We start from the raw sequence: 124320 nt of genomic DNA, 5'->3' as shown, positions 1-124320 counted from the left end.
CACACGAGAAAATAGTGATGCTGACTGAGGAAGCTGAAAATGTTCTTAACACCAGCGTACTGAGAAACTACAGTAAATGCAGTGCAAAATGTCTATGGAAAGAATGATGAATTCAAAGATTTAGTTGGAAACATTTGGCCTTTGAATCTGAAATAAATTATTGAAGGGAAGATAGCCAGAGAAGCAGCAGCATCTGAGAATTGTCCTGAGACCCTCCCCTCAGTCCCTTTCACACCCATCCTATAGCCTGCTAGTACCCCCTTCCCACTCCCTCTAACAACTGCCCCTTAATATATACCATCTGGACACACACTGGAAATTGTGGTCATATAGATTTAGGGTTAGGGAGGCATTGAGACCAGATGTAGGTTCATACTAACAAAATTAAAAGCATTATAACCAATACCAGGTCAGATAAAAAATGATTTGAAAACCAGAAGAGAAAATGGAGTCAGAGAAAAAGCCTGAGCCTGGACTGAGGCCAACTCAATGATGGGGATTGGACTGCGGGGGGCGGGGGGGGGGGGGGCGGGGCAGGGAGGGAAGCAGAGAAGACTTTGCTTTGCTGCTGTCAGTTGGACATTCCATTCAACTGCCCCTGGCAGCGATTCCAGTCCACTGAGCATGCCCAGTTTGTGCGACTGACTTTCACCAAGTAGAACAATCAACAAGATCACCATAAAGGCTTTACCAACACCAGGCCAGTGAAGTGACCACTGAAAATCATTCCCAAATTTGTGATCAATGGACCCAAGTTTAGGGAAAGGAGCGCCTTTGGTCTACAAAAATGGTTTGAGTTCCAGTCTCTAATTTCTACCTTCTCAGACAGATACTCTGGTCTCCACCCAAGGAACAATATTCAGTGAGATGCAGCCATTTTGTTGGTCAGCAGGAACTCAGAAGCAAGAAAATGTCATAGTGGTAGAATACAGCATCATCCTCCTCAACAGCAGCCCATCACTGGAAGCTTCCAGATCATTGTGCCGATCAAGTGGAAGACGGACTTTCATTTAGAGAACCTTATGTGAACTTTATATGAGAAACCTGCCAACCTGCTTCTTCAATCTTTAGCCTTACTATTTCTGATACTTAGGTGCTATCTCTTAGAAAGCCTGAAATAGCCAAGATATGACTCAGGGCACGGAAGAATCTGTAGGTAAGCACCATGGTACCCTGAGGAGTTAGGTGTTTTGTGTGTGTGTGTCACTATATGCATATGTGGGGTGGGGGGTGGTGTGCGTCACTTGGGAGGTCTGTACACCTTAAAGGTTTTATGAAAAGCTGTGCTAAAGTAAGATTGTCTCTCTCCACTCCCCTTATTCCAAAATAATAAAATCACACTGATTATAAACAACCAATAATAGACTAGGAGCCTGAGAGATGATTGTGCCTTACCTTCTATCTGAGGAGAAGTAGCTGCAACACAAAAAAAGACAGCTTCTTGTTTAATCTTAAATACTGGAAGAAACCTTTGGAAATATTTTCTCCCAATTTTCAAGTATGGTTGCCTTTCTGCTTTGCCAAAACGACAGCGCTAAAGGACTACATTGTTTGATTTGGAGGCTTGTGGGAAATCACCACCTCCAAAAGTAGCTCTCCTACCAAGTTGCCAAACGGCCTAAAATTGCTCCATTTCTTGACTCACATATTTTTTTTTCACTTTTCCAGAATACTTTATTCAAATACAAATACTCCTTGAGAATGCTCCTGAAAATGACCTAAAAGTTAAAATCTTTTAGGTCATTATCAGAAAAGAGTAAGTTTCCATGGACTTGGAACTATAAGAGGGACCTGGCAGGGCCAGAAGGGAAAGCAGAGGGAGACAGGCTATGAAAAAAGAAGACGGAGGGTATATTGAGGGAAGAGCACAGTACCACACCATTACCTTGCCATGCTGAGGCCAGGTTTAAAGGATTCAGCACATGGAACCTGAGGGCTGACCCTTGCCAGAGGGGCTGTAAGGCGATGCTTACATAACTGGAGAGATAAATAGGAATCTAACATCTTTTATCTTCCCCTCCACATATAATTTAGGTTTTGAAAAAATACTAAGCATCAGCTATTTTCAAGTATGTCAAGTATGTGAAATATGAATAAGACATAGATCCTGACAAGAAAGAGCTGGCAGTTAAGAAGAAGAGGGGGAGAGCAAGACAGAGGGAGAGGGGATAAGGGAAGAGAAAGAAAAGGGGAGAGAAAGAGAAATCGAGAAAGAAAAATTTCCTGTGACTCTTGCATAGTAATGAACAGGAGAACATTTTGGCACATACTTAATTTTTTTTCTGTGCATTTTAGAGACTTTTGGAGATATTAACCTCACTCTCGGCATGCTGAACAAGGAAGATAATATTAGCAAGGTAAGGAAAATAGAGAAACATCTCAAAAGTCCCTAAAAATCTCCCTTACTCATCTGTAATGCTATTTCACAACTGGAGATTTTTTCCCTCTATTTGAAGGCTATTCCAGCTTCATTAACGTTTCATAAAATAACAATAGCTACGTTTCATTGAACACATCTACAAGGTAGAGAGCTAGATGCTTTCCAAACAATAGTGAATTGTATTATAGTCACTCCTCAAAACTTTATGAGGTAGGTATCAAGATTTCCACTTGACAACTAAGAAAAGTGAAGCATAGAGAAGCTACATGACTTGTCTAAGGATAGCAGGGCTCCATCCACGCACAAGTCTGTCTGACTCCAGAAGAATGCTCCTAATCATTATTTAATGTAGCTTCCCTGTGAAGGGCAGTGTCTACACATTTATCTCAATCCAGTTGACATACCTTACTACATATTAAAATCCTTTATGCAGAGGGAGTTATTCACATTTCAAACCTGGGTATAGTACCTCGAGGTGGCATGTTTGCAGTTGTTGGAGATTTCAGAACACCAGTTTTTCATCTTCCAAAGGCCACATCGCTACCTAAGCAATTTAGAAGAGCCCTCACACACAACATCCGGTCAAGCCGTACAATTCCCAGAGGCTGCAGCGCTATCAAAAAAGATCTCCCTTAGGAACAAGCTTCTTAGCTTAGCAGACCCGTTGGGAATCACACTGCATTCCTTAGCACCACAGTCACAACCTAAACAATTAGGTTGATGGACATTTCCATTCCCGAGTGCCCTACAACAGTGATTTTCAAGAGACTTTGATGAGTCAGGTAGCCTACCCCGGCAGTCAATTTGATTTTGGATAGAAATGTAGTCACGTTAAAGGTTTTAGAATGAACTTTGCTCAACATAAAAGCCTTTGTCTCCTAAAGAAGCATATTACACTCCGGAAGTCCCAATTAAGATACATTAAATCCATTGTGTAGTAGAAACACATTGTTTATTTTAATGGTGTTACTCATTGGACTTCATCTGATTCCTTTAGTTTTCAACTCAAATTTCTGTGCATCCTTTGTAACTTCACAGGAAGAGATTTATAGTCATCTCACTCCCATTATTCAGAATGCTGACATCTTGGATGACGCCATTGTCCACAGGTTGATTTACTATGCTTCTAAGGACATGAGAGATGACAATGTAAGTTTGATTGCTGATAATGAATCAGTGTCAGAACTAGCAACAAGTCTTTAAGTGGCCCAACTGCACCCATATAGACATATATTAGCTTTTTCTATATCACTGCAGAACCACAAATCACTTTCATTTGTTCTTCATGATAACTTGGATACAGTACCTATTATTTACCTTTTCACAGATGAGGAAACTGAGGCAAAGCTAAGATAGCCTTTAGAGATAATATTATCCAATCCACTTTTAGATGAGGAAATTGATGCTTAGAGAGATTTTTTTTTCAAAGTAACACAGTTATCTATTCACAGAAATAATAACTAGAAATTAGTTTTCATGTGCCTACTTATCTATGCACACCAGGCATTGAATCTGACAAATTAATTGTAGAAATAGTTTGAGCCCTAGGAAAATGGTATTTTCTTCCAGAAAGGATGTTTATTTGTTTATCTGCCAAGTGCAGTTACAAGCCACGATTAATTTCAGAGCTTGAGATTTTCTGGGCAAGTTCTGTGACTCAAAGTTGGACTACAGTCCTTGGAGGACCAATTTAACCTTTCTTCTGAATGCAGCCTGTGGGGTCTTATCCCAAAAGATGGGAGGTGGGATGACCAGGGTCTCACCATTGGTTAGTCCTGAATTCTGATTATTGTCCCAAAATGCTGCAATGCAGCCTTAAACAAAGGGCTTATCTCTCTGGATTCCCAATTTTTTCCAGATCTCAACTCAGTAACTTATTCCACACCAAAATGTGAGCTCTCTGACATTTTTCTGAGTATATGTTTTTAAATATCTTGTCCAGCTCTTTTTATTCTCCTCAGGAGTAGGGTTGATCAAATATACCTACTTCATTATTACCAAAAGCAGAAGTCCCTCCACTCATCTCCAATACCAGAAGTATTATTAGGTCAGGACAGTACTAAAACCCAACGCTCTAGACTCCTAGCCCCGCTTTTGTTGTAGTTGTTGTTTTCACCATAGCCTTAAGACTTTCAACCATAGTAATTCATGTCACTCAAAACATAAAACATAAATTCTATGTTCATGGTACCTGACCCTTTAGCAAGAAAACGTGTACTGACCCCAAGCTTATAAGAACCCTATTAAAATCTGGTTTTAAAGTGCATAAAAATTACCTCTGCTTTCCCAGCTACTGACATCTACCCTAGGTACTCTAGGTTTGTAAACAGCCCATTCTCCCTCTATTCCAAAATGAGGGGAACTTATAATATTAAGTATTCTACTTCCTGTCTGCAGACTCACTCTGCTCTTTCTCTAGTTGTTATTGTTATTTTTCTTTTCTTCCTCAGATCCTCAGGGAAATCAGAATGCTAGCTGGCGAGGTTTTGGTGTCTCTTGCTGCACATGATTTCAACTCTGTGATGTATGAAGTACAAAGTAACTTCAGGATCCTCGAGCTACCAAACGAATTTGTTGTGCTTGCCCTGGCCGAACTGGCAACCAGCTATGGTATGGAGGGAATACTCTCCACGTACTCCTGGGAAACAACTACCCCAACTAATTGTTGAAAACCCCAATGCAAGCAAATGGCAAAAGGGAGAGCATCTCTACCTTGTGCCAAACTATAGAATATATAGGTAAAGGGATTTGGGCAGTTGTTTATGAGCATAAACAACTCTGCAGACTGCCATTGGTTTATGCTGCTCGGAATTTGGCTGGACTCTCTCCCATCCTCACCTTCCCTTTCATCCCACTTTGTGTTTGTAGAAGCACATTTTCCACAAGGTATATTCTGCAAACCACTGAACACTTGCATGAAGTAAGGGTTCCTTATGATTTTTTTTTCTACACCACTTTATTTGACAGATATTCATTGAGCACCAATTGCCTTTGCTGGGCCCTAGGGATACAGGAAAGTTCTGGTGGGAGGGATGAACACTAATAACATAATTATCCAGGTAAAAAATTGCTACTGAACATAGGTAAAGGTACTTGTATATACCAAATGTACCTTGTTACACCAAATCATTCCTTGATTCCTTAACGATAGCCCGGAATTATGGCAGGGGAGGGACAGAGGAGAATGTGTTCCTACTGCACCTTACCTACCTCCCCCACACAGCTGTGCATTGCTTGTTGGTGACATGAGGAGCAGTCCCAGAATCTGCAGAGTGAGAAGATAATGCTTCTCTCCTCTCGTGCTCCTCACTGCAGTGTCCCAGAGTATTCCCTTCATGATGATGACCCTGCTTACCATGCAAACCATGCTCAGGCTGGCCGAGGAGGAAATGATGAAGGGAGCCTTCTGTATCGGTGGGTATCCCTGTTAGTTTCCTCTTGGTTAACACCAGACTATGATTTTTTCTTTTATCTTATTTTTCGTTTTACTCTAGTCTTGTCCTTTCTAATAATAATGGCTACCATTTATCGAGTGTTTACCCCACAGAAGATTCTCTGCTGGGAGTTATCTCTCTCAGTCCTCACAACTCTACAAAGCAAGTACTTATTAGACCATTTTACAGCCAAGAAACTGAGGGTCATGGAAATTAAGCAATTTTCCCAAGGTGTGACACAGTCAGCGAGATGTAGAGGTGGCATTCAAACCCAGGCCTATATAACCACCCAGTCTATATTCTTTCCACTGCCATATACGGGCTCCATTTCTATTAGCCTCCTTCTTTCATTGGATCACAGTTTCTCCACAATCATTATGAAAGCTTACCTGCTCTTACCAGTTGGGTAAAATTTAGCATCTCTTTATAATGTAACATTGTAATAATAAGTAAACAATCTAATCAAAATATAAGCAATCATAAAATCAAGAAAAATAGGTAAACAAATTATAGTCATAAATCCCCTCCACCCGAAACTGAAATGTATCTACAGTAATCAAGAGTCTACAGAGAACATTCCTAGGAAAATGTATTTATAGTACATGAGGGGCTTCCTGGATGAATCTGGAGACCTGGATTCTTGTCTCTGATCTGCCAGTGAGCCATCAGCTGCCTCTGCCCTCTCTCAATCTCAGTTTCTCCCCTACAAACATCAAATAAAGTGAGTTCTAAGATTCCTTCTACCCCTAACATGCCCAATACTACCATTTATATACTATTTAAAAGCCCATGCTGTCAGGAATGTCTTCTTTACCCATCAACCAAGTTCTTCCTGTTTTACTTTGTTCATTTCCTCTTGTTCTGTCCTCAATGAAGGTAATATTTGTATCTGACATATATTGAGAATTAATTATGTGCCTGGGCACTGCCTTGGGTATTTCATTTAATCGTCACAGCAACCTCATTAGGTAGATAACATTTTTCCTTCATTTTAAAGATGAGAATATTAAGTCTTAGAAAGGTTAAACAGCTTGCTTGAAGTTGCTCAGCTAGCATGTGGCAAAGCCAAGGATTGAACTACAATGGTCTGATTTGAACAACTAGACTAGATTAGCACACTTTTCAATACTTTTTACTATCCCTACTTTCAATCACAGCTAACATTGTGTTCTGCAGATAAACTTTGGCACTTCTAATAGCATTTTTACTGCAAAATTAACAACTGAAAAAGTAGAAGGAAATAAAATCAGAAATGATCATAGCAATGAATAAGGGAATTCTCTGTCTTTGTATTATAAAGTTATCTGGTGTCCTTGGGTCCTAAAGCAACTTTTGTCTTGCTTCCACTAAAGAAAAAGTAAAAAATTTAATAGCCATCATTCCACTCATCTATCTATTCATTCCATCAATCAGCAAATAAGCAGATATTGTACTCATTGCTTCGTATACCATCAATGGACAAGACATCATTCCTTCTCTCATGTTCCTTATAGGCCAGGGCAAGACATACACAAACACAAAACATGCACAAAAGATTATGTTTAAATGTAGCAGAAGATGATGAGAAAGAGTTTAGAGGGAATGTGAATGAACCAAAAAGTGGCCAGATTTAAAGGTAAGATACTTGACTTCTTTTCTAGAGTTTTCTTTGCATGTGAGATATCTTTGAGAGAGCAAACTATGAATTTTTTTATCATCAATAAAAACAGTAGAATGAGGGCTAAAGCAAAACATAGTATTATTTGATGCATTTGATACAAATATATAGGGGTTAGTGGCCCAATTTTTGTAGGCCCCAGCTCTTGTTAAATGTTATTGAAGGAAAACAGACTCATAGGAAGATATACAAATCAGAAGTATACAAGTTGATGAACTGTCACAAAGTAAGTTTATCCATTTGACCACCACTCAGGTCAAGAAGTGGGACCTTAATAAAACCCTAGAAGCCCCCCTCATCTTTTTCTTCTAATCATCACCTTCTCTATCCTCTCAATCTTGACTTCTAATACCACAGATTAGATTCAAGCATGTTGTTTTATGTAGCTGTAGTCTATTTTCATTTCTATATACTATTACATGTCTACACTATAATTTATTTTTCCATTCTGCCTATCAGCAGATATTTGGGCTGTTTTCTGTTTGAGGTTCTTATTTAAAAACAACAACGTAATATGGATATTCTTGAACAAGTATTTTAGTGCCTATATGTATGCATATCTAATGATGTAGGAGTGGAATTTCTGGGCCACCGAGAACACATACTCAACTTTGGTATATAATGTCAAACAGTTTTCCTAAGTGTTTGTATCTAGTCATACTCCCAAGAGCAGTACATAAAAATCCAACTATACCTTAATCCTGCCAACACTTGACATTGACTGTCTTAAATTTTAGCCATTCTGGATGGTATGTAGTAGTATCTCATTATGGTTTTATTTTACATTTCACTAATGTGGCTGCACACATTTTTTATGTTTATTTGGTATAGTCATAAGATTTTATAGAAACTATTACACTATATACTAATTATTAGTACTCTCATCTCAAATTATTTTATGGTCCTTCCCATCTTTATATTTTTCTCAGTCTATGGTTGTTTTTAAAATGCAGCCCTTGAGAAGTTCAGCAAGGCCATTTACAAGTATATCAACCACTGGAGAGATTTTCCCTATCCTAGATTGGATGCCAACCGACTATCTGACAAGATCTTCATGCTGTTCCGATATATAATGGACAAGTGGGCCCCCATGATCTCACCCACGCAAGTGAGTGGGGGCCTCAGCATGCCTCTAATGAGCTCTCCTTCCATGCTTGTTGAACTTCTTCTTTTCTTTTCACATGATTATTTATTTCAGTTCTTTTGGAAAGCTATGGGTTGTATTTCATCAAGTTTATCAACTCTTTGGTTTTTCCTATTTCAAAACACTATTGATTCTTTCAACTAATATTTATTGAGTCTCCATGACATGCCAGATGCTATTCCACATGTTGGTGGTGCAGCAGAGATTAAACAGACCAAAATTCCCACTCTTATGGAACTGGCATTCCAGTATGTGGAGAGCACAATAAACAAGATAAGATGAGTAAAATACATAGAGTGTTAGCTATTTCATGTCTTATACATAATAACCCACACTTGGGCTGAGTCCTGATTTGGAAAAACAGTATAACAATTAAATGAAATAACATCTAAAGAATATACTTGGCTGTTTGAAAATATTGTAATGCCTTACCGAGAATAGATCACAAAGTGCATATATACATATATCTATATATCTATATAGATAGATGATGGATGGATAGATAGATAGATAGATAGATAGATAGATAGATAGATAGATATAAGCCTATCCTTAACTTGCTTATTTGCTATAATTTTTTAAAGTAGGCTAAATTATATCCTATTAAGATCTCTTTATTGCTATGTTATAAAAGATTTAACACTTAGCTACCTTCTCTAGTTCAGTTTCTTTTCTATACTTTAAGCTATTAAAGCATTTATTTTTTAACATGCTTGGGTAGTTAAATCATTAGCAAACATGGAACTTTTAAAATATCCTGTAGAAGTCTTTTCTTCAAGACACTTGGAAAATAAAATTTAATACACATTTGATGACAACATTCCTAGGTTTTCACAAGAAGAGTTAGGCAAGTGACAAGAAGGTACACAAAGTGATAAGAGAGCACAGAGAGAAAAGCTCTTAACTCCCATGGTGAGCACTCTAAAGGCTATAACATTGGAAGTGAGCTTGCAGCCCATGAATTCATTTACTACAGGGAAGGTGCATTCCCTAAAGAGGGAATAAAAGCTACTGAAGTACAGGTAGGAGATGGGATTACATGCACACTTGAATGAGAAAGGGAAGGGGACACAGGATAGAGGATATAGAAGCAGAAAGAAATGAAACCAGAAAGGTCTTAGCCACGTAATGAAGAACCTTGGATGCTACTCAGGAACTTGAATTTCCTTTTTAAGAAATGAGACACCTTTAACAGATTTTAAACCAGGATTTGAGTGACAGAAAAAACATTGTTATATCAATGTTAAAGATGGATTGAGTATAGAGATGGAGTAAGACAATACTATTGGAAGGCTATAGAAATATTCCAGGTCATAAATGCTAAGGGGATCAATTAATGTAATATCAATAGTTCAGATCAAAGGAGTCAGATGCTGAAAAATAAAATCAACAGGACATGGCCATTAATTGGCTATGTATAATGAGGGAAATGGAGGCACCTATGATGATTTTTAGATTTCCAACTTGAGTGATTTCTGGAGCCATTAATCAAGATGAGAAAAATAGGAGAAATAACACATTTGGAGCAATAAAAACATGGGTTTAATTTTAGACATTTTGACTTGAACATCTATGGGACATCCAAGTGGAGATATTAGTACATTTGGAGACAGTCAGAATTGACATTAAAACGAAAAGCAAAAATTGGATATACAAATTTGTATGTCATCTTTATATAAATGACAACTGAATAAATGATTGTGGATAGAGTTATTCAAGAAGAGTAGATAGTGTGGAAAAGTGTCAAAAATAGAGTTCAAGGAATGGGCATCAATATTTAAGGGAAAGGCGAACAGAGAACTCTTGATAGAATTGAGAATGTGCTGGTAAAGGTGGAGGAAAACCAAGTAGAACAAGATCTTACTAACTTAGAGAAGAGGAATTTTTAAGAAGCAAAGAGAGATCTAGAATCCATTGACATAGTGCTCAAGCAAGAAAAATCTTGAGAAGTGTTAATTTCATGGAAATGTGCTAGAAGAACCATATAGCTGACACACAGTCTTGAGTGAAATAAATGGTTGTCATTATTAGCCACTCAGTTTTGAAGTGGTTTACTATACAGCAAAATTTAGCTGGTAGAAAACAATTCATCACATAATACAAGGTAGAAAAAGCAGAATACAGAACTATATATTAAAGAACTATGTCAATTTTTAAGAAATTAAAATGTATAGAAAAGAATAAGTCAAATAAAAAACATATTAAAAATAGACCAAGCAGTGGTTGTCTATGAGTACTGTGGGTACTACGTTTTTTTCTTCATCATTCATTATTACGTTTGTATTTTACGCTTCTTCATTTTTTTATGTCAATGCAAGCCAGATTATAGTGGATTGAGGGAAGTGGAAACAACAAATGTAAATCACTCCTTCAAAAAGCTTTGCTCTGAAAGAAAAGAGAAACAGCAGTGGGTGAGGATAATAGTGGGGTCAAAGTGATACGAAATCAAAGAATTTTTTTAATATAAAAGAAAATTTAAGTTTGCTAATATAATGAAAGAAAGTGACTATAAAGAAAGAAAAAAGGAGCAAATATTGAAATGAGTATTAACATAGATATAAATATAAATACAAATATAAATATCTCTGCCTTATGCAATGATCTTAACCTAAACATTTTTTAGTTTTTTAAAGAAATCTTTCTTAGTTGAAAGCAGTGAGGAAAGTTTTTCTTTTTTTTTCGGTGGTGGGGGGGGGGTCTAAAGCTCCTGGTACTCTAGGAAATGTACAAAAAGCATAATGAAGTACTAAAAACAGTATTTGTTTGCTGCCTTTACAGACTTTGTCCATCATTAAGGCCCATGGTCCCGCAGTGAGTCTGCTGCTCCATAGGGAAGACCTCTGTGAATACGCCCTGGGCCAGGTACCCTGGCTCCTGAACCAGTATAAAGGCAAAGAGATTGATTTCCATGTCACTCAGGTACGAGCCACACTCTAAAGGAGTGTCAACTGCCAACCATCCTAAGAATATTAAGTCCCAAGAAGGCTTAAAAACTTAAATACCTGTTTGGGCAGGTGAACTGTAGTAGCTCTTGGGGAATATGAGGTAGACAAGAGGGTGGCCTAGCTGGATGATAGAAATTCCAAAAAGAGATCATTTATTTTATTTTCAAGCTGCTGAGGCACTGAACAAGGTAGAGGGGCCAGAATCATTAAAGAAAACGTAACTGCAGGAAGGTGATCGGTTTGTTCTCACAAAATATAATCATTTGCCTTTCACATCCTGTGCTTGCCGCTTCACGGGCCGCCTCCAACTAACCTGTGAGAGCTTTCATTCTAGAGTCTAAAACAAATACTGACTGCAGCAGTCCTTTATGACATTGGCCTTCCAAAGGGCTTGAAAAGAGCCATCTTCATCAATTTACTCGACCAGGTGAGAAAGCTACACTGTCCAACCTGATTGTTTCTTTTTCACTGGTTTTCTGTTTTTAACAATCTACAACCTAGTTTTTCCTTCTCATTCAGGTGTGCAGAGTTCAAGAGCCTCCAGTCAAGGAAAATGAAATTGAAGCTTCAAGTTGTTTCCTCATTTTAGGTAGGAGCAAGCATCAGGAGGGCACTTAGGAAAAATTTCTTAAAGTGATGACGACGACAATGATGACGGGTTTGCAAACTCTCCCAGTAGGTGCTTTCACACATATGCACAGTATGTGTTTCAACGCATAGTATTCTGTGCCTGTCCCTTCCTACCTGTTCCCAAGAGGAGCACAATATATAAGGTGACCAATCATTTCAGGACTAAAGGACTTCCGAGCAGATAAAACTTTCATTTCTAAAACCAGGAAAGTCCCAAGTATATTTTGGATATTAACCCCTTATTGGATATATCATTAGCAGTTATTTTTTCCATTCCATATTTTACCTTTTCATTTTGTTGATGGTTTCCTTTGCTGAGCTGAAGCTTTTTAGTAGTCCCATTTGCTTATTTTTTGCTGCGGTTGCCTCTGCTTTGGGTGTCAAATCCAAAAAATAAAATAAAATAAAAAATAATTGCCAAGACCAACGTCAAGGAGCTTGCTCCCTATGTTTTCTTCTAGGAGTTTTATGGTTTCAGATCTTCTGTTCAAGTCTTTAATCCATTTTTATTTTACTTTTGTGTATGGCGTAAGGTAGGGATTCAGTTTTGTTTTTTTGCATGTAGCTATCCAGTTTTCCCAGGATGATTTACTAAAGAAACTATCCTTTCCCCATTGAATATTCTTTGCTCCTTTGTAAAAAATTAATTAAACATATGTGCATGGGTTTATTTCCAGGCAAACCAAGGGGAACTGGTAACCCTACGAATAGGCAATGTGTTTTTTCTTTGTATTTGAGATTATTTCAAAATGTGCAAAGCCCAAAATCACGCTTTTTTCTCCTGATCATCTCTTAGTATCTATTTCTTGTCTGTCTGTCTGTCTGTCTGTGTCTGTCTCTCTCTCTCTCTCTCTCTCTCTCCTTCACTCTTTCCCTTTTCCTCTTGCTCTCACATCACAATCTCATCCATTGCCTGGTTAGAATACTTGGCAGAGGTTGTAGAGAAGGCACTGAGGTCTCAGGGTCAGGATACAAAACTATGTTCCAACATAGTCCCTGAGGATGAAAGACAAGAGCAATCCTATACCTCCTCCCACACTGCCACGCTCCCCAAAATATGTCATTTCTACCACTTCATTGCAGAGTTTTCTCCTAAGTGACATCTCTTTTTCTATACTTTCCTCTGCTCTATGCCGCAGCCTAATGAACTGCTTCACTTTATCTCTGACAATTTCCAACCCAAACTGCTTTACTCTAGCCAGGCCTTTCCCACCCTTCTTTACTTCCTGCAGGGGACCCATGTTTCTTTTTATCTCCACAGCTGGTAAAGCATCACTCCAATCTCTGTCTCTGTGTTCACAAGGGGCTCTCCTTGTGTCTCTGTGTCTCCTCTCCTTTTCTTATAAAGATACCAGCCATATTGAATTAGGACCCACCCTAATGACTTCTGTCAATTAATCTTAATTTGATTGTATCTGCAAAGAACCTATTTTCTAAATAAAATCAAATTCACAGGTATGAACAGAGGTGGGCCTAAGTATAAAAAGCTCTCTTAGGTGACCAAACTGCTTAGTTTTGTGATACTAAAGAAGCAAGGATGTAGTAAAAACTATTACCAACCTAAAAGTGACTTTGAGAATCCTCATGAAATTCCCCTCTTCTCCACAAGTATTTTACTTAAAGTGAAAATGAGTTCTTATGACCTCTATATTTCTTAAACCTGCAGCTCATTCCAACCCTGCAGACCTGATGGAATTTTTTGATGAACAAATGAGAAGTAATAATGAAGTCATTCGAAGGGGAATCTTGATTTTGTTAAGATCAGCTATCAGTGCTGAAGGTAAGCAATAGGGATAAAGCCAGAGGGCTTGCTTTGTACCAAGGAGAAAACCAAAGCTTATGCATGTTCTAACCCTGTCCTATGTCTTTGGGATATTTACAGAACATACTCGAGTGAAGTTCTACCTTCTTGGTTGCCTACAGTCTATTTTTAAACAGGCATTTTCAGTTACTTCTCTTCTTTCATGACATTTATGGAGGCATTGAGTTGACAATGACAAGTAGAATATTTGAGAATTGAATTCAGAATTTAGAAGATCTAGTAAGCTGGATAAGTGGCCTAGTAAATAGGGGGTGGGTGAGAGGAATGCATACTATTCTAGAGATTGGTACATTTAGAAAAGAGCAGAATTTAATAAACTATGATACTTCATTAATTCCAAGAAGCACATATTTTCATGATAGTTAAATGAATCTTATAATTGATAGCATTTTTAATTATAATCAGCCACTATGGTTTTTCTTTTCTGATGCAATATGAAATAATAGTGCCTCATAAAATTGATGGTAGATTAATAAAATATGATAATTTCTTTTTGCATTGCATTATAATAACTTTTAAAATTCTGTTAGCACTGGGACTTACTGAAGAATCAAGTAAGAAATATTGAAGCAGAAATTTAAATCTGATGCATTGGGCATGACGTGTTGAATCCACTTTGGACCTTAACATTTTAAACAAGATGAAACCAATATAATAGGGAGCAAAAAAAGCAATCAACATCTTTAAAGAGTTGGAAAAGAAAAGGACAGGAGGGAATTGAACGACATAAAATGTTACAACTTTGCAGTTATGTATTTTAACTCTAATGGGTTTTCATCAGTACTAGAACATACTATACTCCTACAGAATCATGCCTCCCAATTCTTCTGTCTGTCTTTCAGAGCCCAATTTGAGGGATCACATCACTTCAATTGAAAGAATAGTCAAAGTCGTCATGGGTGACCTCAGTATAAAAGTAAGAGAATTAATGAGAACTTTTACTTGGTTGATGGTAGTTTTAGGAGTAAACAAAATAGTTTTGTCTGTTTAAGGATCTACTTCTCAAATTGCTTAATGACGAACTCGGTGAACAATTCTGTTTTTAAAAGAACTCCATCCTTCCCCAAAAGATAAACCAAATCAAGGTAAAGTTCTTAAAGTACATTCAGTTCAAGGGCTTCTCAGTAGAAAAAATATTTTTGCCCAGAGTATCACTATGCCATGCTCTTCAAATATAGGATTTAAAAATTAATTATTCATTATGAAGATAATATATCTTTCTCCAAAAAATAATAACCCCTGCATCTTGTTCTGAGCACAGACATCCAATTTTCCAACCCGGGAGCACCCAGAGCAAGTCTTGCCCATAATAGATATAGAACTGATGCAGGAACAAATTTTTTAAATTAGCAATGGTATTTTTTGTACAAAAGCCCTATTTTGTTTGGATCAAAGCCCTATACAGAAGCCAATGAAAACGAAATTCTTGTAAGAAGTTTTCATTGCCAGTGACTGTGTTAAAAAAACGAAAGCTATGCAATGAAAAACAACAAAGTGATTATACAGAAAAGTCTGATCCAGCAACTGGCCAAGCCAGGTGAAGAATTGCTAGAAGATTTTAGTGTAGAATAAAAGAACACAAAATCTCTAAGGAAGGCCAGATCCTCAGGCAAAAATAGAGAGATGTGTACCTCTTCTTCCTCACTCAGGGAAAGTACTGGGTGACCTTATGCTACTTGCCAATTGCCACCATGTAGCTCTGCCACCCTGTTCCAAGACATTCTGTTCTTCCTACCCTCCGTTAAAAGACCCATTCACTAAGGAATTGAATCTGAGCTTTCTATCTCCCAAGGAAGCAATCCAATAAACTAATTGAAGCCAAATTACTAAAAACTTGTAACACGGGTTCATAATCCTTGTTTCCAACCCCTAGGGCCAGATATATTTCAGAATTCACAATGTTTCAGATTTTAGAAAAACGTAACTGTGACAGTAGCCAACAATCAGATCCATTAATATACCTTCGAGAAAATGTATGGCTAGACTAAGTAAAGAATACAAATAGCTTTAAAACCGCTCAGTTTGGGTTTTGCCACCAATGAGCTGGCACCAAATTTAATAAACAAAATCCTAGTTTTCAGAGTTGTTTGGATTTTGAATTGGTAGGTAGGGATTGTGGAACTTTACCTCAGTGTGCTATCTTTTTTCATTGAAGATTTTAAAAGTGAAGCAGTGATTTAGCCCAAAGTTACCAATATTTCATAATATATAATTCTAGAGGATATATCCTGAGAGCTAGGGAGAAAGATTTTGGCCAAAGGTAGTTTTTCTAAGGACCTTTTAATCATAATCTATGGATTATTTCCTGTTCCATCTATTATAGTAACATCATTCAATATAAACTCTTTTTTTAAAAGATTCCCAATAATGATCTGTGATGGTTAAAAAAATAGGTGAAGCTAAATTTCCATTCTGCCCAACATAGTAAAATGTCGTAAATGCACTTTGCTTACTCTAGGTAAGGAATTCCACCCTCCTCCTCATCCAAACCATGTGTGAAAAATGCTACATTGAAGCCGGAGAAGGATGGCCACTGATTGATTATGTCTTCTCCCAGTTTGCAATGTCCAACAAGAACCTGGTATGAAGAGGGTGTGGTTTTGAGTGCTGAGTGGTAACAATGGCAGCTGACTCAACTGGGTTTTAAAAGAAATGGGTGGGGTTCGATTTAATAACGGATGTAAATGTTATATTTCAGTCTTACCACTTTTACTGATCAATTTTTGAACCTCTGGTGCCCTCAGTTCCTTTTCACTGATGTCACTTCTAACTTATAATACACACAATGTAGATTAAATCATAGTTTTCGCTAAGGAGGAGGAAACCTGGCCTCCCAGGCTTGGGGGTGATTTAGAGAGGGGAGGAGAAAGTAAATAGTTCAGAGAAAATAAGGGACACGAGGACCTGCAGCCCTAGAGTTGGCTCCCATTGGATGAATAGCCTGGAAAGCATCAGGGATCAAGTTTGTCACAACTGAAATCACAGTCCACTCCACTAGGAAGCAATGTCTTTGAAAATTTTTGCCCCAGAGAAAATGGCAAAGGCCTGAGGGAGAGAGAGAATATCTACAGTTCAAGGATCCTCAGAATTTTTGCTTTCCTGCTTCAGCCATCCCTCCAAGGAGCGTTTTAAAACAAGGATTAGACGTTGAAAACCAAGATTATTGGGTTCCACGAGCCCCTTAAATTGACTACATTCTTCACCCCAGGGTCTGAGGACACACCCAAGTACAGTCAGAGGGGACCAACAGGAGGGATTATTAACAGGGTACCTGTTTCATCTTTCTTAAAGGAGAAACCAGTGAAGCCTAACTCCCATGACTATGAAAATGGAGAAAAATCTGTCCGAGAAACAAGTCTTGAGGTCTTAAAAACTCTGGACCCGCTGGTCATTGGAATGCCTCAGGTAAGGGGTTTTTTGTCACCACTTACAGTTACTTTGATCGCCTTCCTGAAGCTCTGCTTGTTTAGGAGTAAAGACACGAGTTTGTACGTTATGTGCCATCGACTATTGATGATCTGACTAGAGGAAATTTATTGTGATGCGCCGTGCCCAGCATATAGTAGCTTCTCAAAAATAGGTGTGAATTAATTAAATAATCTCTTACATCTGGATAGCAAATCACAGTTCATAAAGACCTTAATATATTATTTCTCTTCTTCTCCTAACATACCTAGATATATTGTTAAGTGGTGAAAGGCGATTCTGCCACAGTGAGTGCTAAAATCTCCCCATTCATCTGGGAAGGTGTTAAAAATATAATCTGACCCTCAAAGGGAGGAGCCTTGGAATCTCTATTATCCTTAAGCAAAACAACCTGAGAAAGGATTTAGTGGCCAGAAATACAAAGCACAACCAGCAGACAATCAAAGACCAATTTAATTTAAAGAAAGCAATTTAAATGGATCAGAGGCTTTATCTAGATGGGGTCAATTACTAAGTGGAGCCCAGGGATGCCAAGACTTCTTGCAGTGCCTAGAACACTTCCTCAGGATGAAGAATTGTCCTGCCCCAAATCCCAGCAACAACCCCATGGAGAAACACCGACCAATACTCACTACAACAAGCACCTGAAAATAAATGTGCTGTGCAGAGGTTTTATTTGATGATTTCTTTTGGATTTGGCCAGCAGAGCATAATAACAAGTGAGAAAAAATGTTCTGCATCAGAGGTAAACACACAGTGAGGACCGAGGAGAAATAATGGAAAAGAATAAGCAATCCTTGCAGCTTGCCCTATGTTTTCCACAGGTGCTGTGGCCAAGAATTTTGACTTTCGTGCTACCTGCTGAATACACGGGAACGCTGGAATACCTGTTTAATATCATCAGAATCCTGATTATGGCAGAAGAGAGAAAGAAAAAGAATGCCACAGAGTCAACAGCACTTGTCATCTCTACAGGAGCTGGTTTGTACATTCAAAAACAAAGCAAAACATTTTTCTTATGAGAGACTCATTTCCAGAAAGGCTACAGTGTTCTGATCATATGCCCAACCCCAATCTGAATTTTGCTCGCCCCCTCAGCAATAATGAAAATTGCTTTTTCTTTCTAGTGAAACTTCCTTCACCACAACAGCTACTGGCCAGACTTCTGGTGAGTGAGTTGCAAAAAAAACGGTGTGGGATAAATTTAAGCTAATATAGCTCATTCAGTTCTAAATAAACCAAAAGAAACACTGAAGGAATAATAAAAGTTCTGCTGTACTAATGACACTCATGAAAATGTATAATTGGCAAGATTATTTTCTCACTCTAAAATGCATGTTAAGCTTCATGATTTTAAAATAAGCATGGACGGAATTTGATCCATAAATACCATTCAAACAACTTCCACATGTATGATTAGGTTTCCCTCTCTCCTCTTTGCTCCATATGTGTCATTTACTCAAGCATTATTTCCCAATGCCCTTATTTAATTAATACATATTTCTAAGTGTCGGTACCTTTATTTTTGCTCTAGAATAAGTAAGAATAGACTGTGATGATTTGTTAAAAGATTAGCTAATGTAGGAATCAATGGAATCCAGGACAATAGGGAAAAGGAACATGTATGTGGCCTTTTAAATACTCCTAATCATAGCAATTTCTCTTCTATTCTTCAGGTAATATCTACGCTTGCGAGTTCAGGGAAATTATGTGGGGCTGGTGCAATAGGGCTTTTGAAGATATTGCCTGAGATAATTCACCCCAAATTGATAAACCTATGGAAAGCCCGCTTACCTGAACTCCTGCAGCCACTAGAAGGTACAAGGTAGTAGGATCAGGTCTTTATCCAAGGAGTCAAGAACACAAAGAAATGAGGCACCATTTCTCTGTTTAAAGTCATTATTGTTTATTATAGGCAATAAAAACAATGAACTTGGTATGCAAGGAAGACAGCTATACTTTTTTTCTTGATTCCGTATGTTCTATTTCTCTACCAAATACTTGTACGACAAGAGGCCCTGGTGGGTAACATCCTTAGCAGGATGTTTTACTTTGTGGAAACATGTTTTGCCCTGGTCTTTTTCTTGTATTTAGAGGAACTCTCTTTCAGTATTGTCTTAAAAAGTTATACTTAGCCATGTAAGAGTATTGAAATGTGATCATTTCAGAAGTTATTGTTAAAATTAGCAAAAAGCTTAGATTTTATCATGGACTGAAGACCCTCTGTCCACCTGACCATCACTTTAAAGTTGGCAACATAATAAATTTCATCTGAAATAATCATCCTGTGTAAGGACAAAAGTTGAAATAGAACACCAGTATCCACTGGTGACCAGGCAAGGGAAAAACTGAGTCTTGATTTTTTGGGGGCAGTTATTGCATTAATTTCTTTTTCTAGGAAAGAACACTACTATCACGCTATGGGAAACCATGCTGCTTCAGGTAAGGATAGCTTCCAGGTTAATTGTTGATGATGGGGTGTTGAAATCAGCTAAAGTTACCCATCTTAACTGAAAAGAACTGGATTCCAAACAGCAGTAAAGCACATTTCCTTTTCTTAGGAAAACGACTAGAATGTTAGAAGTGATCACTTAAGAAGTATGCTCTTTATTTTTTAAAGATTTTTATTAAAATATAGCTAACATACAACATTATATTAGTTTCAGGGGTACACCACAGTTATTCAAGTGTACCCACCTGGCACTATGCAGAGTTATTACCATATTACTGATTATATTCCCTATGCTACAGAAGTAATCACCATGAAAAATTATGCTCTTTAAATTACGGTAATTTGAGCAACAATCTTTAGTCTCCAATTTAAGTTTAAGACAGTTTTGAAGATTTTGGTTACTAATACTTTTCTCTGTGTGTTTCTTAAATCTTCTTCAATTTTCAGAAGTCTTTTCTCTCTTCGCTGTTGCATTCGTTTACCATTCATATAAAGACACGCAGAGTTACATAATTTCCAATTCTATGGTCTTAAATACAACTCCATTTCCTCCTCTATCTGCTTTTCCCTGTCTTTTCCCTGATTCCTAAAAGCCAAAGGGCCACATTGTAGCCCTTCTCCAGAAAAGAATTTCCTTCTTTCATCCAAAACCTTTTTGGACTTTCACAACTAAACAGTGCCCCAGGCAATGCCAAATCCCCAAAACAGTAATTTGCAGACAAGAATTGGACATTGGCTTTCTAGGGGGGGGGGATTTTGATTTCAAGAGCCTACAGGTCAAGGAACCCATCAGGAGGGAGCTTTTAATCTAGCAGGGTTTCAGTTCATAAACCACCTACATAGGAATTCCCTATGACTTCTTTTAAAGTGTCATTTTTCAGTGACCTCTCCACAGCATCTCCACCTCCCATCATCACCCTTTCCCAAATCAGAATCTCTGGGAGTGGTGGAATGGTACCTGAGAACTGACATGTTTCAAAGACTCCCACGGGTTATCCCTGCTACCATTTTAAAATAACTGTTTTTCTTAGGAAGGAAGGTTCTTTCTCAGAAAGAAGCTTTGAGAACGGTTTCCCTCTTCCAATTTGAGTATGTTTCTAGCCTCCTTCTTCCAAAACCGTTCACATGTGCCCTCTTCCCTTAAATTTCCAAGGCTGTTTAATTTCTTCTCTTTAAAGGACCCACTCATTGAATGAGTTCTTAGTAAGAAAATGCATGCAAATATTTTCATTTGCTTTAATATTAAGTGTCCTTTTCTAAGCTTAAAATAGAGAAAATATAAGAGAAATAATAGATTTTAGAAATTGCAATAGAGTTTTGACCTCCAAAAAGATAAAAACACCTTTTTATGTATTGTTCAATGAAGAAGGACATGGGTCCAGATGATGGATTGTGGCTTTGGCTCAAAACAGTGGGTGAAACTAATAATATTTAGTTAGTAAAAAGTGTCTGTACATCTAATTGGTTCTTCAAGACATTTAATTCTTTATTCCAAAAATATCCCTTCTTTTAGTACATAATAAAACAAACATTGACAAATGGAGTTTTTCCCAATCTACTCACAACTTGAAAAACATTAACTTCAATTTGAGTCTCAGAATGGATTAGTTTCTATTTTAGGTCTTTAAGCAATTTTTATTTAAGAAGAAAAAGGAAGGCACTTGTATGGAGTTACTTCCACATTCTGTGTAACCTATTCTTAATGGAATTCAGAGCATAACAGAAGATGGCTTTTAAAGTAAATTAAAATGAAAAGTTCAAAAGTTTTTTAAATGGTAAAAGGAATAATCCCATTTAATACATATTTATACTTTTTGAAAAATATGTAACAAAAAAGTACCAAGAAAGCATATTAAGTAGTCACATTCATATTTAAATTCCACTTCCTACCACAGTTGCTCAAAGAAAGTTTATGGAAGATCAGTGATGTAGCCTGGACCATTCAACTGAGTCGGGATTTCAACCAGCAAATGGGCAGTTACAGCAACACCTCCATTGAGAAGGTTGGTTTTCAGCTAAGTGACCTTAGCGCTATCTCATGACCTAAAATGGCTGCTCAAATTCCAGCTTGTCTGCACTGCAATCAAAAGGAGGGAGGAATTGTTAGAAAGATGCTACCTTCTCTTCACCTCACATTTGACGAAAAGTTACTCACAGAGCCACAGCTGTCTGTGAGGAAAACTGAGAAGTATAGTGCCTTCAAGATAGATATATAACTGACTAAAATGTAGGGGTTCTGCTCTAGAAAAGGAAGAAAAATGAACATTGGAAGGCAAAAAACTAGCAGCCCCTGCCATAGCACTGGTTTAATGTCAGCTCATGTGTTGGTTTCCACACAGCCAGCTGTTCGAGGCAAACTACAAGAAAAAATATCTACTACAATTTAACAAAACACTTAGAGCTAAAAGAATGCTCAAAGGCCAGTTCTTTCATTGCTCTGTCTCCAACTGGCCTCTACCTAACATTGTAGCCATCCATTCCTAATGGGAATTGAATCCACTTTCTGCTACTTAGAACTTATGTAGCTTTAAGTAAATTACTTAATCTCTCTGGAGCCTCAGTATACTCACCAAGAAAATGGAAAAGTACCCACCTCTGAAGGTTGTAGTTTTGTGAGTGTTGAATGAGGTAAAGTATATAAAGCCCCCATATGAAGTGCCTGGCACAAGGCATAAACTCAATAAAAAGTAGATCAAGGTTGTCATTATGTCATTATGATTCCTAAATTTCTTTTCCTGGAAAAACATTTCCTAAGTCATCCATTCTAGTATTAAGTGTCTCTTCCCACAAATTATTTATTATTAACTTTCAATTCTCCTACGTAATATTCAAAATTTCCCTCACTGATTGACTTTCTAAGTTGGTACAGACTACTGATTCTCTAAATTGGTCTATCAAGCCTGCAGACGTACCCATCAGGAAGATTTGGTGAGCAATGCCTTATCTTCTTACACACAAACTAGCCTTGTGCATCTCATGTAATGCTATTCACCCAATAGCTTCCAGACTCACAAGATTAGTCCAGGATAATTGTCACATGGGTAGGCAGTGTAATTCAAGCAATGAGCTGCCTAGATGGCTCTCAACTGTTAAATTTAAGAAAGTAAGAGCAGATCAATTAGCTTTAGCTACATAACTACCTCTAGTGGATTAAAATAATCACCATCTATTTAGCTTACAACTTTGCAGGTTGTCAATTTGGGATGGGCTCAGCTAGGCAGTGGTCTGATCTCAACTAGTCTCACTGGCATATACTGGGGATTGGCCAGTCTGGGATGATCTTAACTAGGATGGCTAGTTTCTGTTCCTTGCGGTCTACAGTTCACCAGCAGGCTAGCCCAGGCTTGTTCTCATGGTTGTGGCAATGAAATATGCAAGGTCTCTTGAGGTCTAGGCTCAGAACAGGCACACTACTACTCTGCCACATTCTATTGGCCAAAGCAAGTCACATGACCAGTCCAGATTTGAAGAGTGTTGAAAGAGACTTTCTGATGGAAGTTCCTGAAAACTCCCATTGCAAAGAGGAATTGCGAAGAGGCATGGACAGAGGTGGAATGGAAAGGTTGTGGCTATTTTTGCAATCAACCATATTTTTTTTCCCCATTTCTGGGTTTCTGATTTCTGGTATTCCTTGCCAAGTCACAAAACAGGAAGGTACTACACACTGAATCTGACCAAATTTGGCAGAGAAGCACCAGGTCCTCAGTACTGGGAGGCACGGAGGCTAACTGCCTAACATACAAGTCATATTTTCCCCTTCATAACATCAATTTTTTCTGCAGCACAAGACTTCCAGATTCTTTCTTATCCTTCCTCCAAGGTAAAATTAAATAGACTCTAGCAGTTTGGACCCTAAGTAATATTTACTCCTGTGCTTTACACAGTATTTCTCATTATAATTCCATTATCATAGGGGCCTTTTGCCTAAGCAACCCGGAGTGCAGTGGGTGCTACCTCATCAGATTCTCACTATGACTGAGGCTACTCTCACTCTCGTAGCTGTTTCACCTGTTTTATCACTTTATGTCCCCCTCAGATCCCAAGTCAGACTGATCTGTACAATTTCTCCTGAATGTGCTAACTCCATGTATTACTATTAGTTTTTCCTTTTCTCCTGTGTTATAGATCTCTTCTAGTAATAAGCTGTAACTTAATAGCTATAATCCTTTGAGCCTACAGAGTCCTTGGGATGCAACTCCCACTGGCCAGTTTTCATTCTTATATGTGACAAGACGGACATTCTTAATAAGGAGATACCCATCTGACACTTTATAGCTGTAAATGATTCTAACCCTACAAAACAAATCAAGTCTTCATGACCTAATTTTTCTAGCCATATGAGTACCTCCTCTTGTGAATTTTTTCCTTGTATCTTAACTCCATGAGAATATAGATATGTCGATTTATATGTACCCACGTACACACACATACACACACACACACACACACACACACATACATATTTATATTCAGGCATGTGCTGTAATGTTCAAACAAGCCACTGCTGGGCTGCCCCACTCTCCCAGCCCTAGTTCTAATGTTTGTATGGCTTTAAAAAAACAAAGGAACAGGAAGCCATGTCTGTCCTTTTCTCCATCATGACACTGCAGAAGTATCGAGGATAGGACTAGCATAATGAAGCCAACATTCTCACCAACTGTAAAGGATATGGAAGCCACAGAATGATTCCCCCATGCTCCCTCACCAATGTTCCTCCATTTAAGAGCTTTCCTTTCCCAATTCACTAAGAGTTTCTTACAGCCACAATGTGGGTGGAAAACTTCCTACATGACTTTTCTCCTTCACCCTTGACACCATTCTGACAGCATTTCTGGACAACTCACCTTACTCCTGAGATAATAGCAGAGCTGACAAAATATTGCTTTCCAAACTATTATAGGTTAAATCTCCTAAACTATAAAGTAAGTTAATATACTTTGAAAATTGAGAATATCTGATGACACCATCTTCAAATAACCCTATTTTCATTGAACATGTTGTCATGCGGGAGACCCTGCTCATTGCGCCATTTGTCTTGCGGGAGACCCTGCTCGCTGCGCCATTTTTCAGGCGGGGCGGCCTGCGGGGTCTCTGCTCCCGCTCCCCACACAAGAACACAGGATATGGTGAGGCCAAAAAGGAACACCCACGGAGCCATAGGTAGGGGAGTCATACCACTATGGTCTCACTGGAGGCTGGGCCCACTGGACGCACGACCTGCTGTCCGCTCCTCCGCCAACCGACCGACGACTCTCCTCCGTAGCCGCAGCAGTTATACCAGCAGCCAATCGGCTAACCGGCCACAGCCGACGGCCAATCAGCCACAGCCGACGGCCATCCACCACCCGAGCCAGCACCTTTCCACGTGAGGCCGAGAGCCTGTAAACTACTTTCTGGGGCTCTGTCCCCACACATGCTTATTCAATAAGCATTTATTGAGCATTTATTAGCTGCCAGGGACTGTACACTGAAAGCAATCAATCGGTAAGACCATCTGTTACCAAGAACTAAAATTCTGAGCACAGAGACAAAGAAAAAAATTAAAGATTACCCTAGGGAGTGAAAGGTTGGAATGACAGTGCACAAGGCACAGAGGAGTGCAGAAAAAGAGCATAGGCAGAGGACAGCCTGGTGCGGGAGGAACACTCTCAAGCAGAGGTAACACTTGAAGTGCAAGGTTACTAAGCCATCATTTAGTCACACAAGTTTCTTTCCTTCGAAAACTGTTTTCACTCTGTCCACTTTTCATCAGTCCTGCTTTTCAACCTTTAACATTCTGTTGCTTGTCCTTTGTTTTCCAGAAATTCCTTTGGAAAGCATTGGGAACCACCTTAGCATGTTGCCAAGACACAAACTTTGTAAGCTCACAAATTAAGGAATTTCTGACGGCTCCCAGCCAACTGGGGGATCAACGACAGGTGGGACCCCTTTCTCTCAATTTCCTCTTAAGATGATGATAATTAATTCCATCTAGAGAACCTGTGGCAGACTGATGATAATGTCTTACTTATCCACAATTATCTGTGAACACATTCAGAATAGTCCAACAGAATTTTTCAGAAAAAATGAGGTTCCCCTGTTTAAATATCAATGCTTCTTTATTTAACCAGGTTTATGAAAATATTGAAAAATGAATTTTAATCATTCTTACTTAACAAGAGTATCTTTAATATATGTTGACATGGGCTTTATATTAATAACTTAAATATGATCGCAAACATCAAAATCATTGAGTTTACAAGCTGAAAGCAACTTTGTATACCATTGGTTTTCAACCTAGAGAGAATGTGAGTATAATCTGGAGAGCTTTTGCAAAGCACTTTTACCTGTTTCATACCCTAGCCTAGGCTGGAGCGCATATATGAATGTGGAGGAAGGAAAGGATATATACTGGAGAGAGAGAGAGAGAGAGAGGGAGAGAGGGAGAGAGAGAGAGAGGGAGAGAGGGGGAGAGAGAGAGAGAGAGAGAGAGAGAGAGAGAGAGAGAGAGAGAGAGAGAGAGAAAGAGAGAGAACTTCCCCACCTAGTACATCTAGTATAAAATAAATTATGGGGTTGTGTTATATACTCTCCTCAGAAATTCTGAGGTGTTTAGGGTGCTTTGTCCCATATTAAATGGCCAGATAACCATAAGACTTACTGAACTTTTAAAACTGCTTTTTTTTCCTTTTTGCTATTCTTTTATTCTTGTCATATATTCAGTTATCATATACTGCTCTTGGTATTATTTCTAACACCATTTTCCCTATCTTAGTTGTCCTTTTAGTTCTGCTTTGTCTAGAAAACAAAGTAAGTTTATTTTAGATATAAGCATACCATAAGGCTCTCATTCAAAGCCTGAGGATTTTGCAAACTGTAAAAGATAAATTTTGTGACATCTATTTGAACTTCTCAGATTCCTTTGTCTTACTTCAAGTTGTTGAGTGTGTTCCACACACTCGAGTCACTTAGTAACTGACCTCTGGGTACGTAAAGTATTGATACATAACTTTCTTAATCCTATGAGCCTGTTGACTTTCCATCTCCTAAGCATGACTCTTTCACCCACATAACACCAAAACTTGGATTCTGGTGTCAGATCAACTGGATTAAAATCTTGGCTCCATAGTATACTATCTATGAAATTCCTCAGTTTCTCCAAAGTAAAATACGGGAAAACAGAACTCTTCTCAAAGCTCCTGTTCATGGAGAGGGCTTGCTGAGCAGTTTCAGGACAGAGAAGATTTGAGACCATTGCTACTGTGAGAAACTGGAGAGAGAAGTTGGACTAAGGAAAGGTAGTAGAGCATTTGTGTAGACTTAAGGGTCCAAGTGAGGTTGCAATCATCTTCCACTGCCACCGATTGCCTCTGTGGTGTTACTTTTTTTCAGCAGCATCCAGCAGACTGGGTGTAGGTACAGATGGTAGGTAAGTTGGAGAGTCAGATTTACCCAGTGCTTGGGTTTTGCCAGACTTAAATGACAGAAGGACAATGGGACATAGGAAAGCTAGGGAAGGAGACAAGTTAGGAAGATGGGCTGGGAGCGGAGAAGAAACACAGAGAGCATTATGGTGTGAAAGCACAAAGAGGATAAAAGACACGGAGAAGTATACATTAGGCCATGACCAAGGAACACAACAATGTCAAGCTACAAGCCTTTGAGGGATTTTTCTTAGCATTTCTGGTGATAGAGGGTGTGGCCTGGTATCTGAGGACTAAGAACCGTGCTGATTGAGACCTTGGTGACAATGGCTAGTCCCTGGGTTCTCATGGTGGCTCTAGCAGGGTTATGCAACCAAACAAAATATAACAAGATTCGTGAGCAAATTACCATGAAGGGACTGCAGTGAAATCAGCCTGGGGCAAGAGACGTGGGGAGGGGAGAATGGGTAGCATAACCTTAGAGTGTGGAACACGAGCCACCAGCTTTCAAAAATTCAACCCCTTAAGATATAATAAAGTTTCAGGGTGCTCTTTTAAAAATGTCAGTCAACTCAAGCTCAACACACCCATCAATCTAAGATTAAAAATCCAAAATCTTGAGTATGAACTGAAAAGTTCTACTTGAACCAGCCTAGACCTCCCCTCTACCTCCTCTTGCATTGCTCTCCTCCTTCATCATTAACTCGGCCTTCCTCAGTGGACCACAAAGCCTTTGCACTTAACTTCTCTCTGTTTGGAACTCTCCTTCCCAGGTAGTCCAACAGCTCAGTCCCTCACTTATTTTAGGGGTCTGTTTGATGTCATCCTGTTAATGTGGCCTTCTCTGGCCATCCTATTTAAATTGCAAATTCCCCCCGCAATCTGGAGCAGTTATGCTCTCTTCTTGTTCTTCTTATCTCCATAACACTTATCACCATCAAAATATTAATATTTTTACTGAATTTATGTGTTTATTTAATGTCACTTCTCCTGGTTATATGCTCCACAGGGATGGGGAGTTTGGTGTGTTCTGTTTACTATTGTATCCCCAGCACTCAGAAGAGTGCCTGACACATAACAGGTGCTCAATAAATATTTGTTGAATAAGTGAATGATTAAACTCAAAATCTCATATCTTTTCTGATTTTAGGGAATAACATCTATTTTAGGATACTGTGCTGAGGACCACTTGAATATTGTTTTAAAAGTTCTTAAAACATTCCAAGATCGGGAAAAGTTTTTCATGAATCGCTGTAAGGTAAAAAAAAAAAAAGAAGAAGCACTTCACCTCCAAAGCCTTTGGTCATTGTAAGGGCAAATGACAATGATTCCTTCAATGAGTACCGTTTCTCTGTGCTATACTTAGTTCTGTCCCCAGGCCTTTCTTCCAAGTCAGAACTGTGTGAGCCCAGGCCCTGTAGAACGACCAGCTAGCTAACAAGGCTACTCCATCTTCTGTCACTAATGCTGATCTAAAGTGTTCCAAGAGCTCTTTGTGCGCCTGGGTTTGTCCCTCTGCCAGGTTTTCAGGCCTTGTATATAATTTTCGTTGTATACACTTCCCCTGAAGGAGAGGGATTTAGTTAGTAAGTAAAAATTAACACAAGTGTTCTCACAGGTACCTCTGTTAAGTCCTGATAGATCCACAACACAGTCCTGGGTGTTTAAATTTGGACAAACAACAGTACCAGTTATAGACTAATTTTAATCATCCCAGTCTCATTTCTTAACCCCTTCAGTCATATTTTTCATTGCCTTCAGGGTCTTTTTTCTGGGAAAAAGAGCCTGAGCAAGACTGACATCATCGTAATCTACGGAGCCGTGGCCCTCCATGCTCCTAAGGACCAACTCCTCGCCAGGCTTGATCAAGACATCGTATCCCAAGTCCTGTTTCTTTATGGCCAATGCTCTCAGGTAACGGCCACGACACAGCTGCCTCCATTTGCAGGCTAGGGTCCTCATACGTTGGAGGAGCTCAGTCCTTGGGAATCTTTATGTTCAAAGGACATGGGCCAAGGCAAGATAGGATCTCATATTTTTTAAAAATGAGAACATGTGGGAACAGAAAAATGTATTATGAATCAGGGTCAGGACACTTATTTCTTGCTGAAGGCCATGGGCAGTTCAGATCTTGCCACATCCATGATGTCTTCCCAGATCAATTGAACTCACAGTGGTCTCACCCTCATTTGAACTTCAAATAATTACTACCGTTCTACTTTAGGGTAGCTGGCTTATTAGTTCCTTACAATACTCTCTGAAGTGTTACTAATGATAGTTGCCTAATCTTCTGCAGGGTAACGTTGATAAACCATGTATAACAGTGCCTCACAAATAATAGGAGCCATATGTGTATTTTTTTCAAATGCAGTTGACATTCAATATTATATTAGTTTCAGGTGTACAGTACAGTTTTTAGACATTTATATAATTTATGAAGTGATCTCCCTGATAAGTGTAGTACCCACCTGGCACCACGCAGTTAGGTAAAGTACTTTAAAGTGAATAAAATACGTCATTCATCAATCTAATCAATCTACTTCATGTTGTACTATTTTCCCCCTCCACATTCACCCCAGCCACCCTGACTGACCATCCTCGACGCTCCTCAAACATGCCAAGAATGTTCCACCTCAGAGACACCAAACTGAGTTAGAATTCATCCGACCATTTCTAACCCCCATAGCCCTTTTTGTATCTTTAATAAAGTGCTTTATACATACTGTCAGTTCAGCCATCTTGCTGACGAGTACCAGGTTAGCCACCTAAGAATTACCTAGGGATCAAATTTAAAACATAGCTCCCCAGAGCCATTTTCCAGAGAGGTTGATTCTGTAGGTGTGGGTTGAAAAACACATCTGTATTTTTTTGAAGGTTTATGAATGATTGTCATCCACAGCTTTCATTGACTATGTGCACATCTTCTCCTAGTAGATTGTCGGCACCTTGATATTAGGGATTGTACTTTATGCTCCTTTATCTCCTCTTCCATACTCTTCTATAAACCAACTACCTGTTTGATAAACCTGTGCTCTTGACATTTATTCATATGTGTATGTGAGGAGAATGGAATCTCAGATTGCTCATGATAGCATAGAATCAAGTAGCATATGCTAGTGGAAGAATATAGGGCAGTGATCCTCACACCTCAGTTTCATGAGCATTACCTGGAAAGCCTGCTAAAAATAGAAATCCCTTAATGAATCATCAGTCTTCAGGGAGGGATCACTGAATCTGTATTTTTAAAATGCTCCTCAAAAGATGATTTTGACAGACCCAAAATTTGATATGCAATGACTAGAACAGAAAACATAGTCCATCCTTGAGGAAAATTATGATAAAAATAAAAAGAAAGGGAAATAAAGATGTTTTAGATAATGATGACGGTACACTTTCAAGGTACAACAATTCTGCTATAATGCAATACATGCGCAAAATTGTACAAGAAAAACCACAGGGATTATGGGAGAAATGGATTAAGGAGCACAACATTAAAAAACAAACAAACCATCAATGACACATTTTTAAAAATCAGGAATCTAATTTTTTTAAAAAGCAGCTAAGAAATATATAAATACTACAAAAAATTATGGCACTTTTCCTTGAAAAACACCCACCGTCAACTTTGAAAGTTTTGAAATATTATGAAATAGTGGCAAAGGAGGGGTATCTGAAATTTGAAGGACAGTTATGATGCCAGATTTGGATGGGGAGCAGCTCGTAACACAGCAAACTGAGGCAGCTAGCAGATGTTTGAGGTGTGTGTGTGTGCGCGTGCGTACGTGCGTGTATTTCTACGCAGCTCGGTTTAACTGGTGCACTCTTGTGCTCTCACGGATGAAACTGCGCATGAGCAAACACAAATCTCAGAATATGCTACAATTATTGCCTCATATATTGATTTCATTAGAAGAAATTTTCACTTTCAGCAAAAGCATTATAGCAGAACTGTATTTCAGTTCCAAAGTGAGCTGCTCTATTAACTTTCATTTTAGAACCCTTTACTGCTCGGGTAGAGCCTCTTTAAATTGATTGTGAAATCTGAAAACCCAAAAGCCTGATATCTTGATGCAGCCTTCTGTAGCTTAGTCATGACTCATTTGAAGGAAAGAATCTGCCAATGTCCATGGTCTCACTTTGAAAATAGGGAGGAAGAGATCAGCCCCCGCCCTTTGTCAAGACTAAACGTCCTGCTTCACTGTTGAACTTAAGCTTGATGGTGGGTTTTTTGTTGGGGTGAGGGAACTCTAACTGCTTCTCTAGTATCTGTTTTTGCCTTTAAATTTTCAGATTCTGGGCATGTCTGTGGTGAACAAGGTATGTGATACTTTTGAATACATATATTTGAACGTAAGTCATGCTCCTTTGAAGTGCAGTAAGCATAGGTATCCTCTTGATTTGATTCCAGAGGAAAGGATCGTAATGTAGAGGGTGCCAAAAAAAAAAAAAAAAAATGCATACACATTTTAAGAAAAGAAAACTGTACTAAAATTATAATACTCAAAATATACCAACAACAAAAGATGAACACAAGTCATGTTTGACTTCTGCAATTACAAGAGGTGCTCAAAGCGGTTGCCATCAGCATCCAGACACTTCTGATTATGGCAAACTACTGCTTGAGCAACGTTGATCAAACTGTCCACTTATACACACTTTTTGGCACCCCCAGTATAACTAATTAATCCAATTCTGAAGCCAGGATCCTGGAGCCTAATCTAGGACAGAACAAAGAGATGTATTTGGTTCCATGTGGCTTGGAAGTTAGGCTGTAAACGACAGCAGTGTTTTTAGAACTGTGGTTTGGAACCCACAAATAGACCATGAAATCAATTTAATAGATCAGCAAAATTTTTGTAATAAAATAAAAGAGTACATTGCATATAGCAATAAGTATCATAAAATTTTTATTTCAGTTATATATGTGTGTGTATATACACGTATATATATACATATATACGTGTATATATACATACATATATGTGTGTGTGTATACATACACCGGGGGGGGGGGGTCCAAAAAAAAAATATGACTTGTATTCATCTTTTGTCATCGGTATATATTGAGTATTACGATTTTAATACAGTTTTTTCCTTTCTTAAAATGTGTATACATTTTTTGGCACCCTCTGTATGTAGCATATAAATACTGAGTGGAATTGAAAACTTTTCTACTGTGGTTTATAGTCAAAATGTTTGAAAACCACTGCTCTAGAGAAACCTCAATCTATTAGGCGGGGTGGGGGTAGGAGGGGGGAGTGGAGATTGACCTTTGTTTTTCAACTTCCCTGAAACTTACATCCTAGACTGAGGTAGAGATGGCAAAAGGAGCAGAGATTCTCGCTCCTGTCTGGACACACATTTCAACTCTAGATCACATGTTTATAGAACCAGGAGCGCTGCCTAACACGCTGGCTTGTACTGTGAATTGCTCCGCTTTAGGACATGGATCTGCAAATGAGTTTCACAAGAAGTATCACTGAGATTGGCATTGCTGTCCAAGATGCTGAGCATGAGGGGTTCAAGTTTTCCTACAAGGAGGTGCTACTGGGTCACATGCTGGTGAGTGAGCAGAGAGGACTCAGGCAAGTCTGTTACCAAAGGTGCAGGGTAGTCTTTTTTTAAATGGGTAAAATTCACCAGTCCCAAGGAACAGATCTCTGTCATATTTGTATCTGAGGGCACCCAAGGGTCCATGTGGTTGTGTCTGCATCTGGAAAATCCCCAGATCCTTTCTGAAACGTTTCACCTCCTCATTTGTGTGGCAGGACTTCATCAGGGACGAGCCCCTGGATTCCTTAGCTAGCCCTGTTCGGTGGAAAGCCTTAATCGCCATCAGATACCTCAGGTAGAGAATTTTTTGTTATTCTCGTTGGAAAATTATTTCCTCCCCTATATCCTCCTTCTGTCAACTGATGTGTCAATCAGTGCACTCTCCCTAACATGAACACAGTTATTTCAAACAGGGGTTTCTTCTCTTTCCAGAGTTACAAAACTGAGAGATTGATCATTTGACGACTGACAGGAACTAAAGAGCTACTTAGAGTGAGATTTATTATGAGGAGTGAAATTTCTGTGCAAAAGGAAATTTCTCTTTTGAGATCTGGTCCTGTAGGCAAATTTTAATCTTCCTGTTAAAAATTTATTAAAGCTCTAATCACATTCCAGTTGGTTGTTAGCAGTATACCTGAAGAAGAAAATAATTTTAAGCAAATTTTTAAAATAATATTTCCCCCTGCAATAAAAGAAATAGATGTTCATTGTTAAAACTTGGAAACTATAGAAAGTTTTTAAAAACAGTGAAAATCACTCATTTCCCCCACCTATCCCGCCCCCCATTTTCAACTTTTTGTATTTTTCCTTCAAGTCTTTATATTTAGTGCTTCATTTTGGTTACAGAGTTGAGATCCTAACTTGCGTATGATTTTTTATCCTGCTTTTTGTCAATTCTCCTTATATATTCCCACATTATTACCAATTCTTTACAGACATCATTCTCTTTTCATTAAAAAAATTGTTTTAAATTTTTAACTGTGGTAAAATACATATAACATAATATTTATCATCTTAGCTATTTTTAAGTATGTGGTTCAGTATTGTTAAGTACAATCACGTTGTCGTGCAATCTATCTCCAGAACTCTTTTTATTTTGCAAAACTGAAACTCTCTCCATTCCCTCCTCCCACCAACCCTGGCAACCACCATTCTACTTTCTGTCTCTATGAATTTTGTACATTAGGTACCTCATATAAGTGGAATCATACAGTATTTATCTTTTGTACCTTGCTTATTTCACTTAGAATAATGTCCTCTAGGCCCATCCACATTAAAGCATGTAACAAAATTTCATTATTTTGTAAGGCTGAATAATATTTGATATTATATATACATCATATGTCTTTAATCCATCCATCCAATGGACACTTGGGTTGTTTTCATGGTTTGGTTATTGTGAATAATGCTGCTAGGAACATGGATGGGCAAACCTCTCTTCCAGACCCTGCTTTCAATTCTTTAGGTTATATACCCAAAACTAGGATTGCTGAGTCATATGGTAATCGTTTTTAATTTTTTGAGGAACCACCATACTGTTTTCTATAGCAGTGGCACCATTTTACGTTCCCACCAACATTGCACAAGTATTCTAATTTTTCCATATCCTTACTAATACTTGTTACATTTTTTAATTAGATAGTATCCATCCTAATGGGTATGAGGTGGTACCTCATAGTGGTTTTGAGTTGCATTTCCCTAATGATTAGCAACTTTGAGCATCTTTTAATATGCTCATTGCCTACTTATGTATCTTCTTTGGAGAAATGTCTATTCAACTCCTTTGCCCATTTTTTATTGGTTTTCATTGTTGAGTTGTAGGAGTTCTTTTTATATTCTGGTTATTAACCCTTTATCAGATACATGATTTGCAAATATTTTCTCCCATTCCACAAGTTGGTTTTTCACCCTATTAATTGTGTGCTTTGATGCCCAGAATTTCTTAATTTTGATGTAGAACCATTTCTCTATTTTTACTTTTATTAGCTCTGCTTTTAGTGTCATATCTTTAAAAATCATTGCCAAATCCAATATCATGAAGCTTCCCCCTGTGTTTTCTCTTAGAAATTTGATATTTTTAGCTCTTACATTTAGGTCTTTAATTCATTTTGAGCTGACTTTTGTATATGGTATAAGGTAAGACTCCAACTTCATTCTTTTGCATGTGGATATCCAGTTTTCCCAACACCATATGTTGGAAAAACTATACTTTCCCCCATTGAATGGTCTTGGAACCCTTGATGAAAATCGTTTGAACATAGGCTGGAATCTATTTCTGGCTCTCTATTCTATTCCATTGGCCTATACGTCTGTCTCTTTATGTCTATACTGCACGGGTTTGATTACTGTGGTTTAGTAATAAGTTTTGAAACGAGTAAGTGTGAGACCTCCAACTTAGTTCTTTTTAAAATTATTTTAGCTATTTGAGTTCACTTGAGACTCTATATGAATTTTAGGATGCATTTTTCTATTTCCACAAAAAGTGCCATTAGGATTTGATAGGAATTGCATTAAATCACTAGACTACTTTGGATAGTATGGACTCTTAACAATAGTAAACCTTCCAATCCATGAACATGAGATACCTTTCCATTTATTTGTGTCTTCTTTAATTTTCTTCAGCAACATTTTGTGGTTTTCACTGTACAAGTCTTTCACTTCCTTGGCTAATTTATTTCAAAGTATTTTATTTTTTTGATGCTATTGTAAATGTGATTGTTAATTTCCTTTTGGACGGTTCATTGTTGGTGCATAGAAACACAACTTATTGTTGTGTATTGATTTTGTATCTGCAACTTTGAAGAATATATTTATTAGTTCTAATAGTTATTTTGTAGAGTCTTTGAAGTTTCTATATATAATATCATGGCATCTGCAAAAAGGTAATTTTACTTCTTCCTTTCCAATCTGGATGGCTTTTATTTCTTTTTCTTGCTTAACTGCTCTGGCTAAGTCTTCTAGTACTATATTAAATAGAAGTGGCCAAAGCAGGCATCCTTGTTTTTTTCATTATCTTAGAGGGAATATTTTCAATCTTTCATTATTGAATATGATGTTAGCTGTAGGGTTTTTATATATGGTCTTTATTATGTTGAGGTAACAAATATCATTTTTAATGCCTTCCTAATAGCTTATTATATAGATATGCCCTATGTTACTTAACCACCCTCCTCTTGCTATATCTAATTGTTGCCTGTTTTTAAAAACTATAAATAATACTTTAGTGAACACCTTTATGCAAAAAGTGTTCTCTGAACCTCTAATTATAAAAGTTGACAATTTGGTTCAATAAATATTGTCATTTATGTATCAGGCATTCAAGTAGGTTCTAAAAGAATAATTATGAACAAAGTATGATTTTGCCCTGAAAGAATATAGTCTACTGAAGAATACAGATGCAAAACACACCCATATAAATTCTCTAGGGGCCGGCACGGTGGCTCAGGCGGTTGGAGCTCTGTGCTCCTAACTCCGAAGGCTGCCAGTTTGATTCCCATGTGGGTCAGTGGGCTCTCAACCGCAAGGTTGCTGGTTCAGCTCCTTGAGTCCCGCAATGGATGGTGGCCTCTGCACCCTGCAACTAAGATTGAACACAGCACCTTGAGCTGAGCTGCCACTGAGCTCCCAGATGGCTCAGTTGGTTGGAGGGCAGGCTCTCAACCACAAGGTTGCCAGTTCAATTCCTCGATTCCTGCAAGGGATGGTGGGCTGCACCCCCTGCAACTAGCAATGGCAACGGGACCTGGAGCTGAGCTGTGCCCTCCACAACTAAGACTGAAAGGACAACAACTTGACTTGGAAAAAAGTCCTGGAAGTACACACTCTTCCCCAATAAAGTCCTGTTCCCCTTCCCCAATAAAATAAAAATAAAAATAAATTATCTAAAATATGGTAAGAAGAAGACAAGGGAGGCATAGTTTGCCATGTTTACAAAGATGAGGAAAGTTTGAAGAAAGCTTGAATAAATAATTCTTGATCATGAAGTAAGAATTAACCAGGCTCTAGAACAGTGCTGTGAAGTAGAAATGTAATGCAAATCACATATGTCATTTAAAGTTTTCTAGTAGCCACTTTCAAAAGAGTAACAGGAAATAAGTTAATTTTAATAATTATTATTTAATAATTATTATTTAATTCAGTATATTCAATATATTATCATTTCAACATGTATTCAGTACAAACATATAGTAATTAGATAATCTACATAATTTTTAATACTAAAGATTCAAAATCCAGTGTGTCTTAGAATTGCATCATATCTTAATTCAGACTAAGCACAACTCAAGTGTTCAATAACCACATGTTGCTAGTAGCTGCCCTCATTTGGACTGGACACTTGCAAACTAATTTCAAATGACAGAAAGCAAATCAGTGTTTGCATGGGGCCAGGGTGGAGGAAGAGATGAAATGCAAAGGCGCATAAGGAAAAATTTGGGAGTGATAGGGAATGTTTCATATTGATTATAATGGTGGTTTCATGGGTATAAAACTCATTTAATTGCCCCCTTTGAATGGATGCAGCTTGTTGTGCATAAGTTGTACTTTAATAAGTTGATTTTTTTTTAAATCAGCAGGACAATAAAGATGAGAAGACTATTCAGCATATATCAATACATTTAGCCTTTCAATAGAGCTGTCCCAGCTGGTAATTTTACTTCCCTGTGAGAGAACAAATTTCACTCTGCCCTGAAAGTGTCATCATTTTTTTCTTTGCTCATTTGGTCACTGACAAACGGTATTATATTGTATTGTCTTAATTTACATTTATTTAATAACAAATGGGGTTTTTCATGTTTTATTGAACATTTGCATTTTCCCAAGATATGTCCAGGTTTGTTCATATCCTCATGATGTCTATAGTAAATGTAAGAGAGAGAGAAGAAGAAGAAGAAAAGAGAGAGGAAGGGATTGTTTTTTCACTTGTGCATTTATAAGAACCTATAGTATGTGTGACACTACATATAACATGAGAGGACAGATGAAACTGATAAAACTCACTGCTCCGAACTTAGAATCAATCTGTATGTGTGTGTGTCTCTTTCTCTCACATACACACACAAGCACTAACTAAAACATGTTATCACAGATGTTAATGTTATCACAGATCATATAATAAAGGGTTAAGTAACTCAAAGCAAATGATTTGTTTATCACTAATAAATTCGAATTGAGGCACGTTGACTACACTCACCGGGACAGTCTGATCTGTCCGTACTCCTGTTCCCGCTTCCTTCAACATCCCACCACATCAGAAAATATATCTGACCCCCTCAGGAGCAATTGTCAGTTCTTGGGAACTCTACTGGGTCATGTTTTGTTTGTCACCATAATATCCACTCCTCTATGTGGTTCTCGTTTCAGTAAACTGAAACCTCGGCTCTCACTCAATGACCATCTTAATATTCTTGAAGAGAATATTCAGAGGCTGCTGCCCCTTCCACCTCTGGAAAAACTCAGAAATGAAGGCGAGACGGACAAGGACCAGGAGCACATTACTGTACGTGGGGAGAGGCCTGAAGAGAATGAAGAACTCAGTGGGGCTTTCCTCTCTCACCTCAGCATTACACTCCCACTCACGTTTCATTTCAGTTTCTCTATGAACGATCCATGGATGCTCTAGGAAAGCTGCTGAAGACCATGATGTGGGATAATGTGACAGCAGAGGACTGTCAAGAAATGTTCAATGTGAGTAAGGCCTCCACTCAAGCTGATTCCCATATCCGCTAATCTGTGCTCCAATACACCACTCCAAACTCTTCCTCATCCTGTTCACACGGAGACGTCCAGCCTGATCCACTTACCCCACCACATAGGGCCAATTAATTTAAAAATTGTTTGTGGGGAGGTAAGCACCTGTTACATAAGAGGCAGAGAGAGAGAATGAGAGTGAAAGCAAGAGTGAGAGAATGCAAATGAGTGAATTATGAAGAATACTAAGGAAAGGACACTTACTGTTTGACCAACAGCTTCTCCGAATGTGGCTAGTTTCACAAAAAGAGTGGGAAAGAGAAAGAGCCTTCCAGATCACTGCAAAAGTGCTGACAAACGACATTGATGTAAGTAATCCCCTAGAATCAATAGGTTTCACTGCTTGCTAACAACCAGGATCTCTGGAGGCATACTCCTACATGATGGATCTCCAATCCCCTGATGGAGTGTTTTCCAGAGAGCCACCTGAGAGGTCTAACTCCAGAGTGTGGCAACTACACTAGGATTTAGCTCTTTGGTTCTCTTTATGTGATTGCTTATTTATTTTTCCACCGCCCTTAAAAGGAAAGTTCAAGATTCAATTTCATGAATATTAAATGTTGACTACAATTTAAATATATATATATATATATATATATACATATGTATGTATATATATGTGTGTGTGTGAGTATATGTATATACGTATATGTATACATATACGTATATATATATATATACGTATATATATATGTATGTATATATATACAGAGGTGCCAAAAAAAATGTTTACAAGTGGACACTTTGGTCAGTGTTACTCAAGCAGTAGTTCACCAGAATCAGAAGTGTCTGGATGCTGAATGTAACCACTTTGAGCACCTCTCGTAATTGCAGAAGTTAAACGTAACTTGTATTTATCTTTTGTTACCAGTATATATTGAGTATTAACAATTTTAATACAGTTTTCCTTTCTTAAAAATTTTTTTGGCACCCTCTTATATATCGTCACGGGACATAAAGTAGAGCATAGGGAAGATAGTGGTATTGTAACAGCTATATACGATGTCAGAGGAGTAGTAGATAGGGGTGTGTAAATGTCTATTATGTTGCTTTGCATACATGAAACTAACACAAAAAGATTCAATTTTGTTCTAAAGATTTGCAGGGAGAAAACAGGGACTTAATATCCAGTGTTGGGAATATTCTGGTATATCATTAAGCCACTCCATCACCTTGGGGGTCTCCTTTATCTTGCAGGCACCAGTGAACTTTAAAATTGGCTCACTCCTAGGCCTCCTGGCTCCTCACTCCTGTGACACCCTGCCCACCATCCGTCAGGCCGCCGCTAGCTCGGCCATTGGTCTGTTTTGTATAAAAGGTGAGTAAAAGATGAGAAACCCACAAATGAAGAGAAAATATCTATTTTCTTTTGTTTTTAGTTTTTCTCCTTGTACGTCTATGTCTCCGTCTCCTTTCTTCCTTCCTCTCTCCCTCCCTTCCCATGCCCCTCCCTTTCTGCCTCCCTCCTTCCCCAATTCAGCCATTTCTGAGTTCTAATATCTTCATTATGTCACAGAATTTGTCTCTTGGATCTTTTTTCCTCAGTGGCTCTGTTTTTCTGTTTTTTTAAAAAAAATAAAGATAATAACACCAAAACATCTTAAAGAGCCATTAAAGTGGATAAAATAAACATTTTGAGAGTGTCTGATTTAAATCACTGAGCAATTGGGCATATTAGCAATGCTTCCTCTATTACATGGTTTTCTTCAGGAGGAAATTGCACTGTTATTATGGTGCTAAGTGACTTTCAAAGTTCTCTAAGAGAGATAACTTTGTGGAGGTTTTCCTAGCTTGCATAACAAGAACTCTCTCTGCTCACGTGAATGACTGTCAATATCTGTAAATGTAAAGAATTTTAAAACCGGCCGACCAGATGGCTCAGTTAGTTAGAGAGGGAGCTCTGAACAGCTGGGTTGCCGGTTCAATTCCCACATGGGCCAGTGAGCTGCACCGTCCACAGCTAGATTGAAGATAGCGAGCTGCAGCTGAGCTCCCAGAGGGGCAGCCGGATGGCTCTGTTGATTGGAGCATGAGCTCTCAACAACAAGGTTGCTGGTTCAATTCCCACATGGGATGGTGGGCTGTGGTCCCTGCAACTAAAGATTGAAAAACAGCCACTGGACTTGGAGCTGGGCTGTGCCTTCCACAGCTAGATTGAGGGACAGTGACTTGGAACTGATGGGCCCTGGAGAAACACACTGTTCCTCAATATTCCCCCAATAAAAAAATTAAAAAAAAAAAAGAATTTTAAAACCTCAGTCTTGAGCTGAAACCGACAAACAGGGCCTTCTGCCCAGGTTAAATCAGGTTAAATCAACAAGTGTTTCATGGAGCCCTGCAGTATGTGTGTGCAGTTCTATGTAGACCAGGGATAGCCAGAAACACTTGGTGTTGGTTGAGTGCCTGCTCATGCCTGCGTTCCACTCTTCACTCTGTTAGGTGCTCAGAAAATATTTACTGAGTGCCTTCCCACATGTCAAGCACTGTTCTGATGCTGGAGACACAGAGACATTACAAGATTCACATAAGAAAAGTGTGTTAAATCCAAAAGGCAAGATTTGGATTTGGGGTGGGGGAGTAGTCAGTCAAAAAGAAAAATAAAATATTCAGCAGAGCCAGAATAGGTATGAAAGTCCCTTGGGATATGGAGAGATTGTTCATTAAGGATATACTCATATGCTTTTACTGAACCAGGAGGAAAAAAAAGTGAATTAGGGAAATAAAAACTAAGGGACCATTTCAGTAAGAGAAGTAATGTGCCAGAACGGGACCTCATAGGAAGAAAGGAATTTGAATTCTATTATTGTTGTACCTATTCTTCCTTTAGCCAACTTTATTTCCCTGAAATGAGCAAACTTCAGGTCCTTAAATACTCCTTGTTAACAAGAAATTCCATACTTCATTAATCACTTTAACTCCTTTTCTTGATTGATCAAATAAGCATGGTAAAGAGAGAAAGAACATGATTGTTAAACACCCACTACATACAAGTCACTAATGTGATATTAAATTAAATACCCATTTAATATTCATGCATGTTGCTCAGTCAGTTTTGAGATGAGGGATCAGAGGTTAAGAAATGTACCAGTTGCTTGGATCGCTGAAAATTGTGCAGCTGGGCTTTGAGCTCAGGTCTGTGTGACTCCAGAGTCCATGTGTTTTGTTGGGCGAGGCTGCCTTCCACCAAATGGCTCCGGTGGGAGTTTCCACAGTTACTATACATACCCACAGCAAACAGAAAATCATTACTATTTAGGTCTACGTTTATAAATTGTTATCAATAATCACGCATGTGATGTTCCTATTGTAATAGTTACCTTTCCATTTCCCCAAAAGTGGCTCACCGCAGAGTGGAATTCCAACAGAGACAGCAGGGTAACAAAGTAGTGAGAGCCTGGGCATTGGTCTCAGACAGACCAGAGTTCAAGTTCTGACTTTCCTATTTTTACTCACAGTCATGTGGCCAAATGGTTTCACATGTCGGCCTCAGCGCTCTCATCAGCAAGATAGGGGCAGTGACGGAGAGTCTACCTCAGATGATCTTTCTCAGTAGTAAATGAGCTCATTATATGCAGAGGATTTAACGTGGTGCCCGGCAGGTATAAATTACTCAATATATGTTTGCTCTTATGCTCACCATCTCATCAGACAGTCTTTAGTGCGTTTGTTAAAGGCATCCAGCAGCTGAATTAGTGTCTTATTAAAATATAGCCAGCGGGATGTTAAGAGCCTTGGGATGGCTCTTAACAACAAGGTTGCCAGTTCAATTCCCACATGGGATAGTGGGTTGCGTCCCCTGCAATTAAGATTGAAAACGGCGACTGGTGAACACACAATATGAGATATAGATAATGTATTACAGAATTGTACACCTGAAATCTATATAACTTTACTAACAATTGTCACCCCAATAAACTTTAAGTTAAAAAAAAGAAAAAAGAAAATGGTGACTGGACTTAGAGCTGAGCTGCACCCTCCACAACTAGATAGAAAGCAATGACTTGACTTAGAGCTGATGGGCCCTGGAGAAACACGTTGTTCCCCAATATTCCCCAATTTAAAAAAAATGTAATATATATATAGCCAGCCTCTTCAACTCCAATCATGTCTTTGAACTCTTACCTATGTCTCCCTTTGTTGATTTTAGGTATTCACCTGGAAATGGAAAGACTGCAGGGTTTGCAGGAAGGACTTCAATGTGATGATGTACAGGTCCAGATCAAGATTTCTTCTAAAATAGCAAAGGTAATAGACGTGGAAGACTGGCCAAGGGAAATAAATATGATTTTGGATTGGTTTCCAAATGAGTAAGCTGTGTACACCCCACTACCAAGGAGGAGAATAATCTAGCCAGCCATTCAAGCTGAATGAAGACCTTTGTCCTATCATTTATGAACTCTGGGTGCAGGTGCCCAGTCAATGCCTGCTGCTGATCATTTCATACTGTGAGAAATCTTGTGAATCAAGCAGCCCTCTCCAGGTTGAGGGAGGCAGTCAGGTGAAGTAGAAGGACAGGCTTTGGAGCCAATCAGACAGACTCTGTGGGCACTACTTGAAGCTCAGAATCCTCATCTTCAAAAAAAAAAAGGTACCTAACCTATCTCTCAGAGTTGTTATGAGGATTGGTCAATCAATTCACTCATTTATTCAATCATTCATTTACTCATTTAATATGCCCTGTGCACCTACCATATGCCAGACTTTATTCTAAGCTCTAAGAATAGAAAAAGACAAAATGCCTGCTCTCGTTGAGCTTCCATTCTAGTGGACAGAATCAGTCAAAAAAATATCAAAGCCCCTGAGGTGGACAAAGAACTGGGTAATGAGATCCAAGAGGTAGCCTGGGGCTGATCAGGTACCCTCCAGACCTTGTGAAGGACCTTGGTTTTTACTCCAAATGAAATCCAAAGCCAGCAGAGGGTTTTGAGCAGAAGAGTCGGGGCCACTACATACAACTGTGCTGGTTTTGAAATGCATAAGTGGCATCTTTCCTAAAGTAGACGTTGTAGATTTATGTGTACAAGTATTATGGTAACTATCCACAGATGACAGTAAAAGGTCCAACAAAATCCGTCATTATGACAATATACTTACAGAAAGAAATGAACTATCTTAACAGAACGCCTTTCCCTAACTTGCAAAACCCCCCTATGGGGTGTTGATGGTTCTGCAAGGAGAACCATGATTAGACTTATATTTCTAAAGGGTCATCTGGAAACTGTTTTTAAACTAGAATATAAACTGGCAAGAGGGAAATTAGTGAGGCCACTTTGGAGAAAACTACAAGAATCCAGCTGTGAGATTACGTGACGTAGACTAAGGTGGCAGCAGCGGTGATGAGAAACTGATCAGAATATGGGAGAGAAGCAAGTTGGAAAACTGGGGAGAACATATGTCAAATGCCTAAGAAAGTGTCAGACACATCATAGATGCTTCCTTCCTTCCTTTATCCCTAAACCAACATCTATCCCAGTGTGATTAAGGAGAAAAAAAAAAAAAAACAGGTTACCATTCCATTGAACTTGAACTCCAGGCAGGCAGTTGGTGTCACACAGAAGAGACAGGCTAGTCTAGTCCTTTGATCTTGGAAACGTGATAAATTACAAACTGGCTGGGACATGCAACTGCTCATGAAAAGAAACTCAGAACTCTACCAAACATCATCAGGCCATTTAATACAGGGAGAAGTCGGTTGTGAATAGGAATGTCTTCATACCTACAAACTCTTGGTTAAAACCCATGATCACCTTGCTTAGTTAAAGCTCCAGGTAATACTCCTGGAATTCATTCAAACTGCTAACTTTTCACCTTCCTGCCTGCCTTTTCATTAGCACATACACACACACACACACACACACACACACACACACACACACACACACTGCTATCAACCAAACAATCTGTATAGTTCTTGTATGTACAGACCAAAATTGCAAAGTTTTTATTTTTCTCAACTTCTTATTGACTGCTTTCAATACTGAAACATGGAAGAGCAAAAGACAGAGCTAAATAATTTATATGTACCAAGACACCAGTATTTACCATAGCACTTAGTACAGGGTGATAGATTTTCCTGGATTCTTAAGCCTTAGCTATGCTTTGGCAAACACAAGACATTTCAATGTTACATGAAATGTGTGTGAAGTACTTTGCAATAAATTACTATATAAGCATTATGCATCATTTTTTCCTTATGGAGTATACTATAACTTTAGTTTGGAGAGGAAAATTCCTCAGCAAGCCTGGGGTTTGATAAATATGAAATGATAAAAAGGCTATCCCAGGGAAAGTTTGCCTAGAGTTAAAAGGTCATGTCTATGTCTTATTTCAGCATTTCCTCTAGTTTCTATGGCTCCAGTCATATAGTCACTCTTTGGCACTCTTTGGTCTCTAATATCCTAAAACAAATAGTCACAGCATGTTGTAGGTGTCCAGATATGAAGGGAGGTGGTTGATAACATGCATTTTTCTGGTATGTTCTCAGATTGTCTGCAAACTCATCCCAAGTGAAGAAATTCTCACATTCCTGGAGGAAACCCTGGATGGTCTGGAGACCCTCAACTCCACATGTATAACAGCCTGTGGCACATGGATGATTGCCGCCCTGAAGGAACAGGGAGCTGCTCTAGAAGAGCAGGTGAACTGACAGCCAGTTTGACACCTGAGCAGAATTCTAACACTTCTGAAACACCAAGTCAGTCGCCCTTTCTCCCTTCATCCTCTGATGGGCAATAGGCAGGAGAATGCACAACCCCAAGAGACCTCAGCAGAGACCCAAGTTGTGTATTAACAGCCAGGCTCATGTTGAGTGTCTGTCTCAAGCAATCTCAGTGTGACTCTCTAGTCTGTGATCATAAAAAATTTCCAAACTATCTATCACTCACTGGCCAGAGGAAGCAGCTCTGAACCAAGGACATTTGGATTATGGAAAACTGGGTTGTTAGATCTGCGAGGATGAGAGTGACTGTGGGAACGCCTCTGAGATGGCCATCTATGGCCAATAGAGTCTCTAATCCACTGACACTCTTCACTGCTCTTCCACACATCTTAGAATTCTGGTAAGGAAGGCTGTCATTGGGAAACTGATTGCAGGGAAAGTCCTCAATCCTTCTCCCAACCGGAAAGGGAAGCAGAATGAACAGGATTTAAATTAAGGAAGCTTGGTTAAGCACTCCAAATGGAGATGCTCTATCTATCCTCTCTCTTGAATCAGAAACAGAATACAAACAAGTCAAAGATTAATAAAGAGGAAAAGAATCTTTAACTCAATGAAGGTATCTCAAGGAGAAAGAAGTTTTTGTCCCCACTGCCCAGAGTCAACCACCCTAAATTAAAGAATTCTCCAAAGCATGACTTTTAGAAATGACCTCTGTGCTAATTACTTTCCAATCAGTTTTTTTAAAAGACATGTATTTAGTACATACAATTGGCAGGCACTGGGTTAGGCATGGGACAGTGAAGGGTAATAAATTTAGAATGTTCATTTATTTGTGTGTGTAGCATAAAAGGGAGTTACTCACACAATAGATAAAGGCTTACAAAATGGACTTAAATCCTCTCCAAGAATCACTGAAATGAGGCTCTATAGTAATCATGTTATGCTTACCCTAAAAATGTCTATCCAGAGAAAGCAAGAGAAACATCTACAAGAAGGAAAGTTACTGTAGCATAGAGACACGCTCTTCTCCATGCAAATATTCTAATATATAATATCCTTCTATGCTAGCCACAGATTTAACATCCAAATACCGTGTTTCCCCAAAAATAAGACCTACCCGGACCATCAGCTCTAATGCGTCTTTTGGAGCTAAAATTAATATAAGACCGGGTATTATATTATATAAAACCTAGTATTATATTATACGTATTAGAGCTGATGGCCCGGCTAGGTCTTATTTTCGGGGAAACACGGTATATTGTGATGGAAAGAGAACTGATTCTGGGTGGTGAACACAAAATGCAATATATAAATGATGTATTATAGAATTATACACTTGAAACCTATATAATTTACTAATCAAATTTAATAGAAATTTTAAAAATATCCAAATCCAGAAAAATGGCCTTCAGTGCCCTCTAGGATCTGGCTTCATCTTTTCTATCAAACTATCTTCCCTTTTTCACCCACATTCTCTCTGTGCTCCAAACTGGACTATGCTCTGATTCCAGAAATCTTTTATGCATTTGCTTGTGATCATGCTTTCATACTATTTTTTTTATATAGGATTTTAATTCTTAGAGCCATTTTAGGCTCATAGCAAAATTAAGCAGAAGGTACAGAGTTCCCATATACCTCCTCTCCCCCCCAACACACACACCCTCTTCCACTATCAACACCCCCGCCACAGTGGTATATTTATTACAATCGATGACCCTACACTAACACACGGTATAATGGCCCCAAGTCCATAGTTTACATTAGGGTTCACTCTTGATGCTGACAAATGTATAATGACATGGGCCCACCGTTGTTGTATCATACAAAATAGTTTCACTGCCTTAAAAATGCTATGCTCCACCTGGTCTCTTTGCATCTGTACCTGTGTTCTTTCTGATGAGGATGCGTTTTCCCACCATCTCCAACTTGTCTTTTGAAGTTGCTATATATCCTTCCAGACCCAGGCCAGATGTCCCTCCAAGTGACCTCAGTTACTTCTGGATTCCCCTGTCAGTTCTGCATACCACTTGTATACCATACACAGTCATGTGCACAGGCCTTTGAGTATATGCCTAATATCCTTTATTAGTCTACCCATTTCTTTTGAGAAAGGGCTTATTCATCTTATTCATCTCACGTAAATTCCCCCACAGTACCTCGCACAATACCTGGCATAATGCAACCTTTCACTACATACTCACTAAATTGATTTAAGAATAAATACCCAACTAGACAATAATTCTCTTGAATAAGAGATAGGCCATACATGCCCGAAGGCTTTCATGTAGAGGGAAAATGACAACTTAATGCTTGATTTGGCTTTTTTTGTTTTTGTTTTTTTTTAGTTGTTGGAGATCTTGGGCATGATTTACTATCACATGCCAGTCCTCAGACAAAAGGAGGAAAGTTTTCAGTTTATGCTGGAAGCCGTTTCCCAGATAGCCAGCTTTCACATGAATGCAGTTGTCACCAATCTTCTACAGAAGACTCTGCCCCTTGACAGGTAGATTCTAACTGAACTGGTTCCTTCCTTCCCCTAGGAAAGACCACTCTGCAAGGCATCGGGGAAGGATTACTGTTTGAAAAAACAGCAAATAAAGGTTGAAAACAAGCCACCTCAATAATAACTTAAAAATTGGTATTGAATCATACGTACTGTCTTTCCAAGTGGTTTTCATGTGTGTATGTATGTGTGCGCTCATTGAATGGTAATAAGATTTTTTTATTTAAAAAATACACTATAGGAATAATTCTCTTTCTGGTTGCCTAAAATACACCTATTTGAGAGATTTCTACCTTGATGGACATAAACAAACCTCAGTAACCCAAGGCCAGAATTCTGGATTGTTAAATAAAATAAAAACATCCCATGTTAGTATGTCCATCTGTCCTTGAAATTTTATTTCGTCATAATGTGGCTTGAAAGTGAATCAGATGGAAAAGCTCATATTCCAAGGAGCTGTGCCTCACCCGTTTCCTGCCTTGCCACCCTAGGGACTCAAAGACACTGTGGAAGGCTTTGGCTGAGAACCCGGCCTCCAGTGGAAAACTCTTGCGAGCCTTAATAGACAAACTGGAGAACAGTTTAGAAGATGACCTAGCCAGCCTGGATGCGATTTCAGTGAGTTGGACAACCCATCAGATGCCTGAAATTGGGCCCCATTCCATGATTGTTCCCACCGGGAACTTGGTGATGTGGCATTAATCACATTTCTTCTCCCCTCATGCCCTGATTTTAGATCAACTCCAGTTTATAGAGAAAGATGGCAGTAATTTTGTCTGTGGCTGATGATTTTTAGAAGCAAATTTCTCATCAGCTCAAAGAAAATCTGTGTGTCTGTATTTCCAAATTAGTCTTCAAGATACCCAAGTAGCCTTTCTTGTTGAAAGACCCCAGTGTTGGAAAAGATTTCACTTTACCTGACTGGTGCCCCCTGGAGTTTGGAGTCACTTAACATGGCAGGCCTGAGACTCCCAGTCTGAATTGAGAAGTTTCCAGACAAACCCTCCCTTTTCTATGTGTTTTTACCATGTGTGGTCAACTTGGAAAGGAATCATATGGGGAGAAAACAAACTTGAAGATCAGCCCAGTGCGACAATGTCCTTGGAGGAAAGGAGCCTGCCTGACCACAAGGTCCTCTCTCCCCTCAGGTGGCCTGTGCTATCCATGAAGTGGTATCAACAGGGATCCCTGTCACAGGCTTGTACCCGGAGCTGTTCACCCTTCTCCTGAAGCTGGTCAGCTGCACACTAGGCCAGAAGATGCCAACTTCTAGCTTGAGCCACAGGCGGCGGGTGATGCAGCAGGGAGAACGGCAGCAAATCGCAGACCCCTGCAGGTGAATGGCCAGGCAGGGGGGGGCTTCCAGAGCTAGCCTGATCCCAGACTTTAGACGAGGGTCTGCGGAACTCAAGGCCTACACCTTCTAGCATGGCCTCGACTAGGAAGAAATCAGGCTCCACCGTCCTTAATTCTTGGAGCAATTCTTCCCTGAACCAATACCCAGAATGGTCACATAACAAATAAGTCTTCTTCCCTTGAGGGCCCATTCTATTTCCCCTTTTTTCTTTCCATGAGACCTTTCAAGGAAAGCTGGAATTTTGTGATAGTCAAGGCCACCAGGGAAAGAAGAGAAATAAAAATATCACATTTCATCAAATCTAAGGCCAATTCAAGGAAGCAACCTTATTTTGTGTGCCACTGAGAAAGAAAAAAAGACTCCCAACTAAGCCATGAATCAACGCTTCTAAATTTTTATTGTATATTTACCCAAAGAGTTGTTTTAGGGTTATTAGGTATACATTTTTATCCAATATCACATTGCTCTGTTTCCCTGCCCTTTTGCATAACTTTTCAATCCAATGTCAAATCAACCTTTTAAAATAGATGATGTAATACAGAATTGTACACCTGAAATCTATGTAAATTTTACTAACAATTGTCACCCCAATAAATTAAAAAAATAAATTAAAAAAAAAAAGACAGTTTAAATAACAGTTGGTGCAACACATGTCGTTTCCATAATACGTGTAACTTTACTAAAATGACAACAGTATAAAGAAGTCATACTGATGTCCATGCATGGACATTCACAGGGCCACAGTGACTATGTCACCACTACTGTCTGGTCAACAACTGTAACACACTACCCATTGCAAGATGCACCCTGATTTCCAAGGTGCTGTTTCAGAATCAGTGAGACACGATATTTTGCCCTTTCCATCCTTAGGGCTTTATTTTCTCATGAGAGGTTGACAAGATTCTGAGGCATTATTCACCAGCTCAAATCATCTCAATGCCTCCTTTGGCCTCAAAACTAAAGTGTTAGGTCAGGCTGCCTGTTTTTTCCTTGCACAACATCCATTAATCCAGGAGTGAGGGAGCATTGTGGGGAACAGAAAGCGTGAACTTGGGAATTCACAATTCCCTGTATGGGGTTGACTTACTTTTGTGATGGTGACTGTCTCCTTCAGGCTCTCAACTACAACTCTGAAGTGTGTGCAAGCCCAAGCCATGAAAGAAGGCCTTGCCAAAGAATCTGACGAGGGGGACAACTTATGGACGCTACTCAACAATACCAGTACCCACCACACAGGAGTATGCGCACTGGCCAGGTAATGTGCAGAAATTCTAGAACTGGATACAAAGGAGAAAACTAGAAACAGTGAAAATGCAATACAGGCAACCTCACTGAGAGCAACTGACCCACCAAAGACTGACAGTCAAGGAGAAGAAACAAGGAACAAAGAGCAAATGAGGTTGAGAAGAGGTGGTAGGATCAGCCCCAAATTCACCACCCCCTCAAAAAAATAGTGATACAATGAACAGTTTTAGGTAAACTGCACTTAAATTGGGCAGTTTGTTGCCAATTTTAAAGTTTAAGCCGTGTTGCTCTTTTCTTGAACATTCCTTTTTTAGAGAAGTGATTTTCCTGATAGAGAAATAGACTAAAATTTGCTCCATTGTTTAGAAAGAAAAGAGTCTCTGCTACAATCTGGAGCCTTGCATTTTCTAGGAGCATGGCAGTGTGGCAACATGGCGTCATACTGGACATCATGGAGCACCTATTCTCATCTCTCACCTCCTCATCAGAGAACTACCGGATAACTGGCACAGCTTTCTTCTCTGAGGCAAGGGAGAGCAGCCACCACAGCAGGCTTGCTGGGTCCCCTGGGGGTGTTTCTCTCAGGGTCAAGAGTTTAGTGGGAGCCAGAACCACAAAAGAGGTGGGACCTCCAAAGGGAGCTTTGGTAGTGGAAAGATGCTGGTACTGCCGGAAACATGGTACGTGAGCAAAGAGTGAGAAAGGAGAAAGAACCCACTCTCAACCTCCTCCTTCCCTCTGGTCTGCAAAAGTCAACCTCCCAGGACAGAGAAGGTGGAGAATAAACATGAGAGGGAGAAAACAAAAAGTAACTAACAAATATATCACTGCCTCTTCACTCTTGGACAAAGGCAGTCCCAGCTGATCCAGAGAAGGAACACTGTCAGTCATTCCCTGTTTTCCCTGCCCATTTTTTTCCCATTTAGATTAGAAGCATCTTCTTAGGTAGGTAGTTTGTTCTCATCACCCCGTAACCTTGATCTGTGAGCTGCTTACACCTAGCGCTTAGTTTCTGCAAGACTTGCTCATTCACCAGCAGGCTTCTTGCTCCTCCACTCCAAAAGCAGCTGGGCCCTACTCTTTAAGTGTAGTTCTGGTGCCCTTGGCACTCTCCCGAAGGGAGGCTACTCCTTGACTAAAGGAGAGGAGTGTCTTGATTTCAGCTTATGAAGGAGCCAATCCTCTGGAAGCATGGGAATCTGCGCGAAGTGCTCATCTTGATGGATCAGAGCGCCTGGGACCCCAACGCCACTTTGAGACAAATGGCCATCCGAGGCCTCGGGAATGCAGCTTCTGGGGCCCCTCACAAGGTAAAAGGAGTTTTAAGTGGAGTTTGAAATCCTTCTTTACCAACCCATACTTCATAATTGCATAGAAATTAAGTAGAAATCCAAATAAATTGCTGTAGTGATGGCGCTTGAGTTAAAGTACATGTGACCCTAACAGAATCTCAGGACCCTTGTCTGGGGTCTCTTTACCCTATTCCAGATACACATACAACAACTTTTGAGATTAAGAGACCTTATCTTCAAAATAGGTGAAGAAGCATAAGCAGATAATACTAGAATCTACCATCAGAGGTCTGTATCACCTGGCCCGCACTGAAGTCGTCTGTGAAAGCCTGAAAGCTCTAAAAAAGATCCTGGAGCTGCTCACAGACCGAGATGTGAGCTTCTACTTCAAAGAAATAGTGCTGCAAACAAGAACCTTCTTTGAAGACGTAAGTGAGCCTGTTCAGGAATCTTCCCTCCCCAGAAAAAGTGAGCAAACAGGAAGAGGTGCAGGTAGATGATATCGGTGTCCCATCCATATTCTCTGGCCTACCCCAGAGGTCACCTGCATAGAGGTCACTTGAGTAATTCCTGTGCAGGCTATTGGCTTCCTGTGTGTCTCTGTGGGTACTCTCTGGCCCTGGAGTCATCTTTGGTCTGAGTAGAGTGAGCCAGACTTACTGGGGCAGGACCTTCAAATGATAAGAAACAAGAGTTTATAGATAAACTCCCCAGCTTCCTCATCCCTCATAGGAGTGAGCTCCACTTCCCTACAGGGTAACATACTCATTAATATTCTCTTTTGTAACTTTTTTCTCTTTCCTATCTCATTCCCACTCCCAAAATGCTTCCTGGGCTCACCTCCCAAATAAATTATGTATGCCTAAATCCTCATCTCAAAGTTTGCTTTGGGAGGAACACAAATTATGACAGTAAAGACATTGCCGCTTCTAACACTATCATTTTCATATCCAAGATTCAAAGACTCAAAGCGTTTGTGTGGGTCATTTCATCCAGAAGTCAGTATAAACTACAGCTCACGGGCCAAATCCAGCCCAGAACATCATTTTGTAAATTAAGTTTCATTGGAACATAGCCATGCCCATTGGTTGTGTATTGTTTATGGCTGCTTTCACACTTCATCTGCAGAGTTGATTAGTTGTTAGAGAAACTAGATGGCCCACAAAGTCTAAATAATTTACTGTGTCAACTGGCAAAAAATAACTCTCCAGAAAATCCACCAAAACTGCAATTTATTCAGGAAAAGAAAAAGAAAAGAGGTCACCCCAGGAGTGTGCGAATGCACACACACACCCCTCCCGCATTCTAAGCGGCTGCCCACGTGAAGGAGAAAAAAAAAAACCAACCCCAAAATGGCTATTCTATTTATTAGCATCCCTCCCCCAGAAGTTACCACAAAGTTTTCACAGGAAGTCAGAACTAGAGAGTTAACAAGGGGGCCCAGCTCCACCCATAGTCCTCCCAGCTCTATGGTTAAGCATCTTAAGATGCCAGTTCACTTTTATCAACTGTCTGGCCTTTTAAGGGAAAAGGTTGTTAACCCTCTGATCCAGTTGGTAGCCCTAATCTCAGAAAATATCCGTCAGCAGTCCTGGGCAAGGGAAGGTCATTTTCCTTTATAATTTCTGGGAAACTAGATTTTATTATTTTCGGTTTATTCACTGTCTGTGTAAAAGTCTATTTCATGTCTAACTTGAATCTTTTTTTTTTTTTTAATCTAAAACTGTTTTGTCATGTTGTGTTGTCAGAGGGGATAGGAAACTGCTACTTGCTTCCTCTAGGGCAGGGGTGTCCAAACTTTTTTCAACGTTTTTTACCAAGGGCCATATGCGGTAAAATACACAAACAGCCGGGCTACTCACTCGAGGTGAAGTACGTATTGCCTCACCTGGTTTATTTAAGTAAATTAAACATATTTTTGGAATTTGCTGTGGGCCAATTAAAAATGGATTGCGGGCTGCAGTTGGCCCACGGGCCGCAGTTTGGACACCCCTGCTCTAGGGTATCCTTCTAGAAAATTAAAGCTTTATTAAATTACCTATTTACTCCCATCTCCAGACTAGAAAGTCTTCATTTCCTTCATTATTCATCATAAACCTAATTTTTCAGCTCTTTAAGTATTTAGCAAGCCAGTGACTGTGTTATATCTCTAAATGAGGCCTAAGAGTATTGAATAGATCTAAAGAACCATTACCTTTCAGATCCACTCTTTTCCTGTTCATTCACTCCAATTTAGTTTAATCTGGCTCTTTCTTCATGACTCTGCAGCAATTTATTACCCATACAGACCTCTAGATTTTAGCCTATAATATATGCCCACAGTCAATAATTCTCCAGTTTTGTAGTTTTCAGTTGCCCTTGTTCACGTGCTAACCTAAACCTGACCTTTGACAGCAGCTTTCTGCTTGTTTCCAACTACTTTCTCCAATATATCAATATTACTTTTTCTTCTCATTTTATCCTCAAAAGTGCTTACTTGGCTCCCATTCAATTTAGTATCTTCTATAAAATAACAAATATGTTTTTTTTTTTTCACCACACAGATAAGTTGATGACAATCTTTAACAACGGGCTGAAGTTACCATGACAGAGCCCCGTCTGTTTGTTAGGTTTTCCTGGGTTGTTGTTGATATAGTAATAATAACTCTTTTGGATCGGCGCCTTCAATAATCACAAGTTCACCTACTTGTGGTCAAGATAATGCTTCTCAGTCTATTGAAGAAGAAAACAATCCAATGTCTTGCTGGTTGTTAGGGTAGACCTTTCTCCTTCCTAATAGGTGTCAATTCTATCACATTTTCGTAAAAGTAGAGTTTGATAAACTTGGGTCTTAGCAATGATATGCTACTTATTCTCCAGTAATGCTTTGTTTCTGTAAATATATTTAACTGTACTTTATGATACTTTGCCCCTATAGCTTTTTATAGATTAAGCGTACAATTCTGTAATCTCTAAATTCTCCCACCTATTTTTTCAATGTTTAAGTACTTTCTTGGAATTCTCAAATATACGGCAATACTTTGATGAAATGGTAAAACAGAAAATATGGCTGCCGTCCCTTGCTCCAGGCCCCATTCACCACTATTTCCCATGCTGTCATGCGGAGCAATCACTTTACTCCCTGTGACTCCATTTTCTCAACTCAAAACAAGGACATGAAACTCTAATGTCTCTCCCAGTACCTAAAACATTTTTGTCACTTCTGTTTTCTGCTTTTTCTTTTTCATCATCCCAATTGCTTGATTCTTCTTTAACCTATTGTTAGGTCATTAATTTTGGAAATTCAAAAGACTTTTTTTCTAACTACATATGTCTCTACTTTGTGGGTACTTTATTATTGCTTTCTTTTTCTTAAAAAAAAATCACCTTTTAAAATATATGTCCTGACCTCATTCCTAATATATTTAAAGAATGTTTGTACTTCCATTTCTACTATATGAGGTCACATTTCATTTAACTTTTCTGGGCTTTTCCCAAAAAGCATTCTTTATTTTTTCTAGATCTTTATTAACTTCTTTATGGCATTTTTGTTTATATGCCCACTTCTTATACATTTAACTTGCCATGAAAATTAACTGCTCTATCTTCTCCATTGTTGGCCCTTGTTTATTGCTAATCTAAATAATATTCTGCTACTCAGGATGAATTTCCCCTTCATCCTTGTGCCTTCATATGAGTATTTTAAACTAGTATTTTAAATTAGACCTGTAAAAAACAAAAAACCTCCAGAAAATTCATCAGAGTTTGTTAGAACTCTGAACCATATCAGCAAAGTATCTGAGATAATAGAAGGCCATCTTTCTCCGCAACATACCCTTTGGTTTTTTAAATCATTGCCTATCATCCAGGACAAAAAAGGAAGTTCCAGAATTTCACATAGCCAAGAATAGGGATAAGTATTTGTGTGCTTATTCTTTCCCTCTGAGACCCAAAGCCCACATTTCTGAGCTGCCAGTCATCCCTTTAGAAAGTGTTTAGGATCTTTGACAAGAGTCCGAGGCCTTGGGCGATTTAGATTAGAGACCGCATAACTCTAAGCTAATGATACAATCAGGCTAGTTTGAGTAAAACAAGTAGGAACCCTCCCTGGCCTTCTGCTGCCAGCACTCCCTGTTTATCACTCCTGTGGTCAGGTTTCCCCATTAGCTACTCAAAGACAGAAACCAGTCTCCAGTTCTTTGGTATCACTTAAACCCTAGACCCATAGTCATTTAAACATGTATAGAGTGTGTTAGAGAGCTGCTCGGAAAGGAAAAGCCTGCTTGGATCACATAGGGGCTGTAACCAAAGCGCACCTGCTCCTGGGTTCCAACCTTCCTTTGCTGAAGTGGGGCGAACATGGTGGGGGGGTGGGGAGGTGCTGCAGAATGACCTGAAAGGAGACTCAACCAAGACATGCATCTGTTACCACAGGAGCAGGATGATGTGAGACTGACTGCCATCTTCTTATTTAAGAATCTGGCATCCCTAACAGGAAGAAGGTGGAAGATTTTTTTTGCTGAAGAAATTAAAAAGAGCATGATTTCATTCCTTCTCCACCTCTGGGATCCCAATCCCAAAATTGGAACTGTGAGTGGTCCTTGCGCAGACACCGGCCCCGCCTCCTCTCCCCGTGGCTGAGAAGTGCCAGGACACCTGGTCTGGCTGGACTAGAAGCCAGAACTGAAGTCGCCACACTCAGTTGAACCTGAAAATCACTTCTCCAATCCTGGGTTCTTTCTTGCCATCTCTTCCCGAGTTTGCTCTTCAGCCCTTGAAACTGGGAAGATGTCATCCCTGACTATAAAACCCTTTAAATCACTGGCTTTCCCTGCGCCTTTCCCAACACTAGTCAGCATTTCTTCCCTTTTGGAAGGGAATCCAGCACTACACACTATGACACAGAAATCTCTGCTTTTTAGGCTTGCCGTGATGTCCTGACCATCTCCATTCCTTTTCTGGGCCTCCAGGAACTCTATGGGGTGTTAGACCATCTCCTTGATGCTCAGGACCTGCCAAGGGCCAGGGATTTCTATAGGCAATTCTGTGTGAAACTGGTGAGTGTGCAGTAAATGCTGCCTGAAAAAAAATGCAGGCAAGAGTCCTGGCAAATCCCAGAAAAGCAGGCAGCATGACAGGGGATCTCTGGCTACATGCAGAGCTGTCTTGGAAGGAAAGCAGTGATTCTTGGTGATTCTGTCACATAACCCTCTGCTCTTTTCCCAAATCCTGACTAGAATCTGTTCTCCTAGATTCCTGAAATACATCTGTTGATTAGTCCTGTAAGCCTAGTACCTTTCTGATTAAATTTAGGTTAGAATAGCTATAAGACATACTCCAACAGAATAATTAATGACTGTGTGAGTGTTCACTGGCCTTTAGACTTCCCTCTTAGGACCTATAGGATGCTGAATTTCATAAAAGGTCATTTTCCAGGTGCCCTCTTTGTAACACATATGTCTTCTAGGCCAAGAAAAACCAGGAAATCCTGTGGATCCTTCACACACACTCATTCACCTTCTTCAGCAGCAACTGGGAGGTGATCAGGAGTGCAGCTGTCAAACTCACAGGTGAGGGCACATGCACATTCCCTGCTCAGGTATGTCCCCTCTTTGCCACCTATTTCTGCTCTGACTGGAAGCTATTCCAGTGTGAACACTGGAATGACTGGTATGACCAAAAACAAAAAAGAAAGAAAATGTTATGGCTTGCAACCTCTTCCCTCAAAGGAACATGTTCTCTTTTGCAAATGAAAACTTACATCTTACTTTCCAACACTCACTCTCTTGCCATCAGACCATTCTCCATACTGGGCCCTCTGTGCTTCTTCTGGTTCCAAGTTCCGGATCCTTCTTTTCCCCAAGTCTTTGCTCCAAGCCTGCTGCCCCTGCCTAAATGTTTTCCTTTGCATCATCCCTTAATATAAACTATAGTAAACCTTCTAAGCTCAGGTCAAACAGACAGCTTTCGCAGCAGCATGACTAAGTGGAAAGTGTGTGGGTCTGGGGGCCAGCAGACCTTGTCTTTGCTATGTGATTCTGGACAATTAATTCACTTAACTTCTCTGTGTTGCTCCTTCATCTGAGACATAAAATAAAAGAGGAGAGTAAGTGAATCTCTGAGGATCCTTCCATTATGATATTCTAAGTCTCATCATGATGCCCGTGCCAACTGAGCAAGCCCACAGTGAACAGGCCCACTAGCTTGGCCACTTTTTAGACTGAAGATTGCTTGTTGGATCATGTGTGTGATCCCTCAACTACGCTGTAAACTTTTTGAAGGCAGGGACCATATTTTACACACTTTTGAAACCCTGACAGCCACTGGCAGTACATTTTCAAGTACTCATCGGGTGAGCAACCGCTACCAGACATGGCACTCAAGACGCAAAAGACAAGATCCTCACATCACCCTGGGGGTGCAAGGGGAGTCATGTAGTTTGCTCATTCACTAGCTAGACCATTTAACCTCTGACCAGGTACAGAGTCTGACCTGAATCGTTTTCCACAGCCTCTTCCTCTATAATGAAATCAGTACCTTTTTCTCCTGTTGATTTTAGAGGCCATTGTTCTCAATTTGACTAACCAATATGTGGAGCTATTAGACAGAGAACAACTGACTACACGTAAGTACCAAGCCTAGTGTTTGCCCAGTCTATTGTGATAGTCGTAGAGAAAGAGCAACTAATGCTGCTCCTAGTTCCATGTTAGTCCAGCGATTGAAAATTGTAGAGCCCTGTTGTCGTCTCTGGTGTTCCCTAGACACTGGAATTTTTCCGTAGAATAAAGTGAGCCCCAGCTCCTCCTCTTTGTGGGTATCATGCCTCAGAGACTACAGTTTTCCAATTGTTTATTGATCACGAGGTCAGAATTTTCTCTTCCCTTATGTCAGCGTTAAAGTCAATTCTCTGTGTGCAGCTCCCAATCCTACCCATCAGGGTAAGATGTGAGCGTGGGGGCCTACCCCACCTAGGGCTCACCCTCCATGTGGCGCCTCACAATGCTGCACAGCCTGGGCCTGGGCTTTCCTCACTTACTGGCTTTGCTGTTCTTTCCCTTTCAGGGCTCCAAGCACTTCTGAAAGACCCCTGTATGAGTGTCCAGAGGGCAGCCGGAGCTGCTTTGCAAACCCTCCTGAGAAGATGTAAAGAGATAAGCATCCCTCTGTAAACCATCAGGAAATAAACTGCTAGGCTTTTTCTATAACTGACTCCTGTTTTCATTCTCATAACTCACAAACTTGCAGGATACTAAGGAAAGAGATGGTGCCTGGGATGGGGACCTTGAAGTGGTGGTATATTTCTTACCAGGGTCTCCCTGGTGGTTTCCACCAGTAAAAAGTAAATCCCACAAATTCACTTGAGGGATAACCTGTGATTTGAGTGGTGACGGCCACGTGGCTTTGCACAGGTTAGCCCTCTATCTTGGGAAACTCATATCCCAACAGATACCAACAAATGACAGAACTTGAAACAATTCTGCTGCCATTAAGAAGAGAGCCACTGCTTTCTTTCCACTCACAGCCCTTTCCTCACATATTTTTGCCAACTTTGAATGACTACCCACACTCTTTCTAACAAGCAATCTTATGATAAATTTTAACCTGTCTATTCTTTCTCAGGTTGTAATTTACATGTCAAGACTATGCCAGCTACTTTTCTATATAAGACCCTTTCTAACATTCTATTAAATCTCATGGTTTCCTCTCCATTTTTATCCCAGGGCATTCCTCCCTTGGAATTGTATGTGTGCATACGCATGTATGTGTGCGTATATGCGTTTACCTTCTTCATAGCATCATAGAATAACTCCTTACTCTTGTCCAAAATGCATACCTGAAAATTTACATACATGAAATTATATGCAAAGAAATTTCTAACGTAGAACCTGGCACTCATTTAACAGCACCACCATCACTGCTATTCATTAGCAACATTATTAAGTTGATGTATCCCTTTACAAATTTCTATTCCCTATATCCTAATCTCTTAATCCTCAGACTCTTTGGGGAAGCATCTTTTGTTCCTATAAAATCTTCTAAGGACCAAAGGAATATTTTAGGTTAAAGATTTTTTAGGCCGGAGTCCATTTATTTATTCATGACACTGTTATAACCACTTGGGCTACAATTATCAGGGAAAAAAATTTATTCTACCCTCTTTGAGTTTATATTCTATGAAATTTGTGTATAAATTCCAGAGGATGGAACCAACCTCCAGGATGGTCCTCAGTGATTTTTGGCTCCTGGGATTCATTTAATCCCCTCTTACAGTGAATAGAAAAACAAAAATCACCAGCACAATCAATACAATATTTCAGAAATGACAAAATGTAACTTCCAAGGCAAGGTCATAAATGATATTGCACTCTCTTGAATCACTCACACTGGGGGAAGTCAGCTGCCATGTCATAAGGCTGCTTAAGCAGCCCAAAAAGAGTTACAGGACAAAGAACTAATGTCTCCTGCAAACAACCAGAGCTAACTTTCTAGGCATGTTAATGTGTTATCTTGGAAATGGATCCATGGGCACCAGTTAAACTATTCAGATGATTGACACTTCAGCTGACACATTGACTGGATTATAAAATAAAATACAGAATGCCAATTAAATGTGAAATCCAGATAAATAATGTTTTTTCAGTAAAAGTATGTCCTGATTATTGCATGGAACACACATATACTAAAGAATTATTTATTCTTTATCTAAAATTCAAATTAAACTGAGAGTTTTATAGTTTTACTTGCTAAATCTGACAACCCTACTGCAACCTAATCCTGAGAGTCCTGAGCCAGAATCACTAAGCTAAGCTACTCCTGAATTCCAGGAGATCCAAGATGGCAGAGAAGCTAAACACTGTGCCTGCTTCCTTCCATGAACACATCAAAATTACAACTAAATTATAGAACAATCAACCTGAAGAACCATCTGAAGTCTAGCTGAACAGAGGTTTTATAACTAAAGATATAAAGAAGAAGCCACATGGAGACTGGCAGGAGGAACAGAGACATGAAAAAGGCTGCCCCAAACCTCTGTGTGGTGGTTGAAAATCAGGAAAAATATCTTGGTGACAGAGGTTCCCTACAAAGAAGCAAGGGACCCCAGCCCCTCATACTAGGTTTCCCAGCCTGGAGTACTGCTGCAGGGAAGAAGAGCCCCCACAACATCTGGCTATGAGAAACAGTGGGGATTCCAACCATCCAACTGGGATGGAAAGTGATGGGAAACCCAAATATCCTTTTAAAAGACCTGTGCAGGCACTCACCCTGAGCTCTTATGGAAGGACAGAGACATTGGGACATCAGAGATACATGGGAAGAGACTGCGCTGTGTAACTTTGGGTCGAGTACTAGAAAGACATTCCCCATTTTCCCTGTGTGAGGACCCTTTACCCATGCAGCCCACAGGCAAGCACCAACTTTCCTGTGTTGAGCCCACCCCAACAGGCCAAATCTGAATCTGACTGGTCTCGTGAACTCTGTTGCTCCAACCCGCTGATTCACTGAGACCCTGCATATTGCAGGCTTTATCAGCAGCTGAAACTTATAGGAGCCAGCAGGTGGCAGCAAGTCTCAGACTGTCCTGGCTTTTTGCAGAGTTAACCCACACCTGGTACTGGTAGCAGCCACCCTCCGTTCACAGCGTGTCCTTTCCCACACACCTCCAGGTACAGTACAGGCAGCAACCATTCTATAGCTCCTACCAGGTAGTCCCCAGCTGATCACAGGTAGTAGCTGACCGAGGCCTGCACCAGAGCTCCTCCTAAGAGACCCCAGAACCAACATACTTGGAGGTTGGCTTCAAACCACAGCAGAGCACCACCCAATTAGCCCCATAAGTGGCACACACAATGGGTGGTCTTAACAAGCACTAGAGCTCATCGGGATGAATCTTTCTCCATGGGGTAAACTCACCAGACAACAGTCGGTAAGTTGTGGATGTGACCCACAGCCAGTCAGCCTGAGGGTCAATCCTATCTGCTGACATGCCAACAGCAATCAAGGCTCAACTATAACAGGGGGGCACACACAACCCACACAAAGAACACTCTAGAGCACCCGACTCAGGTGCCACTGGGCCCCACAGGTCACCGAATACATAAGGCCACCCGACAAGACTGGGAGACATAGCAGCCCTACCTAATACATAGAAATAAACACAGAGAGGCAGCCCAAATGAGGAAACAAAGAAATACATCCCAAATGAAAGAACAGTAGAAAACTCCAGAAAAAGAACTAAACAAAATGGAGGCAAGCAACATACCAGATACAGTTAAAAACAATGGTTATAAGGATGCTCAAGGAACTTAGTGAGAACTTCAACAATAAGATAGCAAGAATAAAAAAGGACAAAGAAACCATAAAAAAATAACTAGTCAGAAGTGAAGAATACAATAACTGAAATGAAGAATGCACTAGGAGGAATCACCAGCAGACTAGATGAAGCAGAGGATTGAATCAATGATTTAGAGGACAAGGTAGCAGAAAACACCCAATCAGAACAGCAAAAAGAAAAAAGAATCCAAAAAATGAGACTAGTTTAAGAGACCCCTGGGACCGCATCAAGCATAATAACATTCACATCATAGGGGAACCAGAAGGAGAAAAGAGAAAGCAAGGGATTGAGAATCTATTTCAAGAAATAATGACTGAAAACTTTCCTAACCTGGTGAAGGAAATAGACATGCAAGCTCAGGAAGCACAGAGTCCCAAAAAAGATGAACCCATACAGGCCCACACAAAGACACATCATAAATAAAAATGCCAAAGGTTAAAGACAATGAGGGAATCCTAAAAGCAGCAAGAAAAAGCAGTTGGTTAACTACAAGAGAGCTCTGAAGACTGCCGGCTGATTTCCCAACAAAAAACTGCAGGCCAGAGGGATTGGCACAAAATATTCAAAGTGATGGAAAGCAAGGATCTATACCAAGGGTACTCTACTCAGCAAGGCTATCATTTAAAATCAAAGGACAGATAAAGAGCTTCCCAGACAAGAAAAAGCTAAAGGAGTTCATCACCACCAAATGAGTATTACAAGGAATGTTAGAGGGACTTCTTTAAGATGGAAAAAAACAACAACAACAAGACTACAAATAATAAAATGGCGATAACTATGTATCTATCAACAATTTCTTTCAATGTAAGTGAATTAAACGCTCCGATCAAAAACAGGGTGGCTGAATGAATAAGAAAATAAAACCCTTACATATGCTCCCTACAAAAGAATGAAAAAACACACACAGACTGAAAGTAAAGGGATGGAAAAATTATTTCACAAAAATGGAAACAAAAACAAAAAAATGGGGTAGCAATACTTATACCAATTAAAATGGACTTTAAAACAAAGGCTATAACAAGAGACAAAGAAGACCCAGTAATCCCATTTCCTGCTATTTATCTGAAGAAACCCAAAACAGTACTTTGGGGTGACATTCACATCCATCTGTTCATTGCAGCATTGTTTACAATGGCCAAGATGTGGAAGCAGCCTGGGTGTCTGTCCATGAATGGATAGAGAGTAGGAGGTACATTATAAACAATGAAATATTGGTCAGCCATGAAAGGAAATGTGTGCTTGCCATCTGTGGTGGCATGGATGGAGCTGGAGGGTACTGTGCTGAGTGGAGAAAGACACACGCAATGTGATTTCACTTACATGTGGAATCTAAAGAAATAAACAAACAAACAAAACAGAAACAAACTCATACAACATTTTGATGGTTGTCAGATGAGAAGGGGGTTGGGGGAGCTGGGTGAAAAAGGGGAAGGGATTAAGAAGTACAAATCAAATCGGTAGTTATAAAATAATCATGGGGCTGTAAAGCATAGGGAATATAGTCAATGATTTGGTAACAACTATGTATAGTGCCAGGTGGATACTAGACTAGTCAGACATATCACTTCTTAAATTACATAAATGTCTAACCACTATGCTGTACACCTGAAATTAATGTAAAACAATACTGAATGTCAACTGTAATTGAAAATTTTTAAAAGGTGGGGAAAGTAAAGGGGAATAAGAGGTTCAAATTTCCAGGTATAAAACAAATAAGTCATGGGGACATAATGTACAGCATGGGGAATACAGTCGATAATATTGTGATATCATGGTACAGTGTCAGATGGTTGCTAGACTTACCATGGTGAGCAGTTCTTTAGGTATATAAATGTTGAATAACTATGGTGTACCCCTGAAACTAATATAATATTGTATGTTAGCTGTATTTCAATAAAAGTTTCTTAAAAATTAAAAAATAAACTACTTCTGAATTCCTGAACCACAAAAGTGTATGAGATAATAAATCTTTGTTGTTTTAAGCCACTAAGTTTTGAGGTAATTTATATGCACCAGTGGGTAACTATTACACAGAAGGTTCGTGATCCTACCAAAGTTGTATGCAAATTTATGTGTATAATTGCACAGGTGCATTTTCTGGGTAATGGCTTTCATTAAATTCTTAATGGAGTCAGAAGTTATTCCCAAGCCTAACATATGAAGTAGAGCAAGAAAACAAGGCAAGAAATATGGGTTTAGTTGGCTTCTTTTTGCAGGTTAAGTGAAATGACTTTTCAAAATAGCTCTGTCCAAAAGAACTTTCTGCAATGATGGAAATAGTCTATATCTGCACTGGCAAATATGGTAGCTATCAGCCACACGTGGCAACTGAGCACTTGAAATGTGGCTAATCTAATTGAGGAATCAAATTTTTAGTTTTAAGTTTAATCCAATTTGTAGCTAGCAACTACAATATTTCACAAGACATTTTCAGAGCATGGAGCAAAGCATCGTAATAGAATTTGGGGGGAAAAAAGAAAAGAATTTAGGCTGAGCCACTCAAGCACTATAGGACATTGTGAACAGGAGTACAAATTCACTGACACAGGACTTTGTCTGATACCTCTTTATAAGTCCCTAATATTACTCTCTACCCCTCTGAGCATTCAAAGATTCTTCCTCGTCATTAATTGATGGAAATTAGGTAGAATAGCCACGTGAAACACACATTGTCCCTGAAGTTTTATCTGCCTAAACCCTAATCTTAAAAGGATTCAGCCTGACAAGTATTTCCGAGACTTTTTTTTAGTCACGTTGCAGTTCCACCCCCTATAGCCATGTTACTTGGGAAAATCATTTGACCTCTCTGTGCTTCGATTTCCACATCTGTAAAATTAGGTTAATAATTATCTCCCTCAAGGTTCCATCGTGATGATTAAATGTATTAATGGACACATAAAGTATTTACAAACCTGGCACAGAATCAAGGTTAAGTAAATGTTAACTATACAACATAAATATAATACTGTTAACTAATGTATCATGAGAATCACATATAACAACACAAACGCAGTGATTGGTATAAAACGCCAGCTGACCATCCGATCCCCATGTGGCCATGTCCGTGGCCCTGTAATGTTGCTGCCCTTGTTGGGAGGCTGAAGATGAGGCAAACCCTCTAATCAGAAAACCCCAGCTCAGCAACTCGGACTCCTGCTCTGGCTGCCTCTTGGTCGCTGCAAAACCCACCAGAACCTTCTTAGTTGCTCTCATATCATACAGAATAAACCACAGTCAGGCTGTGTGACAGGAGAAATTTAGATCTATCTGCTCTCCCAAACAATTATTTCTATGAATCCCAACAACTATTATTCACTCTCAGAGTGTTACCACCAGCCCTCTTAGATGCCTGTCTTCCGCGGCCCTCTGTGGTTCATCAAATTAACCAAGTGAGAAAGACTTCTTGAGGGTCTCAGGGAAATAGAGTTACTGAGGAAAAGCACATCCAAGTACTATTGAAGAAATTACAGATTCCATTTAGTCTCACGCCTGTTGCTTGCCTCACTATTGTTAGCACATGTAACCATTTTTCAACTCGTGTTTACTTTAGATTAGAGATTCTGTGATGTTCACAGACTGCTTAATGGGCTAGCACTGTTTTTCAGGGCTTTGCATCATGTTATTTTGCAATTCAGTACTCTACCCTTTAACCCAACAATGAGAGCCAGTGTTCTTCTGGTAAATCAGGGACATTTAGCTTGGCTGACCCTGCTAAGAATGCAGTTTCTTCAGAAAAGAGGAGAGCAAAGATCACAGATGGGGAGAAAGAAATAGGCTTCCAGAGAAAAAAAGCCAGGGAATTGCTTAATTGGAACTTTCCCTGCAAGACCATAGTTTTAAAGGATAAAATGCACAACCAGCACTTGCTCTGAAGCCCTCAAGATACCCCCAAGATTATAGCAAATATTTTCTAATAGTGTCTTATTATTACTTAATTTAGGCCCAACCCCATCATTATCCTTCGTATTACCTGAGTATAGGAGCAGACTGAGAGTACATGGTCAGACATGGTAGTAACCTGTGAGTTAATCAGGAGATCTAATCTAGGCCCCTGACAGAGAGCAACTTTCTTTTCTGTTTTCTTTTTCTTTTTTTTTTTAAGGAGGGCACCACTCACAGTGGCGCCCATGTGGGGATCAAACCAACAACCTTGTTCCTACCAGCACCATGCCCTAACCAACTGAGCTAACTGACCACCCAGAGAGCAACTTTCTGACAACCAATTTTCTATCACTGTAGTCTGGGCATTATTGTTTCTTGCAATTTCTCTTTTTTACTCATTTATTGCAGGTATCCTTAAACTGGGACAGTACAAAACATGGATCCAAGAGCAACATGACGGAAGGACCAGTAGGCTTCATTACAAAAAGTGTGTGTGTGTGTGTGTGTGTGTGTGTGTAAAATCACCAAGTCGTGGCCTGAGAAATGGAATTTGCTTCTTTCCTCTACTTTGTCAAACTTTATTTATCCAACAAAGCATCCTTACTTATTTGTATTCCTTTCGGACAAACTGTCCTGGATTTTATTTATTGAATTATGTGGTTATCCTGAAAGCAAGATAAATTTGAAGAACACAATTTTATAAATACTCATGACTCATAGCTTCCTTTTCAATTTGAACGCCACGAAAAACCATATGATTTCACTGATATGTGGTATATAAACCAAAAACAACAAAAGAACAAGACAAACAAATGAGAAACAGAAACTCATAGACACAGACAATAGTTTGTTTAGTGGTTACCAGAGGGTAAGGAGGGTGGGGGCTGGGAGATGAGGGTAAGGGGGATCAAATATATGGTGATGGAAGGAGAACTGACTCTGGGTGGTGAACACACAATGGGATTTATAGATGATGTAATAATACAGAATTGTACACCTGAAATCTATGTAATTTCACTAACAATTGTCAGCCCAATAAATTTAAAAAAAGAAAAAGAAAGAAATCTGACTAAATTCAGGGGCCTCTTCCTCACTGAAATTTCTAGGGGTCCAATGGTGTGGGGGCATGTTGAGATATCCCATTTAAGGTGAAGATTAAGTTGTTGCATCTGTCTCCCCGCCCCGAATCAAGAAAGGGACAATGTCTAATTGGCCTTTTTGGATTTTAGAGGCAACATGTTTCTCAATTGGGTATACTATTCCAGCCCATTTACTGACCCGAAAGCTGCTAGTTTTGAGCAGGGCCCAGAATAAGAAAAAGTTCTGCAAAAGATCAGGGCTGCTATACAAGCCACTGTGCCACCTGGGCCATATGATCTAGCAGACCCAATGGTGCCTGAAGTGCTGGTGACAGATAGGAATGCTCTTGGCAGGTCCCTGTAGAAGTCTATACCCTCAAGATCAAACCTGAGTAGTCCCATTTTCAGGTGGGGTACACCTAGACCCGTTTAAATACACACACACACACACACACACACACACACACACACACACACAAAACGCATGCACGCACACACACACTATAGGTTCATGGAACACTAGAGCACCAAAAATTTATTTCAATCCATTTTATAAGATCAGTTTGAGAAATTCATCAATGTTATATAGCTGAATCTTTTTTAAAAGAGTTACAGAGATTAACTACGGTGTTTTTATTTCAGTAACCAAATCTTATCCTGAATGTTGTCTTATTTTGAACAGGACCAAGCATAGCAAAAGATTTAGACCCTGTTAAGGTCTTATGTGAATAAGAAGTGTTATTACCAGCTGCAACATATCAGAATAGGGGTTAAGAGTATTTACTGAACTAAAGGGGGTGGATTTGAATCCTGATTTTTGCGTTTGCTATCTGCATGAAGTTGGGTAAACTTCTTAGCTTCTCTAGGCCTCCCTTTCCTCATTAGTAAAAAGAGATAAATTATAGTACTTACTCATAGTGTTTCTGAGCTGATTAAATTAGTTAACATAATCCCCAATGTGATGGTATTTGGAGATGGAACCTTTCTTTGGGAGGTAATTAGGTTTAGGTGAGGTCAAAGGTCACAAGGGAAGAACCACCATGATGGGATTAGTGCCCTCATAAGAAGAGGAAGAGGCCAGAGCACCCGCTCTTTCCACCATCTAAGGACACAGAAAAAAGGCAGCCATCTGCAAACAAGGAAGAGGGACCACACCAGACAACCAATCTGCCAGGATCTTGACCTTAAACTTCCTAGGCTTCAGAACTGTGAAAAATAAATGTTTTTCTGTTTGTTTTCTAGAGATTATTACCTATTTCAGAATCATCTTTTTAGTTTCTGCCCCCCTCCCCAAAAAAATGCCTAAGCAAACAAAAACAAACAAAATTTAAAAAGCAAATTCCAATTCTGTTGATATTTGCAGGGCGAGGTTACATTGAATCTATACATTAACATAAGTGGAGTGTTCATATTTTTGACGTTAAAACTTCGTATTAAAGACTTCTATTGGTTCCTCACAGTGTTTTCATGTATTTTTCTCCTAGATCTTCAATGTTTCTTGGTCTAATTCTATGTATCTGCTCTTCTGTTGCTATTATAAAATGGAGTTTTCCCATTATATCTTCTAACTGGTTATTATATATATATATTATAACCAGTTATAAAAATAGCTAATTTTATAACCAGCCAGCTCTATCTTATTGTTTGTAACATTTTTCAGTCGATTGAGTTTTTCAAGTAAACAATCACATCATACAGGCAGGACTATGATGGCGGATTAGGTAAACTCTATGCCTGCTGCCTGCCAGGATCATATCAAAATTACAACTAAATAATAGAACAATCAACCTCAAGAATCATTTGAAGATTAGCTGAACAGAACCCCTGTAACTAAGGCTAGAAAGAAGAAGCCACACTGAGACCGGTAGGAGGGGCAGAGATGCAAAACGGGCTGATCCCAAACCCACAGATAGTGGTTGAACATTGGGAGGAACATCTTGGTGGCTGAGGTTCCCCCTAAAGAAAGAGGGGTCCCAGTCTGACTCTAAGCTGCCCAGCCCAGGGGTCCTGTGCCAGGAAGAGGAGTCCCCACAACATCTGGCAGTGAAAAGTAGCAAGGACTCTGTCTGTCCAGCCTGGTGAGGTGGAAGGTGGCTGGAAACCCAGATGTCCTCTTAAAGGGCCTGCACATAGTCTCACTTGGAAACACCTACTTGGGCTCCAGTGGAGGGGCAGCAACTTGAGAGGTACTAGAAACATGGGGAAAGACTGAGTTGTGCGTGTGGCTTTGGAGGGAGAGCTAAATGGACAGCCACCATTGTCCCTGAGTATACCCTGCCTGACATGTAGCCTACAGGAGAGCACCATCTTTTCTATGTTGAACCCTCCCCCAAAGGGCCAAATCTGAAATTGCTTTGGTCTGGTAAAATACGCACATAGGCACCACCTTGGTGACGCCCTGGGTCTCCACCCCACCCAGCTAATGCTGCATCACCTGGGACACTCTCGGCTACTGGGCAGCTGGCCCTGCCCACAAGCTGTGCAAGCCTTGTGCAGCAGTTGGATGGCCCGTGGCAGCCTACAGAAATTTCAGTGGTTGGCAGTCAACCACAACTCGAACTGCAACCTCTCTTGGGTGCCTCTCAAGTGTCTGTAGGCCCAAGGTGAGCAGTGGCTGGCTACGGTGTTCTCAGGGCATTTTATGAAGTTTGTCACAGGCCTGGCACTGGAGCAAGAACTGAATCTGTATTAGTGTTGTAAAAACCACCAACTACGCCTCGTGACTCCCTGGGACCCTGCCCAGCTAGTTGCTGCATCACCAGGGACACCGTCAATACCAGGTAAACCAACCCGCACATGCACCTAAGAAGGCCCTTTCAATGGCTGAGACTTTACGGGCAGCCAGCAAGTGGCAGCTGGGCCTTTTGCTAAGATGCCCTAAGCCCAATAGCAATGGCAACTGGCCTCAGTTAACAGTGAGGCCACCCACACACACTGCCAGTCCAGCATAAGCAGCAACCAGCCACAAATAGTTTGGTGTCTCCTACCAGGTAGCCCTGGCCCAGTCACAGGCAAGGCTGAAATTGGCCCACATGGGAGCCCCTCCCAAGAGACACCAGAAAAAACATATCCAGAGGCCAGCTTTGGACAACACCAGAGCCCTATCTGGTTAGACCCACAAGTAGCAAACCCAAAGGGTGGTCTCAACAGGCCTAAGAGCCAGAATGAGGAAATAAAGAAACATGACCCAAATAAAAGAACAGGAGAAACCTCTAGAAATAGAACAAAATGAAATGGTGCTCACTTCAGCAGCACTTCTACTAAAATTGGAATGATACAGAGAAGATTAGCATGGCCCCTGTGAAAGGATGACACACAAATTCATAAGTAGTCCATATTTTTAGAACAATCAACTTGGAGAACCGTCTAAAATCTAGCCAAACAGAAGTCCTACAATTAAAAATATAAAGAAGCCACATTGAGACCGGTAGGATGGCCGGAGAAGCAGAACAGGCTCCACACCTGCATATGGTTGAGAATCAGGAGGGATGTCTCAGCTGCTTTAGTTCCGCCGAGAGGAACTAATCCCAGCCCCCACCACCAGACCCCCCAAACACAAGTACCGGTGCCAAGAAGAGAAGCCCCCACAACATCTGGCTGAGAAAAACAGTGGGTATTCTGACTGTTAAGGTGGGCCAGAAAGCTGTGGGAAACCCAGATGTTCTTTTAAACAGCCCACGCATGGACTCCCTCGTTCGCAGGCACTCACCTTGGGCTCCAGCGGACGGATGGTGATTCGGGGTCCTCGGAGACATGGGGGGAGCAGGGGGGGCTGACTGAGGTATGTGAGTGACTGAGGGAAGGGCTGGAGGATAGTTGAAATTTGCAGCCGGCAGACAGGCGCCATCTTCCCTGTGTTGAGCCTGCCCTTCTGAACAAATCTGAACTGTTTGACTTAATGAGCTCTGCTGCTCTTCGCTGCTGATTCACTGAGAACCCATCCCACCCAACTCGCACACCGCCAGAGGCCTTTCTCCCTCAGCAGCCTGCCCCACCCGCACTGCACTCTTTCTTGGAAAACTACTGGAGTCTGGCAGGCCCCAGGCAGGTGTCAACTGGACTCAATGTTCTCTGAGACTTTTGCTGAGTTGCTCCAGGTTCAGCACTGGCACCAAACCAGAATTTACATTAACCTGGTGGCCACAGTTCTTCCCACTCTAGTAACTCCCTGAGACCCTGTGTCACCCAAATCATGTACCACACAAGGCATTATCAGTGGCTGAAACTTAAGGGAGCTGGCAAGTGGCAGCAGGCCTCAGGGCGTCCTGGCTTTTTGCTACCTCAGACCCAGCACTGGTGGCAGCCATCCTCAGTTCACAGCATCACATCTCCTATGCACCTCCAGGTCTAGCACAGGCAGCAAATAACTTTGGATCGTATTGTAGCTCCTACCAGGTAGCACTGGGCCTGCACGAGAGCCCCTCCCAAGAGGTCCCAGAACCAACATACTTGGAGGTTGGCTTTAGACACAGCAGAGCATGGCTCAATTAGCTCCATAAGCGGCACACACAAAGAGCAGTCTCAACAGGCACCAGAGCCCACTGGGGCGAATCCCACTCAGTGGGGTAAGCCTCCCACAGAGTAGCCCATAATCTGTGGATGTGACCAAACCCCACAGCCATCAGAAGCAGTATGGATGGACCTGGAAGGTGCTGAGTGGAGTATATCAGACAGAGAAATACAGGTGCAATGTGATTTCACTTATATGTGGAATATAAGAACAAAATTAACAAAACAGAAACAAACTTAGAGATATAGAAAACGTTTTGATGTGATCAGATGGGAAGGGGATTGGGGGTGTGGGTGAAAAAAGGAGAAAGAATTAAGAAGTACAAAGTAGTTATGGAGATGTGGGGTATAGCATAAGGAATATAGTCAATAATATTGTAATAACTATGTATCAGATGTACAGATTTGTTGGGGTGATAGATGAGAGGGTGTTGGGGGTCAGGGTGAAAAAGGTGAAGGGATTGAAAAAGTACAAATTCGTAGTTACCAAATAGTCATGGGGATATAAAGTAGAGCACAGGGAATATAGTCAATGATATGATAGTAACTATGAATAGTGCCAGGTGGGTACTAGACTAGTGAGGGGAATCAGTTCTTAAATTATATAAATGTCTAACCACTATGCTGTATACCTGAAATTAATATAAATAATACTAAACGTTAACTGTAATTAATAAATTTTAAAAGGGGGGGGAGGTAAAGGGGAGTAAGAGATCCAAATTTCCAGGTATAAAACAAACAAGTCATGGGAATGTAACATACAATATGGAAAATATTGTCAATAATATTGTGATAGGATAGTATAATGTCAGAGGGTTGCTGGGTTTATCACAGAGATCACTTCTTTAGGTATATAAATGTTGAATAATTATGGTGTACCCCTGAAACTAATATAATATTGTATGTTAGCTATATTTTTAATAAAAATCTTAAATTAAAAAAATGAAATGGAGGCAACCAACCTACTAGCGACAGAGTTTAAAACACTTGATATAAGAATGCTTAAGGAACTTAGTGAGAACTTCAGCAAAGATATAGTAAGTATAAAGAAGGACATAAAAACCATTAAAAAGAACCAGTCAGAAATAAAGAATACAGTAACTGAAATGAAGAATCCACTAGGAGGAATCAACAGCAGATTAGATGACGAAGAGGATCAAATCAGCAATTTACAAGACAATGTAGCAGAAAACACCCAATCAGAACAACACCAAAAAAAAAAAGGATAAAGAAAAATGAAGATAGTTTAAGGGACCTGTGGACAACATCAAGCATAACAACAGTCACATCATAGGAGTACCAGAAGGAGAAGAGAGGGAGCGAGGGATCAAGAACCTATTTGAAACACAAACACGTGGAGGCTAAATAACATGCTACTATATAATGAATGGGTCAACAATGAGACCAAGGAAGAAATCAAAAACACCTTGAGACAAAAGAAAGTGAGAGCACAATGACCCAAAATCTATGGGACACAGCAATAGCAGTCCTAAGAGTGAAATTCATAGCAATGCACGCCGACATCAGGAAACAAGAAAAATCTCAAAAAACAGTCTACCTTTACACCTAAGGGAACTGGAAAAAGAACAGCAAACAAAGCCCAAAGTGAATACAAGGAAGGAAATAATAGAGATCAGATGAGAAATAAATGAAATAGAAGCTTAAAAAAAAAAAAAAAAATCAATGAAACCAAGAGTTGGTTTTTTTGAAAAGATAAACAAAATTGACAAACGTTTAACCAGACTCATCAAAAAAAAAAAAAAAAAAAAAAAAGAGAGAGAGAGAGAGAGAGAGAAGGGACCCAAATAAATAAAATCAGAAATGAAAGGGGAGAAGTGACAACCAACACCAGAGAAATAAAAACATTTTAAGAAAATACTACAAGAAATTATATGCCAACAAATTGGACAGCCTGGAAGAAATGGATAAATTCATAGAAGCATACAATCTTCCAGGGCTGAATCAAGAAGAAACAGAAAATCTGAACTAACTGATTACTGCTAACAAAATCAAATCACTAATCAACAAGATCCCAACAAGCAAAAGTCCTGGACCAGATGGCTTCACAGGTGAATTTTACCAAACATTCAAAAAAGAATTAACACCCATCCTTCTCAAACTATTCCAAAAAATTCAAGAGGAGGGGAGGCTCCCAGGTTAATTTTATCAGACCACAATTACCCTGATTCCAAACCAGACCCTGCCCATCAATAGACGACTGAATAAAGAAATAGTGGTACATATATACGATGGAATATTACTCTACCATAAAAAAAAAAAGAATGAAATCTTACCATTTGGAACAACATGGATGGACCTATAGGATATTAGGCTAAATTAAACAAGTCAGACTGAGAAAGACAAATACCATACGATTTCACTTATATATGAAATCTAAAGAACAGAATAGACAAACAAAACAGAAATAGACTCATAGATACAGAGAACAAACTAATGGTTGCTAGAAGGGAAAGGGGTTGAGGGGATGGGTGAGAAAGGTGAAGGGATTAGGAAGTACAAATTGGTAGTTATAAAATAGTCACAGGGATGTGAAAACAGTATGGAGAATATAGTCAATAATGTAAAAACTATGTATGGTGTCAGATGGGTACTAGACTTAGTAGGGGGATCACTTCATAAATTATATAAATGCCTAACCACTGTGCTGCACACATGAAACTGATATTAAATAATATTGAACGTCAATTATAATTTTAAAAACTATAGTCATAGAATGTAAAGTACAGCATAGGGAATATAGTCAATGGTATAGTAACAGCCATGTACGATGTCAGAGGGGTAGTAGACATGTTGGGGTTATCACTTTGTGAGGGGTGTAAATGTCTAATCATTATGTTGTTTTGTACACCTGAAACTAATGACTTTTTAAAAATTACATCAATTGAAAATGATAATTTTACCTTCTCCTTTCTAATCCTCACAAAATGAATGTTTGCTGTTCAAACTACCCAGTGTATAGTATTTTGTTATAGCAGCCAGAACTGACTAAGACAGTCTTGTTCTTTCTCCCACTAAAATGGGAAAGAATGTTCATCACAGGATCATAATTCCCTGTCTGCATCCAAAGGAATTGTCAGCTGCAGCCACCTCTACTGTTAGAAATAGGAGCAGCAGTGTTTTAGGGGCAACTCTCCCAGAACTTCAGCTTGTTTGTCCATATTGTTTAGATCTCAGGAATTGCTAAGTTTCCTCTAAGTCCTCTGTCCATTCTCTATCCTGGTTCTCAACAACCAACTTCCTCACCTCAATCAATCCTCCACAGGAAATGTGAGAGGACATCCCCTAACTATATTCAAAAGAAAAACAGCAGAAAATTAGGAGGGACATACTTCCATGGCACAAAAGACAAAGCATACCTATTTAAGTCCAAGTTAGTATTTTGGAATACCAGCCCTGTAAATGTAGCGAGAGACCCCACCCCCAACCCCCACCACACACACACACACACACACACACACACACACACACACACCTCATTAACTCTGCCCCTGTCTGGCAAGACAGCTCAAACATGACATCCACAGGTCCACAGGACAGGAAAGGGGACAGTGCTATAGTGAAACAGGTTAAGCACTTCCCTGGGAGATACAAGAGCCATTTTCAGATTAGGTCTTCTGCTAACTAGCTAGGTGACTATGGAAAACAGACATTCTGTTGATTATATACAAGCAGTGTGCTGAGCAACAGGGGGCACAGAACTACATGAGAGAAGTCATGACCCTCACTAGTCTAGAGAAGGTTTGGGGGCCATATCATCTAAACAGTGCCTTTCTCTCACATTTAGTGAATCTGTACCCCGTGTCCATGGTAAACAGTCAATCATGGCATTTTTCAGAGACTCAGGGTGCTTTGGAAGGCTCCCTATCATCATACCAAAGTACTTAATCCTATAGGACCACAGTCATCCAATTAGTGAGCTTGTCCACAGTTTTCTATCATGCCTGACATGATGAGTTCCTCTTGATGCTCAATATCTATGCAGAGAGAAATTTCTGAACTTAGAGTGTAGTTGAGGCCTTTTATTAAATACTGTCATAATGCACTCTTGGGTTGCAGGTGGTCTAACATTACACCAATCTGGAGCCTTTTGTGTTAATCACTTTCTCTTGAGGATGTCAGGTAAATTTTTCCTTTGCTGAAAAACTTTCCTTTCACTATTACAACAAATTCCTTTGACCTCTCTGTGTTCCCAGCTGATCTGGCTAGGTGGTGACAACATAATAGACCCTCATTCGGTATCACATATGCTTTACTCTTCCAGCCAAAGCTTCTCTGCCTTGAACCTCATTGATCTGTTATGTACCTAATGCACCTCCCCTGGAATTGAGTACAAATCTCCTCTCCTCGGGAATGCATAGAAATAAATCATAGCAAAGCAGTTCTTTATGTTTGTCCTTTCACAGGAAATTGACCTCAGCCTGTGAATCAAAAAGAACATTTGATTGTTTTTCTTCTTCTGCCCACCTTATTGTCACCGTCAGCCCATTTTTTGTGAAACAACGACAATCTTTCCATCTGGTCTTGTTAACCCTTGGCTGCAAAAGCAAATTTTTTCTATGTGATTGATGCTTTGGGTGTAAATCTGGAGTTTTGCCTAACAGGAATAAATAAAAAGACAAAAGTAGGCGCTTTGGTTGTCACAGCAGGGACTCCTATCATGCCATCAGCTTTCTTGTGTCGCCGGTGTGAACTGACTCAAAGGCCATGATAATCGAAAGGCATACATACACCTCTGGTTTCTCAGGTATTAACGGAAATTGCCTCCTGCTGTGGTTGCTTTCAGGCTCAGTGTTCTGAAAGAGAAGCAGGTCATTCTGTTTCTGGAATAAGTATTGAATACACTTTAACCAGTTCATTGAGGAAGAAAATACTTGGGCCAGTCAGCAGTAGGACTGGGGCTGCTCAAGTTTGCTAATCCAACACTAAGAATGGTTCTCTTTCACTCTCTTTCTCTCTCCCTCCCTCCCTCCTCCTTCTCCCCCCCTCTTCTTTTCATTTTTATTCTTTTCTCTTGCCTCTCCCCCTCCTCTCTCTCTCCTACTGCAGAGAAAGAGTCGTAGATACACTTGAACACACAGTTCATCTTGTACCCAAAGTATGTAGCATCTTAGTTTATTTTCAAGTTTATGACGATCACCTCCAAGAACTATTATGTTTGTCTTACAAGGAATTCTAATGCTATGGTGGATTAGGGTGTTTGTGAGTTTGTAAATGTAAGAAACTCTGGTAGTTAAAAAAATACATATATAAAACAAATGATAAACCGTAGGGTTCAAAAATTTTGATTAATACACATACTTATCTTAACCAAAAAGAAAAGTGATTAATGATTGATGTTCAGGAATATAATAAGCTGTTTCAGGGAATGCTGGTTAGACCAGCTGCCCAGCACCTGCAGCTCTGAGTGGTTGCCTTACAATACGACAGGTTCACAATTCCCATACGAAGCTGAGATTAGTCATGACCTGATCAGCAGAGAGGGGAGCCCTCAATCAAACTAGTTGCTTGGTAACTCAGAGTTCCAGGGGCCATTTGTCAGATACTACCGCTTGCCCTCCTCAACCCCACTGTACCCCACATGAAAACAAAGAACCTTCCATTGTTTCAAGGGGATTACAAGTGCCCTGGACTAGTGGGGGGGGGGGGGTGGAGCTTACATGCAGAGCCATTGGATGGGGCTCACTAAATCTCAGGGTATTGATAAGCAGCACTTCCGTTGGTCAATTATTAGGAAGTGTGTGGAGCATCACAAGAAAGCACTCTCCAATGCAATTAGGGTATCTTCCAAAGCAGCTTTTCAGCCCAGGTGACTTGCAGTGTCCAGCAAAATTGTGAGTGATGGTCTGTAGGATGTGGCTTGGCTCCCATGTCGCTCTCTGAAGCTAATGATGGTTAATGAAGCAGCCAACCCCTCCTCTCCTTCTGTGCCCCTGTAGGTCCAGATGGCTTTGATCTCAGTATTTTCTGCCTTCTCCTCCAAGGTTCCTTCCATCCTTGCTCAAGTGACCCTCACTTAGTTTGAGGCAGAGGAAAGGGCAAGCTAGGAAATTCTCACTCCCTCTATTTTCTTTGCAATCAATTTTCATGGTATAAACAGTCCTTCTAACTTTCTTCAAGGCCCTCTCTTTCGCTATTCAAGAACTTATTTAATAAATTTCAAACCTTTTTGAAGATTTTGTGTTAAAAGTTACTTTCTCCTGCTGCAACAATCCTAAGTCTCTTATAGACAATTGTGAATGTCTCTGTCAAACTAGAAGAAAGGTCAAATATAACAATGATCAGAAAAGGAAACAAGGCACAAAATTTAGTATTTCAAGACAGCGCCTCTCTACAACCTCATTCACGGCTCCTCTCCTTCTCCACCAACTAGTCACCAGTCTCTTACTTATTCTTCACTGTGCGAAACTTCTTTCTCAACCCTCAGTTGTCAAATCTGCTGGTTGATCTTCTCCAGACCTTTTTCTCCTATAGCATTTGATAATGCTGACGGTATCCTCTGCATTCGTTAGGAAAGGGGGGCGGTGGTACATCAGGAATAGGCATCTAACTCCATAATAGCTTAAGACAAAGGGAGAAACTTTTGGAAGGATACTGATTTATCTCCTCCCAAATAAATTACCTGTTCAACTATTTGTTTGGGAATCTGTATCTGGGCCTGGCATTTTCAAATTTATCCCCCTACCCAGGATAGAAATTAACTCCATGATAACCTCTAACAAATGCAATTGGCCTCAATTAAACCTTTCTGAATATTATTGTTTTCAATTAACTTAAACCTACCTCCTTGTAACTTCCACAAATTATATCTGAATCTTCACTCAAGGGACGATTTTGTATGTAAAGCTGGACATGGATCAGACCTAGATTTCAGATAAGAACACATTGGTACAGCCATTGTGGAAAACAGTATGGAAGTTCCTCAAAAAAATATAAACAAAACCACTATATGAAACAGCAATTCCACTTCTGGGTATTTAGGATCTTGAAGAGATATCTGCATGGTCACTGCAGCATTATTCACAATAGCCAAGATAAGGAAACAACCTAAGTGTCCACAGATAAATGGATAAAGAAAATGTGGTACAGACATACAATGGCATGCTATGCGTCTTTAAAGAAAGGAGGAAATCCTGCCATTTGTGACAGTGTGGATGGACTTGGAAGACATTATGCTAAGTAAACTAAAGAAACATTGCATGATCTTGCTTATAGGTGGAATTTGAAATAGTCAAATTCATAGAAGCAGAGATTAGAAGGGTGGTTGCCAGGGCCTCAGGAGAGGGTTAACTGGGGAGATGATGGTCAAAGTATGTCAAGTTTCAGTTATATAAAATGAATAAGTTCCAGAGATCCACTATGCAGCATAGCTATAGCTATGTGCTAGCTGTAGTACCTATAGCTAACAATACTGTAATGCATACTCAAAAATTTTCAAGAAGAAAGATCTTTCTTTTTAGGGAGTAGGAGGAAACTTTGGGAAGTGATGGATATGTTTATGGCCTGGAGGGGAATGTACTTATCCCCAAACTCATCAAGTTGTATTATACATTACATATATACAGCTTCTTATATGTCAATCATACCTCAATAAAGTAGTTTAAAAAATAAAAATATATTTAAAAAGAACACATTAGCCAGTCTTTAAAATTAAACATAATACAGATCAAAAAATTCCAAAGGATAGTATCTTTAATGAGTATTTTAATCATTGTCATTTTAAGTTTTGTTAAAATGTATTTATAGTATCACAAAAATACAGAGATATTATTTGTATATAAAAGCATATTTTAAATTCCATTAAGCCCACTCATTTCATCTCCCACAGCTATTTTGTGGTATGGTTTGTTTGTTGTTGTTTTTTCATTTTGATGAGGAATGAATAAGGAATACATAGAACACCAATGCTTCAATTCAATCTACTTTCACAGCCCTCTGAAAAATATAGGCATGTATCCACAGTAAGAGAAAACTGTTCTGGCAGATACGAATCACTCAATAGCTTAGGCATGAACTGATGATTCCTACAAAAGGAAAGGGGGTAGGGGGCAAAGTGCAGGTCTTGTGTTGGACAGGTACTAAAAGAAGACCCATAGAGAAGACTACACTGTATTCATTCTCAGACAAGAAGGCAGACAGTACCCATGACTAAAGCATGATGAATTCAACTCTAACAATTCGGTGGTTCAATCTCCCGACAAGATTAGGGATCCTGACATGAAGTATTTGAGTCAATGGGCTGAAGTGTGAGATTATTATTTGGGATAGAATAATGGTACCTGTCTTTATCCATTCAAGGCCCCTTTGTATTCAGTGTCACTAAGGGAAGCCAGCCTCTCTAATCTGTTTGCCTAATCAACTTGGAGAGTATATTCTTGCCCATGGGCAGAGTCCATCATACTTCAAAGAATCATAAGGTTGAATGGAGTATTCGAGTTTCTCTAGTCTAGTCCTCTAATTTTCCGATTAAAAAGTTAAGGTCTAGAGAAGTTACTAATTCTTCCAAGAACATACAGTTAGCTCACACAGAGGTTCATGAATATTCTTCATCCTGACTGACATTTTAAGAAAAGAAAAAGAAAAAGAGTATCTGGATTCAGGTTAGGGGGAACAAAGGGCCATGTATATGAAGGTGGCTGGGAGTTGAGGGGAGAAGTGGGCACCAGAGGGGAAGGAGAGGAATGTGCCTCCATGCTGGAGATGTGGTCTAAAGCATGTTAGGCGAGTGTTTTCACTCAGACACAGCGGGCTGCTGGATTCTGTGCAAACCGATGGGCACCCAGGATCCTACTGGGTTCCCTCCTCACAGGGCCTCAAGCTGGTGATGGAGACGCTCTGCCCTCGGCAGCTCAGGGTGCCAGCCTCACACTCCGTCATCGTCCACACCTCACCATTCACTTCCACACAGATGCTAATCCCTTCTTCCTCGCACTCTGTTGCTTCTCTGCAGACACATTTGCTGCCCTGGGCTGGAAAAATAAGCAAGAGAGGCTTAATGGCGCATCATGGAGATGGGAACGTCAAAGCACATTACCTCCAAAGTCACGATGTGGTGATTGGATTGCTGTCGAAGCTCCTGCCTTCAGTGATGGAATCAACTACCCCCGGGGAAAGCCTATAGGACCAGGAAAGTGAGGTATTTTGCTCCACTCAAAATAAGCGGATTTCCAGGCTGGTGCCAAGCCTCCTGTTGGTTGGACCACGTGAGGCTGGCGGTTCTCCCAAGTCCAGCTCTCTCCTGCTCCGGGCTGCTGTCCATGTGAGTCAGAATCTGAGTGTGACCTTTCAACGCCCAGACCAAATGACAAGATCTCAGTAAAGAGCCGAAGGGTCAAAAGAGTAAGGGTCAGAGACAAAGAACCAAAGAATTCAATGTTCTTTGAGAGAGAGAGCATGAAGCACAAAAGGCCTCATATCCCACAAAAACAAACCAGAAACAAGTTCGGGAGGATAGCACTGTGTGCTCTAAAGTTTCAAGGCTTGAATACATCAGCCAGGTATCTCCAGAAGGAAAGTAACAAGGTCAGCCAGCCGACTGTGGTGACTGCCAAACCCAACATGATCCAGAAATAGCTAGAATCACGAATGTCATTGTCTGTGTTGCAAACCACGATGGGAGTGCGGGGAAAGGTGCCCAGTGGGTACAGGACAAGATGGGGAGGGCCTGAAGAGCTGGCAGTCACCTTACAGATCACACAGTCCAACACCCAAATTGACAGATGGGGAAACTGAGGGCAGTGATGTGAGTCTGGTGACTCAGAACTTCCCCCTCGGTGATATACCTGAACCCATGGGAGGTGGGTCATGCTGGTGGCAGTCAAGATATAGCACTAGCAAATATTGAATCACAACTCAAGAAAGTAACTCTTTCTGTTCTCTTCAAATCCTCTGATTCCCTCTAGGAGAAAGTATCAGCCTGGCACTTGTATGCTTTTAACACCTTCCTAACGCTTGCTCAACTCCCTTTATCCCAACGAAACTATCCCTCAAGCTCTCAGCAGCATCTAGCTGGGATCTACAACCTTATTTTGTTTCATTCTATGTATTTTGATAGTTACCTGATATTTATGGCAAGTGAGACTTCCTTTTAAGAAAGTGATATAAAGTTTCTTTTCAAAAACAGTTATTTTTGTATGAGTCTATTTTTGAAAATGAGAACATAATATGGATAATACAAGGACAGAGCCAAAATCATGAACTTGATTGGGCATCACGGCTTTGAGACATGCAGACCGTCAGACTGCGTGTGGCGACCAGAAACTTGACCTGACCTGCTCCCCAGGAAGGCAGGGAGTGGGGACAGCAGTTCATGTCACACCAGTTTGAGTCTTGCACGTTTTCAGGGATCTGCTTTGATCTGCTGCTAAACTAGAAAACTGCATTTTTTGTTGTTGTTGTTTAAACCTCAGCACTATTACTTTAACATTTGTATAGTTACAAGTATGAAATGCCTCTTACCATCACATTTTCCCCACAGTGGACACAGGCCGCAAGCTTTCTCAGCTGAGGCAGGCAGAGCACAGCTCTCCCTACCCATAAGAGTGTAATTTTTACCCTGACAGTGGAGAACATGCATCTTGCAAACTGTCAGACGCAGTATCCTTTTGCTTCTCTCATCCCGAGCACATACATCCAAGGAGGAGCTGAAACAGATGTTTTAAATTACATTATTTACAAGATTTTATTCTTAATAGCTGAGGATGAGAAGTGAAAGGTCAGGCTCCGAGCTCAGTGCCTCAAATGTTATCACCCAAAGCAAAAAGATGGAACAGAAACTCAAATCCCCTTCATTACTAAGCACCCCCCAGCCAGATCTTCAAAATTAACACATTTTGCTCTTTATTTGCTCACAATTTTTACAAGCTTGGATATCTAGTTTCATCTAGAATAGATCAGACATAGCAAATTGAAGGAGAAGACAATGTCTGCTAGGGACAGCTGGTGGGTTGATGACTAGGAAGGAGACAGAAAATGTGCAAAGATAAAAACTCAGAGGTATATAAAACTGAAAACAACAAAAGAATAGGACAAACAAATGAAGAAACAAAAACTCATAGAATAGACAATATTTTCGGGGTTACCAGAGGGTAAGGGGGGGGGAGGCTCTGGAAAAGGATAAACAGGGTCTAATATATGGTGATGGAAGGAGAACTGACTCTGGGTGGTGAACACACAATGTGATATATAGATCATGTATTACAGAATTGTACACCTGAAATCTATGTAACTTTACTAACAATTGTCACCCCAATAAACTTTAATTTTAAAAAAATCACTGTGATGATAATAAACTTGAGGTGAACTGAAATAATTAAATAAATAAATAAATAAAATAATCAAATAAATAAATAAAACGCAGAGACTGTAGTCAAATGCGACCATCGACTGCAGGAGAAATTAGCTCTCCCAGCCCAGCAGCCCCGAGAGTTCAATTCCATAGGATAGCACCGTCCAACAGATGATGACTGAATCCTCAAGAGAAGATGAAAGTATTTTTCCATACTATTTGTTAGTGTCTATGTTTACAGAGTAGTTTAGAAATATTTCCATAAAAATTACTTTTTTCTTAAGATTGCTGCTAAAATGGTAAGATCCTTCTTTTTAGAAATGTTGCTAATAAAAACAACCACATTTCTGAATGCTGATGAATAAGGAAGGCATTACTGTAGTGAAACCTTAGACAAAATATTTTTATACAGTAGATGGAGTCTAATTAAGTATATGTGTATATATGTGTGTGTACATATATGTGTGTGTGTGTGTATATATATACATATATATGTATTTAGCTCTAACATTTTTTTCTCTGACGGAGAGCTAAATTTAAATGTAGTAATTTACATAATGTAAACAAATCCTTATATCTCTTTTTTATCTGCTTACTTGAACCTTAAACAGGACTACTCAGAACAGCTGAAAAGGCAGAGATTTTACAAGGCCACCTTGTCATTAGTAACTGATTTGAAAACATACCAGGCCTATAAACAGCAGGCAGCAGACCAACTAAAAGAATCAGGGAAGGTGGAAAGAGGATGAAGGTGAATCAATGTAAACAAAGGTTAATAGGAAATAACAGCACATTCAGAATATTCTGGGCCGACCACCACTGCCATTTACACTGTTTAGTTGTCCTCGTCACACAAGAAGTTACTTCCTATAAAATGCCACCACAATCACCATTACCCACTGCAGGTGTTCATGGAGTGGGATGTGTGCTTGGATGACAATAATAATTGAAAGCAAAGTAATTGGCCAGTAAATTTGTCTTTTGATTTTTATCGTTAGAGATAACCAATAACTCCGGGCCCTGGATTTCTCCCATTTGCCTCTCCAGAGTCAGTCTCCACTCTCCTCCGCCCTGCCTGGAAGGCCGACATGTATGGACCACGTCAACAGATTTCCTTGTCTCTAGCTTTGGGTGCATTTGATCAATGGGGAGCACGGATAGGAGACTGGAAAGAGGGAAGAGAGTGCAGTTGGGGCGTTTATTCCCTTGGCTCACTCTGGGGGGACCTTTGAGGTCCCTAAAATGAGGGACTCAACTCCTCCTCAGCTGCCCTCTTCACGTCTCCCTCTCTGTCTTCAGGTTTTCATCAGTGCTCCTCCCCTCGCTCCTTTGGGCCTGGGCATGAATATATGTACCTAGCTGTGACCCACCCAGGACACCGCCATGTGGCTGGCAGTGCCCTTTACTCTCCCACACTTCAGTCAATAGTCCCACTTGTAAACCTCCTCTGTTTGAGCTTAATCATGCCATCGGTATCCGACCAGGACCCTGACACAGACATCCAGTAACGACCTCAGATATCCTCCTACAATGGAGTGATGTCAAGTTGGGTCGCAGTCTTACAACGCAATCCAGAAACAGATATTTCAAGAATCAGAAAAGCAGCTGTTTTTTTTTTTTTTTTTTTCCCACTATCGGTATTGCTTTAAGAGTTTATCGCTCAAGGGAATGTCAGTCTTAATCCTCTCAAGCTCTAAACCCACAGATGACAGTTTTGTCATTTTGCACCATCTTATATAGAGAACAAGCAGTGCTGGAGTAGTCCTTCAGCCTTTCTCCAGCCAGATTAGAGCACTGCCTAATGCCACAAGTTGTCAGCCCTGGTGACCCAGGCAAATATAGGCAGCAGATGGAACAGATTAAAATGCAAAGGTCCTTAACCCTTGGTAAGTGACACCTTCAATCTAACAGAAACTAGCATCTAAGAAATCATTTTTTATTTATCTTGAAGAAAATAAAACAAAGAGAAATGAGCAAAGTCAGAGCTTACCCACATTCATAGGGTAATTTACAAACACATCTTGAGTTCTGCAGTTTCTCCCAGTGCTGACATTTAGGCACTGCCTGTGTTAAAGGGGCTTCTAAAAGAAAAGGATAAGGGAGATGCAATCATTAGAAGAGTTTCTTAGTGATAAACAACGTATTATTTTAATTGTCGAACTGGGCTCTGTAATATGCTCAAATACCACAAGTTTGTACAGTAAATGTTAAAGCTGGAAAGCATTTCATAAGAAACAAAGTAAAAAAAAGAAATACAGTGTTCCTAGGAGCACCCAATAATTTCATTGGTCATAGTAGCTACCATTTCTTGAGCATTTACTATTGGCTGTGCATTTTTTATGCATTGTGATATTTAATCCTCCTTAACAGATGCCCACTTAAGAGATGAGGAAAGTAAGAGTCAGAGAAGTTAGGAAATTGGTGCTAGTTCACAATTAATAAACTGGTCAAGCCAGGGGTTAAGCCCACGTTTGTCTGAATCAAGGCCAGTAGAGCAGGCTCCCTTTCGTCAAGAAATTGGTGTTTATGAACTGTCGTGTGAACTGCATTTTGCCCACTGTGCCTACAGAAAACAGTCATATAACTAGACCTCTACATGGAAACTCTCTGGTATCCCCAGGAGATTTATAATTACCTCTTACATGTAACGTCCAAGTGGCCTTCTCTCAACAGTTAGTAAATGTCTGGAGGTACTTATGCTAATAAAAACCCTCTCCATTGTTTTGTGTTTTCTACAAACTGATCAAACATCAACCTTCATTCCAATTTTGGCAGGAAAACATCTTGGTCCAATTTACAAGAGCATAATTTGACTGTCATTGCTTTGGCTGTATACCCGACTACAATGAGAATAATCTACAACACCCTCCTAGTTTCACCTCCTGCCAGTTTCTTTACCGTGGGGTTCAGTAGCATATGCTTTTTAATCATAATACTAGTTACCTGTTGGCTAGATCTACAAAGCAGTAAAGAAGAGCTGAAGAGCACATTTTAATACGCTCTGTGGAATACTTTCTTACTTTGGAAAACTTAAGAGCTTTAGGCATGACAGGAAAATCTCGTGAACAAGTCATAAACTTGTAAAAATAGTGGTAATGTGAGGTACTCCTGCCATGTCCAGCAACATCTGTAACAAGTATCATTCTTTAAGCACTACTTTTTAAAATCGTATTACCCTAAATGCAACGTAGTATCTTGAATTGTATCCTAGACCTCAAAAAGGACATTAGTGGGAAAACTGGTGAAATATGAGGGGCCGGCCCAGTGGCTCAGGCGGTTAGAGCTCCGTGCTCCTAACTCCGAAGGCTGCTGGTTCGATTCCCACATGGGCCAGTGGGCTCTCAACCACAAGGTTGCCAGTTCAATTCCTCGACTCCCACAAGGGATAGTGGGCTGCGCTCCCTGCAATTAACAATGGCAACTGGACCTGGAGCTGAGCTGCACCCTCCACAGCTAAGATTTAAAAAGGACAACTTGATGGGGAAAAAGGCCTGGAAGTACACACTGTTCCCCAATAAAGTCCTGTTCCCCTTCTCAAATAAAATAAAAAAAGAAAAAAAAAAAGAAATATGAACAAAATCTGTAGTTTAGTCAATAGCATTATAATAATATTAATGTCTTAGTTTTGACCAACTACATTATGGCAAATTATGTGAGCTATTAATATTGTGAAAAGGGGAATAAAGGGTATATGGAAACTATCTTTGTAACTTTTCTGAAACCTAAAAGTATTCCAAAATAAATATGTTTTTTAATAACATTATCTAGATCAGTGCTCCTCAACCAAGGGCAATTTTTTTCCCACCCCGGGACATTTGGCAATTTTCTGGAGACATTTTTGATTGTCTTGGTTGTCACCACTGGGAGGGTTCTACTGACATCTAGTGGGTAGAGAGCAGGGACGCTGCCAAACATCTTAGAATGCACAGGACAGGACCCCACAACAAAGAATTACCAGTCCCAGAATTCCAATAGCACTGGGGGTGAGAAAGCCTAATCTAAATGTACCCAAACTAAAGTTCAATAATAAAGCCACATAAATTAGTTCTGTATTATGATTAGAAGTTTATTTGCTAATCATTCTTAAGGATGAAATGTGAGATTTTAAATGTTTTCTAAAAGTTATTACAACTTCTTTGTGAAATATCACTTATAGAATTATCTAGACCCAAGACTTCCGCATTTAAGAAGAGCATAGCTTTGTTTTCTTCATAGCTTGATTATAGCTTGATTAACCAAATAGTCTCTTGGGGTCCACCTAGGGTATGTACCTTTACTATTTTAAGAACAAATTATCTTCACATCAAGACAAATACTGATGAGGAGCGATGAGAGTTTACTGTTTAATAGGTAAAGAGTTTCAGTCTGGCAGGATGAAAAAGTTCTGGAAGTAGATGGTGGTGATGGTGGATGGTGGTGATGGTTGAACAATAATGGGAATGGACTTAATGTCACTGAACTGTACATTTAAAAATGGTGAAAATGGTAACTTTATGTTATGTATATTTTACCACAATAAAAAAGACTATTGATACAGTAGGTGTTTTAAAACATTAACTTTGGAGGCTGAATAACCTGGAATTTTTTGTTTATCACGGGCTTATTTTAAGGATAGTTCTGTTATCCACATCTTCCAAAAAAATACGCAGGTCTGGAAAACATCCATAATTAAAATTTTAATAGAATTTGCTACTGAGTGGGAGAAATTTCATACCAAATTGTGCTATAAAATGATGGAAACACACATTTAGAAAGACAAGTATATAATCTCATCTGGAATTAAAGAGCAACCTCATCAACTGTACATTGGTCTCTTTAATTTTAGAATTACTGGCACAGGTCCATTACTTCCAATGTCCCAAATAAATTTATATTTATGCTTTAGTGTATGTAGAAAATAAAACAATTGCCTCCAAGACAGGCCTTTGACAGCTAAAAGCACATGGGAACTGGCATGGCGAGCATTCCCCTGGACATGTTGCCCTCATGTTCTGTCGTCTATGGTCTAGTTAACACCACAGCCCATGTCTGCTGTCAGTCACAGGGCTCCATGCAGCTGTTCTTAGTTGTGACCATCTAATTCACCGAAAAGCATCACTCATGGAATCTAGTACTTCATCCTCACTATAGAGGACAAATGTCAGCATTGAACTAACAATTATACACTAGAGAAATAAAAATACCATATAAAATAGAATGCAATTGAATTTTTCTTTTTTCCTGCTTTTAATTGTTACAAACATATATTTTTCATTTATTAATAATTATAAACAAGGAAGAAAGAGGTTATTTTAAAAACTCCACCTCATCTCAAATATCTATGAAAAGAAATACTTTGGCTTTCCAAATCTCTTCCTACCTTCAGTTCTTAAAAAAACATTTTAATTTGCCTGATATTCAAAACACTAGACTTTTGGATTTCCACAATTGAGAACAACTTCACAAACCACAACACTTTTTCCTTCAATAATTTCTGCTTTGCAGTGTTAAATGAAAATGCTTTTAAATTTTCTATTTCAATAATACTAATAAATTCTCTGAGAGGCCAGAAATAAAACACACAGAATTTTATAAAAATTATGATCTCAACTCTATACTTAATAAAAGTGCATGTAAAAAATTAGGAGGAGACCAGAAATTAGTTTTTAAAAATCCTTTTTCTTAGCACCATAGAAGATACAAAGCGGATCTTTGATATAAAAGATTTCAGTTAAAATTCAAGAATCACCAGGGTATTTTTACTTTTCTTTGCATTCTATGAGTCTATCTGTACCATGTTAAAAAGATTCTTATCCAGTCCACGAACTGACCTCCTTCTTCTATAGGGGGTCAAGGATGGAGGGAAGAACTCATGGTCACGACAATTCAGTGCCATAAAAGACCATCACAAGACTCACCTAAGTGCAGGTGTCTTAGGACAGACCTGAGATCCACTCACCTTTCTGTACACACTGGATGCTCTTCATCTCAGGACTCCACTTAAGGCTGGATCCACAGAGAAATACTGAAGGACCTTCTAAGGACATGCCTCCGGAACAAGAAAAGGTCACCTTCTCGCCAACTGTGTAGGAAGCTTTGAGGGGATGACTCTGTATGCCATCCATCAGTGCAGGTAGAACACAGGCAATTTCTAAAGATGAAAAAAAAAGAACAGAATACAAGGGTTGCCTTCCTTAACCATCTTTAAAAAAAAAAAAAAATGACACCCTTGAATGGTACTGATATAATTGTTCTGCTTTTTCACAGTAGAGGGCAAGGTGGAAGAAGTGAGTTCACTCTTAGGGTGTCCTAAAAGACATGTCCCACAGTGCCTGGCATGTAATTGGCCAATGAATGAGTGAAGACCAAAACAGTTTCCACCCTCCCATGCCTAGCCTCAAAGCAATGTGACAACTTAAAATGAATAAACCTTATAAACAGTGTCCTAAAATGTAGCCTTCTTTCAAAACCAGACTTTCCACAGCTGCCACTTATCTCTCTGGTTTGGTTAAGTCTCACTAGAATTTTCCCAAGAGCTGTACGTATTTGCATATCATTAGCATATATCCAATTAGACATCTTACTGTCTGAATTTTTAAAGAACTGCCTTTAATCTTGTAACCATAAAAGTGTTAAATGTTATTTGGTTTCCCATCTCTAGTTTTTCTTGCTCAATTACATTCATTAGTTCAAATCTACTTGAAAAAACAGCAGAGAAAAATAAGAAGCATGCACTTATGGAAAGCACATCAGAATTCACAATTTCTTAAAAAATCTTGGCAATCTTTCTAATGGATTTTGGACAATATTCTACAAAACACTGCTCTACGTTTGCACCAGTTTCATCAGAAAATCCATTTATTCATTCATTCAAAAACCACATCTATTGAGTGCCTATATTTTGCCAAGTGTGTTGTGTACTGCTGGGGATACAAGAAGATGCAAGTCATATCCTCAAAAAGCTAATAATCTAACATCAGATTTAGATGTTAGATTATTATTTGGCCATGACACAATTGCCACCTTTACAATCGTGCTCCCACCAAGACAAAGAGAAAGGCTGTACAAAAGTAAAGGAAAAAATATTCCAGAGAGCATCAGAAGGGTACCAAGGCAATGGAAGTTTTGAAGGTCCAAGATTCCAGAGAGAAAGGAAGTCTCAAGTGGTGATTACAACATTTGGTAATGTCTTTCTCCTTGAGGTATTTGTAAATTAGAAGGACAAAAAAATACTGAAAGGCTGCTAAACTTAGGAGAAAGCTGCAGCTCAAAGGTAGAAAAGCTGAGTAGAGCTTTTCACTGTCTCACAGGGTTAGGGGATCAAAAATTAGGATACAGTCCTGTAGAAAAGGAAGGACCTAAGTAGGAATTCCATACTAAAATTTCAGTTGGGATCCTTTAATGGCCACACACCAGGAATAAAGGTAAAGTGGGCATAAACCAGCCTCATTGCTCGCCGGAAACAAAACTGAATCTTCTCTAGAGAAAGATAACATCACCAGAGCCTCAAATTATTTCTTTACTGTTTCACACATAAAGCCTGGAATTCAATCAAAACTAATCTACATTGGGAAAATAATTAAATGACAAGATGGGGAAATTCAACAGAGAATTAGAAAGTATAGAAAAGTAGACAAGGGAATATCTAGAATTTGAAAATGAAATTAAGAACTCAATAGACCTCCTAAAGGCAGATTATTCAACCGTACAGAGAATTAATAAACTGTAAGATAGATTAATAGAAAATATTTAGAATGAAACATAGAGGGGGAAATGATGTAAAACAAAGAAACCAATGTATGATATATATTATATATATTATATGTATAGTCTAAAAAATGTATCATTTGTGTCTCATGAGGAGAAATGAGCAAGAATGGGACAGAAACAATATTTGAGGACACAATGATTAAGAATTTTCCATTAACATGAAACATTAAAGCACATAAAGACAAAGAAAATCACACCGAGACACATCAGAGTAGTGTTGCTTCTGGAAAACAAGGACCAAAAAAAAAAAAAAAAAAAAAAAAAGAATCTTAAAAACAGCCAGACAGAAAAGACATGATTTTCAAAGAAGAAACAGGAAGCCTAAGAGTGGACTTTTCACTAGAAAACAATGAAGTCAGAGGCAATGTAATAAAATCTTTAAAGAGTTTAAAGAAAATAATTGCTAACTGATAATTCCTTACCCAATTAAAATATCCTTCAAAATGAAGAGGAAATAAAGACATTTTGAGATGAACAAAGACTAGGACAGTTTTTTCACTAGATTCACAATAAAGGAAAAGGAGCTCTTCACCGGAAGTATCTTATTAATCTTTTCATAGAACCATTACTCCTAGCAAGAGAATATGTGTATTCTATTTCAGTAATCACAGCTCAATGACGACAGAGAAAGAGAGACAGAGAAAGAGGCAGAGAGAAAGAGGAAGTCCTACAAATCGATAAGAAAAAGACAGACAAACCAATTTTTAAAAATGGGCAAAAGATTGGACAGCTGCTTCACCAAAAAGGGTATCCAAATGGCCAATAAACATGTGAAAACAGGCTTAGCATCACCATTCATAGGAAAAAATGCAAATTTACAAATACAAATTAAAAAGCAAGATATCACTACACACTCACCAGTATAGCTAAAAAATATTAAAGATAGATGATGTCATGTGTAGGTGACAATACAGAGCATTCTTAACTTCTCAGATTCTAGTAGGGATATAAATTTGTACACTCACAAGGAAAACTTGTAGCATCTACTAAACCTAAACATATGTGAACCCTACAACTCACAAATTTCACTATATATTTTTTAATAAATATACACTTAAAAATATACATTTTTTTCATATGTATATGAAATCATTTATCTTGATTCATTCTCTTCCACAGTATTCTCTCATCTTAAATTTTATACTACAACCGAGGCCACTCACTCTGACAACGCATTTCCCCAACAAGCCACTGTAAATCTTCTCCACATCTGGCAACAGGGTCTCCAATAATAGAGTATCCTTCCTTACAAGTATATACTACATTTTTCCCAACAGGAAACATGGCATCTTCACCCTAAACAGAAATAAGAAAAAGAGTATGTGTATTTTGCATTAACAACATGTTTCTTTAGATATATTAGGCCTATAGATCATGCCTTCTTTTAATCATCAGGAAACCTACGTTCAAATAACTGATTTAGAAAATTGTCTATAAAAACATTTTCCGTGTATAGTCCTAGCCAACAACACTGGTCCCACCATTAATTGAAATAAAGCCATTAATGCCACTGTACTATACTTTATTGATTGCTTCCAAAATACCAAGCACTGTACTAAGCATTTTACTAAAATTACTTAGTGGACACTACCCAAGTAACCTCTTTCCCTTATACTTTCAGTTAAAGACAGTTTGTTATCATATTGTGAAAATGTTCTTGTCAGTTAACCCTTCGTAGCAAGATGTTAATGGGCAATACTACCTAACAAATACTATTCATGGGCAATACTACCTAACAAATGCCAGTATGAACAGAGAGATATATTCAAATTCTATCAACATGTTTATGAGAGTTTAAGTTTCCCCCTGATGACCTTTAGGGAAAGCAGAATGTTGATCTTCTCCCACCTCACCCACCAACCCTCACCCTGTAAGGGAAGTAATGCTGGGCTGGATTGAATTCATGGACATTAGCTTATAATGCCAGGAGGTGTAATTTTGTGATAAAAACAAAGAAGAATTTGAAGTCTGAGCCTTGAGTGGGGCATCATGCTCATTTGGGGCTCTCGTAAGGTTCCTTTCCTTATCTGTCTGGTTCTCTGTCACCCAAGAGGATGGTGAAGAAATAGGCCTGGGAGAGGGTTTGGAGCTGGAGCTGGACCAGCTCTGCTGCAGGCAAAATCCCAGGGCACCTCCTCTTTCTCATTGTCAGTCCTGGCCCAGTCTGACTCCATCACGGAAGATGGTAGGAAACAGAGTGCCCACGCAGATTCTGAGGTTTGAAGAAAATCGGGGAGGACATTTGATCTGCTTTTTGTTCTAGCCCTTAGGCCTTCCTCTGCCTCACAAAAGGGACTTCTGTAAGGGGAAGGTGAGCTCCACGGTGTTCAAACGTGGCTCTATATCAGAACTACTAGTAGCATTTTAAAAAATTACAGAGACTCTCAGGCTCTCCCCTAAACCTACAGAATGAGAAAAAATGGAGGGCAAAGGGCAAGCAAGCAGTAATCTCTAGTATTAAAGTCTTGGGTGACTGTGAAGGAGCATGTCCATGGGGCAGTGTTTGAAACCCCTAGCTCCTTACAGGACACCACATGCACTGGAGTTTGGGGAGCAGCTACACAGTGTGCTAAAGTACATGAGTTTGTTTGGTCTCATTCTCCAAGCCTATGTTACTTTCAGGAACTTCGTGGATCGTGGTGACCATAGTGGGATAGTATGAGTGTTAGAGATGCTAGGTTCATCTTCTCTCTCTACACACACACACACACACACACACACACACACACACACACACACACACCCCTTCCATCTCCCAACAGTACCTACATTAGGGAAAATACAGCAAAATTTCAGTAGGTGTATGTGCTAGGACCTGGAACTTGAGAGGCAAAATCATTCATGGAGAAAGCAAGGCTGGCAGCATTAAGGTGGTCCTGATGAGCAATATGTCCTATGTGAGCCAGGAAGAGACTACGCTGGGGCCCAAGCCTCATCGTAACAAGGAGTGAGAAGAGCATGAATTAACAGGGCCCCAAAGCCAAGAAAATTCCCTAGAATGACAAGAGGCAGGTGCCTCGTGTTCCTTCTTAAACAAAAAAACTGCCCAAAGTACAGTGACCCATATCTCACCAATACTGTCTTACTGGCTCCTGGAGTAAACCTATGCTTCATCCCAAATCTCATATTTATGGAAGATTTTTTTTAAAAAAGACTCTTTCAATGGCAAGAATAGGAAAAGTTCTCATGTTGAAGAACTTGCTTATAGATTTCTATTTTAGTGGGAATGGAAATGTTTAGCAGTCCTCTGGCATGATTACATTTCTAACACTTTGGGCAGCGGTATTGATTTACCTTATCACAGAAGACATACTGCCTTCTGCAGAATTCTAATCACCGTGGGCCAAAAAATAAGTCACAATCGAGAACCCTCACCACTGAAACTAAAATACACACATAAAATATTTTTAGCATTATTTCACCATGGAAGAAGGACATGGATTATGACAACAGTAAAGAGGCAGAACTTGGAGGAAAGAATATATACAAAGGAAAAATATATATCTTTCATAACCAACTTGAACAAATCCGTTTTCCAAGGCAGGAGGTGATGGACAGAATTCCTTTGGAACCAAAGACAAAGAGAAACAGTGAGGTTCAAGCAATCTGGAAGGAAAAGGAAACAAAACATAATTAATGTGATGGATTTCCACAATATAATAAATGTTTTGCACCACAGTGAATTTTTCATTTGCATCTGAAGGGACTCCATTCATGTAAACATTGTGATATTTTTGTCATTGTCAGGATCAAAGATCTGATCACATCTTGTGATAGAAAACTCAGATATAAACTCAAGTCTCCAAAAGATAACTACTATGTTAGTAGTAGGAAAAAACAGTAGAAAGAAGAAAAAATTAAATAAAAGTGATTGGACAACACACCTCCTTTACGTGATTTCTAGAGGTCACCTGTCTCAGACGTACTTTTTGTCCTATGATTTGGTTCTGAAATGCCTTTAACACAGAATTAGTTCTGTGTTAAAAGTAAGGTAATCAGAGTTAGTGATTCTGCAAGAAAGGTAACACAAAATAATAACTACTTTTGATTGAGCCTTTACTGTGTGTTTGGCACCTTGGCAGTTGCTCTACAAATGTGTGTTGCCTCACTTCACATTCACAGTAACCCTATGAGATAATGTGGAGAAAACAAAGGCTCAAAAAATTTGAATAACTTGTCCAGGGTTATAAAATAAAAAATAAAAAATGCCAGGGCTGGATTCATGTCTAATCACTTAGGCTCCTAAAATCATGCTTTTTCTACCTCTCACAAGGCAGTATCTAGGGGAAACTAATAATAATGATGATGATGATAACGATGACATCCCTGATTAAAATATGGTTTTCAATAATGCCACTGAGGTCAATACCACCAGCATTACCTCCACTGCAAAGATATGAAATCTGAGGGAAATTCTTACAAAGAGCCTGTGAGTGTTGCCTCCTTCTGAGCTGAGTTCCTTATATTCTTGCCACACTCTGAGGAAACTCAGAAATGTGAAGTATTGATCATCGTTTTCCTCTTTGGGCTGAGGGAGAGATTTCCCCTCCTTGAGCACCAAAAAGAGTGGAAATTCCTTCAATGCCTTCCTTAGGATGCCCCTTCTCTCCAGCTCTATGTCTAAAGGCAGGGAAATATACCCAGATGGGCAGAGGCCTCCTCTGAGACCTCACCTTCCCAGAGATGTGTACCCTGAAGCCAGCATTCCCCTCCTACCATAATCCATACGCTTGCCACCTTCCTCAGGCAAGAGATATACTGCTTACTGGCAGGTTATGAGGCACCAAAGACCTAGGAATACGGCGTTCCATCTCCCTGTGCTTTCACCAGATGCACAAGTATCACATCTTTCTTCAACTCACATGACCTTCAAATTATCTGACTAGAACTTTTGCTAGTCCCTGATCAGAAGAGGTTACTAAGGATAGTGTACAACAGTGGGGTGTGTCATAAAGAATTCTGACTCCAGGGTATGATTCAGCAACTAAGCATTTGTGAGATACTTTTTGCGAGGTCCTGCTAAACGAGTGTCAGACAACCGGGCTAATCAGTCATGATATTAACCATCTCCAGCAGCTACACTGAGACGCAGGTAGGTCATGCTTCCATCACAGTAAGCATATTGCAGTGGTGACAATGAGACCTGTAACATTTCAGCCAGGCTCCTGAGTAAAAACCGGATGTAACAAGACTTATCAATATTAGAAAGGATTAAGGAATAATACATTTTAGATCATGTGCCAAAATAGCAATGTGCTTCCTAGAATTTAACTTCTAGGGCCCTAAAATAGATTGCTTAAAGAAACTGGATCCCAAAGATTACAGGTGGGGGGGAATTTTTGGAGTATGTCCATATTCGAGTGGAGATCAAAGAAGCGCAACTAAGAGAATTGTGGACTGACAGACACGACAACTGCAGATTGAGCATAAAGGGCTATCTTGAAGATTATAATTTAAACTCAGGATAAAATACAGCAGTGGAAGGAATCACATGTGAAATTCCTTCAATAAAAATTTTTTGATTAAAAAAATATATATATTAGCTATGTCAAGCATCTGGCCTTAATGCTTAATCCAAAATAAATAAGTTAATATAGAAGTAGTGTGTATGAAAAGTAATACAACTATTATTGAATGTTTACCATGTGCCAGCAACTGTACTAATCACATTACATGCTTAATCTTATTTAATTCTGACAATGATCATTTTATCCACTATTATTATCCTAATTTTAGAGGTGTGGCAAGTAACCTGCCCAAGGTCCCGCAGTCAGGAGGTGGCAGATCAGTTGATGCGGCCGCTCACATCTCCTGGGCCAGACTGTCTCCCTGTTGCCCAGCCTTTTAGAACAACGTGTCAGGAAAACTTGAAACACAAGTGCAAGGTGGCTACAACATGCCTCCCTCCTTCAATTGACCCCAGTGCTAAGGGCAAAGCTGTCACTGATAAAAATCACCATTTATCTTTTAAATCTTTTAGTAGCAGCAATCCCGTATCCCACGCACACTGCAAAGGCCACCGTGTTCTATGTAATTGCAGAAAGTCTGGTCTCCATTACCGAAGATGCTTCAGCTCCTCGTCTTCGTCTCCGCACTGCCTGCTTTCCGACGTTTCTCCAATACAGGATTTCCCACCCCCACTGGGAGGTGGGTTATTGCATTCTCGGCTCCTTGTTTTCTTCCCTTGAACACAGGGGCCCCAAGAGGACCAGCAATTCCACTGTCCATCAACCCCTCCTACACGATAAGAGAGAGGTTGTTCAGAAAGTACTTGGAGAGGAAGATGTCAGAATTTCATGCTAAGCTTTCTGCTCATGTGGTCATTGGGGAGAGGACAGTCTGGGGATTTATTACCCTCACTATTGACTGAAGTCGTCGACAATGGCTAAAGTGTCTCTGCACACTGACTAGGTTTGTGCATGTTAAGGCTGCATTAACGAACTTCTTGCAATAATATCATAAATTTGTTTATTATTTTACAACCACTTCAAAGCACGTTCACATACAGGATATCATTTATTTGCTGCTCATGAGAATGAATCCAGGTGAGCAGGAGGTCTGCTACCATTCTCATTTGATAGGTGTAGAACTTAACACAAATTAGTTAAACGTCATGCCCAATGCTATAATGGCTGCCAAGTACGACATCCAGACTGTAACTCTATCTTATGGCTGAGTTCAGGCTCTTTTCATCACTCCACAGTCTCTCAGTAAGGCAAGTAACTTCCTATTGTTCAAGAAGTGATAGGACATGAGAAGGGCATAGTGTCCTGTTGGCTTCAGGCTGCCAACCCTGGGGCTGGCCCAGCACTGTACAAAATAAGGAAATGCGTAAGTAGGAGACATGCTTTTACCTTTTGTCAGCATTCTTCTCCAATATTATAAAAGGCACTTCTTGAACCCATCCTGGCCACCTTCCACCTCATGTGCCAATTCATGAGTCACAGCTCATGACTCACAGTTCTTCCCCCATCATATTCCTTGGCAAATTGAAATTCCAAGGCAAGAGGGAACTTGTCCCATATTCTAAGAGCTTTGTTTTCCTAGTTAGGAACTGATCTCAGAAACTATTCCCCAAAGCATTGTTTTCTGATAATAGATGGGTGTGTTTACTGCTCCTTAGCTATTTCTACTGTGTGACCTAAATCTCTTTTTGCCCCCCACTCCTTAGTATCACAAACACCAAAAGTAATTTGTATAATATTTTCCCATGATCTCCCTTCTGCTTTCTTCCATAATTAGAAACTGAGTTAATAAAGTAGTCCCCTGAGTATATTAATAGGAGGTAATAATAGCTTGACATATTATAATTGCTACCCTATTCCTTACCAGGAGGGCAAGTTTCCATTTTATTAAATAACTGGAAATTCAAGCCACAACAGAATGAGTTGGTGGTGGAATTTCAATTTGCCAGGACAGTTCACTTGGGAAGACATCTGGAGGTAAGAATGCTTTCCTGATGCTTGTCTACAAGCAACCATAATTTATTCGTTTATTGAACATTTATTAAATGACTTCTATGAATCAAGCCCTATGTCAGGAATATAGAAAAGAATCAAATAGTCTTGATCTTAAGAAAGGAGCTTTCTAGAGGGGAGAGATATATAAATAAATATAAAAATAAGTATATAGTCTCATACTTGCCTATTCATAAAGTCAGCTTCACATGCCCTGCAGTAACGTGCTTAAAGCACCAAGCACACTGTTGAACGTACAGCAGATGTTTAACAAATACATGCAAAGAATTGATTAACAGGAAATAATTCAAAATAGAAATCGAGATGTTTCAAAGCACTTGCCATCGGAAAGTTGGTCAATGCAAAGCCAAGCTCCATAGACCTATGTTATAACAAAACCTTAATGAGGTGACTAGGGAAGGACAGAGGTGTTTTAGGCACTAATCGACTCTAATGGGGGATGGGGAATGGTGGGCACGGTGAGTCTGTTAATTCAGATGGAAAAATAGAGACAGCAAAGGGTCTTGACCCCAGTAGCTATAATCCAGAAGTGGAAAAGGGAGAGAGATACTAAATTAAAATGCCCAGTGAGACTTCCTCCTCTCCATATACAAAGAAGCACAGTCTTGGGGGCCAGAGGGGAAGGGTAATTCCCTTCTCAGTGGGTCCAGCATAACTAGAGAAAATTCAGTGCACTGACCTGCTTCATCCTCTACAAGGACTCCTTTCTCACATGCCACACCAAATGTGTATGGTTTGCAGTGGCACTGACACTGGGTCCCCTCAACAGTGGCAATGCCACCATTTTGACAAGGCCGGCAATGGCAGGGGTCAAATTCATCCAGATATTCCTCAAGAGCCCGTTTCAGGTATAGCTTTTTCACGGCAGCACAGGGTATTTCCTTTACCAGCTCATACAAAGGTGTCAGCTATACAGATAAAGACATCACAATCAAAAATCAGGATTTTAGGCAAGAATATTTTCCTTTTGGCATTTAGGCTCAATCCCCATTAAAACAGAATCAAAAGCCACTCATGTTAATTCCAATTATTTCTTGTTCAAATAAGGAGAGAAAGCAATTAACTTTCTTTGCAAGACAAACCTAGGGAAAATTACAACCAGAGAGGGAAGGAATATTTTTGTATCTTGTGTGCATGCATAAAATCTTTAAAAACCAACAGGACATTCATTTCCTAGTTACTGAAAGATTATTGCCCCCTTTCAAAGGACGGAAGAAAAGGAAATGCACTTAAATTACAGTAAAGAAACAAGTACAACTAAATTTAAGATTAAATATCCTGACCTTGAGAGATTTAACATGTCTCTCTAGTGAGACTATGACTCTTCCTCCCTGAAGAACTTTAAAACAGGTAGGCATTATTTCTCTGTGTTGGTTATGTCTGATGAAAAGCAACTTTGAGACCATAAATATGTTGACTAAGCTTTAACAATCTGCTTTCCCAAGAACAAAAAGTCTCTGTTTTGTAGCATTCGTCAGTTTCTGCAGTGTAACTACGGTCCCCATGGCCGATTTCAGGTCTGCTACCTCATGACATCACTGAGCATGAAACTGGGAAGATGTAGGTACCACTGGCTTTGGAGAGTCAATACAAGCTGGCTGCAGCACACCACGGCGAGTGTGGAGATGAACTCAGAGAGTCAGTCACATTTCCCTCCATCTCTGCCCAAGCTCTTCTGAACTGGATGGCATTGCGTGGTCATGTATTGTGTTTCTACTTTCTCTGTTCCTTTCCTGTCCAGCTAATAAGTGAGCACAGCTAACTATGACAGTTACAGTCCTAGGTGGAAAAGTGCAGTTGAGAATGGTAAAGAATGTCAGTTTTCCCCTAATTAACAACTTGGGATTTTTAACGATTTGTATGGGATACTGACAATGAAAATAGGCCATTTTGAATATTAACAAATGGCACTTTAAGATAAGACTTCCTGGGGAAAAGTCCCCTCCCCCTTTATCCTTATTAGGAGGCAAGTGGATGCAGTATGGTGTTAAAAAGGTAACTTGAGAAATACTGCAATTTTTTCTAGAGTCAGAAGTTTATTTTTTCATATTTAAAAAAAATTATATTAGTTTCAGATAGAAATATTGCAATTTTTGAGTTTATAAAATACGTCTAAGTTTCTTAATCTCTAAAAGTCAAACTTCACCTGGGACATTGCTCGACTTCCATGGCAGGGAATCGATCATAGAATCAATTCTGCTATAGCATTTTTTTGAAAATGTGAATTTGTTCCATTGAGATTGTTACATTATGAACAATATGAGCATAACTCAAAGTTTGTGTTTTCTTGCATATAATTTTGTCCACAAAGAAACACCAGGGAAACACAAAAAAATGGACACAACTGAACCAAACCACATAGGAATACACAAAACGCAAACAAACACCTCAAACATCCTCTAGTTTTACAACCTGTATAATAAACTACACCCATCTACATCTGGTGTTACAACCATCTGTCATTTCTGATTGTTCTTCTATCACTTCACAATAATTCACAAGCTGCAATTGTTCTATCACCCAACAAGCTTCAGATCTTTTTCTAAGTAATGTGCCACATGTTTTGTAGTATATGCATTTCTTAACAATTTAACATGTATAAAACTGTGCTACTGTTTTTTGGTGGTGTTTTTGGGGCCTATCTTTCTTTTTTTTAATGAGTGTTACAGATCAAGTTTTTGAGTGTTGTGTCCCTAACCCCATTGTTCCCATAAATCTGATGGTCTTTCTATTGTGCAATTTTGCCTTGCTCTCTGAATTTTAGGAACTCATTTGTTGTCTTACAAAAGAACGGACTGCATCCAAAACATCCTAAAATTCTGCTAACCAAGTTGGTTCTATCTTAATTTACATGACTCTAGGAGCCTACAAGCCATGACCACAGGAAGAAAGGTGATCTGACAAATGTAACAAGCCTAATGCCTCCTCCTGCAAGAACCTATAATTCCTCTGAATTAGACAACAAGAGAAATAATAAAATTTAGATCAAAAGCTTAAAATGCAAATTTTGTCACTAGTTTCTCTTGGGATTTACAGGACATTTAACCTTTACAACTGAAATATGGACATACAAGATAACAAACCTTCTTTTTCTTATTATTATGGATGCATTCATTTTACCATACAAAACATATTTGGGATACAGGAAATGCTAATTACAGCCTTTCTGTTTAACCATCTTGATTTAATCTCATTTTCCCAGAGCAAATCAACATGACTACATTCTGCTGCTTTAAACAGACCATCACATACCTTTTGTTTTATGACTTGGGGAAGATCAGTCACAGATCTTGCCCAGGAAGAATATCGTTGTTTGTTTCCAGCAGGATTGTCCAGCTCCAGGAAACTAAGGCCAGACACAAATTTTGACTCTCCCCCTCTGACAATTGGGCTCCCTCGCAACACATTGTCCTGAGTTCCTACACAAGGAGAAAACAAATGAAGTAAGTCAGGATACACAAATGAAAATGAAAATGAGAACATAAAAGTGAAAAAAACCTATCAAGTATTAAAACACACCCCACCCAACTGAATGGCATTCTGAGAAAGGCAAAACCATGGAAACAGTAACAAGATCAGTGGTGGCCAGGGGTGGGTGGTGGGAGAAATGAATTAGGTAGAGTACAGAGGCTTTTCAGGGCAGTGAAGTTGTTCTTTATGACACTATAATGGTGGCCACATGTCATCGTACATTTATTTAAACCCATAGAAGATACAACACCGAGAGTGAACCTTCATGTGAACTTCGGGTGATGCTAATGTGTCAGTGTAGGTTTACCAATTGTAACAAATGTACCACGGTGGCCCTAGATGCTGAGAGCGGGGAGGCTGTGCCTGTGTGGGGAAGGGGGTACAGAGGAACCCTCTACTTTCTGCTTAATTGTGCTGTGAACCTAAAACTACTCTAAAAAATAATACCTATTCAAATAGAAAGAGAAAGGAAAAATAGTCATTGCCTGACAATAGATGACATTAGGGATTTATTGTTCATATTCTTAATGTTCTTAGTGTAATAAAGAATATTATGGAGACATTCTTGCTTCTTGGAAGATACATCCATATATTTAGGGATGCAGCATCATGATGTTATTTCCAAATGATTCAACAAATATTTTAAATACATAATATTTGTATATTGCTAAATAGTCAATATTATATGTAGATACAATATTGTATGTAGATAGCAAACCGTCAAAATAATAAATGTTACATAGTGGAGATAGTATATCGGTGTTTATTACTCTGTTCCTTCAACTTTCCTGTATGTTGAAAATTTGTCATAATAAAATGTTGTGGGTTCATTGTATCTGGGATACTAACTAAGCAAAAAAGCTATTAATTAACAGGCATACAGTAACACATGAAAAGTGTTCTAAAAAGTTGAAATACTCATTTAATCCTTTTTTCCATTTATGTGCCTAATAATTTCAGAAATACTTTTATCTCCATTTTTAATTGGTTTTTATACTGGTCATGACCAGAAATTCCTAACTTGCAGGTCAGATTTGGGGTGATTTTAATTTCCTTTCTTTTAACTGAATTATACAATTTCATACAATTTTCATGAAACTTTGCAAATTCAAAAATTGTACTTGTATCATCAGAAATTATGAAAGCCTGATATTTTTAATAAATTCCCTGAAGTTCTTCCTCATCCTCATTGTTAGCTATTTTTTAATATGCAAGTAGTCACCCTTTTAAGGAAGTGTACCGCAAAGTTCAGTCCCTGAACTACCTGAGTCAGAATCTTCCGGAGTGACTGCAGATTTCCGAGATCTACCCAAGACCTGTGACAGAATAACTCAGAGCAAAGCCTTGAAATCAGCATTTTAACAGGCTATCCCAGGTAATCCTCGTGCACACCGGGATTACCTCGTCTGATAATCCCTGCCTTAACTGGAACCCCTGTTTACAAACCACAGACTCTAAAAACTCTGTTTTTGTATTTATTTTTAAGCCTGTCACCTCCCTGTCCACACCCCAGTAAGTGCTCTGCTCCAGCTGGTCCTCTTCCCTTAGACAATCAGCTGGGTACAACAGCAAAGAACCCAAATTGTGAAGCCAGATGTATGCATCTCTGTCTCGTGTCTGATGCTTACCAACCATGATATTGGGTGACCTGTCTGTTCCTCAGTGTTCCTGTCTGTAAAATGGGAATATGAATAATACCTAACTCTCAGGTAGGAGGATTATACTGGTTCATTTTTGTAAATCACTTAGTGTTATGTTTTGTTCAATACAAAATAAAATGAAATTGGTGAGCAGCTTCCAATCACCGGGCCAGCTAGTGACTGATGTCAACATCTTTCCAAAGCTCCCATTTCCACTTCTATTTCCAGATCATTATATTTCCATCTTCTTCAAAAACTTGTCCTCCTCCTTTGTCATGTCAGCTCCTTGAAGAAAGGCACATTCTCTGGCATATTCACTGCTATATCCCCAGTGCCTAGGACAATTCCTGGCACATCCTATGGCCTTCATAAATAGGTGAGGAATGAAGCAATAGAGTAAATAAATGTGGTTTTACTACTCTATCCCCCTCCACCTTGGAGTCATCTACCAGTATGCCAAGGACCCCCACTTCTTCAATGAGAACTTTGGCACCTGGATCAGTCTTCACCTTCTCCGCAGCATCTGCCATCACCCCCGGGAGAAGCTAAGCTCAAATGTTGCTTAATCCATGGCCTCACACGATGCCCTGCAGTCTTGCTTCCATCCCTACCACACTAAGAATCTCTTCATTTTAAGGCAATTCAGTGGTATTTGCCAAATCCAGTGAAGAGTCCTCAGTCCTTTTCTTATTAACTGCTCTTGAGCATTTCTCTCTGTTGACCTCTTTTTTTCCTTTACTTTCCATATTACTGCTCCTTTCCGGTTCTTATCCTTTCAGACTCTTCCGTCTCAGTCCTGCTTCTTTCTCTACAACTTTATCCTTGTAACCTTTCGCTTAATCGCTCCCTGTGTTAAATCCTTTAATGGCACCCTTTCTCATCCGAATGAAATTCAAGCTCTTTAACATGGCATCTACACACAGTCTAAATCAGCTCACACTTCCAGTTCCGTCTTCAGTCACTCAAAGACTCGCACACCATATTCCTCAACACCCTGTCGCCACCAGGAGCAGCAGCAGCAGCAGCATCCACCAAAAGCGTCACTGAGCATCCATGTCACAGACTGGACCTGCATCTTCTCCTGATGGTGTCATTTTTCTAGGCTTGTTTGCTAACTGCCACCATGGGGGAGAAAGGTGTTGTATACTGAGGACATATTTACAGTAGACAGGAGATAACTAGTGGACTTTCCACTCTTCATGAGTCTCATTGCCATGACATATAAAATAGAGATCAGAGGCAAAAATAACCAAATATATGAAAAACACAAAATAGGATACCTGCTAAAATTTCCAAGGCCCTTGGAGACCAGGAATTAACCATAAGACAGAGGGACGGAAGTGAAGGTTGTAATATATATTGCCCCCTTCTCATTTACCTGAAGCCTGTTTTAGGGCATTTTCCAGGTCCTTGCATTTGCTCTTTGAGAATTGAAACAGAAAATTAATATCTGTAGAAGAACATTTCTTCATAGTTGATGAACTGAGACCTGGGGGAAGAATTAAAAAGTGCTTAATTTCTGCATTTGTTGAGGACCTTTGAAATGCAGCCAAGAGTGCAGTTAAGAGGTTGTTTCCTACTACTGTGCCCATCTAATCAAGAGTGAAAGGATACGTACATTTTCAAGTGCTCTAGAAGAGACAAGGGTCAGTGAAAGTGATATTTAATTTTTGTTGTTAAACAAAATAACAGATGCAAGCACCTATTTAGGAATGAAGCGTCATCTGTCTGAAAGTTACTTTCAAATAGTTCAGCAAATATTGGCTTCCATTAGCTTTGACCAGACAACGAAGGATATGGAGGTGATTTCCACATAAAATAATGGAGGGAGCAGAAATTAAACACCCCAAAGAACGATATCGTTCACCCATCCATAGTCAACACCTCAAGCAAATACATAAAAATAGGCATGTGATGGCCTCCAGCATACCTACTGGAGAAGCTAAAAGCTGGGTTCTTGTTCTACAGTAATTAAGTCATAAAACCCTACCTGCTTCTACTATCTCCATCTTTAACATCTTCACTATCTCTGGTGTCTAACATTTCTTTTCCCTGACTCATCACCTTAGTATGTGACAATTTCTACTCATTATCAAATGCATTTTTTAAAGGAGGATAGAAAAACAAAAACAGTAAGGAAATGTATTTTTCTTGTGTAATTTTGCTAATCATATTATAATAACCTCAATATTTCTGAAAAAACAAATGGGGGCATATATTATATCCCAGGAGATTTGATTATATATAAATTAAAACTTTTAAGAAGAACAGAAACTGCTCAAGAGTAAAATTATTACTCAAAATAAACTTTTGCCAACTTGGGAAGCTTAAAAAAGTTTCTCCCCATTTCCTTTAAATGCTAAGGGGAAAAAAAAAGGGCAGTGAAAATGAGTTTAGATCAAGCCACTTGCTGGATTCATTTTCCAAAGAAACATTGTCTCTGTCATTGCTTTAAAAACAAAAACAAAACAAACAAAAACAAAAAAACAGAAAAGAAAAAAAACCTGTGCTTGTGCAATTTATTCCCAACCTGTGAGGTTAGAAAAATTCAAATTCTACTTAAATCTTGATTGGTAAAAATTAAGTCCAATGGAAAATAAATAGCCAATGGAAATACAGAAAAACATTGTAGTTTACCCATAAGAGAAGGTTACAAGATCTCTGAATCTCATGTAAGAAGTCTTACTCTCGTCTAAGATTACAAGAGCATCACATCTGATGAAAAAGATCCTGAAGAGATGATTTGGAATGGAGAAGGCAGTGTAGGCATCATCTTAAGGACAAAGTTGGGACAGAGGGGGTTTGACTTGGAACATTCATAAACCAGGGCCAAAAGTTCTCTGGCGAAAAGGAATGGATACTAAGACACCACTCTCTCCCTTCCCACATTGGGGCAGCTGGTGAGGTTTGTACTATCTTTGTGAAATCAACAAAGCATGAATTCAGTGGCATGCCCTTATTCTAACAAAAATCAGGCATTTCTAGCAGCAACATAGCATAAGAAAAACTAAGCTGACTTTAGAGCCCATGAAACCTCCTTATGATCTATACGCCCTTTGATGAGTCTTCTCACAGCACTGAGTCTCCGTTTCTCAGTCTGTAGGACAAGAATTATAATGGCTATCTCACTGGGTAATAGTGAGCATCATTGCTAACATACGTAACTTGCCTGTCGTAAGGAAGGCAGCCAATAAATTTAAGCCATTGTTACAAGTATTATTAGGTAGCAAGCAAACTTGTGCTATCCAGAGCACATTTTTTTAAAAGGAATGTTGAATGTTAAACAGAGATAAATGAAATACTGCTTTAAAACATCTTGATTTCTGTAATAACAGTAAATTCCTCATTAGTTTTCATCGAGGAATGTTATTTAATCTGAGAAATGTGAAAGGTTAAAAACTATTCTAAACATCCAATCAATACCCTCTGGAGATAGCCAATAATGATAATGGTTTAATTCACACTTCACGGCACTGTCTAAAAGAGTAGGCAGGCTTTCTTAAAGCCTGTAAGATTTTGAGTAGAGTATAATGGATTCTTGCAGCTTTGGATTCCTTTGCAATTTCATTTCTATTTCTCCTATTTTAAAGTTCTAAAGTATAAGTTAGCTACATGTTATTTCCCCATTACAACCCCTGAAATGTTTTTATATAAGTTTTTTTTTAAATACTCTACCATGTTGTTTCATTAGTTCTGTGTCCATATAAAATAGAACTTTGTATTCTCCTCCTAAGGATCCAGACTGCAGATAATGTGTCCCGTATGTGTCGATTAATTGTCGGTAGGCACTGTAGTCATACAGAGAGGGCAGATGGGAGAGTTCCTTCCAGAAGGGCTCAGCGAGTTGTAAAAATTCCGGATTGTTATTGATAAACTGAGCCACTTCCACTGTGTTCTGAACAACCAACAATTGATAACTCTGTGGGAGGAAGAAAGAATAAAAGGAGTTTTAGTTTCCCTATCCATTGTCTCCATCAAGTGCCATCTTCATTAATTTTTATTTTAGGTGCATGCTTAGGTCTCTTCTGGGCCCACTCACTTAAGGCAATCAAAGGGATTTTTTAAATCCCAAGTAGGAATAATATCTGAGGAATGTCATGGTAATTTCTTTTAAACCTTTAAAACCCAAGACCAGTTGTTATGCCATCCTCAGCTACAAAAAAGAGAATCAACTTCACTAACTGCTAAATAATCTCACAAATAAGTATATAAAATAATGTGTCCCTACAGTCCATATCTTGACAATGACTAATAGGTAGGGTGGCTGTATAATTATCTCCAATACCGGTATATTTGCAAGTTAAGCCACTTTATAATGAGGTATTTTAAATACTTCTAATTAAACATCTTTTAATGAAATCTAAGACAGATCTACCTTACACCAAATCCTCACTTATGTGAACAATATAAGATGAAGATGATAAATGTTTTTACAGCTCGTATTTCCACAGTCAGCTTCTTAATCATAAAACAAAATCAGTATTCTTTTATACCTCCCTTGTGTGATTTATGAGTTAAGTTACTGGCTTTAAGATAAAATATGCATATTGTGAATGATGATCAGCCTGAAAATGTTTTCAGCATTACATGTGTATCAGTTAGTACAATCCATGTCAACTGTTCAGGTTGCCCAAGATGAAAATTTTGAAATTTCAAAACAACAAAATGTCTCAAAATAAGCATTTTAACTTCCTCATATGAAAATTTGGGTATCTCAAAAGTAATAAAGTGTTTTAAAAGTTTTTAATTTCACACACCTTCTAAAAAAGATTCTAGTGTTAGCATTTAGGAAGCACACCTTAATTGGATTTTTAAAATTATAATTTTAACACTAAAAAATAGTAGCATCAGTTACCATAGGTGAGAAATTCAGGGCCGTTTTAACCAGAAGATTGGAAAGTAATGGGTGTGTTTTTTAACAATTTTCAAATTAAGTACAAATACTTTAATGAAAATATAAAAAGTATAAATATATCAAAGAGAGTTAAGAAGACCAGATTGTACCTTTTAAAGAATTATATTGTATTATCTCTTTACAGAAGATACTATTGACCTATTTAAAAAGTGAAAGCTGATCCTCTTGGTAAATACACTTTTGTTAATGCTACAAATACTTAAACCAGTAACATGAGAAAGTTAAATAATATTTCATACTAACCTTTTTCTTCTGGTTTTCAATGTAATTTGAATTATGATTATATGAAGAAGAAGAAGATGAAAATATAAACAAAAAATTTTTCCTTCCAGATGATGACTGTTCTGTTGATGTACTCTTTACATAAGACCAGCTACTGTTGTAATATTCATAATTAAAATCATTATTTATTTTCACCTATAAAGAAAATGAAAAATTTTGCTATAACTAAATTAACGCCTTGGATATAATCAAGAATCTTTTGTCATAGATCCTTTAATGTGGATACTTTCTTCATACAATCTTCTCTCAAAGACAAAGCTCTTCATTGACACAAAACAACTGTGCCTCTCATTAAGATGAGGCCTGTATGAGTATAAGGAATAGAGTTCATTTTATAATTACTCTTTGTTAAGCAGGAAACATGGTATCAATAATGGCAATCCCAAGTGATTCCACAAAATTTTATCTGTGTACACAAATCTTCCATTTTCCTTTAATGTCAATATTTAGGCCAGAAGTGAGCAAATTAACAAGGCCACACTAGCAAAGAACTACAAAGCATTTGGCTCTTGATTTTTTTGTCTAATAGAGAGGAACAGAGATGCAAACAGGTTACGTGAAACAATCAAATTCTTTGGACTTTGTTTTGGAATGTTCTATGTGATCCAGTAATAGATTTCCAGTTCTCTTATAATTTATGCAAATAAGCTCCTAAGCTGTTTAGTTCAGCATCTCCTCCCTCCCATCTACTCTACACACAAGAATCATCCTTTTTCAAGGTAGTATGATAGTCTTAAATTGTCCTTAATTAATCCTCTCTTCCTTCCAGCTTAGATCCTGGATGCCCCTGAACTGATCCTTCCTCTGAAACCATAAATTCAAACATTCTACATTCTGATATCTCTTACTTTTTTTTGACTCTCATTCTATTACGGCCACATCTGTCATTCAGCTTCATAGAGAGAAGTTAATCAATGTATTTTCCCTCTTTCTCCCTATCAGCACCTTCATTTTCTCACTTCCTTCCTGTTGCAGTTAAGCTTTGTGGTTTATGACTTCAACCATTTCATTCTCTTGCCAGCGAACTTCACTTCCTTGCCTAGATATGTCCTGCCACCATATTTGTCTGGCAAAAACTCAACCCTGGATCAATGCTTGCAGCCAAACTACCTAGCACGACTATAGGAAAATCACACAACTACAGACTGGTGTCACTATAAGTCCATACATGACTTCCAACCTCAGTGAAACCCTCAACACATTCTAGCAATCCTATATTTGAACTATGGGGGACATTCATTGCCTCCATAGCTGCACTGGGGTTTAGCACTTTAATGATTGACTTACTGCCTATTGCTTCCACCTCACTTCCCTCAGGCTGGATCCTCAAAACATCTATATACTTCCCTCAATAGCAGGCTGTTATTTCCCTCCATTGTGACAAACACCTACAAATTTGGTGACTGGAAAGGCATTTCAGATGCCAATCCAAAACCCAAGCCATGCTGAGGAAAACAAATATTAGCATTATGCTGTTTTTAAATTATTCCTCTTCTTCAGAAGCTGCAGAATTCCAGCATGTCTACATTCCAACTATGTCAGATATTCTCTTCCTTATTATTTTCTCTGCTCTGTAACTTTCTCAGTTTGTTGCAAATTTTGCCATTCTTCCGCTTATCATTATGAAAAGACTACCAACACATCCTCCTAGGAATAAAAGGAGAAAAATTCTCTACAAATGCTTATCTCACTTTCTCCCTTCTGACCACAGGTTAAATTACAATAGATATCATTCGCCATGTGGAATTTAGAATTGAAAAGCAATTAAATATAATACATTGGGAGAATAAAATATAGTAGAGAAATAAAGGGCTGTGAAGCCTGACAGACTGGATCCAAGCTCTACTACTTATTAATTTGGTGACTTGGAGCAAATCAGCTGAAGTCCTCTGAGCCTCAATGTCAACATATATAAAATACTAAAATATTTACTTACCTTCCAAAGATCCTGTGAAGATTTAACCTATACAAATTGACTAAAAGAGTGTAGACGCCACAGTAAATATTCAAAAATTGGTAGCTACAATAATTTTTCAGATCAGTTTCACTTTCCATTTTGATGATTCAATAACTCTTCAATGTAATTGATTCTATTGTAAATTGGAGGATGGTGTGTTTGCTATTTATAATCAGAACTGCTTTCTGCAGAGGGTTAATTTTGGTAAACAAGGGCTCTTCTGTCTGAATACCCTAATAGTTTTGGTTTACAAATTTGAGAGTAATAGATAAGGAGTACTGAATTGGAAATTTGGGGCGGTCTGGGAAGAAAGGTGGAAAGCAGTGGGAGAGGAGATCTTGGAAGAGGACAACAAGAAAGAGGCTGGGAGGAGGTGGAGCCGTTGGGAAGCTACTCAGTGGGTGCTCTCAGCTGATGTGTCTGATAAGCTTTTCCTATGCTGAGATCAAAGCAATCTCAGGAGGTTGAAAAGAAAAGAGAGCAGAAAAGAAAAGAAAAGAGAAAAGAAAAGTTAGAGGCTAAAACAGATAAGGCCAAACACTGCACTTTTTGAGATGGTGGAAGGAAAGACATGTTAAGATGGAGGATGTCAACTGCTTTTGTTGAATGTGTTTGCAGTATTGCAACAGAAAAAAAATCTCTCCTCTGTATCTTCAGGACTGTCCTCCAAAGCCATAAATATTTTGGTGTGAGTAGATTTTGTGTTGCAGTCAAGAAACAGGATCAGTCTAGGTGTGTATGACAGAAAAGGCATGCAAGAAGCAAAAGCCGAGAGCCAGAGGCCATCCTGAGATCATAAGCAAAATAAACGTAAACCTCAGGCAATGTGGAAGGCCACTGGAGCACAGACCATTCTTCCACACTGTTGGTGGGGGTATAAACTGATACATCCGTGTTGGAAACTTGGCCTAGTAAAGCGTACCACAGACAAGGCAGCAATTCAAGTTCCAGGTGTATGCCCTAGAGAAACTCTACCTCATTTTGCATGGAACTCATGCACAAAAATGTTCAAGGCATTTTCATAAGAAAAAAATTGGAACAGCAATAAAAATTCCATCTATATCAGCATGAAAAAACTTCAAAATCATAATTTTGAGTGAAAAAATAATCCATAGAAGAATATAGAGTATACAAGTTATTTACAAAATGGCCAAAAAGCCAAAACGAAATTACAAGTTTTTATTTAGAGACAAAGATGTATGGGATAAACATACACAAAAAAACAAGGAAATGATTAATACAAAATATGAGATAGTATTGCCTGGGAAGTGGGGGTGAGGAGAATGTGATCAGAGAGGGGTAAATGGGAACATTTAAGTCACTGGTAATATTCTGTTTGTTAAGGTGGATGATGGGCACATATGGGCATTTGTTTTATTAATTTTCATCAAACTAAATGTATATGTCATTCACACGCATATGAAATATTTCACAATTTAAGAATATGGTGATGGAAGGAGAACTGACTCTGCGGGTGAGCACACAATGTGATATATGGAAGATGTATTACAGAATTGTATACTTGAAACCTATGTTATTTTACTAACCATTGTCATTGCAATGAATTTCATTTAAAACAATAAATTTAAAAAAGAATTAAAGCACTTTTAAGTGAGATTACATTGTAACAGTGTAAAGGAATTGATCATTCCAGTCCTGGCCAGGGCCTTGATTTCTAACACTTATGCAGGGACAGACCATAAGGTCTTGGGCCCACATGGAACAGGCAAAATGAAAATGAAGCAAAAGTGTATTTCAGCTTAAATGACAAGTTACCATGACCCTGTACTTCAGTTACATGATATGTATTCTTTTTAAGCCCATATAAAACATTTATAAGAACTGACCACATATTAGATGAAAATAAATTTTCAACCAATACCAAAAAATAAATATATAAATAAGGATCTCTGGCAATAATTCACAGATTAGAAATAAATAAAATAAATGTAATTAAGTACCTGAAATGTATAGGAGAGGATATTTCCACTCAGTCTGTAGAAATCTTGTCTATCCCCACTAAACACTTTTCTGCATTGACCACCAAAACTTTTCGTGTTGATGACTCTGTTCCTAAACTGGCCAGTGAGTGCATTGTAACTGTTTGAAGAAGGAGAAGGAGGAGGAGGAGGGAGAGGAGGAGGAGGGGGAAGAGGGGGAGGGGGAGGACGAGAAAGGGGAGGGAGAGGGGGAGTGGGAGGGGGAGAAAGGAGAGGAGGAAGAAAAGGCAATTAATAACCAGAAATTGAACTTGCTGGAAAAGGCATCATTAAAGAACTCTAGAAATTCCGGAAATACATTACGGTTAACCATATCTTGAGAGAGCTCAAATAAAGAGAACAGTGTCCTAATGCACACCATACATTATCCAACCTCCCTTGCTTCGTATAATAGCTAAAACTAACACCTGCGAAAACCCAACATCTTTTAAGCCTAAGAACATGTTTGGGAAATATACAGCCCTTTTGTATCTATGGCAACAGCTCATTTTGAACTGAATCTATGGATAAAACCAATACAATTGAGATTACTCTTGGCTCTCTGCAACGAATTTCAACTAATTGTCTCTTAGCATGCTGACTGGCATCCTCTAATTTTACCTTCTCTGTTAATGAATTTTAAAATATTATGTAAAAAAATCACATCTATCATTCTATAATACATTGCTTTAAAGCCTTGAAATCTTGAGTCTGGCCCTTAAAATTTCTTCAGAATTCTTTTTGAAAAGGCATACATGGGATTGTCCCAACTTTACTTGGAAATGAAAGTTCCCAGCTAGTTTGGGCAATTACTTTTCAGCCTGAATATTCGAACACACTACTTTATCTCTTCTTTCCCTGCTCTCATGTTATTGTCTTCATTCTCTTGAATAGCCCCACCTCACTGAATCAGTTCTCTCTCTCTCTCTCTCTCTCTCTCTCTCTCTCTCTCTCTCTCTCGCTCTCTCTCTCTCTCCCCCTCTCTCTCTTCCTCTTTCCTTCTCTCTCCCCCTCTCCTCTCTCTCTCCTTTTTTCTCTCCCATAGGATGACCGACCATGCAGGTTTTTCCAGGTCTGAGGGGTTTCCCTGGATGCAAGACTCTCAGTGCTAAAACCAGGACAGTTCAGGAATAATTGGTCAACTCTATACCTACAGGTATGATGATATGAATTTAAGAATTGTTTCAGGATATGGTAAAGACATCTGAGGAAAAGCCTTAGTTATTAGGCAATTTGTTATTAGACTTACAAATAAATAAATAAATAAATAAATAAATAAATAAATAAATAAATAAATAAATGAAAAATCATAACCCATCAATGTGCACAAGAGGCTGCCCTGCACCTTACCCATTTCCAGTAAGTTCTATGTTGGGAGGAGGTTTATGAAGGTCACAGGCATGTCTGCTTTCTGAGTCCTCACATCTGTCTTCATCAGCGCCATCTTCTTCACAGTCAGAATCCCCGTTGCAAACCAAAGATTTGCTGATGCATTGACCTAACCACAAGAAAAGCCGCCACACAAAAATAAGAGGGAAGAAGGGGGATTGAAAAGATTTTGCCCCCAACCCTCAGCACTGACATTCTAATATGAATTTGACATAAGTCCTCAGTGTGTCCAGGAAAGGACTAGTGATTATTTTGGTCCTCCTTTTACAACACACAAAATGGATTCTGACCTTGGCCGGACACAAAATTGAAAATAGAACCCAAATTCCAATTCCAGGCTCTCACCAATAAGCATCAGGCAATTTGTCTGAATCCTCCAAAATCATACAATGTCAAACACTGTGAAGATAGATTGACTTCTTATCCTTCGACTTTTGGTTTCTTTTCTGTAATCACTGACCAAAATGCCCAAGTCCTGCTTTCCGTGGTGATTTAGATGTGCAAGCTTTGAGAGCATGGGAACTGAGTCAAAAGTTTAAAATTCAACCTTTCTTTAGCACCTACTCTGTGTAAGACACTCTTCTGGGTGTAGGGATACACGTATGAATAAAAATAGTATTTGTCAGGTTTTTCACACACTTTCCAATCTAATAAGAAAGACTATGAAGACATAGACAAATACAATTCAACAACATAATTGTTGTGATAGACAGAAGCCCAGGGTACCAAGGAAGCGCCGGAGGGTACAAATGATCTAGCCCCTGCCCACCTCCCCCCATCATGTGCAGCCATTCTACTGGCTTCCTATGTCGTAGTCATACTGGATCATTTACATGAATAAAAAGCCAGGCTTTCTGACATCTCCTCTGACCTTGGACTTACAGTTCTGTCAGCCGAGAAGGGATTTCTCTACCTATCACCTACTCGTCCTTCAAGAATCAAATCACACATTATGTCCTCTCAGAAACCATGCCTATCCCACAGGCTATGACGCATGTCCTTCCTCTCTGTCCCCATAGTATGTACTGTATACAACTGTCCTGATAGTATAGCATGACACCCTCGATCCAATACAGCAAACATTTGTTGAGAGTTGACTATGTGTCAGGCACTTCTTATGCAAAAATGAAATATAATCCATGTCTTCAAGGGGTTCAAAGTCTACCAACAGACATCCAGGCCCACAAATACTCCAGATTACAGATAGTACAATGTACACAGAGCTAATTTATTAATTAGCTCCATCAGTTGAGGGTTTAGGGAAGGCTTCCCAAAGGCGGTGTCATCTAATTTGGGTTTTGAAAGTGAAACAGGACTTTGACAGGTATTGTTAAGGAACATTTCTAACATAGAGATTATGTATATACTATTCTGCCCACAAAATTTTAAATACTTTTGAGGGAAGACGCTATGTATTTCATTTCTAAATCCACAACTTTCATCACTATAACTGAAACATAACAAGAATAATAAATGTTTGCTAAAGATTGTTGAATTACTCTGATTGCACAAATGTACCATAGACAATAAATCAAATAATAATGACGAAACTGTTTCAGTTACCCCGTGCATAGGGGTGACCTGTATTGCTCCTTGATTAGCTATTAGAGTTGCTTTTCTTATAAACATAATAATAATTTTGGTAACACTGTTTCGGCCCAATCTCAGAACACATACCAGACGAATTCTACATCTTCCCCAAAAATGCAACATCAAGAAGTACTTGGGTCTGTCAATAGCCATATTTCTTTTCAAAGAAGCAAAGAACATCCCTGCTTTTATTACCAGATGCCTCCCCGTGCATTTGAAAGAATGATAGTTGAGTGTGTGATTATGAAGCCAACAAAAAAGCCGACTGCTATTTGGGGAAAATTTATAAGCCAATATAAATTCAGTAAAATTCAACAAACATATACTGAGTAGTTTAAACAAATAACATTTGAATTTACATGCTTCACGCTAAGGCTATGGAAAACAAATACCTGAAAAACACCGGAAACGCTCTCCACATCCATCTTCTGTTGGACATCCTAGAGTAGGTTCACACGATTGTGTTTGAAAAGCACTGCCGCTGCAAGGTTGGCCTCCGTACTGCCCATAAACAGCAACTGACCGCCTGCGAGTCTAAACAAAAACCAGAGGTGCTTTTCGCTATCTCCAGATTCCTTTATCTAAGAAACAAAATCTAAGAGAAATTAATACAACTGGAGAAGCAACATTTGGGAAATGGTTCTGGTGTCCTACAGAAGTAAAATTTCCAAAATCAATGAACTCACAGACCCATCCGTCCTTGAACCCAGTGACACATGGGTTATTATTTATAGAGCGCTTCCAGCTATGTATTTACTCTCAGTGTTTAGTGCTAAAAAATAAAAATAAAATTAGTGAATCTTTAAGAAAGTAACCTGAAAGAGTTATCTGGGTAGACATATAAGAAAATAGACTGTAATATAGAATAATTAATGTGTTTGCCAAAGGTATGGACCAAGAGCTAGTTAGAAAGGTGAATATGAATTTCGCTCGAGGGAGGGTAAGGGTACTGGGAAGGAGGTTGAGATGAGGTGGAGTTTGGAAAACTTTTTTAAAAAGTTGTGGTAACTCATTTGAGTTGAATGTTAAGCCTTCTTCAGGAAAAGCAAGGCAAGGCAAAACAATCCAACAAAAAATAAGTTAATATGGAAGTCAAATTTATAAAACAGAAGCCCAAGCAGTCCAGAGGTGAAGTCACATCTACAATGGAATTTTATGAGACAATCAAAGTCATTGACCTCTGAAATGGGAAATATGTCAAAAGCAAATGTGGCATGGGATGGAGTTGGGGGGAAAGTAGGGTAAGTTGAAGAAATCATCAAGCCAAATGAGAAACAAATAATCATACCAAAATTCACTTAATAGGAATGAACACATGTATCCAATGTTTAAACAAAAAGAAAGATCTACAAAATCCTTTTCCTCCCCAAAGGCAATCAAAGGTGCATCTTTTAGCCTCTTCCTATGCTCACCTCTTTCTCATTAATGAAAAGGAACAAAATCTGAGATTCCAGAGAATTTAATACTTAAGCAAAGACCAACAGGGCAGGCTAGATACATTGAATCTGTTCCTCCCTTTGACATTGGGTTAGAAGTGGGGATTCCTTGGGACAAAGAGTCATAGTAATGGGATTTGAACGCTGAGCGGTTTGCATCAGCCTGGGTCCGGCTCTGGCACCCATTATTGCATCTAAGCAGAGGCACCATAGAGGAATGTCAGTGGGGAATGGAACTCAGGACAGTTTCTTAACAAGGTTTTGGTTTCTGTATTTAAATGGTGAAGACACCTTTCCTGTATGGCTCATTAATTGGTCATTTTCTGAAGTTCCAGAGCACAGTCTGTGTTGTTTGTGTAAGTAAAGTTTCACCTCTCCATATCCCAGGATGACCTTGACAAGGGATCACCCTCAGCAGTCTCATTCTCACCTGTCAAATTCTGGTCTTATGACCCCTTTTTCATTTTCACTTGTCTCTTTCTGGATGAAAATTTTCATTTTATAAGCTAGGGATATATCTATCCATGATGACACTTCACTCAAAGAAAAATATTACTAATATGAAAAACACCTTCTAGCTATTTCAATTTAGTGTTCTTTCTTAACTTGCTTTTAAATTATAAAAATGTTTTCTGTGATTAGTGTTTGTTTGATGTTTGCTTTGTTATTCATGTACTTGTTTGCCTGTAATCAGAGTCATCAGTATTATATTTGCCAGAAGCCAAATTCTGCATTTGTGTAACTTGTTTTGTCAATACCATTCATGGAGGTACTAAATAAATGATGAAAATGATAGTTATGGTGATGTTTCCAAATTATTTCTGTAATATGTTTCTGTTATTTCAATAATTAAAAAATAAATATTAAATACACAGCTGCATCCAAACTGATCCACCTTAAAATATTTTACAAATATTAAATTATGTTGTGTACCTAAAACTAATATAATGTTATCTGTCAATTACATTTCAATAAAAAATACTTAACCGCTCAAAGATTCAGAACCTTTAAAATAAACATTGTATTTTTGGAATTTATCCTAAGACAATTATCAGAAAAGAGGATATATATCTATGTATAAAAATGTTCATTAAAGTTTTATTTATAATAACCAAAAATGTAAATACCTAAATCTCAAACAGTAGGAAAGTAGATAAGTAAAATTTGTATATTCATATAATGAACCATAATCCAGCTTTTAAAATTCAAGCTGATAGTACAATGTGAGGTTAAAATACTAGAATACAAAACTATAATCAAATAATCCTATTTTTTAAAAATTGTAAACAAACAGAAAGAAAACAAATTGAAAGAAATACATACCAAAATGCTGGTATATTGGTTTCTACTAAATGGTGAAAATATAAGTAGTATTTTCTTTATTTATACTTTCTGTTTTATCTCCAATGAATAATTTATAAGCAGGAAAAAAGATATTTTGATACTTTATTTTTATTTCGTAAGTATTAAACTTTAATATAAATAAAGTACAGCACAGAGAATGTGGTCAATAATGTTCCAACAACTATGTATAGTGCCAGGTGGGTACCAGACTAATCGGGGGATCTCTGCACAAATTATGTAAATGTTGAACCACTGTGCTGTATATCTGAAACTAATACAAAATAATATTGAATTTCAACTGCAACTGCAAAAAATAAATAAATAATTAAAAAAAAAATAATTGAACTTCATAGCATCAGAAAATATTTGACTTTTCATGGTCATTCACCATTTGTCAGGTAAAGAAAAGCAGTCATTTTGCTACTTGTTAGTGTTTGTTTCGAATAGTAAGAAACGTTGAACCCGATAAATATGAAACAGATTTTGAATTATCTACTAACTCTATTTCATGCTGTTTTCATCTCTCTAATAGCTCATGAGTTAGTGAGTTGCTTTTCATTTTTATCCTATGTAGATCTCTAGGCTCAAATGTAAGATTTAGAAAAGTCCTGCAAGAAAAATTAGAATGCAGAAATCACTTTACTATAATATTCATTATTAAATAAGTTATATTTTTTCTTTAAAATTATTAATTATATTTTTAAGAAATAAAACATAGCATTCAAAAGTTAATGCCATTTTCTCCATACCTAAGCTATTTCTGCATGTAAATAATACACACAAAGTTTTTGCATGGTCCTACCTGAGACTTAGTACAACCATTGCATTCTGACCAAGGGCCAAAGGAATCCCACTGGCAATTGACGGGAGAGGAGGCACTGTCAGTGTTCATCACAAAGCAGGTAGAAAGACAAGAGACAGGGGACACAAAGAATAGTCAAAACTTGCTTCACAATTTTTTTCCCCAGAGGCACCAAAAGTTTCAAAAAATATATAAATTATATATGTAAAAAGAATCCACTGTTAGAGATTAACATTTATTAAACAGCTATAATGTACAAGGCACTATGTAGACACTCGAGTTGTAGACACATTAAGCGAGATAGGTCACTGACCATTGAAAGAGGGGAAGACAAAAACACAGATGCATAAACAAATAATCATAAAACAATAATACAACCACAATCCATAATACAGTATATCTAGTTTGAAAGATTTCATAACAAATGTGCACAGTATAATATGTTGTGGCAATATAGATAAGGGAGTGTTCAGAGTTGGGAAGAATAAGTGAGAAGACACAGGAGGAAGGTATTATAGCCTTTGAAAGGATTCTGAATGATTAGTGGAAGAGTTATACAGAAACTCTTAACTGGGAGACAAGAAGCTCTAGAAAGACCCTCTGAGAAGTGGGAAACTAAAAACTGGCCAAGGCTAATTGGACAGGAGTTTATTTTTCAACTCTCCCCTGTTTACTTAGGCCACTTCTTAAGCACACACCCATATAGGGGAAATTTGGGCTTAAACAATTCCACTCAAATAAAATACATGTGGCAGATGGTGAGTTGACTTCCATGCATATTGGGGAAATTTAAGCCTAAACAATTCCAGTCAAATAAAACACATGTGGCAGATGGTGAGTTGACTCCCATGCATACAGGGGAAATTTGAGCTTAAACAATTCCACTCAAATAAAATACATGTGGCAGATGATGAGTTGACTCCCATGCAATGCTTGACTCCAGTTGCGTCAAGGGGGTCACATGGCTTAGACCTAAGAAATTCAGGAAGCCTAGCCTAAAAGCACACTTACAAAGGGTAAAGGAATGAAGACTCTGGGTTTCTGCATTTCGAGCACATTTCTAGCCTTGGAAACATCTTAAGTCATGGTGGTATCTTAAGGATGCCAGGTGACCGTGGAAGTAAGGAGTCCCATTCTGGAGTGTGTACTCAGGTGCTTTTATGGGGCCAACCTTGCTAACCTGTAGTCTTGAGGTGGCCCCAGTGATCCAAATGCCTTAGAATTTTTAACCCTTAAGTAATCTGAACTTGCTATTTTTCTATTTTGTGTCCAAGGGACAGGCTGCAGCCTTCCCCAAACACCAAGGTTGAGGAAGGAAAGCTTGGTTGGCCTCACCTCTGTGCTCCCACAGCACCCTGTTCAGGCCTCTTGCAGAGCCTTTAGCAAATCTGTATTGAAATTGACTGTTTCAAGATCTGAATCACCCACTAGATTCTCAGTGTTGTCTTGGCCCTCTTTGTATCCCCAGTCACTAGCACGGCGCCTGACACATATTCTGATAGTTCGATCAAGTGAACTGACCTGATCCTGTCCCACCAACTGACAATGAAAGCAAAACAAAGCCATGGGTGAATGATTCCAGCTTTCTTTCAAGTCTCAAAAGTCAATAAAACTATTTTCCTACAAAACGCTCAACCTTTAAAATCCAAAGAATATTTTGCAATGACTACGTTTAAAGATCAAATTCTGCTTTAAGCTGTGTAGGGTGGCTGCAAATCTCTGAAATGCAGGTAAAATCTTGGAACTGGGACAAGGAAAAATCTTTGAGCTGGTTTTAATCTTCAGGTTTCTTCCTTATAGAGATAAAATAAAGTAAAATAAAGATAATAATACAACAAGCTTTTGCTTTCACTGCCTTTTCTCAAAATGTGGAAAGATAGTGTTGAATGGATAAACATGCTCAGGCTGCAAAGTAGAAATCTGGCTGTAAAGAATTTACTAACGATAAAAAAATTAATTGTTAATGATTTCCACACACAATCCAAAAAATTCTCACCTTGAAAAACCTGGGAACTCGCCTATAAATCCCACCAAGATGAATAAACTTATTGCCTAGGGAGAAATAAAAGCATTAATTTAGTTTGCAATTTTTTATGAGTTGAAGGGGAATACATTTGTGCAAATCAAGATTTGTGATTTAGGAATACAAAGAGTGAAAGAACTATGAAGAAGGCTCAATACCTATGCTTGTCTTTTAAGTTTCCATTTTAAATAAAAATTTAATGTAATTCTGTTGCATGTGCCTCCTACTATATTCATTTCTATGGACAAACAAATTGAAAATGCTCCTGAGTTAAATGATCACACATACTTATTTAGGGTCCCATCATCTTTTAATTCCTTTCTCCACTCTCCTTCTCTCTAACTCCAGTACTCATGAGGACACTCAGAAAGCCTGGAAGAAAGAGTAGTGCCAAGGGCTGCAGAATTAAAAAGGAAACAAACTTCATAAATGAAGAATCAAAAGTCAAGACACATCCCCAGCTAGAGGGGCAGTGATGACCGTCATACTCCTTCATTCTGTGGGTGTCTCCTTCAGTCTGTGAAACACCTCCGAGACCTTTTATAATCATCTTTACATGATACCACCAGCCTAAATATTGGGGATCTGACAGGTTACAAACTTGTATGTAAAATGTGATTGCATATAAAAAGTAGGAAAAGAAATGGACTGAAACATTAACAGTGGTATCTTTCGGTAGAAAAATAATAGATATTATCTTAGTTTTGAACTTAGTTTTGCCAATAAGGTAGCATTGTAATCTGGAAAAGGACATTTTTTTTAGAGACAAAAATACCACCACAGTATAACTGGTAGAAGACAGGTGATAACCTGAGGTCAGTTCGGGGTACAGAGAGAAAGCAGAGGCCCTGACCTGAGACATCACTGTACATGACCACGTCCCAGCCCCATGAGAATCCTGCCTTAGGGTCACAAACCCCATGGTCATCTCAGTCCAGGGAGGAGAGAGTAAAAGGCTGGACCACAGCCAGATTAAAAGGAAGGACTTTTGGCTCTGAAGTCCTTCTGAAACACTTCAAACCCAAGTTATCTCCTATCCAAGGGACACAGAGAAAACCAAGGGGATGGTAGGACCATATTTCTGAATTTAGTTCACATGAGTGGGAGGAAGAGACAAAAGAATACTGCCCCTTAAAAGGCCAGACCTGGAAACCATTTCTCGTGGTATTTTCATAGCACAAGTTTCCTTTCTCTTAAATGTATCACAAAAGCATGCCCTTCACGTTTAGTGTAAAAATATGAATATCTACTTTCAAATATAGATGAGAACTCTGCATGCAACTTGCAGGAAAATAATTTATATTTTGGTATTCTGTCAGACAATTCAAGGATAAAAGTATATTTACTATCATGGCAGAATACCATAATAATCAATGATTGTGAACAAATTATTTTTTTTTAAGATTTAAAATTTTTATTGGGTAGGGGAAGAGGACTTTATTGGGAAACAGTGTGTACTTCCAGGCCTTTTTTCCAAGTCAAGTTGTTGTCCTTTTAGTCTTAGTTGTGGAGGGCGCAGCTAAGCTCCAGGTCCCGTTGCTAGTTGCAGGGCATGCAGCCCACCATCCCTTGCAGGAGTCAAACCGGCAACCTTGTGGTTGAGAGGACGTATTCCAACCAACTGAGCCATCTGGGAGCTCAGCAGCAGCTCAGCTCAAGGTGCCCTGTTCAATTTTAGTTGCAGGGGGCGCTGCCCACCATCCCTTGCAGGACTCGAGGAATCGAACTGGCAACTTTGTGGTTGAGAGGATGCGCTCCAATCAACTGAGCCATCCAGGAGGCAGCTCAGCTCAAGGTGCCGTGTTCAATCTTAGTTGCAGGGGGTGGAGCCCACCATGCCTTGCGGGACTCAGGGAGTTGAACCCGCAACCTTGTGGTTGAGAGCTCACTGGCCCATGTGGGAATCAAACCAGCAGCCTTCAGAGTTAGGAGCATGGAGCTCTAACCGCCTGAGCCTCCGGGCCGGCCCCGTGAACACATTTTTTAAGCACAAAACATTTAGTAAGGTGTCTCATTATAAAATAAGTAAGGAAATCAGTTGATGGTTAATACAAATATTAGGCAAAAGTGTATTGGCTAGATGATGGTAGGAAAAGCATCATATTCTTTTTGAGCTAACAAATATTCTAAAATTTTAAATGAAAATACAAGAAAGAGTAATAGAGATTAGATTACATCCTAATTCTAACTGTGTAGGGTTACTTAGTGTTCTAGCATAATAACGTTAAACAAATTAACGTTGTGATTTCTGTCTAACTTTTAATCATTTAATTCCATGTAATTTCATGCTTGAGTTATTCAAGACCCAATCTCGCTCCTCCTCCCACCCCATTGAAAAGTGAGCATAGATTCAGTATTGCAAATGGAAAGCGTAGAGACCACAAAAGCAATTGAAATTATTGTTCCAGCATTATAATGAAAAAGTTGTAGATTAACTACCAAATTTAATTTGCAATAATAGGAAATGCAGTAACAATTTCAACTTATTTTTGCATCCCAGACATATAGTTTATGATACCAACTTCCGTTTTTGATCCTGTCTTTTGTTGAACAGTAATTTTTTTTTTTTTTTCCACACTTGGTCATTTTGCATTGGGTCAGCGTGTGTACTTGCTAAATCTTTCATTTCATTCCATCTGTCTGTAGCTTCTACTCTCACAATCCTGACACTTTCATCCAGAATTCCAAATTCTAAAGTTCCAGAGTCTCCAATTTCTCTTTTCTTGAAAGCTTTTAAATAAGTCAAACCATGGGGGCTCATTGCACTGTTCCAAATCAAACACACACAAAAATACACAGGAGGGAATTTTTCCTTAACAAAGAACAATAATATGTTTGTATTTCTCAATGGCTTTCTCTGGACTTTCATAAACATTTCTCCAGTTTCTGATTCCCAGACCTCTGAACTCATAGTTTAACTGCAAAACAAGGAAAAGGAATTCACTTTGGCTGAACTATTGAATACACTTAAGCAAAAATTTTTTAAATGTCACCCTCAGATCTTTCTCTTCCTTATGTGCCCATGTCCCTTCCTTATTTGAGTTCTTTTAGTTAAGCCTTACTCCCTTTTGAGATAGCTTTGTTTGCAAAAGTAATGAAATAATCTTACCTTCATGTTGGGGAAAACAGTCGAGGTAGAAGAGAGGAAGAAAATTTCTGCTGTGAGCGCCCCGTGAATTTTCAACAGCAGGAAGAGCCCAGCAACCTACACCCTCCCTGTGTCTCCCTACTGGGGAGTCTCTTGGCACTCTTATATAGAGCAAGTACTCCTGAGACTTAGCTCGTAGCCCAATCAGATTCTCCAGGACATAAAGAGCCCGCCCCTGTACTCAGGCTGTGTCTTGCAGCCAGATGCGTCTTATCAATCTACACAGGCCTTAGCTCCAGCCAGCTGGGACTATTTGGAAGTTCTGAGAAAACATCTGCAAATCGAGGAAGGCAGCAAATGTTCTCAGTTCAACGTTTAAGTGATTTTCAATCAAAGGAGACTCTGTGTAAGGCAAGGAAAACGCCTCTTTCCTGTCTCAAT

General features: G+C 39.1%; 2 protein-coding genes and 2 non-coding genes across 4 annotated transcripts; 3 read left to right on the top strand and 1 right to left on the bottom strand.

Moving 5' to 3' along the window:
* Positions 1-4836: 4836 nt before the first annotated feature.
* Positions 4837-58815, top strand: MROH2B (maestro heat like repeat family member 2B). Its single transcript, XM_074328967.2, has 39 exons — positions 4837-4990; positions 5696-5794; positions 8425-8579; positions 11394-11534; positions 11895-11987; positions 12080-12149; positions 13857-13970; positions 14855-14928; positions 16471-16593; positions 17304-17417; positions 18263-18419; positions 18566-18606; positions 19115-19256; positions 19837-19880; positions 21786-21893; positions 25692-25808; positions 28444-28551; positions 29055-29207; positions 31584-31610; positions 32736-32855; positions 33062-33141; positions 38208-38343; positions 38436-38531; positions 38813-38902; positions 39792-39912; positions 42742-42839; positions 45079-45231; positions 47598-47755; positions 48247-48373; positions 48904-49091; positions 50227-50367; positions 50769-50883; positions 51521-51667; positions 51895-52077; positions 56063-56218; positions 56551-56685; positions 57096-57198; positions 58188-58253; positions 58691-58815. The coding sequence occupies exons 1-39, from the start codon at positions 4849-4851 to the stop codon at positions 58795-58797; spliced, it is 4542 nt and encodes a 1513-aa protein (XP_074185068.2). The 5' UTR covers positions 4837-4848; the 3' UTR covers positions 58798-58815.
* An 11343-nt stretch (positions 58816-70158) lies between these two features.
* On the top strand, positions 70159-70264 carry LOC141570976 (U6 spliceosomal RNA). The gene has a single exon (XR_012495401.1). It is a non-coding gene; the product is annotated as a U6 spliceosomal RNA (small nuclear RNA).
* An 8859-nt stretch (positions 70265-79123) lies between these two features.
* On the bottom strand, positions 79124-124034 carry C7 (complement C7). Its single transcript, XM_019737256.3, has 18 exons — positions 123901-124034; positions 120765-120820; positions 118769-118844; positions 115579-115720; positions 113558-113705; positions 112190-112328; positions 108233-108406; positions 106750-106993; positions 104453-104563; positions 101216-101382; positions 98643-98871; positions 96545-96722; positions 94004-94091; positions 91649-91781; positions 88675-88866; positions 84727-84817; positions 81908-82092; positions 79124-80418 (listed from the first exon to the last, which is right to left on the bottom strand). Exons 1-18 carry the CDS (start codon positions 123904-123906, stop codon positions 80237-80239), a joined length of 2541 nt encoding a protein of 846 aa, XP_019592815.3. The 5' UTR covers positions 123907-124034; the 3' UTR covers positions 79124-80236.
* LOC141570920 (small nucleolar RNA SNORA1) lies at positions 95557-95639 on the top strand. The gene has a single exon (XR_012495362.2). It is a non-coding gene; the product is annotated as a small nucleolar RNA SNORA1 (small nucleolar RNA).
* Positions 124035-124320: the final 286 nt, after the last annotated feature.

This window comes from Rhinolophus sinicus, chromosome 3 (assembly GCF_057876585.1).
Source record: "Rhinolophus sinicus isolate RSI-liver-muscle chromosome 3, RSI-T2T, whole genome shotgun sequence".
NCBI lineage: Eukaryota > Metazoa > Chordata > Mammalia > Chiroptera > Rhinolophidae > Rhinolophus > Rhinolophus sinicus.
This window is presented reverse-complemented; position numbering and strand designations above follow the sequence as displayed.

Excerpts from the sequence above, each read along its gene's own strand:
- C7 (XM_019737256.3), bottom strand. Across the intron at positions 104,564-106,749 it reads AGAACTAATGAAACAACATG|GTCTCAGTTCATCAACTATG; the intron begins GTAGAGTATTTA and ends TTCTTCCCCCAG. Across the intron at positions 84,818-88,674 it reads CATCCAGTGTGTACAGAAAG|AAGCCCCTTTAACACAGGCA; the intron begins GTGAGTGGATCT and ends CTTTTCTTTTAG.
- MROH2B (XM_074328967.2), top strand. The coding sequence starts at position 4,849 with ATGCTAGCTGGCGAGGTTTTGGTGTCTCTTGCTGCACATGATTTCAAC. Across the intron at positions 11,535-11,894 it reads TTGATTTCCATGTCACTCAG|AGTCTAAAACAAATACTGAC; the intron begins GTACGAGCCACA and ends CTTTCATTCTAG. Across the intron at positions 38,532-38,812 it reads ACTGTCAAGAAATGTTCAAT|CTTCTCCGAATGTGGCTAGT; the intron begins GTGAGTAAGGCC and ends TTTGACCAACAG.